The 133,392-nt window shown below is 39.3% G+C and overlaps 2 protein-coding genes and 2 non-coding genes across 4 annotated transcripts; all 4 read left to right on the top strand.

Annotated features, from left to right (window-relative positions):
* The first annotated feature begins 25,237 nt into the window (after positions 1–25,237).
* On the top strand, positions 25,238–25,344 carry LOC113894856. Its single transcript, XR_003511694.1, has one exon. It is a non-coding gene; the product is annotated as a U6 spliceosomal RNA (small nuclear RNA).
* Positions 25,345–29,124: 3,780 nt separating this feature from the next.
* Positions 29,125–29,228, top strand: LOC113894860. The gene has a single exon (XR_003511697.1). It is a non-coding gene; the product is annotated as a U6 spliceosomal RNA (small nuclear RNA).
* An 8,029-nt stretch (positions 29,229–37,257) lies between these two features.
* On the top strand, positions 37,258–38,066 carry LOC113894490 (histone H3.3-like). Its single transcript, XM_027544980.1, has one exon. The coding sequence runs from the start codon at positions 37,343–37,345 to the stop codon at positions 37,751–37,753; it is 411 nt and encodes a 136-aa protein (XP_027400781.1). The 5' UTR covers positions 37,258–37,342; the 3' UTR covers positions 37,754–38,066.
* A 33,241-nt stretch (positions 38,067–71,307) lies between these two features.
* Positions 71,308–128,684, top strand: KLHL8 (kelch like family member 8). The gene is made up of 10 exons (XM_027544979.1): positions 71,308–71,499; positions 96,880–97,232; positions 103,991–104,539; positions 105,707–105,893; positions 111,782–111,925; positions 112,829–112,940; positions 116,881–117,049; positions 117,269–117,428; positions 119,884–120,085; positions 123,976–128,684. Exons 2-10 carry the CDS (start codon positions 97,026–97,028, stop codon positions 124,097–124,099), a joined length of 1,854 nt encoding a protein of 617 aa, XP_027400780.1. The 5' UTR covers positions 71,308–71,499; positions 96,880–97,025; the 3' UTR covers positions 124,100–128,684.
* Positions 128,685–133,392: the final 4,708 nt, after the last annotated feature.

Genomic DNA, 133,392 nt, shown 5'->3' with positions numbered 1-133,392 from the left:
AGGGAATTAAGATCCCACATGCTGCTTGGCCAAAAAAAAAAAATATATACATATATATATATATACACACACCCCTCGTCCAAGGTAAGGAGCAATGGCGGTGCTCTGCTGGAGCAGCCGTGAAGGGATACTCCACGCCCAAGGTAAGAGAAACCCAAGTAAGATGGTAGGTGTTGCAAGAGGGCATCAGAGGGCAAACACACTGAAACCATACTCACAGAAAACTAGTCAATCTAATCACACTAGGACCACAGCCTTGTCTAACTCAATGAAACTAAGCCATGCCCGTGGGGCAACCCATGATGGGCGGGTCATGGTGGAGAGATCTGACAGAATGTGGTCCATCGGAGAAGGGAATGGCAAACCACTTCAATATTCTTGCCTTGAGAACCTCATGAACAGTATGAAAAGGCAAAATGATAGGATATTGAAAGAGAAACTCCCCAGGTCAGTAGGTGCCCAATATGCTACTGGAGATCAGGGGAGAAATAACTCCAGAAAGAATGAAGGGATGGAGCCAAAGCAAAAAGAATACCCAGCTGTGGATGTGACTGGTGATAGAAGCAAGGTCCGATGCTGTAAAGAGCAATATTGCATAGGAACCTGGAATGTCAGGTCCATGAATCAAGGCAAATTGGAAGTGGTCAAACAAGGGATGGCAGGAGTGAATGTCGACATTCTAGGAATTAGCGAACTGAAATGGACTGAAATGGGTGAATTTAACTCAGATGACCATTATATCTACTACTGCAGGCAGGAATCCCTCAGAAGAAATGGAGTGGCCATCATAGTCAACAAAAGAGTCTGAAATGCAGTACTTGGATGCAATCTCAAAAATGACAGAATGATCTCTGTTCATTTCCAAGGCAAACCATTCAATATCACAGTAATCCAAGTCTGTGCCCCAACCAGTAACGCTGAAGAAGCTGAAGTTGAACGGTTCTATGAAGACCTACAAGACCTTTTAGAACTAACACCCAAAAAAGATGTCCTTTTCATTATAGGGGACTGGAATGCAAAAGTAGGAAGTCAAGAAACACCTGGAGTAACATGCAAATTTGGCCTTGGAATACAGAATGAAGCAGGGCAAAGACTAATGGAGTTTTGCCAAGAAAATGCACTGGTCATAGCAAACACCCTCTTCCAATAACACAAGAGAAGACTCTATACATGGACATCACCAGATGGTCAACACCGAAATCAGATTGATTATATTCTTTGCAGCCAAAGATGGAGAAGCTCTATACAGTCAGCAAAAACAAGACCAGGAGCTGACTGTGGCTCAGACCATGAACTCCTTATTGCCAAATTTAGACTTAAGTTGAAGAAAGTAGGAAAACCACTAGACCATTCAGGTATGACCCAAATCAAATCCCTTATGATTATACAGTGGAAGTGAGAAATAGATTTAAGGGCCTAGATCTGATAGATAGAGTGCCTGATGAACTATGGAATGAGGTTCGTGACATTGTACAGGAGACAGGGATCAAGACCATCCCCATGGAAAAGAAATGCAAAAAAGCAAAACGGCTGTCTGGGGAGGCCTTACAAATTGCTGTGAAAAGAAGAGAAGCGAAAAGCAAAGGAGAAAAGGAAAGATATAAACATCTGAATACAGAGTTCCAAAGAATAGCAAGAAGAGATAAGAAAGCCTTCTTCAGCAATCAATGCAAAGAAATAGAGGAAAACAACAGAATGGGAAAGACTAGGGATCTCTTCAAGAAAATCAGAGATACCAAAGGAACATTTCATGCAAAGATGGGCTCGATAAAGGACAGAAATGGTATGGACCTAACAGAAGCAGAAGATATTAAGAAGAGATGGCAAGAATACACAGAAGAACTGTACAAAAAAGATCTTCACAACCCAGATAATCACGATGGTGTGATCACTCACCTACAGCCAGACATCCTGGAATGTGAAGTCAAGTGGGCCTTAGAAAGCATCACTATGAACAAAGCTAGTGGAGGTGATGGAATTCCAGTTGAGCTATGTCAAATCCTAAAAGATGATGCTGTGAAAGTGCTGCACTCAATATGTCACCAAATTTGGAAAAGGCAGCAGTGGCCACAGGACTGGAAAAGGTGTTTTCATTCCAATCCCAAAGAAAGGCAATGCCAAAGAATGCTCAAACTACCGCACAATTGCACTCATCTCACACACTAGTAAAGTAACGCTCAAAAGTCTCCAAGCCAGGCTTCAGCAATATGTGAACCGTGAACTTCCTGATGTTCAAGCTGGTTTTAGAAAAGGCAGAGGAACCAGAGATCAAATTGCCAACATCCACTGGATCATGGAAAAAGCAAGAGAGTTCCAGAAAAATATCTATTTCTGCTTTATTGACTATGCCAAAGCCTTTGACTGTGTGGATCACGATAAACTGTCGAAAATTCTGAAAGAGATGGGAATACCAGACCACCTGATCTGCCTCTTGAGAAATTTGTATGCAGGTCAGGAAGCAACAGTTAGAACTGGACATGGAACAACAGACTGGTTCCAAATAGGAAAAGGAGTTCGTCAAGGCTGTATATTGTCACCCTGTTTATTTAACTTCTATGCAGAGTACATCATGAGAAACGCTGGACTGGAAGAAACACAAGCTGGAATCCAGATTGCCGGGAGAAATATCAATAACCTCAGATATGCAGATGACACCACCCTTATGGCAGAAAGCAAAGAAGAACTAAAAAGCCTCTGGATGAAAGTGAAAGCGGAGAGTGAAAAAGTTGGCTTAAAGTTCAACATTCAGAAAACGAAAATCATGGCATCTGGTCCCATCACTTCATGGGAAATAGATGGGGAAACAGTGGAAACAGTGTCAGACTTTATTTTTCTGGGCTCCCAAATCACTGCAGATGGTGACTGCAGCCATGAAATTAAAAGATGCTTACTCCTTGGAAGGAAAGTTATGACCAACCTAGATAGCATATTCAAAAGCAGAGACATTACTTTGCCAACAAAGGTTCGTCTAGTCAAGGCTATGGTTTTTCCTGTGGTCATGTATGGATGTGAGAGTTGGACTGTGAAGAAGGCTGAGCACTGAAGAATTGATGCTTTTGAACTGTGGTGTTGGAGAAGACTCTTGAGAGTCCCTTGGACCACAAGGAGATCCAACCGGTCCATTCTGAAGGAGATCAGCCCTGGGATTTCTTTGGAAGGAATGATGCTAAAGCTGAAACTCCAGTACTTTGGCCACCTCATGCAAAGAGTTGACTCATTGGAAAAGACTCTGATGCTGGGAGGGATTGGGGGCAGGAGGAGAAGGGGACGACAGAGGATGAGATGGCTGGATGGCATCACTGACTCGATGGACGTGAGTCTGAGTGAACTCCGGGAGTTGGTGATGGACAGGGAAGCCTGGCGTGCTGTGATTCATGGGGTCGCAAAGAGTCGGACACGACTGAGCGACTGATCTGATCTGATATATATATAATATTATAAATATATATATATATATTATAAAATTCACAAGTCCACTTAAGTATAGAGATCTATTGATGAAGATTTAGAATAAAAGGGCTTCCCTGATAACTCAATTGGTAAAGAAACCGCCTGCAATGCAAGAGACCCCTCTTCAATTCCTGGGTTGGGAAGATCCCCTGGAGAAGGAAACAGCTACCCACTCCAGTATTCTGGCCTGGAGAATTCCATGGATTTTATAGTCCATGGGGTCCCAAAAAGTTGGACATAACTGAGCAACTTTCACTTTAGAATAATAAAGATTTTAATTATTGTCCATGCAATGCATGTAAAGATTCTTCCCAATATTTTTTCTTATTTGGTCCAAGAGTCATTTTCTTTTCTTTATTATCAAATGAGCCATGTGTGCATGCTCAGTTGCCTCCAACTCTGCAACCTTCTCCATGGAATTTTCCAGGCAAGGATACTGGAATGGGTTGCCATTTCTTCCTCCAGGGGATTTTCCCGACCCAGGGATCGAAAGTGTGTCTCTTCCATCTCCTGCATTGGCAGGCAGATTCTTTACCACTGTGTCTCCTTGGGTGCCCCCATCAAATGAGCCACTTGTTGCTAATTTCTTATCTTTCAACACAAGAAAGAGGTAGTAATGCTATAATTTCTTATAATACCATGGTGCTTGTAACATGTTTGTATTAAAATAATATGAATCTTCCTGCCTCTAAAATCTCTCCTACCATATATATTTCATGCTAGTTACATTGTTACTCTTGATTTTGCATCATCCATTGTGCTACTTGTAAATACTAGCTTCCAGTCACTCAAAGACTGTTATGGCACTTCTTAGATAATAACCACAAATTCAGGCCTGACCCAAAGTGTGCAGAAAATGTGAATAATTTGTTTTCTGGTCATGTTAAATGTATCATTTAAGATGTTATAGAATAACACCAAACAGCACATCTTCTAACTACGTCTTGCCTTGAACTCTTTGCTGGTGCTGCTAAGTCACTTCAATCGTGTCCAACTCTGTACGACCCCACAGATGGCAGCCCACCAGGCTCCCCTGTCCCTGGGATTCTCCAGGCAAGAACACTGGAGTGGGTTGCCATTTCCTTCTCCAATGCATGAAAGTGAAAAATGAAAGTGATTTAGGTAATAATTATTGAAAAAAATGAAAATGTGATCTTTTTGAATACTGACTGCACCTTGCCTCTCATACACCGTCACCAGCAGGAAGGGAATTGTAGACATAACAAAATAAATAACCTCATATATGCAAAAGATATCTGTTCCTCATCTGGGAGGGCTTAACACTAACCAGGGAGAACATGGCATCACCACATCGATCAGAAGTGTCCATCGGTCACCTGGACAGAAGAGGAGTCTGGGGGAGAATGGATACATGTATATGTATGGCTGAGACCCTTTGCTGTCCACCAGAAGCTATCACAACATTGTTGACAGGTCACAAAGAGTCAGACACGATTTAGCAATTGAGCAACAACAATACTCCAATATAAAATAAAAAGCTAAAACATTTTTTTTTAATTTGAAAAATTAGAGAAAGAAGAGTCTGTTGTGATGAAGAATCTTGAAAGCCTTCAGAAGTGATAAGTGTATCCACTCTCAAAGGACTGCTTGATCCATGTGGTATCCATGGTATCCCAAAGGGGATTGGGTAACTGCCCTAAATACCAGTGGCAAGGAGCATAAGGACACCTGAAACCACCTCGAGAGCCCTTGGGTGTTTATACAACAGAAGTGGCAGCATGGTTTACACATAGACAGTGAAAGTGGATGCCTGAGCCCACATAGATGGCCTGAGCAGTGAACCTTAGACAGTGCAGACCCTTAAATTAGATCTACGTCCAAAATAAATGAGAATCACCCCCATATCAGCATGTCAGCATCACCCCAAGTGCCTAAGTTCAAACAATCTTGCAAAAGAAATATTTTGTCAGCCAGCAGCAGTAGTCTGATCACTAGACACCTCTCCTAGAACTGGAATCTAGAGATGAGCCCCAGGGTGATGTTGTAGGTACAAGAGCAGCTCAGGACATCTGGTCAACCCCATGTGCGGAGACAGACAGCACCCCAAATGGAGAAACAAGGCCAGCACCAAAGAGGACTTAGAACATTTCAGAGAAGGCACTTCAAAGAGGTACAGGAGTGGGGCAAGGGACATGCATGCCCTGGTCTAAGAGTAATAGTGTCCAGGGACTTCCCTAGTGGTCCAGTGGTTAAGATTCTGCACTCCCAGCGCAGGAGGCATGGGTTCGATTCCTGTTGGAGAACTAAGATCCCGCATGCTGCATGGCATGATCAAAAAATAAATATGTGTAATGGAGCCTGGTTCCTCCAGATTTATGCATAGCTTAAAGGGGTGCCAAAGTAGATGTATGACTGAAGAAAAAATTTTCAGCTAGTCTCGGATCTAAACCTTATATTATGCATATAAAAATGTTTACAAAGATGAGATAACATCTAACCTTCAAATTCCCACTTATACAGGGCATGATGCCCAAAAGATTCATCCAGGCAAGGCTCAATTCCCTCGCATCACAACAGTCATGTGTGATCATGTTGGAAATGCAAACTCTCAGGGCCCACCCCAGATTTGCATAATTAGAGTCTTTTTTTTTTTCACAGTACTTTTATAAAGGACCCCTACTGATTGATGGAGTTTCCTTGGTGGCTCAGATGGTAAAGAATCTGCCTGCAGTGAAGAAGACCTGCCTTTAATCCCTGGGTTGGGAAGATACCCTGGAGAAGGGAATGGCAACCCACTCCAGTACTCTTGCCTGGAAAATCCCATGGACAGAGGAACCTGTCGGGCTATAGTCCATGAGGTCACAAAAGAATCGGACACGACTGAGCAACTAACACTTTCATTTTTTCACTTCAGGTGATTGATATGTACATTAAAGCTTGGAAGGCATGCTTTTTAGGACATCAGCTTTGAATTTAGTGTGGCAGCAAGTCAGAATTGCTGCTGCTGCTGCTGCTAAGTTGCTTCAGTCGTGTCTGACTCTGTGCGACCCCAGAGACGGCAGCCCACCAGGCTCCCCTGTCCCTGGGATTCTCCAGGCAAGAACACTGGAGTGGGTTGCCATTTCCTTCTCCAATGCATAAAAGTGAAAAGTGAAAGTGAAGTCGCTCAGTCGTGTCTGACTCTTAGCAACCCCATGGACTGCAGCCCACCAGGTTCCTCCATCCATGGGATTTTCCAGGCAAGTGTACTGGAGTGGCTATTCTAAATATATGATAATTACAACAAAACCAATATTTACTGCTGGTCTTATTTCTTCACAAACTACGTGAGAAAGCATAGGGAGGGAATTCCAACCCCCACCCTAAGGATCTTTTCATACTTCCTACTTTTTGCTTCCTCTTGTATCTAAAGTTATTAGGTAGCACATCATCTTCAATTTACTTCTTCAAATATGCTAGGTGTTCTATTGAAAATCCCTTCTTCATTTGATTGGGTATGCTGCTGCTGCTAAGTCACTTCAGTCGTGTCCGACTCTGTGCGACCCCAGAGACAGGAGCCCACCAGGTTCCCCTGTCCCTGGGATTCTCCAGGCAAGAACACTGGAGTGCGTTGCCATTTCCTTCTCCAATGAATGAAAGTGAAAAGTGAAAGTGAAGTCGCTCAGTCATGTCCGACTCTCAGCGACCCCATGGAATGCAGCCTACCAGGCTCCTCCGTCCATGGGATTTTCCAGGCAAGAGTACTGGAGTGGGGTACGCTACCCCCGGTCAAATTTGTCTGTCAACTGCTTGCAACAAGGTTGGGATTGTAGGAAAATCAAGTGACACAAATTTGATGGATGTTGTCTTGGTCTGTTTAGGCTACTATGACGAAAATACCATAAACTAGGCAGCTTATAAACAACAGAAATTTATTTCTCATCATTCTGGAGTCTGGGAAGTCAAAGATCAGGATGCTGGTGTCAACTAAAAAAAGATGTACAACTTGAGAGTTGCAAGTTAAGTTTTATTTGGGGCAAAATGAGGACTGCAGCCCGGGAGGAGGCATCTCGGATAGCTCTAAGAGACTGCTTCAAAGCAGCAGTGGGGAAAATCAATATATAAGGTTTTGGTGAAGAGGAAGTTCCATGAAGCACTCACTTTACCAAAGATTTTTTTGTTAGTCATGAGAATCTGATGTCACCATGAAGGGATTTAATGTTTCTCTAGATATGAGATGCAAGGATTGAGATCATAAAATCTGTTCCTAAGAACATCCAACCATCTAAAGACCTGTCCCTCCACATTCTCTGGAGCACAGAGTGCCTCACCCCACCCTGAACTCCCTCAGGAGTTGTTGAAGGTCAACAGCTGCAGCAGCATGGGGTTCAATCTCTGTACAGGCAGATGGCAAATGCCTTTGTTGTTCAGTCGTTGGCAATATTCTTGGTAAGTGCCAATGTGTAGTTGACACTGGCAAATTAAATGTTTGGTGAAGGCTTTTTTGCCCATGTACACGGCAGAAGGGGTGAGAGATTCCTCTAGGATCTCTTTAATATGGGCACTGAAACTAACACAACTATATTGTAAAGCAACTATACTCCAATAAAAAATAATAATAATAAGGGCATTAATCCCATTTACAAGGCCTCTGTCTCCCTGAACTAGTCATCTCCCAAAGGCCCCATCTCCAAATACCATTACACTGGGGATTAGCTTTCAACATACACATTTTGGAGGAACACAAAGATTCCTTCTACAGCAGGAATCTTTTATAGAAACAGTAATCACTGGGACCTCTCTGGTGGTCCAGGGGCTAAGACTGCACGTTCCCAACGCACAGGGTCTGAGTTCAATCCCTGGTCAGGGAGCTAGATCCCACATGCCACAGCTAAGACTCAGCACAGTCAAATAAAAAAATATATTAAAAAAAAAAACCATAATCACAGTTTGACTTACATAGGATGCAATCATTTCCCATTCAAATTAGCTTTACAAATTCAATGTGCAGGTAAAAAAGAGTCATAAATTCACATCAGAAATTTATGAAAAGCAAAACTTTTGTCTATTGCACTCTAATAATGAACCATTATTTCAATAGAAACTTTGCTACTCTCAAATGTGAAATTTTTAAAATAATTTTACAGTATGAAGTTAATTTGTGTAAATTAAGAGAACTATTTTAGCACAAAGCTGAACACCTAAATTGCCTATTCTAATATCTAGTTCAAAGAGCTAGAATTTTTCTTTTGGTTGCTCAATATCTTTTTCATTCTGATGGCTCTTTACTTGTTAGTTCATACTGTGTTGAATTATTTTGGTGCATTTAGCCCTCACTTTCTCGTCCATTATATTCATTTCATTCTCTTTTCAGCCTCCCTTTTCCAAGCTCCTACCCACACTCTGATCTGGTCTGAAAACATACCCAATTTTTCAATCATCAAAGTTACACTCTGTGTAGGAGGAAAAGAAGGCCACTCAATACTGAATTCAATTGGGAATTATATAAATTAAATACTTTAAACAATATTATAGCTTTAGCCTACCTAGTTATCTAATAATATTGCAAATTTGAGTGCTTCTTTTCATCTTGTGAATTCAACATACATAATATCCAACATACAAAATAAACAGATGTAAACAATTTACAGACTGTTCTTAAACCAAACAAGTTTTTTTCTATGTAGTTTTTTTCTTGTAGTTTCTACAAGAAAAGATATTCATTCAGCATGAATTTTCTTTAAAAACTTGATTTCCTTTAAAAAATTGATAGGAAATGGATTATAGTAGGCTGTAGAAAAATGAGAGATTAAGGTGTGATTCTTTAAAGAAGATTACAACAGAATAGGGCACCAAGTACACTATAAATAATTGTTCACAAAAGAAAAATGGAGTTAGTGCCAATGAAAATTACTAACAAAGTGCTTTGTGAATAGAAAGCATGATTAATTTGGGGTGGGAAGGCCAGTCTTTACTGATGAAAGGTAGTTTAAGATATTAAATGTTCTGTGTCAATAACATTGGAGATGAATCCAAAGGCGTCTCCTCTTTCTCACCAAGCTCATTGAAACCTGACTCCTCAGTGTAAGACTTCTTTGTGGCCAATAACTTAATTCACAGTAAAAGAGACAGATTGCTGCTGATTTGGGCTGAGTTGGACAATTTCTAGACAACATTCTGGCCATTATGCCTCAAGGTCAAGGTGACCTTTGCTGAAAGTGGGTAAAGCACACTTAATAATTTATTAATTTATTTTTAATTGGAATATAAATGTTTTACAATGTTGTATTGAAGCACACTTTTGACAATTCATATGGTTTGTAGAGATGAGTAGCCATTTCCTTCCCCGCTATGTCCCCAAGGCCTTCACTTATCATCCCTAAGCCCTGGGAGCTAGTGCTCTCAGGTTCCTTTCCTTCTGGTGCTGGTAGTTGTTCTTGAAGGCAATTGCATGCATGCATAGTCGTGTCTAACTCTTTGCAGCCCCATGGACTATAGCCCGCCAGGCTCCTCTGTGTATGGGATTCTCCAGACAAAAATACTGGAGTGGGTTGCCAGGCCCTCCTCCTGGGGATCTTCCTGGCTCAGGGATCGAACCCATGTCTCTTATGTCTCCTGCATTGGCAGGCGGGTTCTTTACCACTAGCATCACTTGGGAAGCCTGACTTTTCCAAAACAGATTTCAAATTTGTTAATATCTGCTTTTTAATCATTCCCGATTGAATCCCAGGAAAACTCACCTGTCAGTTATAGCAGTAAGTAAGTAAAGCCACTCAGTCATGTCCAACTCTTTGCGACCCCATGGACTGTAGCCTACCAGGCTCTGAGGAGCCTTTCAGTCCATGGAATTTTCCAAGCAAGAGTACTGGAGTGGGTTGCCATTTCCTTCTCCAAGTTATAGCAGTGGTGCCCAACAATTCTGGCACCAGGGACTGGTTTCGGGGAAGACAATTTTTCATGGCTGGGGTAAGAGGGGCGGGCAGGGGTTGGGTTCAGGATGATTCAAGCACATTGCATTACTGTGCACTTTATTTCTATTATTATTACATCAGCTCCACTTCAGATCATCAGACATTAGATCCTGGAGGTTGGGGACCCCTGAGTTAAAGAATGTCTTGGAGGACAGCTTGTCTTTTTGACATGGCCTGAAAATAGATTTGAGGGAAGTAAAATCAAAGATCCCTAGGGCTCTGGGAATCCTGGAAATCTAGGTCTGACTCATTATTCTCATCAGCATGGGAACTGTTAACGTGTTTTATTGACACTTGCGTAACATCGCTCCATGGTGGCTGCATCGTATCAAAGTCTGTATACTCTTCACAGAAGGTGCTGCCCTTTTGTTTCAGAACTTGCTAAACAGCAGAAAGTTGAGCGTTATGAACTTTGGCTGGCAAAGCTTAAACAGAAGCAAACACACCTAACATATTTGGGAGTGGTGTCGACACAAATGTCAAATCAAATGCTCTCAATCTGCCAAGGCCCCTGCCAAGTGGAGGCCTGATGATTTTGGTATGTTTGTTCAGTCTCAGTTAAAGAAATTCATTGTTGGAACTGAAACACGACCTTTGTTCACACAGAAGTTTGTCTTAGTTCAGTCAGTTTGAGAGTGGGCTAAATCTAGAGTAGAAACTAGAAAAGATGTCTCAATTCCTACTTTTAGTGGCAGGGGAGGGGGAACCTGGGGAGTGAGAAAAGCTGTTTCATTATTGCTTGCTTGCTTTTTCTATATAATTTTATTTATTTTTTCATTTATTCGTTTATTTTTGGCTGTGCTGGGTCGTCATTGCTGCAGCCTGTGGAATCTTCCTAGACCAGGGACCTAACCCGTATCCACTGCACTAACAAGTGGATTCTTAACCTGAATCCCTGAACCACCAGGGAAGTCTGTTATTGCCTGCCTTCCTGGTTTTTAAGGGACAGTAACTTTTTAGAAACAAAGAAATTGTGGAAATAGAGACGAAAACACATTTTCATGCATCAGGGACCAAAAAATGTTTTGCCAAGTAGATAAAGGAATATGAGTAGCCTGATGATGTTTGTTGTGGTAAAACAAGATACTGGAGCAAATAACCTCACATTTCCAGTGGTTAATTAACGCAATGAAAGTGTGTTTCTTATTCATATAAAGGACCCAGGCAGGTGTGTCTAGTCAAAGGGCAGCCTTCATACTTATTCCAGGGTGCACGGCTCTTCAGTTTTGTAGTTCTGTTTTCTAGGATCTCAGAGTTCTCTGAAGTGGATGGTGAAAGAGAGAATGGGGAAGAATAGAGAAGCCTCATCCACTTCTAAGAAATCTGCAGCCTCATTGGATCCACAGATGACTGAAAAAACAAAAATGTGTTACATCCACACTGTGGAATATTATTCAGCCTTTAAAAAGGAAGAAAGTGCTCACATGCTGTAACATGGGTGAACTTTTTGAAGACATCACATTAAGTGAAACAAGCCAGACACAAGAGGGCAAATACCATATACTTCCAGTTATATGAGGCATCTAGAATAGTCTAATACAGACAGAGTAGAACAGTGGTTATCAGGAGCTTTGGGGAGGAGCACTGGTGACTGTATCTTTAAAACGCACAGAGTTTTAGTCTGAGAAGGTGAAAAAGTTCTAGAAATGGAGAGTGGTGATGGTTGTACAACAAACAACGTGACTGCACTAAACATCGTTGAACTGTACACTTAAAATGATCAACTTTACACATTACCATACGTAAAATAGATGGCCAGTGGGAACTTACCGTATGACTCAGGGATCTCAAACCAGTGCTCTGAACTAGAAGGCAAGGGTTGGGTGGGTGGAACAGAGGTTCAAGAGGGAAGGGACATATGTATACCTGTGGCTGATTCCGGTTGATGTATGGCAGAAACCAGCACAATATTGAAAAGCAATTATCCTCCAATTAAAAATATAAATTTTAAAAAAGATAAATTTCATGTTGAGCACATTTTATCACAATTTTTTTTTTTTAAAAAGGCCCCAGTATAGAACTAGTCAAGAGTACCTGGAAAAAAACAATCTTTGGCTAACCATTTGCTTTCCAGTGATACCTGTACCTATGAGAGGGAACGCAGAATTTGCATGGACACCTGCCTTTTTCTGCCACAACTGGGAAGGGAGAGGAGCAAAGCCCTGGATATTCCTTATTGAGAGAGTCAGTTCCTAGGCAGGTTGACAAGGAGTCTAGGGGTCCCCAAGGAGAGAGGGGTCTGGAATTCTCAAGGAGGAAGAAAGGACAAACTTTTTTCTTTCTCCACATTCCTTAGGATTATATAACAATAATGTATCCTGCCTAAGGACAGTCTCTGTTATCTTAAAATGTAAATTATGGGAATAGACCTGGTCTTTACAAGGATGTATCCCGCCCGAGGACAGTGTTATCTTAAAATGTAAATTATGGGAGGAGGTCTTTACAACCTCCAGACATTCTTTGGATTATATAACTTCATTGTTAACACTAGCAAGCAGGTACTCTTTCTACCCCCTTCTGATGCCTATGTCAGAAGCTTTCTCTATCTCCTTTATACTTTAATAAAACCTTATTACACAAAAGCTCTGAGTGATCAAGCCTCATCTCTGGCCCCGGGTTGAATTCTTCTCCTACGGGGGCCAAGAATCCCGGTGTCTTCGCGTGATTCAACAACAACCTTTCACTTATGCTCACTCATCCATGTTCAAATAAAATGTCTTCTGGGTCATTATTTTCTTTCAGTGGTAATAGTTTCATCTCACCTTTTTCAAGGTTATCTAGATTTATGTCTATTCGGTGAGTCCTTACCGTCTCCTGCACAAAAAAGATCTTCACGACCCAGATAATCACGATGGTGTGATCACTGACCTAGAGCCAGACATTCTGGAATGTGAAGTCAAGTGGGCCTTAGAAAGCATCACTACGAACAAAGCTAGTGGAGGTGATGGAATTCCAGTGGAGCTATTCCAAATTCTGAAAGATGATGCTGTGAAAGTGCTGCACTCAATATGCCAGCAAATTTGGAAAACTCAACAGTGGCCACAGGACTGGAAAAGGTCAGTTTTCATTCCAATCCCAAAGAAAGGCAATGCCAAAGAATGCTCAAACTACCGCACAATTGCACTCATCTCACATGCTAGTAAAGTAATGCTCAAAATTCTCCAAGCCAGGCTTCAGCAATATGTGAACCGTGAACCTCCTGATGTTCAAGCTGGTTTTAGAAAAGGCAGAGGAACCAGAGATCAAATTGCCAACATCTGCTGGATCATGGAAAAAGCAAGAGAGCTCCAGAAAAACATTTATTTCTGCTTTATTGACTATGCCAAAGCCTTTGACTGTGTGGATCACAATAAACAGTGGAAAATTCTGAAAGAGATGGGAATACCAGACCACCTGATCTGCCTCTTGAGAAATTTGTATGCAGGTCAGGAAGCAACAGTTAGAACTGGACATGGAACAACAGACTGGTTCCAAATAGGAAAAGGAGTACATCAAGGCTGTATTTTGCCACCCTGCTTATTTAACTGATATGCAGAGTACATCATGAGAAACGCTGGACTGGAAGAAACACAAGCTGGAATCCAGATTGCCGGGAGAAATACCAATAACCTCAGATATGCAGATGACACCACCCTTATGGCAGAAAGTGAAGAGGAACTCAAAAGCCTCTGGATGAAAGTGAAAGTGGAGAGTGAAAAAGTTGGCTTAAAGCTCAACATTCAGAAAACGAAGATCATGGCATCTGGTCCCATCACTTCATGGGAAATAGATGGGGAAACAGTGGAAACAGTGTCAGACTTTATTTTTTTGGGCTCCCAAATCACTGCAGATGGTGACTGCAGCCGTGACATTAAAAGACACTTACTCCTTGGAAGGAAAGTTATGACCAACCTAGATAGCATATTCAAAAGCAGAGACATTACTTTGCCAACAAAGGTCCATCTAGTCAAGGCTCTGGTTTTTCCTGTGGTCATGTATGGATGTGAGAGTTGGACTGTGAAGAAGGCTGAGTGCTGAAGAATTGATGCTTTTGAACTGTGATGTTGGAGAAGACACTTGAGAGTCCCTTGGACTGCAAGGAGATCCAACCAGTGCATTCTGAAGGAGATCAGCCCTGGGATTTCTTTGGAAGGAATAATGCTAAAGCTGAAATTCCAGTACTTTGGCCATCTCATGTGAAGAGTTGAGTCATTGGAAAAGACTCTGATGCTGGGAAGGATTGGGGGCAGGAGGAGAAGGGGACGACAGAGGATGAGATGGCTGGATGGTATCACTGACTCGATGGACGTGAGTCTGAGTGAACTCCGGGAGTTGGTGATGGACAGGGAGGCCTGGCATGCTGTGATTCATGGGGTCGCAAAAAGTCGGACATGACTGAACGATTGAACTGAACTGAACTGAACTACCATCTCCTAGCCTGTGTTATAAATGCTCTTCACATGTTAAATTATTTAACTATCATAAAATCTTTATAACATAGATGATTTTGTTGTTTTTGTGTGCATGCTAAGTCACTTCAGTTGTGTCTGACTCTTTGCGACCCTATGAAAGCACCAGGCTCCTCTGTCCATGGGATTCTCCAGGCAAGAACACTGGAATGTGTTGCATGTCCTCCTTCAGTGAAGCTTCCCAACACAGGAATCAAACCTGTGTGTCCTATGTCTCCTGCATTGGCAGGTGGGTTCATTACCACTAGTGCCAGCTAGGAAGCCCTTTGTCATCCTTAATTCTAAGATCAATGACCTGATGTACAGAGAAATTACTAAATGAGGTTAGAATGTACATGCTGGGGACCAGCCTCAGCAGAGTCCAGGGATACTCTCAAGATGAATGGTGTCGGCGAATGAATGACACGGGGAGGCCAAGCTTTGGTGAGCGAGGCCCGTAACTTTATTTTCAAAAGGAGCCTTTATACCCTGACTTGTACACAGAGGGAAATGAAAGACGCAAGGTCATGCAGAGTCAGCCCAAACACTCCAGCAGTTTTGCCCTTATCGAAACCAGGATTTTTTTCTGTATACCTTTCCATAAACAAGGGTCTTACGCTATGTACATTATCTTCTGGCCTGGAGGCCTGTTGACATTTTATGACCCTTTTTTGATAAAGGTTGGTCAACCAGAAAACTTGTTCTCCCTTGAAGTGTTTTTTCTTTATATTTCTAATCTGTGTCAGCCTCAGAAAGTACTAAACAGAGTTACATTCTCATGGAGCAAAGGTGCAGTGGGTCACAACAAAGAAAGAACTTACTAGCTCAAAGGTCTGATGTGGTTAATACCAAGGCAACTACTTGTTTTTCTTGCATTCCAACTGCATTAAGTAATGCACTCCCAAGTGCACATTGGATAAGGGATATGGGAACTTGGCAGCAAGCGTTGGCCCAATCACGAAGCCCTTTACCAGTACTAGTCTAATAATTTTTAACCCCTTAAAGGGCTCTATGCCCATTAGGACTTTTAGAATGCTTAGGCTTCCCGTGCCTTTCATGGTTGGGAAGTTGTGAACAATCATGTGCGTTAGTTTTAAGAGTAAGGAAAAACCTGTCAAGCAAGCTAGAATGCCAACAGAGGGGTTAGAATAGAAATATTCCTCTCATGCCCAGGGGACTTATCAACTTAGAGCCCTAAGTTGATTTTCTCCAGAGAAAGGTGGTCGGGGATAGCCCCCTCCTAATATCAGAAGAGTGGTTGAAAGGCATAATATAGTAGACAGTAGACAGACAGATTTTGGTTTCAGGGTAGATGCTCAAGCAGGTCCAGGGAATCCCTTGAGTCCTGATCCACCTTTGCCTGTCAGGTCTTCTCCGCACGACCTTTGTCATGGGTGGGATCTCCCGTGGTGGCTTCCAGCATGTACAGCTACTGCGTGGCCCACCAAGGACTGGAGCCATTGTCCAACAGAACTCATATTTATTTATTTATTTATTTGGCTGTACTTGGACTTAGTTGGGATGTGTGGGATCTAGTTCCCTAACCAGGGATCGAACCTGTGGCCCCTTGCAGTGGAATCTGGGAGTCTTAACCACTAGACCACCAGGAAGTCCCTAGAATACATCCATTTGTTTTTAACTACTATACCATACTGCCTCCTGGGAAGCTGTGGTGTATTGAGATTAATACAATATATATGATATATTTTGCTAAGAAAGTGGTTCACCTGCTTTTAATACTAGCTTACACAAAAGACCTGGTTTATTTCTCTCTCATTTAAAAACTCTAAGCTAGGAACTTCCCTGGTGATCCAGTAGCTGAAACTCCAAGCTCCCAATGCAGCGGTTCTGGGTTCAATCACTGGTCAGGGAACTAGATCCCACATACCACAATTAAGACTTGGTGCCACCAAATAAATAAAAATATTTTTTAAAGTACTAATTTTAAAAAGCCTAAACTATTGGGAGGCCCAGAAGAAGAAGCCAGCCTTGCTCTACAGTGTCATTTAGGGACCCGGAACTCTTTCTACAAATACTTCTCCATCTGCTCCTACGGTGTGTCTGTCCCCTGTCTTCCAGGACATTGTGGTTCCAGCACAAGGGAAGTGGGAAAGAGGAAGTGAAGGGAAAGCAGTTTTCTTCTGAGTATGACTTGGAAGTCACACACACCATTGCCATTCCTATGAAGAGAAGTGAAAGTAGTTCAGTCATGTCCAGCATTTTGCGATCCCATGGACTATAGCCCTCCAGGCTCCTCTGTCCGTGGAATTCTCCAGGCGAGAATACTGGAGTGGGTTGCCATTCCCTTCTCCAGGGGACCTTCCTGACCCAGGTATCGAGCCCTGGTCTCCCACATTGCAGGCAGATTCTTTACCATCTGAAGGCACCAGGAAAGTCCCCAGCTCAGCCATAACTTCATCATACAGTCTCAACAAGCTCTCTAAGGAACTGAGAATGTAGGGTTCAACAAGCCAGCCATGAGCTCATTGGAAACTCAGAGAAGACTTGATTCTTTGCAATCTCTACCTTGCTTGGTCATCACATAAACATCACATTCTTAATCATCAGACCATATGTAGTACCTAGGTTGCAGAAATGGAAAGTTATTTTATTTATTTATTTTTAAATTTTATTTATTTATTTATTTTACTTTACAATATTGTATTGGTTTTGCCATACATTGACTTGAATCCACCATGGGTGTACATGTGTTCCCCATCCTGAACCTCCTTCCCACCTCCCTCCCCATACCATCCCTCTGGGTCATCCCAGTGCACCAGCCCTGAGCACCCTGTATCATGCATCGAACCTGGACTGGTGACTGGTTTCACATATGATAATTTACATGTTTCAATGCCATTCTCCCATATTATCCCACCCTCGCCCTCTCCCACAGAGTCCGAAAGACTGTTCTATACATTTGTGTCTGTTTTGCTATCTAGCATACAGGGTTATCGTTACCATCTTTCTAAATTCCATATATATGCGTTAGTATATTGTATTGGTGTTTTTCTATCTGGCTTACTTCACTCTGTATAATAGGCTCCAGTTTCATCCACCTCATTAGAACTGATTCAAATGTATTCTTTTTAATGGCTGAGTAATACTCCATTGTGTATATGTACCACAGCTTTCTTATCCATTCGTCTGCTGATGGACATCTAGGTTTCTTCCATGTCCTGGCTATTATAAACAGTGCTGCGATGAACATTGGGGTACATGTGTCTCTTTCCCTTCTGGTTTCCTCAGTGTGAATGCCCAGCAGTGGGATTGCTGGGTCATATCGCAGTTCTATTTCCAGTTTCTTAAGGAATCTCCACACTGTTCTCCATAGTGGCTGAACTAGTTTGCATTCCCACCAACAGTGTAAGAGGGTTCCCTTTTCTCCACATCCTCTCCAGCATTTATTGTTTGTAGACTTCTGGATCGCAGCCATTCTGACTGGCATGAAATGGTACCTCATTGTGGTTTTGATTTGCATTTCTCTGATAATGAGTGATGTTGAGCATCTTTTCATGTGTTTGTTAGCCATCTGTATGTCTTCTTTGGAGAAATGTCTGTTTAGTTCTTTGGCCCACTTTTTGATTGGGTCTTTTATTTTTCTGGAGTTGAGCTGCAGGAGTTGCTTGTATATTTTTGAGATTAATTCTTTGTCTGTTGCTTTGTTTGCTATTATTTTCTCCCATTCTTAAGGCTGTCTTTTCACCTTGCTTATAGTTTCCTTTGTTGTGCAGAAGCTTTTAATTTTAATTAGGTCCCATTTGTTTATTTTTGCTTTTATATCCAATATTCTAGGAGGTGGGTCATAGAGGATCCTGCTGTGGTTTATGTTGCAGAGTGTTTTGCCTATGTTTTCCTCTAGGAATTTAATAGTTTCTGGTCTTACTTTAGATCTTTAATCCATTTTGAGTTTATTTTTGTGTATGGTGTTAGAAAGTGTTCTAGATTCATTCTTTTACAAGTGGTTGATCAGTTTTCCCAGCACCATTTGTTAAATAGATTGTCTTTTCTCCATTGTATATTCTTGCCTCCTTTGTCAAAGATCAGGTGTCCATAGGTGCATGGATTTATCTCTGGGCTTTCTATTTTGTTCCATTGATCTATACTTCTGTCTTTGTGCCAGTACCATACTGTCTTGATGACTATGGAAAGTTATTTTTTTTAATGTGTATAGAAAGCAACTCAGAAAAATTCTAGGTGGTAGAGAATAAGATGAAAAATAGTTTGTATAAATAGGTAAGCACAGTTTGGTAGTAGTGGGATGAACCCAATTTTAGATTACATAAGACTTGGGGTCTAATTTGCCTCTGACATTTACTAGTGTGTGAAGGTGGGCAATTTACTTAAATTCTCTCAACTTTGGATTCCTCATCTGTAAAATGAAAGTGACAACCAACACTTACTTTCAGAATTATTTTGGCAATTAATTAGACAAAGTATATAATGTCTATAAAACATGTCAAGTTTGACATTTCCAACACCAGACTCTCAATATTCTTTCCCAAACCTGCTTTTCTGATAGTCCTGCCTGTCAGAGTAGATAGGCAACTTCATCCTTCTATCTTCCCAGGCTAAAATCCCTGGAGTTATCATTATCATTTTCCATCTTCATATATAAACCATCAATAAATCCTGTCCACTTGCCACACAAACCACATCCACTATTCAACCACATCTCACCACTTGCCCTGCCACAACCCTGCTTCCAGTCATCATTTTGCTTTGCCTGGATCATTCCAACAGCCTCTTAAGTGTTCTTCTTGCTTCTTCCTGAGCCTCCTACACTATCTTCTAGCAGGTAAAATCATCTTTTTAAACATAAGACTGATTATGTTCAGAGCCTTCTTCTGCTGTCTCAGAGTAAATCCTTCACAATCTGGCCACCTGTTGACTCTCTGACCCCATCTCTTATTATTCTCATGATTTTAAATTCAACTGGAGTCTGAAGATCATAGATTAATACCTATAAAGCAGCTGGTAAAGTATGGCTGGGATTCATCTATTAATGCTCTTCTCTAGCCAGAGCAATAGGGAAAAGAAATATTCAACATTTCACTGTGTTGAAGACCAATATTTTAAAAAAGCATTGAAAGAAAAGTGAAAGTGAAGTCGCTTAGTCGTCTCCGACTCTTTGCAACCCCCTGGACTGTAGCCCACCAGGCTCCTACATCCATGGAATTTTCCAGGCAAGAATATTGGAGTGGGTTGCCATTTCCTTCTCCAGGGGATCTTCCCAGCCCAGGGATTGAACCTGGGTCTCCCACATTGCAGGCAGATGCTTTACCATCTAAGCCAATTTTATTTTGAATGCTCCTTACGAATTCCCTGGCAGTCCAGTGGTTTGGACTCTGTGTTTCCATAGCAGAGGGCATGGGTTCAATTCCTGGTTGGGGAACTAAGATCCCACATGCCATGTGGTGTGCTAAAAAAAAAAAAAAAAAAATTCTTCTTGTCAAAAGAAGCATTTGGAAAAGCAGCCGAGGCATCATTGAGACCTCAACTTGAATGACCATCTCATCTGAATCAGCCTCTTTATCCTGTCATTCGTCACTGTATTATATTTCTTCCATAGCACCTCCCAGTTCAGTTCAGTCTCTCAGTCATGTACGACTCTTTGCAACCCCATGAACTACAGCATGCCAGACTTCTCTGTTCATCACCTACTCCCAGAGCTTGCTCAAACTCATGCCCATCGAGTCAGTGATGCCATCCAACTGTCTCATCCTTTGTCATCCCCTTCTCCTCCCACCTTCAATCTTTCCCAGCATCAGGGTCTTTTCCAATAAATCAGTTCTTCACATCAGTGGCCAAAGTATTGGAGCTTCAGCTTCAGCATCAGTCCTTCCAATGAATATTCAGGACTGATTTCCTTTAGGACTGACTGGTTGGATCTCCTTGCAGTCCAAGGGACTCTCAAGAGTCTTCTTCAACACCACACTTCAAAACCATCAATTCTTTGGCGCTCAGCTTTCTTCACAGTCCAACTCTCACATCCATATGAGAGAGTCAGTTCCTAGGCAAGTTGATAAGGAGTCTAGGGGTCCCCAAGGAGAGAGGGGTCTGGAATTCTCAAGGAGGAAGAAAGGACAAACTTTTTTTCTTTCTCCACATTCCTTAGGATTATATAACAATAAGGTATCCTGCCTAAGGACAGTCTCTGGATTAAACCTTCTGTTATCTTAAAATGTAAATTATGGGAGTAGACCTGGTCTTTACAAGGATGTACCTTGCCTGAGGACAGTGTTATCTTAAAATGTAAATTATGGGAGGAGGTCTGATGAGGTCTTTACAACCTCCAGACATTCTTTGGATTATATAACTTCATTGTTAACACTAGCAAGCAGGTACTCTTGCTGCCCCCTTCTGATGCCTATGTCAGAAGCTTTCTCTGTCTCCTTTATACTTTAATAAAACTTTATTACACAAAAGCTCTGAGCGATCAAGCCTCGTCTCTGGCCCCGGATTGAATTCTTCTCCTCCGGGGGCCAAGAATCCCGGTGCATTATTCAACAACAACCTTTCACATACATGACTACTGGAAAAACCATAGCCTTGACTAGACAGACCTTTGTTGGCAGAGTAATGTCTCTGCTTTTTAATATGCTGTCTAGGTTGGTCATAACTTTCCTTTTAAGGAGTAAGCATCTTTTAATTTCATGGCTGCAATCACCATCTGCAGTGACTTTGGAGCCCAAAAAAATGAAGTCAGCCACTATTTCCTCTGTTTCCCCATCTATCTGCCATGAAGTGATGGGAACGGATGCCATAATCTTAGTTTTCTGAATGTTGAGCTTTAAGCCAACTTTTTCACTCTCCTCTTTCACTTTCATCAGGAGGCTCTTTAGTTCCTCTTCACTTTCTGCCATGAGAGTGGTATCATCTGCGTATCTGAGGTTATTGATATTTTTCCCGGCAGTGTTGTTAGTATTAGAAGCACTACATTTATTGTCATTTTCTCAGTATTCCCAAGGACAACAGATGTTTAAACATGAAAACCTAAGGTAAATTGTTTATGTAAAATGCATCCATAACAGAATTAGAATAAATTTAAAGGAATTTAAAGGCAAATAAAATTATAAAATTAATTTTTAATATTTATGGAAGCTATCAGATTCACACGTTTTCTTTGCAGTAACCCTCTGGTCATATTTCTGTGGGGTGTCCTTAGTAGCTGTGTGCTTCTCGTCCCAACTCTTCATTCAGTGATATCACACCTGTAGCATGAAACCTGCCATTGAGGGAGTATTTACAGAAGAAGTGTATTTACAGTATTTACAGGATAAGGGAAAAATCCAAAAAGTCAGATTTTGGAACCCTCCCATCCTGGGAGAGCTAGCTGTTAAACATTTACCATCTCATGGCCGAACTTAGCATTTGCTAAGTTTACTATATGGAAATATATAGTAAGAGGTATTTTACAAACCTGTTAGGAATTGTGGGAAACTTGAGCCATAAGTTCAAGAACAACTAAGCAAGTAGGAAAAAATGAAGCAGTTATTATCTCTGCTGCTGTTTAGTCTCTAAGTCATGTCCGACTCTTTGGCGACCCCCTGGACTGTAGCCCACCAGGCTCCTTCTGTCCATGAGATTTCCCAGGCAAGAATACTAGAGTGGGTTGCCACTTACTTCTCCAGGGGATATTCCTGACCCAGGGATCAAACCCAAGTCTCCTGCATTGGCAGGTGGATTCTTTACCACTGAGCCATGAGGGAGGCCTAATTATTATCTCTAGGAAAAGCAAGACATATAAATATACTATAACTGTAATACATTATCTGACTCAGCTAGGGGCAAAATCTTACATAATCATTATAATGAAAGCACTGAGGACTTCCCTGCTGGTCCAGTGACTAAGACTCTGTGCTCCCAATGCAGGGGGCCTGCATTCCATCCCTGGTCAGGGAGCGAGATCCCACGTGACACAACTAAGGGTTCAAATGCCGCCACTAAAGATCCCTCATGCCACAGTAAAGACGCAGTGCAGCCAAATAAATAAATGAAGATTTGTTTAAAAACGAAGCACTGTGTGCATGCTAAGTCGCTTCAGTCATGTCCAACGCTGTGCACCCATGAACTGCGGCCTTCCAGGTTCCTCTGTCTATGGGATTTCCCAGGCAAGAATACTGAAGTGGGTTCCCCTGCCCTCCTCCAGGGGATCTGCCCATCCCAGGGATGGAACCCCCATCTGCCTGAGTCTCTTGCATTGCATTATTTACAACTAGCGCCACCTGGGAAGCTCCAGGTCTCCGCATTGCAGGCAGATTCTTTACCATCTGAGGCACCAGGGAAGCTGAAAGCACTGAATATGGATTTAACCAAAAGTAGAATATAAATTTTTTGGAGGAAGAAAAGAGGGAAGGAGCTCTGTGTAAGGGAACTAAGATCTTCACCTGTTGCATTGGAAGTGGTTGACAGGCATGGGAATGTCCCCCTCTCGGACCTCTAGATGCAGGGAGCATGTCTACCCAGTGGGTCTAGTCGCTGCACTTTGAAATTGACCACTATAGCTATGTGGAGGTCACTCTTCCCATGGGCTGCTTCCAGCCAATGACTGGGAGATAGGGCATCCCTCCAAAGGGTGACTGTGACTCGAGGACTCCTCATTGACCTTGCTGGCCTTTCCTTAGGGCTGCTCTGTGATCTAAAGCGACTCTACCCCATCTTCTGCCCTTCCGTGTCTCTTGACTTAGTAAGATCTGCAGGCAGTCTAACAGCATCTCCCAAGCTTCTCCCAGGTCCCTTTCCATTTTTCCTCACAGGCATGTTCTGGAATAAAATTTTCTCTTTTGTGTCTGCCTCTTGGAGGGTCTGAACTAACACAGAAGTCAATTAATAATACCTAAAATGAATGAATCTAATGATTATAGATATATGTATTTCTTGAAATACACATGTAAATATCAGAAGAAGTAGCTAAGAACAGTAGAAGTGCTGAAGGGCATATATTTTTAACTCTTTAGCACTACTTGACTTTTTAATATGTGCTTATATTAACTATTTTTTAACTTTATTTTATATTAGAGTATAGTTGGTTAATAATGTTGTCATAGTTTCAGGTGTATAACAAAGTGATTCAGTTATGTGTATACATGTATCTATTCTTTTTTCAAAGTCTTTTCCCATTTAGGTTTATATTAACTATTTGGGGGCTCCCCTAGTGGCTCACATGATAAAGAATCTATCTGCAATGCAGGAGACCCAGATTCAATCCCTGGGTCAGGAATATCCCCTGGAGAAGGAAATGGCAACCCACTTCAGTATTCTTGCCTGGAGAATTCCATGGACAGAGGGGCCTGGCAGGCTGCAGTCCATGGGCTTGCAAAGTGTCGGACACAACTGGGTAACTAAGCACATAAAACTATTTTTAAGTAAGTTGTCTAAAAGTTAAAGGCCACTGCTCTAGATATTGGTTGCTGTTGATTGTTAAGGGGAAACAAAACTTCATCTACACTTTATCATCTGTTTTTCTAGCAATGACTCCTTTCACTTTCTTTTTTAATTCAACAAACTCCTAGCAAACAGCTCCTCCCAGAGGGAGCAAAATGATCTGCCATCTAAGTGCCCACTCCGGGATGAAAGTGCTAGTGACCATGCCCTTGAGTTATTTTTTCCACATTTAATATATGTGAAAGAATAATTTTTAGAAATGTCATTTTTCTTTTCTTGTCTTCTCCTCACTTCAGGTAGCAAAGCCCTCATTATGAGTTTGGCTTGGGGATTTTTGCAAATGCCATCAAATTTGTATAAACCTACTAGAACTAGAACACCTTTTCACATAAAAATGACAGTTTACTGAAACACTGTATTTTATTATCCCAACACAGCAATAAGACCATTCACCATCTTCATGATTGGTTCAGTTATGTCTGACTCTTTTCGACCCCATGGACTGCAGCACACCAGGCTGTCCATCACCAACTCCTGGAGTTTGCTCAACCTCATGTCCATTGAGTCAGTGATGCCATCCAATGATCTCATCCTCTGTCATCCCCTTCTCCTGCTGTATAGCAAAGTGAATCTGCCACATGTATACATATCATCTTCATGATCATTAGGGAGGATTTTCCCATGTTGTGCTCATCTTTATGAAAATGTCACCTAATCCTAAATCCTTTTCATTTTTCACTGAAAAATGTAGTGGGAAATTCTAGTTAAACGGATAGATTAAAACATAAATTTACCACCATTCCCTCTCATAACTCCTCTAGAATGGCAATGAAGGAAACTTTAAAAGATGTAAAGTCAGGGAAAAAAAAAAAAAAGATGTAAAGTCACAGGGTAAAAAAAGATTGCAACAGAGAAGAGAATACACAAAGCAGATGGATGAGTGATAAGTAACAGCAGAACAGAGAATCCTGAAACCTCACCCTCAGAGGGCTAAACCTGAAAGAAATAAACTGACATTTGCATCTGACTTTTGAGGAAATTAAAGTAAAACAAGCAAGCACAGGGCTCGCTTCATTAGCACATATACTAAAATTGGAATGATACAGAAAAATTTTGTATGGCCCCTGCACAAGGATGACACTCAAATTTGTGAAGCATTTCGTATTTTTTGGATTTGAAGATTGGGACTGACCTATATACACTCAGTTCAGTTCAGTCGCTCCGTCATGTCCAACTCTTTGCGACCCCATGAACCGCAGCTACTGTGTAAAAAGCAGATAACGTATAAGAACCTACTGTATAGCACAAGGAATTCTACTCAATGCCCTGGGTGGCCTTCCTTCCTAAATGGGAAGGCAATCAAGGAAGAGGGGATGTATGTACACATATGGCTGATTCACTTTGCTATACAGCAGAAACTAACACAACATTGTAAGACAATTTTACTCCAATTAAAAAATTTTTTTAATAAATTCTCTGTTAAATGCCTGATTTGCATGTGCCACAAATTCTGTGGAATATTCTTATATGGATTTGAACTGTCTTCATTAAAGTAATCTTTATGCAATCTGATTAAACCATTTTTAAGATCCCCTGGTGGCTCAGAGGGTAAAGCGTCTGCCTGCAGTGCGGGAGACCAGGGTTCAATCCCTGGGTTGGGAAGATCCCCTGGAGAAGGAAATGGCAACCTACTCTAGTACTCTTGCCTGGAAAATTTCATGGACTGAGGAGCCTGGTAGGCTACAGTCCATGGGGTCACAAAGAGTCGGACAGGACTGAGTGACTTCACTTTCACAAGATCCCCTGGAGAAAGAAATGGCAACCCACTCCAGTATTCTTGCCTAGAAAATTCCATGGACAGAGGAGCCTAGCGGGCTACAGACCATGGGGTCAGAAAGAATCTAACACAACTTAGTGACTAAACCACCTCTCATGAGCACTTTTAAAAAATGCAAATATAATGATATCCTCAAAGATTTAAGATATTGTATAAGATTTAAGATATCCTTAGAACAAGAAAAATGTGCTAATGAACTTTTAGAAAACAAAAAGAGAAATCTTGGAAGTTAAGTGTAATATTACAGGTATTAAAAATGCAATAAAAGGATTAGAAGATAAAGCCACAGAAATTAGAACAAAGAGTGAAAGAGAAGTGGCTCAGTTGTGTCCGACTCTTTGCGACCCCATGGACAGTAGCCTACCAGGCTCCTCCATCGGTCCATGGGATTTTCCAGGCAAGAGTACTGGAGTGGGTTGCCATTTCCTTCTCCAAGGGGATCTTCCTGATCCAGGGATGGAACTCGGGTCTCCCAAATTGTAGGCAGACGCTTTTACCGTCTGAGACACCAGGGAAGTCCAGAACAAAGAGACAAAGATTTAACATAGAAGGAGAGAAAAATTAGAAAACAGGAGAGCCAGAGGAGTTCCAGAAGACAGAGCAGAAACAAGAAGTATAACTTAAAAATCCCCTATTTATTAGTCATGAGTTCATTTGTTCTCTTTTCAGTGAGTGTCTTCTCTATACCATTGTGACAGGTGTGAGAACATGGCAGTGAGCAAGAAACCAGTAGAATTCCTTATCTCGTGGAGCTTACTCAGAAAGGAAGGCTGTGACTTCTTAGGTAGAAAGAGCCCAGTGAATATCATGAAATAAATGAAAAATGTTGACAGTAAGACACACCATCATGAAATTTCAGAACACTAGAGATGATTAAAAAAAAAAAAAAAAAACTCCTAAAATCTCCCAGAAAGAGAAAATCTTTTATATACAAAAGATTATGAATGAAAAAAAAAAAAAAAAGGCTTCTCAACATTCACACTAGAAGCTAGAAGGCAATAAAACAATGTCTTTAGGATCCCAGGGGAAATTTCCTACCTAGAATTAAATTTCCAACCTAACTATTAATTAATGTGAGGGTGGAATATAGTTATTTTCAGATATCCCCAACTTTCAAGGTGGCTCAGTGGTAAAAAAAAAAAAAAAAAAAATCCACCTGCCAATGCAGGAGACTCAGATGTGGGTTCGAATTCTGGGTCAGAAACATCCCCTGGAGTAGGAAATGGCAACCCCCTCCAGTATTTTTAACTGGTAAATTCCATAGACAGAGGAGCCAGGCTATAGTCCATGGGGTTGCAAAGAGTTGGACACGACTGAGCACACACATGCAAACTTTCAAAACCTTTACCAATCATATGTCCTTTCTTGGAAAGCTACTAAAAGAGGTTCTTCACACAATGGAAGGTGAACCGAAAGAGACGTACCATCTAGAAAATAGAAACTTCAACATAGGAAGGCAAATAAAATTCCGGGACAGGAGCTGTGTGTTAGACCCGATGATGGTGATGCATGTGTGCTCAGTCATATTCGACTCTGTGCGACTGACCCCATGGCCTCTAGCCCACTAGGCTCCTCTGACCATGGAATTTTCTAGGCAAGAATACTAAAGCAGTTTGCCATTTCCTACTCCAAGGGATCTTCCTGACTCGGATCAAACCTGCATCTCCTGTGTCTCCTGCATTGGCAGGCAGATTCTTTTCCACTGTGCCACCTAGGAAGTCCCTAGACAGCAAGCAATCTCCATTAGAACAGAAGGTCAGAAAGCTCCAGGGGACAGCTGTTCGCAGAAAGAGGAAGGGGTGGGGATGGGAGTGGGGGATGGGTAGGCAGAAAGAAAAGCAAATTACTTAACTGATATATATATATAACTTAAGAGGAGATTTACCCTGCTCTCAAGAGTTATGAATGAATAAAGGGTGAATGGATAAATAAAGAGTATCAACTATACTTCATTGTTTTTTTTGAAAAAAAAAAAAACAAACATTTTCTTTAAAAGGCAATTATTAACTCTTGTGGTGGGGGACTGTACAGGAAAGGAAACGTACCACAGGCTCATTTGTGAATAATGCTTACACGGTCATAATAATGTAAACTTTGAATATTCATTTGACTAAAAGGATCAAGAAACCAACACAATATTGTAAAGCAATTACCCTCCAATTAAAAATAAATTTAAATTAAAACAAGGATCATATAACTATATTGGGAGGTTAGATGGTAGAAGACTGCTCAAATTTAGAGAAGCTGTTGGAGGTGTAAGATAGTGACTTTGTAGAAAGCAATTGGGAATATGTAAAATGAGAAGGAAAAAACCTCAAGAAATAGTAGTGTGAGCATATTATTTAGAAATGGAAATAAATTCCATGAATAGCTCATTGAAACAAATGTTTCTTCTGATGAAAACAATGGTGGTGGGGATGAGTATGACTACGGACACTCAAGCCATGTTAAAATCTGAGTATATGTATTTCTCTGATTAAAAATTTAAATTATAAAAAGGGAAATGGTCAAAAATTGATGCTGCTTAGAGCAGTTGTCAAAAAGTATGCAGTAAAATATAAAAATAATTGCCCAATAAAGCTATTTTACTTAACAGTAAAAAAGCAGACTTCTTCAGTTAGTTCTGTTGGGGGAGTGTGTAATTTCCTCGGTTCTGTCTCGCCACAGCAAGAATTTGAAGCAGTGGATGGACCAGTGTTATAGCTTGGTTTTATTTAGAAAGTAAAGGAAAATACATCCTCCAGGTATGAGGGCAGGCCGAACCAAAAGGCGAAAAAGGAGAGAAGCCTCCGGCTCAATTTTGGCTTCTCTTTTTATGTTTTTTTCTCCTCCCCCTGAGCCTGACCTATGTAAGTTGGGCTAACCAGGAGGGCAGTTTGTTTTACCTAAGGTCCTCATTCCGGTCCTCAGACCTTCCTTTATTCTATTTTCGAGGGCTTTTCCCTTCTTTGTCTTTTAGCCACCGCCATTTTGGACTCCCTTTTCCTATTCTAACTACCTAACAGTTCAAACACTCATCTTTTGAATCTGAAGGCAGAGCAAAGGAGTAAGTCATCTAAGAAAATACGTACTGGTCCATGACTGTGGATCAAAAACAAATCAGGAAGGATCCTCGTTTTTGGCAGCTCATAAATTAAAATTGGAATGACACGGAGAAGATTAACATGGCTCCTGCACAAGGCTGACACAAAAATTTGTGAAGCATTTCATATTTGGGGGGAGTTTGGGATTAGCAGAGGCAAACTATTACATATAGCATGGATACACACCAAGGTTCTACTGTACAGCATGTGTATCTGAGTCACTGCTGTACAGAAGAAATTAGCACGACATTGTAAATCAACTATACTTCAGTAAAAAAAAAAATTTTTAAAGAAAGAATGAAATCAGAAAGGGCTTCAAGCAATTTGGGCAGTGGGTCTACAGTATATCATTAAATAGGCATGAGGTTCTGATCTGCCTTCTGTTCACCATTTCTAACTATCATGGAAGTCTTGTTTGCAAGGGAACTCAGAGTCATTTGGCAGAACTCGTCATCTCTTCCTTCCTAAAAAGGAAGTGGTGTAAACTTGGTGGTGTCCAAAAAAGGGAGCAGAAACAGTGTTAAATATCTGTAGAGCCTTAAAAACAGAGAAAGATGGGAGTCAGAGAGAGAAAGAGACAGATCGAGAGAGAAAACATGTGCTTTAAACAGAATCTTCTGACTTAGCAATTTTTGTTTTATTATTATATAAACCTTGAGCAAAAAAAAAAAAAACTCTTTGAAGCTCCATCTGGAATGAATCTACTACTGGGCCAGAAAAATGACTCAGTAAATTCTCAAAGTATTTGAAGTAAAAGAGTACTATCCTTTAAATTCCTTCATCTAAATTTTGACAAAATAAGTAAAACACAAAGATTCTCCAAGAAAGAGAGATAATGGAATAAACAAAAAGAAGAAAACCTCCTTTCCTCACACCAGGGATTAATGATACAAATGACAGGAATAACTGGATTTCCTTACAATCCATTCTTAGCCACATATCTCATTAATAGTTTGTCCTCCCTTTCACTTACTGAGTAGCGTTGTGTTAGTTGCTCAGTTATGTCCTACTCTTTGCAACCCCACGGACTGTAACCTACCAGGCTCCTCTGTCCATGGGATTCTCCAGGCAAGAATACTGGAGTGGGTTTCCTTCTCCAGGAGGAGAAGCCATTTCCTTCTCTAGGGGGATCTTCCCAATCTGGAGATCGAACCCAGGTCACCTGCATTGCAGGCAGATTCTTTACTGTCTGAGCTAGAGGGAATTCAAACTTAATCAGATCACATCAGATCAGATTAGTCGCTCAGTTGTGTCCGACTCTTTGCGACCCCATGAATCGCAGCACGCCAGGCCTCCCTGTCCATCACCAACTCCTGGAGTTCACTCAGACTCATGTCCACTGAGTCAGTGATGCCATCCAGCCATCTCATCCTCTGTCGTCCCCTTCTCCTCCTGCCCCAAATCCCTCCCAGCATCAGAGTCTTTTCCAATGAGTCAACTCTTCACATGAGGTGGCCAAAGTACTGGAGTTTCAGCTTTAGCATCATTCCTTCCAAAGAAATCCCAGGGCTGATCTCCTTCAGAATGGACTGGTTGGATCTCCTTGCAGTCCAAGGGACTCTCAAGAGTCTTCTCCAACACCACAGTTCAAAAGCATCAATTTTTCAGTGCTCAGCCTTCTTCACAGTCCAACTCTCACATCCATACATGACCACAGGAAAAACCAGAGCCTTGACTAGATGAACATTTGTTGGCAAAGTAATGTCTCTGCTTTTGCATATGCTATCTAGGTTGGTCATAACTTTCCTTTCAAGGAGTAAGCGTCTTTTAATTTCATGGCTGCAGTCACCATCTGCAGTGATTTGGGAGCCCAGAAAAATAAAGTCTGACACTGTTTCCACTGTTTCTCCATCTGTTTCCCATGAAGTGATGGGACCGGATGCCATGATCTTCGTTTTCTGAATGTTGAGCTTTAAGCCAACTTTTTCACTCTCCACTTTCACTTTCATCCAGAGGCTTTTGAGTTCCTCTTCACTTTCTGCCATAAAGGTGGTGTCATCTGCATATCTGAGGTTATTGATATTTCTCCCGGCAATCTTGATTCTAGCTTGTGTTTCTTCCAGTCTAGCGTTTCTCATGATGTACTCTGCATATCAGTTAAATAAACAGGGTGACAATATACAGCCTTGATGAACTCCTTTTCCTATTTGGAACCAGTCTGTTGTTCCATGTCCAGTTCTAACTGTTGCTTCCTGACCTGCATACAAATTTCTCAAGAGGCAGATCAGGTGGTCTGGTATTCCCATCTCTTTCAGAATTTTCCACAGCTTATTGTGATCCATACAGTCAAAGGCTTTGGCATAGTCAATAAAGCAGAAATAGATGTTTTTCTGGAACTCTCTTGCTTTTTCCATGATCCAGCAGATGTTGGCAATTTGATCTCTGGTTCCTCTGCCTTTTCTAAAACCAGCTTGAACATCAGGAAGTTCATGGTTCAAACTTAATAATGTGCATCAAATGGAGATTTTCTTTCAGAGCCTATGTAACATCCTCTCTCAGAAGAGAAGAGCCTCAGGGCTTCAAATGGCCTTTTTAGCAAGAAGGAAATAGCAACAATGATTAAGTAACTCTTCTTCTGTTCCTCTTCTCTCTTCTCATATTGAAGTATAATTGCTTTACAATGTTGTGTTAGTTTCTGCAGTACAGTGACCAAGTGAATCAGCTATATCTATTCATATATCGCCTCCCTCCTGGGCCTCCCTCCCCTTCACCCCCCTCCCACCCGTCAAGGTCATCACAGAGCACTGAGCTGAGCTCCCGCAGGTTCCCCCTAGCTATCTGTTTTACACATGATAGGGTACATCCCTATCTAATCTAATCCTAATCTCCCAAATGGTCCTACCCTCCCCTTACCCCGCTGTGTCCACAAGTCTGTTCTGCACATCTGCATCTATATTCCTGCCCTGTAAATATTTTCATCTGTACCATTTTTCTAGATTCCACCTCGCTATCTGAAGCCAGTAGCATGTTTTCACATCCTGATCTCCCTATCCTCAGGGCTCACCTTAGGGAATGGCTGAAGTCTGATGGCTGTTAGATGGCAGCTTTCTTTCGTTCCTGAGTTCCTGGGGTGCTGCAGTTCATGGGGTCGCAAAGAGTCAGACATGACTGAGCAACTGAACAACAACGAATGGCCTTAGAGGCTCAAACAGCGACATTAAATAAACATAAGCAAGATGTGAGGTAAAACAATCTTTCTCCAAGGATAAAAATCCACCTAAAACAAGAATTCCAATACTTTGGCCACCTGATGCAAACTGACTCATTGGAAAAGACCCTGATGCTGGGAAAGATTGAAGGTGGGAAGAGAAGGGGACGACAGAGGATGAGATGGTTGGATGGCATCACTAACTTGATGGATGTGAGTTTGAGCAAGCTCCAGGAGTTGGTAATGGACAGGGAAGCCTGGCATGCTGCAGTCCATGGGGTCACAAAGAGTCGGACATGACTGAGTGACTGAACTGAACTGAAAACAAGAACTCTGGATAAAAACAATTCTAGAATAGTCTCAACTTGTGCCTAACAAATGTAATTATTCATACTTGAACTCTAGCCTTTTCTAGTCCTGTGGCCACTGCTGAGTTTCCCAAATTTGCTGACTGATGCTGAAGTTGAAGCTCAAATACTTTGGCCACCTGATATCAAGAGCCAGCTCATTGGAAAAGACCCTGATGCTGGGAAAGATTGAATGCAAAAGAAGAGGGTGGCCAAGGATGAGATGGGTAGACAGCATCACCGACTCAATGGACATGAATTTGAGCAAACTCTGGGAGATAGTATGTGCGTCCTAAGTCACTTCAGTCGTGTCTGACTCTTTGCGATCTCATGGACTATAGCCTGCCAGGCTCTGTCCATGGGATTCTCCAAGCAAGAACACTGGAATGGGTTGCTGTGCCCTCTTCCCGGAAATCTTCCCAACTCAGGGACTGAACCTGTGTATCTTATGTCTACCTGCATTGGCAGGAGGGTTCTTTACCACTAGCACCGCCTGGGAAGCAGGACAGGTGTCCATGGGGTTGCAAAGAGTTGGACATGACTTGGCAACTGAACAAAAGCAACCTCTTCTAACTTTTTCCTGTCCTCAAAACAGTTTCAGGATTATTTCTAGAGCCTCTGCTCTCATAGACAAGATGGAGAAAAAGAAAGGATGCTGCTTTCATAGTGCAGTTTATAAAATTGCTGTACTTGAATGAGCTGAAAAGCAGTGATCCAAAAATTTTCAGACTTTGCTCAACAGTAGCATCATGTAAAGGAAGTGACTAGGGGAATTGCTACTCTGAGACAAACTCTAACCAATGGGGAGGAATAACTTGGTGAAATGGAAAAGACAAGAATCTTGGGAGAAAATTACATGTCAGTATTAGAAATAGAATGAAGAGGCAAGGACTCATGAGGCACACAATTGCTATCTTTACATATTTGAAGAGCATCCATGTGGAAGAGAGATTTAGACTGTTTTATTTATCCCTAAGAAGCAAAATTCAGTCCAGTGAATAGAAACTGCAGGGTAATAGATTTCAGTTATTGTAAAGAAATAACTTTCAAAAACAGTGCTATTCAGTAAGGTGTACTTACTATAAGTTGTATAGAATGACCACATAAATTACATTATCAGTAGTATAGACTGTCATAATTAGACCAGGAACATTATTTTGAATCTGATTAGGTTGATTTTTATAGCTTAATCAAAGAACAATCTCAAAGTCAGGCCACAGCTCTGTGTAGTGAAAATGTCTTGAATTTATTTTTAAATAACATTAACCCTAATATTAATATGGGGTTTATGTAACCCACCTATAATATGGCAAGAAAATGTTAATATAAATTAAATAATGGAGAATACATTTTCTGCTTGAGCAAGTCTTATTTGAATATAAGACTGAGTTGCTTGTTTTACAAATTTTTCTCTTGTTTCTTTTGTTCACAAAGCTTAAGTGAAGGAAAGATGTTTTAAAAAGAAAAAAACACTCAGCGCTATTCAAAGATTTGATAACTATAATTATCTGTGCCAAGTTTTTTTTGTTTTGTTTTGATTTTCATCTCCTATTACACAAAAGTAGAGAAAGTTACTGTTACAGGTGGGAAATTCTGTTTGCTAGGGTTGTCCAAGTCATGACTGGGAGGCCTTGTGGTTAGAACTGATCCTATAAGCAAAGGGATATTTAGCTCTGTATCGGTATGTAACGAACTACTCCAAAGCTTAACGACTTAAAATAAAGATATAGCAAGTCCCCTATACACAAACCTTCAAGCTGCAAACTTTCAAAGATGCGAATGTCCTTCCACATGTCCAATCATGTGGGTTAGTTCACGTGTCTGGCATACATTGTCACAGGCGTGCATCCCCTACAAATGGCTTTGCTTTTGTGTACTTTACCACACAGTACTATATAGAGCACAGTAGTACAGTATCTTTATTTCAAGCCCAGGATGTCCAGAAGCAAGTGTCAAAGACCAATGATGTAGCTGGTACCGCTAAGGAGTGCCAAGAGATGACCATAGAAACAAAAGTGAAAATATTTGAGGCTGGAGCTTGCCCTCTGTTTCTCATTGCTGATGATCCTTCAGCTCTGCCATCTCCCACCTCCTCTCCCTCCTCCAGTCAGTAACTCTTCTTGCCTGTTCACTTGATGCCAGTTCTTGTATGCCAGCTGTTGTTCTGCACTACTGTAATTTTCAAAGTACTGTACTGTAAGATTAAAAACATTTTCTTTATTTTTATTCACTTTTTATGTATTATTTATGTGAAAAGTTATTATAAACCTATTACAATGTAGTACTATATAGCCGATTGTGCTACTTGGGTACCTAAGCTAATTTTGTTAGACTTACACACAAATTGGACTAACTAACGAATGTGCTCTCAGAACAGAACTTATTCATACATAAGGTACTTAATGTGTTTACTTAGCTCATAATTCTATGTATGAGCACTTTGATCTAAATTTAATTGGACAATCCTTTCCTGATTATGTTTGCTCCTGTGTCTACACAGTAAAGAGGAGGATCTCAAGAGAGTGAGAGGAAATGTACAAATTACTAGCAGAACATTGCTGCATCTTATTGGCCGAAGCAAGTCACAAGGTCACCCAAGATTCAAAGAGAGGGGAAACAGATTTCACATTTTAATGGGAGGAGTTGAAAAGTGGTACTGTAAAGGGCCTGGCTACAAGGAAGATGAAGGATTGTGGTCATTTTCATAATCTTGTACAAAAATGTCCCAGATGGCACTAGTGGTAAAGAACTCACCTACCAATGCAGGAGATGCAGGTTCAGTCCCTGCATCGGGAAGATCCCTGGGGAAAGAAGTGGCAACCCACTCCAGTATTCTTATCTGGGAAATCCCATGGACAGAGAAGCTTGGCAGGCTAAAGTCCATAGGGTCACAAAGAGTCAGACATGACTGAAGCAACTTAGCATGCACGCACGTACAAAAAAGTCACTCAAGGATCTTCAGCAGTGGAATGTTGCAGTCAAATAAGTGTGGTAGAATTATCACTCGAGCAATATGTTGAAAGCCATTTCTTTGATATCCCTCAACTTACACTACAGAAAACACACAAGTTATACACAAGACAAGTTCGTCTTGTCTTTGCATGGTTCTTATACTCACAAAATTCAGTTACCACAGGATAGCTAAATAACACCATCACCCAACAACATGGGTTCAAGCTCTGTTATCCTGGTACAGTTGGTTGTTGTTGTTCAGTCACAAGTTGTGTCCAACTCTTTGTGATCCCATGGATGGTAGCATGCTCTTCTGTCCTCCTCTATGTCCCAGAGTTTGCTCAAATTCATGTCCATTGAGTCAGTGATGGCTATCTTACCATCTCATCCTCTGCCACCCCTCTTCTCCTTTTGCCTTCAATCTTTCCCAGAATCAGGATCCATTCCAATGAGTTGGTTTTTTGCATCAGGTGGCCAAAGTATTGGAGCTTTGGCTTCAGCAACAGTCCTTTCAATGAATATTCAGTGTTGATTTCCTTTAGGACTGACTGCTTTAATCTTCTTGCAGTCCAAGGGAGTCTCAAGAGTCTTCTCCAGCACCCTGGTACAGTAATTGAGTATAATTACATAGAGTACTAACTTTACTGCTTGCTTTTTAACCCACAAATCACTGTGTAAGTAATTGATGTACACATGATCAGTGACCAATCACGTCACTTCTTTTGAAGTTTGTCAGTGATTGGTCATTGCGTACCTGCAATTTAGTTCACACTTATACAGCAAAAATGCAGCTGTGTGGTCCTCTCTTGTCTCCTAGTAATATACCCCTGTGACATCTGTCAAAAACGCATCTTTGAAAGAGGGAATTGGCTAAGAAAGATGGTGGTGGTTTAGTCACTAAGTCGTGTCCGACTCTTGTGATCCCATCGATGGTAGCCTGCCAGGCTTCTCTGTCCATGGGATTCTCCAGGCAAGAATACTGGAATGGGTAGCCATTTCCTTCTCCAAAGGATCTTCCCGACCCAGGAATCGAACCTGGGTCTCCGGCATTGTAGGCATATTCTTTACTGATTGAGCCATGAGGGAAGAAGAAAGATGAAAATACAACAAATAAACAAAAAGTAATATTGCTAGATATAAAATTCAAATCAAACATAAATGGAGTTATAAAGAAAGCGTGGGCCATGGGAATGTTGACATTATATATGCAGACAGAAAGGAAACTTAGCGAAGGCAAACTTATTGACATAAATGAAGAAAGCAGTTGTAATAAAAAGGATAAAGATGTTCCAAGGGAAAAGACAGTAGCAAAACAAACTTTACATTAACGCAACTCTCAAAGATATCCGACAACACTGAAAGCACAAAGAATAAAATTTTGGAAGCTGATCCAAACTTACAAAAAAATATGAGAATAAGCCAAAGCACAGAAAAGTTGGTCATTCCATATTGTAAGTTCTGCAATAAGAAAGCAAGCACTATTCAAACGATTTGTGATATGTTTTTAACAAACACTTAAATTCTCAATATGTTTAATGTTTTAAATCACAATACACTAAATAAATATTAGTTTTACTATTTTTCAATTTTCTTATACATTCATAACCAACAGTTAAACTTTTTAATGTTTTGACAGAAAGTCACAGAATGCTTGCAGTTCTTCCTATTGAAGATTGCTGTTTTTTTCAATTGTGTTCGCAGCCGCCGCCGCGCCGCCGTCGCTCTCCAACGCCAGCGCCGCCTCTAGCTCGCCGAGCTCCAGCCGAAGGAGAAGCGGGTAAGTAAGGAGGTCTCTATACCATGGCTCGTACAAAGCAGACTGCCCGCAAATCGACTGGTGGTAAAGCACCGAGGAAGCAACTCGCTACAAAAGCCGCTCGCAAGACTGCGCCCTCTATTGGAGGGGTGAAGAAACCTCATCGTTACAGGCCTGGTACTGTGGCACTCCGTGAAATTAGACGTTATCAGAAGTCCACTGAACTTCTGATTCGCAAACTTCCCTTCCAGCGTCTGGTGCGGGAAATTGCTCAGGACTACAAAACAGATCTGCGCTTCCAGAGTGCAGCTATTGGTGCTTTGCAGGAGGCAAGTGAGGCCTATCTGGTTGGCCTTTTTGAAGACACCAACCTGTGTGCTATCCATGCCAAACGTGTAACAATTATGCCAAAAGACATCCAGCTAGCACGCCGCATACGTGGAGAACGTGCTTAAGAATCCACTATGATGGGAAACATTTCATTGTTTAAAAAAAAAAAAAATTCTCTTCTTCCTGTTATTGGTAGTTCTGAACGTTAGATATTTTTTTTCCATGGGGTCAAAAGGTACCTAAGTATATGATTGCAAATGGAAAATAGGGGACAGAAATCAGGTATTGGCAGTTTTTCCATTTTCATTTGTGTGTGAATTTTTAATATAAATGCGGGGACATAAAGCATTAATGAAAGTCAAAATGTTTCAGTGAACAAGTTTCAGCAGTTCAACTTTATAACAATTATAAATAAACCTGTTAAATTTTTCTGGACAATGCCAACATTTGGATTTTTTTAAAACAAGTAAATTTCTTATTGACTGCAACTAAGTGGTGTTTGTAGCATTTTTATCATACAGTAGATTCCACCCACTCGCTATACTTTTCTAACTGAGTTGCCCTACGTGCAAGTACATGTTTTTCATGTTGTCTGTCTTCTGTGCTGTTCCTGTAAGTTTGCTATTAAAATACATTAAACTATAAAAAAAAAAAAAAGAAGAAGATTGCTGTGCATGGTTTCAGCCAACTTACTCATTTTATGGTCCCATAGTACTGGGCAGAGAGGATTCCCTGGTACAAGAAAGTTCCTTCTAAGTTCATGAGATTGTTCTTCATTTATAATTACCAGATTTGAAATCGTTTTGATCAGTAAACAAAAAATTAGATATTAGGAAAAACAAATTGAGTTTTAGTAAATAAAAGTAATTTTAATTAGAATTTATCCCGTTGTTGCTGTTCGGTTGCTCAGTTGTGTCCAACTCTTTGCAACCCCAGGGACTGCAGCATGCCAGACTCCTCTGTCCTCCACTATCTCTAGAGTTTTCTCAAACTCATGCCCATTGATTATTCGGTGATGCCATCTTTTCCAGCATCAGGGTCTTTTCCATACTAGTCCCACAGCTTCAAAAAAAAAAACAAAAAAAATCAAACCACTATCCAATAAAATGTTCCCAGAAAGAGAACTGCTTTTCCCCAAACATGACTCCAGAGCCTATGATAATGATGCATAATGAGCAACAAGCAGATCTTTATCAAGAATCAAAGCTTCCTGCTATAAAGTAGAAATCAGTTACGGCCTCATTTAAAAAGAAATGCTTCCAGGCTTAAAAGCACGCCAGCTGTTGGTGGTAGAGGCTCGCTGCCGGTCTTGGTCCCAGGGTACTCTGTTTATATTGATCCCTCTGGTCATCTGAGCTGGAGGAATAAATAAAAGCCCCTCAAAGACCACTTCTTCAGTAACTCTTCCATGCCCTTATTGTTCAGTCCCAAAGTACTGGTGAAAGCATTAAGGCTGAACAGCAAATTATGCGTCCAGCAAAACAAGTTCACACACCAAAAAAAGTTTGGAAAAGATAAATGACTTAGCATTCCTCTCCCACAACTAAATGGATCAAAATAAATATCCATTTAAAAAAAAAGAAGAAGAAGAAAATAGGAGAAGTAGTGAAAATGCAAAAGGGAGCCTTGTTTATATTAAAAGTATCTTCTGAGATTCTCTTCATACTGAACCTGAAGTCACTCAGTTGTATCCGACTCTTTGCGACCCCATGACTGTAGCCTGCCAGGCTCCTCCACCCATGGGATTTCCCAGGCAAGAGTACTGGAGTGAGTTGCCATTTCCTTCTCCAGAGGATCTTCCCAACCCAGGGATCGAACCCGGGTCTCCTGTATTGCAGGCAGACGCTTTACCATCTGAACCACCAGGGAAGCTGTGAAGATATGAAGTTACCCTTATAATCTAAATATGGAGTTGGGTCTTTTTCAGTTTGTTTATTTTTTCTCCCTCTGGGTCGTTGTTGCTTTCTCTAGTTGCGGTGCATGGGTTTCGCATTGCGATGGCTCCTCGTTGCAGAACGCAGGCTCTAGGCCCAAGTTCTTCAGCCGTTGCAGCATGCAGGCCTCAGTCCTCACGGCATGCAGGCTCCAGAGGGTAGGCTCAGTAGTTGTGGCACACAGGTTCTAGTTTCTCCAAAGTATGTGGAATCTTCCCAGACTAGAGATCAAACTCATGTCCCCTCTACTGGTGGGCAGATTCCTATGCACTGTACCACCGGGGAAGTCCACGGAGTTGTTTTAATGTAATAAGAAAACTATCACATTTATGTATTGAACAAATATCTACATAGATTTTACTATATGCCAGGCACTGTGCTGAGCACGTAATGAATATTCATTCTGGGAATCATCTCAACAGCTCTTTTAGGTATTTTTATGTATCTCATTTTAGAAGAAACTGAGGCACGGAGAGGTTAAGAAACTTGCCCCATATCACATTACTAATGCAGTAAAGCTGGAATTTGAACCCAGGTAGACTGGCAACAGAGGCTGTGCTCTTTTTTCAGTGTGTTGTGAACTGTTATTTTTTCCATCCAGTAGTCTAGTTTGGTATGTTTTTGTGTCTCTTTTCACATCCCTCCCACTGATCTCTGTTTGTTCTGCTGAAACTTGGAAAACATTATCTTCTTTACCCATCTATAGGATCTTGGATCTGATTCCTAATCTATGATTTTCACTCAGTATAATGGTCTACGAACTTTCAATGAGATCACATTGTATATAAGAAAGAGATGTGGTTTTGTTTCCTAAAGAGACAGAGGTCTATGTTTATAAAGTGACAGTCTTTGAAGAAATAATTATAGTCATCCAATTCCAGTACCATCATGTACCAGGCAGTGTGCTAAGCACTTTTATGCACAGTTTTTCCTGTGTCCCACACAACAACCCTAAGATGTAGGTATTATTATAATTCCCATTTTATAGATTGGAAAATTGAGGTTAAAAGAGGTTCAGTAACTTGTTCAAAACAAGACAGCCAGTAGGTTATGGAGCCTAAATTCAAGGCTTAGGTTTATCTGGCTCTGAAGATCATTTGTTTTTCTCCATATTTCTATGCCATTTGACACCGTTTTATTTCCTTACAAGGATATTCAAAGGAGTTTGAGGGACTATCGCGTGACAGAAACTGCTGTCACTTTCTAGATAAAATTCTTCCTCTATAAGATAATAAGCCACACAGATACCCAATAGCTTCCCTGGTGGCTCAGTAGTAAAGAATCTGCATGCCAAAGCAGGATACTTGCAGGAGACGAATGTTTGATCCTTGGGTAGGGAATATCCTCTGAGTAGGAAATGGCAACCCACTCCAGTATTCTTACCTGGAAAAGTCCCACGAACTGTAGCCCAGCAGCCTCCTCTGTCCATGGGTCACAAAAGAGTTGTGCACTCCTGAGGGACTAAACAACAGCAACCTTATATAGTCAACAAGTCATTGATCTATAACCAACCGTAATAAATACTGCATAATAAAATTAAAGGGAAGTTAAACTATAATGAAAACATACCTTCTAAGAAAAAGTGTCTTTACTATTTCTTACCTATTCTAGACCATGTCTCATAAAAATAAAAAATTCGACACAGTACAAACACCTTACATAAGTCTTCCACAAAACACTTAACACTATGACATTTCCAAAATAGCTACACTTTTCAGAACCTAGACGTCCTTCAACGTGCTCAACAGTCCTAGTCACGGTTTTCAAAACCACACATTTCTCATTATCAGTGAAGGAACACTTCAAAAAACGTGACGTGTACCCTTTCAAGCATCGCTTCCTTAGAAAAACAAATAAAAAGAGAATGCAAAAAGAAGCTGTTTGTTAAATCAATTTCAGATACTGTGTCTAATGTTTTTTCATAACAGAACTTGGAGTCTATACTACGTGCTTATGTATAATTTGACTATTTTATATTACATAATTTAAGTAATAACTCTTCATATTCAGATCTTTTTTTCCTAAAGAATGTATTTATTTATTTATTTAAGGGTCCCAGTGGTTGTCAAGGATCTGCCATGGTCTCATGGTTGGGAAAGGAGGATAAGATTGCCATTGCATTTTACTGCCTACTCGGCAGTTACAAATGGATTCCCTCAGAAGAGTAGTCAATTTAAATATTTATTTACATGTTTGGCTGCATTGGATCTTAGTTTCGGCCTGTAGGATCTTTAATTGTGGCATGTTAACTCTTAGTTGTAGCATGCAGAATCTAGTTCCCCGACCAGCGATGGAACCCAGGCCACCTTCGTTGGGAGCACAGAGTCTTAGCCACTAGGCCTCCAGGGAAATCCCATGAGTAATAGTTTTTGCAAAGTAAAAATTCCATTAATTTTGGAAGAACTTTGGCTATGGTTTTTTTGCATGAATTTACCTATCCCACTGGGAATTTAACAAAGAAGGCTAGTGCCAAAGCATTGATGCATGGGAATTGTGATGCTGGAGAAGACACTTGAGAGTCCCTTGGACTGCAAGGAGATCAAGCCAGTCAGTGCTAAAGGAAATCAACTCTGAATATTCATTGGAAGGACTGATGATGAATCTGAATTTGCCCACCCGATGCAAAGAGCTGACTCATCGGAAAAGACTCTGATAGTAGGAAAGATTGAAGGCAGAAGTGGGTGGCAGAAGAAGAGATGGTTAGATATGAATAGCATCACTGACTCAATGGACATGAATTTGAGCAAACCCTGGGAGCCAGTGAAGGACAGAGGAGCCTGGAGTGCTGCAGTCCATGTGGTTGCAGAGTAGGACACGACTTAGGAACTGAACAACAAGAATATTTAAGAAAACATAAAAGAAACCTGTTTTTAAATGGGATGTTTCATTAACACTGCTGAATTAATCACTACTTCATCATGTCTTAATTCTCAAAATTTCCTGGCAAGAACTCCTTAGCATTTCTGTCCCACACCAAGCCCCGTATTTTATTTTTAAGTTTGAATTTTCAAGCACAAATATTTTTTGTGTTGAAATTTTTTTTCCAAACTTTAAACTTTTTATTTTGTATTGGAGTATAGCCAATTAACAATGTTGTGGTGGTTTCAGGTGAACAGCGAAGGGACTCAGTCATACATATACACGTATCCATTCTCCCCCAAACCCCACTTCCAAATATTTTTAATAAAAAATTTCTTCCATTTTATAGGTGTTGGACAGAGGGGTGCAAGAGCTGGCCTTGTCATTTTCCCTGCAAGGCCATGAATCCAGCCTGCCCTGGGAGAAAGAAAGGAGATTCATGTAGAATTTGAGAATGAGGCATGAAATTAAGATGGGTCTGATGAGAATGAGATACAGTAACAGAAGGAGAATCTTTGCCCTCAAACAGTGGTGAGAAGATTAGCAGTTCATTCTCAACATGTTGAGGCAACTCTCAACATTCAATTACACAAATTTGCAAATAAAACATTCTGGGCCGATGTTTTCCCTCAGTCTCTTCCCCAATGCAGGATGTCTAAATCAAGTGCTTTTTATTTGCATCATCTAAAGCTTGAATAAAAGATTGATGAATTTTTCTACACTTCCCTGAAAAGCACATACAACATGGAGACGTCTCTCTCAGAGCTCATTCTTGTAGTTAAATACTTAGGTGCCCAGAGTAACCGTTGCTCCTGCACCACCGCCATCCATCTTTCCACATCACTCCCCCAAGCTCTAGCATTACAGAGAGTTACTAAGGCTAGATTGAAGGGTTTAATGAGTGGAAAGATTAAACAAAACAAAAACAAAAGAGCCATCACAAACTGCAAATTAAGGGATCAGCAAACCCCCTGCTGGTTTAAAAATCCCATTCTACCTTGCCAAGGCACTAATTAATATAATAAAAAGCACAAAGATCTTGCTTAAAATTAAACGAGCAGGCTGCCCACGCAGGGCTCGCTGCCCACTCTCTGAGCAAGCATCTGCTTAGAATGTCACTGATTGTCTCCTTGGGAGGTTAAAGGAAGGGAGGAAAAATTGCTTTGGCAGAGAGTCTAACAGTTAACTATGCCCCCTTTGAAAAGAGAATTCTTATCCTGTTTTTAATGCCAAGCACATACAATGTCAAGTAACTTGGTCTTAATACCAAACATGACAGAACTGCAGCAAAGGGGTAAAACTGCTACTATTTACATTAACAAAAATAATAGACATATGCATATCATTTATTGCAGTGTTAACCGGGAATTGAAATTTTTCTTCTTTCCAACTTTCACTCCTCTCTTGTACCTTGCACAGCACTTGGCACATATTGGGCACTCAATAAATATGTGTTTAATAATTATTCTAATTTAAAAGGGCTTCCTTAGTGGCTCAGTTGGCAATGCAGGAGACCCAGGTTCGATCCCTGGGTAGGGAAGACTCCCTGGAGAACGAAATGACAAACCACTCCAGCAGTCTTGTCTGGAGAATTCCATGGACAGAGGAGCCAGGTAGACTATAGTCCCTGGAATCGCAAAGAGTTGGACACAACCGTGCAACTAACCTTCACTTTCACTAATTTAAAAACTATATATTTGTTGATGTGCCACAGACACTGTTAATGTTAGCAGTTCAATATTAGATCTTTTTTTAAAATTTTGTTTTATTGAAGTATAGTTGACTTAATACAATGTTGTGTTAATTTCTGCTGCACAGCAAGGTGATTCAGCTATACATACATATATGTTTTCCTATTTTTTCATTATGATTTATCACAGAATATTGAATATAGTTCAGTGTGCTATACAGCAGGACCTTGTTGTGATAAATTCTAATGCCCAAACTCAGAGGCCAAACATCTTGTTTTGCTTTATTCAATCAATAATGCATTTATCATGTCCATCGCTGTTTTAGGCACAATAAATAATACAAAAAAATTAAAGCTTTCTTGAGCAGCAGGCCTCAAGAGAAAAAAAATGCACAGATAGGAAAATACTACAGAGAAACAAGAACTGAGTGACTCATAGCAGGAGTAAACTGCTATCTTTCTATCACTGTTTCTTCAGTCAGTTCAGTTCAGTCACTCAGTCGTGTCCAACTCTTTGCGACCCCAAGAACCACAGCACGCCAGGCCTCCCTGTCCATCACCAACTCCCGGAGTTCACTCAAACTCATGTCCATCGAGTCAGTGATGCCATCCAGCCATCTCATCCTCTGTCGTCCCCTTCTCCTCCTGCCCCCAATCCCTCCCAGCATCAGGGTCTTTTCCAATGAGTCAACTCTTCGCATGAGGTGGCCAAAGTATTGGAGTTTCAGCTTTAGCATCAGTCCTTCCAATGAACACCCAGGGCTGACCTCCTTCAGAATGGACTGGTTGGATCTCCTTTCAGTCCAAGGGACTCTCAAGAGTCTTCTCCAACACCACAGTTCAAAAGCATCAATTCTTTGGCACTCAGCTTTCTTCACAGTCCAACTCTCACATCCATACATGACTACTGGAAAAACCATAGCCTTCACTAGATGGACCTTTGTTGGCAAAGTAATGTCTCTGCTTTCAAATATGCTATCTAGGTTGGTCATAACTTTCCTTCCAAGCAGTAAGCATCTTTTAATTTCATGGCTGCAGTCTCCATCTGCAGTGATTTTGGAGCCCAAAAAAATAAAGTCTGACACTGTTTCCACTGTTTCCCCATCTATTTTCCATGAAGTGATGGGACCAGATGCCATGATCTTCGTTTTCTGAATGTTGAGCTTTAAGCCAACTTTTTCACTCTCCTCTTTCACTTTCATCAAGAGGCTCTTTAGTTCTTCTTCACTTTCTGTCATAAGGGTGGTGTCATCTGCATATCTGAGGTTATTGATATTTCTCCCAGCAATCTTGATTCCAGCTTGTGTTTCTTCCAGCCCAGTGTTTCTCATGATGTATTCTGCAAAGAAGTTAAATAAGCAGGGTGACAATATACAGCCTTGACATACTCCTTTTCCTATTTGGAACCAGTCTATTGTTCCATGTCCAGTTCTAACTGTTGCTTCCTGACCTGCATATAGATTTCTCAAGAGGCAGGTCCGGTGGTCTGGTATTCCCATCTCTTTCAGAATTTTCCCCAGTTTATTGTGATCCACACAGTAAGATACCATTTATTAAGTATCTTCTATGTGCTAGACACTGAATAGCTGGTTTACATACATGATTTCATTTAATTCTCACAACTTTGCTTCAGATTAGATTTTACAATCCCTGGGAATAAAGAAAAGAAAACAGATACTCAGAGTCACCCAAGATGATGCCAGTAAAAGACGGAGTCAAGGATTCCAGGGGTCTCACTTCAGAGATTACATTCTTTCCGAGATGTCATGCTGTTTCCTGCTTTAAAACTTATGATGTATGTCTGTGCCCATCCTCAGAGCCACTGAGAGGTTTAGGAGACATAGCTTGGATACTGAAATCCTGGAATTTAGGATATTTTGAGAAGTTTATGGGAAGAAAAATGGTCTAAGAATTTGAGATCTGGATTATCTAGGAAAATTTGTGCTCTGTGTTCACTGTACATATATAAAGAATGATCACTTAAAGAGCGTGACATTTTAGTCACAGACATTTCATGAAAGAGATGAGCTCTGAGCTATGCCTTCTTGTTGTTTAGTCACTCAGTCATATACAACCCTTTGCGACCCCATAGACTGTAGCCTTCCAGGCTCCTCTGTCCATGGGATTTCCCAGCTAAGAATACTGGAGTGGGTTACCATTTCCTTCTCCAGGAGATCTTCCCGCCCAAGGGATCGAACCCACGTCTCCTGCCATTGGTAGGTGGATTCTTTAATGCTGAGCCACCTGGGAATCTTGAGCTATGTCTAGAGGACTTTAAAATTGAGATTCACTCTGGCACTCAAGGAGTGAATGGTCAAAGGAGAAAGACATAAATCAATGGACATTTATACAGGATGAAAACACTTAGGAATGAACTAACTTTTCCTCTACATAATTAAAGCATGGGCTCTGTAGTTAATCATGTTTACTCTTGGGCAAGGTTCTTGCTGATGGCCATGACTCATGTAGAACACAACCTTCATTTTCCTATGACGTGAAAACTAGAGTTCTAAATAGAAGGATCAGTGATACTCTATTTTTCAAAACTAAATACAGAATTTGTAATTCAGTTAAACGTTACTTTAAATATATCTTAAAGGTAAAATATTTGTATAATCATAAAATATTCTAGCAATAAAAAATGTATAAAGCATAAAGTCTCCACACTCCCCCTTTTCCTACTCCACTGGAATCCTTCCTTTCATTGACTACAGAACAAATATTTATTGAGTGCCCCAGGGTGGCACTAGTGGTAAAGAAGGCACCTGCCAATGCTGGAGACATAAGAGTCGTGGGTTCAATCCCTGGGTCAGGAAGATCCCCTGGAGAAGGGCATGGCAACCCATTCTGAGGACTCTTGCCTGGAGAATCCCATGGGCCAGAGGAGCCTGGCGGGATACTGTCCATGGGGTTGCAAAGAGTAGGACACAACTAAAGCAATTTAGCACGTACACATACCAGGCAATGCCCTAGCTAGATTCTTGGACATCCATGAGCAAAATAAACAAATACTTTTGTTCTCATAAATGTTACATTCCAGAGGCAGAAAAACACATAATAAATATTTAAGTTATATGGTACATTAGAAGATGGTAAAGGCTATGGAGGAAAAAAAAAAAAAGCAAGCAAAACAGGGCAAAGAAGGTTAGGAATGCAAGATGGGTGGGTGCAATTTTAAAGAGGAAGCTCAGGTTAGGCTTCCCTGAGAAGCACCACTCTCCATGCAAATCCTATTAAACACTGACTCATTATTATTTTCACAACATAAAGTCATATTTTGACATTGCTTTTTTCCATTCAAAAATAGATTGTGGGTACAATTCTGTGTCATTATGTATGGATCTGTTTCATTGTTTTTAATCATGGCATGGTTCAATTCAGTTCAGTTCAGTTGCTCAGTCGTGTCCAACTCTTTGCGACCCCATGAATTGCAGCACGCCAGGCCTCCCTGTCCATCACCAACTCCCGGAGTCCATTCAAACTCACGTCCATCATGTCGGTGATGCCATCCAGCCATCTCATCCTCTGTTGTCCCCTTCTCCTCCTGCCCCCAATCCCTCCCAGCATCAGAGTCTTTTCCAATGAGTCAACTCTTCGCATGAGGTGGCCAAAGTACTGGAGTTTCAGCTTTAGCATCATTCCTTCCAAAGAACACCCAGGACTGGTATTCCATTACATTTACGAGTGTGTGCTGAGTGCTTAGTCACTGTATGTACCTGTTACTCATTTAACCAACTTTATCTTGAGAGTTACTGAATCTGTTTTGAATTTTTCCTACTACCACAAATAATGCTGCAATGAACATCTTTGTATGTATATCTGTGTATTTATGGAATTATAATATTTGGGACTGTTCATAAACTAGTTATTGATTTAAAGGGATTCAACCACATTAAAGACTAATGGGAAGAGATATATTTGCTTTTTATTTTATCTCTTCTTGCCACCTCTGGCATCTCTTTCACCCCTGACTTAAGTGTTAGATATGGTTAAGCATCCTGATCTCCTCTCTAGGTCTCAGGTTCATCCTGAGAACAGGAATATGATCATGTGAAATCAGAATTGGGATACACAAAAGTAAGGACGGTGCCTAAGTACTGGAGACAGCAAGAACGCGGACTGTTTCCACTCTTGTCCACTTACAACCCACGGTCTGCACAGTGGTAAGAATGAGAGTAAGGCTAGGAAAAAAAAAAAAATCAGACCATAATATTTTGCTTTTCGATGGCTCTCCATTGCGTTTCAAACATAAAGTCCTTACAATGACCTATAAAGCCTCACAAGATTTGACCTCTGGTTACGTATCTGACCCCCACCCCCCGCCGCCCAACTTCTCTCCCACAGTGTTGCCACATTCCAGCCAAACTTCCTTGTTTCTGTTTCCCAGAACACCAAGTTTCTTCATACCTTCATATATGCATTTCCCTCCAGCTCCAGCTCTGAGTTGGTTAGATAGCATCGCCAACTCAACAGAACAAACTCTGGGAGACAGTGGAGAACAGAGGTGCCAGGTGAGCTGCAGTCCATGACTTACTGACTGAAAAACAACAACCAGCTCTTTCCCTGGGTGATCATGTATAAGATCTTTCATAGCACATGGGAGGCTATTGATAAATATTAGTTAAATGAATAAAGAGAGGAGGTAAATATTCAAGCTGATCATATATTAATTAATTCAGCTAATACATTTTGATCATCTACTACGTGCTAAGCATTGGTGATACAAAGATGAACGTAAGACCAGTTACAACCTTACTTTCTTTTCAGGAAGAAAAGGATTGTTGTTTTAGATGCTTAGAGAAATCGTAAAGTACCAACTGGAAAATACCAACCTTGAACCATGATTTCTTTTTAACAAAAGTATTTATTTATTGCCCTCTCTGCATAGTATGTGGGCCTTAGTTCCCCAACCAGCAATTGAAACCCCACCTCCTGCATTGGAAGTGTGGCGTCTCAACCACAGAACCACCAGGGAAGTCCTGAAACATGATTTCTAAATCAAGAGATAAATTAATATTGGAACCATATTAACAACAAAGCTTAAATTCAAAGATCCTTCCTCATTGTGCAAACTGGTTTTGTTCTCTTATTGACTTTTTCCAGATGCAATTACCCAAATGTATTCACCTTTTGGGATTGTCTTGTGACTATCTCCATGTCTGCTATAGAGGAGAAAGTTTTAAGACCTTTGATAAAAGTTTGCATATATAAATATGAAGAGAGATCTTTGTAATGATATGCACTTTCTATCATTGAATTCTGGATTTTGATCCCATCTGAATTATGTTTGAAATGGACAAATATTACACATAGTAGAAGATCAGTCAAATAATAACGATTCAGCATAAAATTTATCCAGGAATGAAGCATGGTAAATATCAAGAAAATTCAGTGAAAGAAAGGATTTCAGAAGGCAAAGAGGAAGCGAGAGATCTCATGCGGGGTGGCCTCGGTCTTCAAAGGTGAAATGGAAGACAGGTCTTCAGTTAGAGTAGAGAAGTCATAAGATCTAAGGGCCTGAGAATGTCACCCACATAAATTTTGGAGAACATCATGGAAAAGGTTAAAGGATCAGGTAGAAATTCGCAGCAATCTCAATCAACAGGTTTGGGGTTTTTTAAAATATTTATTTATTTACTTATTTGGCCACACTGGGCTTAGCCACAGCACGTGGGATCTTTCATTGCAGCAGCACGGACTCTAGCTGTGGCTCTCGGGCTCAGTAGTTGAGGTGCAAGGGTTTAGTTGCTCCACACATATGGGATCTTAGTTTCAAACCTGAGTCCCCTGCATTGCAAGGCAGATTCTTAACCACCGGACCACCAGGGAATTCCCAACAGGGTTTCTTTAGTTTCAGAATCAGTAAAGAGAACAATGATAGTGTCCTGGGTTTGGAGATAACTAATAGAAATGGCAAGTGGAGGGGCCTCTGCACTTTTATTGCAGGGGGCACGAAGCAAGGGTTCTATCCCTGGTCAGAGAACTAAGATCCTACAAGCCACATGGCCAAAAACAAAAAAAGGCAAGTGGACTGGAAAATCAAGGACTGTAGGAAAAGTAGAAAGAATAGCTTAAAAATCCCATGTACTCAACATCTAACTTCAGCAATTATCTCCTCATAGGCAATCTTGTTTTATTTTTACTGCCACACTCCTCCTCAACTCATTAGATTATTTTGAAGACAATCACAGATAGAGTAATATTTCACCTGGATTTTAATATATTTAAAAGTAAGAGGTCTTTAAAAAAAAAAAACCCCATAATCACAATACCAGTATTACAGTTGAAAAGTGAACAATTCTTGATACAAATATCCTATCCATGTTCAAGTCACTCCAACTGCCTTATAATTTGTTATAGTTTTATTCAATTCAGAGTCCAACCAGAATGCACACATTGCATGCGCTTTATAGGTTTCTTAAGTTTCTTCAAACTTAAAAGTTCTCCCTCCCACTCTTTCTTTGCAATTTATTGTTGAAGAATCTAGAAGTAGGAGATGGACTCAGATTTGCATCTAAGGCTAGACTTTGTAGGAATTTACAAGCCATTGTGAAAACCATTAAGAAAGTAAAATATTGTTGATCTCAGTTTTAGAAAGAAATTTATTTATTTGGCTGTGCTGAGTCTTAGTTGCAGCATGTGGCGTCTAGTTCCCGACCAGGGATCGAACCCAGGCACTGGGAACATGGAGTCTTAGCCACTGGACCACCAAGAACTCCCTGAGGTCAATTTTTTTCTAGCCTCATTCTCATTCTGGCTACCGTGTGGACAACGGATAACAGTGGGCGAGAGTGGAAACAGTCACTCCATCTCCAGCACTTATACACTGTCCTGACTCTGCGTCCCTCTGTTACGGCTTCACATGATGATTTTCCTGTTTTCAAGATAAACAATGACTACACTGGGTATTTGTGAATGCTTTCAATCAAATAGCTCTCTTGAGGACAAAAGACAACCTTCTTTTCAAGATTCTTGATCATGAACATGAGCGAATATACAGCAGATTAATCTTGGCATGGCAGAGAATAAGCCCTCACTTGCTCTGAAGTGCTCCCCTCTGTGCAGAGACAAAATGGACCTTGGCAAGACTCGCCAGTATGAGCTGAATCCCACTGTTAACAGCAGCTTGCAGCACAAGCCTCACTGAGTCTGCTTGAGTTGGCAGCATTAAAAGAAACTTGGCCCTTGTTAACTATCAGAGGCAAATGCCCCATCCTGTTTTTTTTTTTTTTTCCCCAGCTGCCACTTCAAAATAAAGTGAATATTTCAAAGTCTATTGAGTGCTACAAATAGAACTCAAAGATTTAATAAAAACACACATTTCAAAGAGAATTCATATGGAAGGTTTTGAGTGTGCCTGCTACCAATAACATCTGAAGTCTAAGTTCCAGGAAAGGGCTTTTCCTAACCCAGGATACTTAATAATCAAGAAAAATTGTTGTATTCTTCTGTATAAAAAGATTAAAATTTCCAATAACCTCTAGAAGGTACAATAATATTTGTCACCATGAATTATTTTTTATGAAAGTATTTCCTGTTTACCAGTTCCTTTGGAACTTTGTTGCATAGTGACAATGACAAGGCAAATAATGTAAGCTGAGTGGATTCCATGTCTACTGCTTGGGTTTTAACCCTAGCTCTGTCCCTTTCTTAACTGTAAAACCTTAGGCAAGTTACTTAACCTAAGTTCAGGTTTCCTCCTAGTAACAGGACTGTCATAGGCTTGTAATAAGGACTGGATGAGTTAATAGCTACAGTGAATTTTGAACACTAACAATAGTGCTGGAAAGTGTTAGGTATTATTAGCTACCTTCAAAGTTTTAAAATGTTGTTGAGGCTATGATTCTTATTTTAAATTTTTTAAGTGAACAATTTAGTAGGTTTTAGTATTTTCACATAGCTGTGCAATCATCACGAATATATACTGCCCAGTCATTTTCCACTTCCTGACAATCACTAACCTACTTATGGGCTCCATAGATTTGCCTGTTCTGGCCACCACATTTAAATAGAATCATAGGTTCATTCAGTCGCTCAGTCACGTCCGATTCTTTGCAACCCCATGGACTGCAGCACGCCAGGCTTCCCTGTCCATCACCAGCTCCCAAAGCTTGCTTAAACTCATGTCCATTGCATCGGTGATGCCATCCAACCATCTCATCCTCTGTTTGTCCCCTTCTTCTCCTACCTTCAATCTTTCCCAGCATCAGGGTCTTTTCCAATGAGTCAGTTCTTCGCATCAGGTGGTTAAAGTAAAGTGAAAGCGTTAGATGCTCAGTCGTGTCCAGCCCTTTGCGACCGCATGGTCTGTTCATGGGATTCTCCAAGCAAGAATACTGGAGTGGGTTGTCATTTCCTTCTCTAGGGAATCTTCCTTACCCAGGGATCGAACCTGGGTCTCCTGCATTGCTGGCAGATTCTTTACTGTCTGAGCTACCAGGGAAAGCTATACATTTCTTTTTATGGCTGAATAATCACTTGTATGGACATATTATATTGTGTTTGTCTACTAATCAGTTGATGGACATTTGGGTTGTTGCCAGTTTGAGGCTGTTACAAATAATCTTTCTATGAATATTCATATCCAAGCTTTTGTATGGACATACATTTTCAATTCTCTTCGGTAAACACCTGGAGAGGAATTCCTGTGTTATGTGATGAAGTGAAAGTCACTCAGTCGTGACCAACTCTTTGAGACCCCCATGAATTATACAGTCCTGGGAATTCTCCAGGCCAGAATACTGGAGTAGGTATAACCTTTTTCTTCTCCAGGGGATCTTCCCAACCCAGGGATCAAACTCAGGTCTCCTACATTGCAGGCAGATTCTTTACCAGCTCAGCCACCAGGGAAGCCCGTGTTATGTGATAATCCTACTTGTAAATTTTTGAAGAAATGTCAAACTGTTTTCCAAGGTGGTTGCAGCATTTTAATATTCTCACTAGCAATGTATGAGGATTCCAGTTTCTCTCCATTCTCCTCGACACTTATTATTCCTTGTTTGTTTTTATTATAGCCATTCTAGTGAGTGTGAAGTGGTATCTCACTGTGGTTTTGATTTGCAATTTTGCTAATGACTAATAATAGTAAGCATTTTTTCATATGCTTATTAGTCATTTATGTATCTTTGTTAGAGAAATGTTTATTCAAGTCCTTTGCTCATTTTAAAATGATATTGTCTTTTTAATTATTGCATATATATATTTTAATACATTCTGGATACAGATTCCTAATCAAATATATTATTAGAATAACTCCCATTCTGTAAGTTATCTTTTCACTTTCTTGACAGTGTCCTCCTTAAAGTACAAAGGTTTTTAGAGTTGAGGAAACCCAATTAAAAAAATTTTGTCTTTTATTGCTTGTGTTTTTGGTGCTGTATGTTGCATCTAAAAACCATTGCTTAATCAAAAGCCACAAAGATTTATGCCTAAGTTTTTCTCTAAAAAAAGCTTTAGCTTTTACATTTAGATCTTCTATCCATTTTGAGTTAATTTTTGTGTGTAGTACATTATAGGTATCCAAATTCATTCTTCTACATGCGAATACCCAGTATGGCTCTTCTTCCACCAGTACCACACTACCTTGATTACTGTAGCTTTGTAGTAAGTTTTAAAATTGAACGACCCAGAGGGATGGTATGGGGAGGGAGGAGGGAGGAGGGTTCAGGATGGGGAACACATGTATACCTGTGGTGGATTCATTTTGATATTTGTCAAAACTAATACAATTATGTAAAGTTTAAAAATAAAATAAAATTAAAAAATAAAATAAAATAAAATTGGGAAATGTGAATCCTCCAACTTTGCTCTTTTTAAAAAGATTCTTTTAGGTATTCTGTGTGCCCTGCATTTCCATATGAATTTTAGAATCAGCTTGTCACTTTTGCAAAAATGTAGCTGGGATTATGTTGAATTTCTAAATCAATTTGGGAAGTATTATCATCTTAATGATATGAAATCTTCCAACATGAGATGTTTTCCCATTCATTTAGGTCTTCTTTCATTTCTTTCCACAAGGTTTTACAGTTTTCAATTACAAGTCTTGTATTTCTTTTGATGCCATCGTAAATGGAATTTTCTTAATTTCATTTTTGGATTGTCTATTCTAGTGTATAGAAATAACACCTGATTTTTGTATATTGGTCTTGTATCCTGCAAACTTGCTGAACTCATTTATTAGTGTAATAGTTTGTGTGTGCATGTGTACCCCTTAGTTTTTTTATATAGAAGATCATGGCATCTGTGCACGACATTTTACTTTTTTCTTTCCAGTTTGGATGTCTTTTATTTCTCTTTCTCAGCTAATTGTCCTAGGTAAACCTCCAGTACAATGTTGAACAAAAGTGACAAGAGGGAACATCCCTGTTCCTGACATTAGGGGAAACCTTTGTCTCTCACCATTAAGTATGATCTAAGCTGTGATTTTTCATACTCTTTAGAATGAGGGAATTCTCTTCTGCTTCTAGTTGGCTGTGCATTGTATCATGAAATGGTGCTGGCTCTTGTCAAGTACTTTTTCCACAACAACTGAGGTGATCATGTAGCTTTTTTTCCCCTTCATTCTTTAATATGATATATAAAAATGCTTAACATTCATATATTGAATTATCCCTGCATTTCTGAGATAAAATCCCATTCGGTCAGGGTGTACAATCTTTTAAATATAATACTGGCTTTGGTTCACTAGTATTTTGTTGAGGATTTTTGCATCTATATCCATAAGGGATATTGGTCTAAAGGCTTTTTTTTCTTATAATGTCTTTGTTGGTATTAGAGTAGTACAAGCTTTATAGAATGAGTTGGGAAGTTGGGGCAAATCTAGAAATCTGCCTATTACACATAGGTTATCTAGAACTATAATTGGCATACAATTTTCATGATATTCCCTCATAATCTTTTTTAAAATTTCTGTAAGGTTCATAGTAATGTCTATACTTTCATTTGTGATTTTAGAAATTTGAGTCTTCTTTTCTTGATCAGCCTTGCTAAAGTTTTGTCATTTTGTTTATTCTTTTCAAAAAGACAAATTAATTTTACTTTTATTCATAAATTTTTCTTTTTGTTGTACCACATGGCTTGTGAGATCTTAGTTCCTCAACCAAGGATTGAACCTGTGTCCCTTGTAGTAGAAGCATAGAGTCTTAACCACTGGATCATCAGGGAAACCCAACCAAAAAGACAACTTTAGATTTCTTTGATTTTTTCCCCTTCATTCTTATATTCCCTATTTTATATAATTCTAATCAGTTATTATTTCCTTCCCTCTGCTTGTTTTCAGTTTAATTTTCTCTTCATTTTCTAGTTCCTTAATGTATACAAGTAGCATATTGATTTAAGATCTTTCTTCTTTTCTAATGTAGGCAGTTCAGTTCAGTCGCTCAGTCGTGTCCAATTCTTTGCACCCCCATGGACTGCAGCACGCCAGGCTTCCCTGTCCATCACCAACTCCCAGAGCTTACTCATGTCCATCGAGTCAGTGATGCCATTCAACCATCTCATCCTCTGTCATCCCCTTCTCCCACCTTCAAACTTTCCCAGCATCAGGGTCTTTCCAAATGACTCAGTTCTTCACATCAGGTGGTCAAAGTATTGGAGATTCAGCTTCAGCATCAGTCCTTCCAAAGAATATTCAGGACTGATTTCCTTTAGGATGGACTGGTTGGATCTTCTTGCAGTGTGAGGGACGCTCAAAAGTCTTCTCCAACACCACAGTTCAAAAGCATCAATTCTTCAGGGCTCAGCTTTCTTTACAGTCCAATTCTCACATCCATACATGACTACTGGAAAAACCATAGCCTTGACTAGACAGACCTTTGTTAGCAAAGTAATATCTCTGCTTTTTAATATGCTGTCTAGGTTGGTCATAACTTTTCTTCCAAGGAGTAAGCATCTTTTAATTTCATGGCTTCAGTCACCATCTGCATTGATTTTAGAGCCCCCCAAAATAAAGTCAGCCACTGTTTCCACTGTTTTCCCATCTATTTGCCATGAAGTGATGGGACTGGATGCCATGATCTTAAGTTTTCTGAATGTTGAACTTTAAGCCAACTTTTTCACTCTCCACTTTCACTTTCATCAAGAGGCTCTTTAGTTCTTTCTGCCATAAGGGTTATTGATATTTCTCCCATCAATCTTGATTCCAGCTTGTGCTTCATCCAGTCTGGCATTTCGCAAATGCAGTTATAAAACTTTCGTTCCTGCTCTAAGACTGTGCCTATCAAGAAATCATAAAGGCTAAATGTATGAAATATAAGACATAATGCTTAGCATCCAAGGACCTAAATGCATTAACAGTACACAAAATTTTTTTTTGAAGGAAGAGCAAAAAGAGAATTTATCATTACTAATGTTAAATTTGTATTATTATATTTAAAATATGAACTGAAAGCTATCAAATCTAACATTATTTTCAGAAGTAGGATATAAATGAAAAATATATGACTTACCATCTATCACTCTATTAATTTCTCCCTCTACATCAGCCAATATTTTCCTTATTCCCATGCAATTATATTTATCTCAGTCTAGTGATTTATTTATTTAATCAATGATTGCATCAGTATGTTGTTTATTAAGGCTTCCAATGAAATTAACTAGAACTAGGCTAACTTTGTGTTTCCCTAATTATCATGTTTTTAAACAACATTTTTGGATGAGAGCTCCTACTGAGAACAGCTAAATAAACAAAAATTTTAAGGAAAAAAAATGTACTGGCAAGTACCTCATACATCAAGTCCCAACTCAAATATAACTTTTCTTTGAAGTTTTTTCTGATCCTCTAGAAAACCATGTGTGCCTATCAACTTCCAATACATTCTTCTTTTGTAGGATTTGCCATGTTTTGTTGTTACTGCTTGTGTTATTATAGTGTTTTCTTCAGTAGGCTGTTAAATTGTGAATTCTAGGATGATGAGGAGAATGCTTTAGTCATCACCATGTCACCAGGCCTTTACACAGTGCCAGGGACTTGATGCTAATCACCTGGGAGTATGGCTACCAACCAGTCATGGGATTTTAGCCACAGGAATCTGTGACACCTTAGAAGTTTGTGTCACATCTCTTGGCTTCTCATTTACTCTCCATTGTCAAAGAGTTTGGGGTCGTTATCGTCATCCTCACTTTAAAATTAGAGAGACACGGTACAGAGATAAGTGACTTTCCAAAAGTTACATGATGAGTAAAAGTCTACTCTATAAATATATTTTCAGTCATCAATGTTCTAAAATGATATTATGCTGTTCCCTGAGGCTGCTCCCCTAACGTGTCAGTTAACGAATCGAATTGGGCTTCCCTGGGGACTTAGCGGCTTCCCTGGTGGCTCAGATGGTAAAGCGTCTGTCTGCAATGCGGGAGACCTGGGGGGGCTCAGTGGTAAAGAATCTGCCTGCAGTGCAGGAGATGCAGGTTCAATCCCCGGTTCAGGAAGATCCCTGGAGAAGGAAATGGCAATCCACTCCAGTATTCTTGCCTGGAGAATCCCATGGACAAAGAAGCCTGGTGGGCTGCAGTCCATGGGGTCACAAAGAGTTGGACACAACTGGGCGACTAAACATCAACAACAATGAATCGAGTTAACCCTTTTTGTACCATAAGGCGAATATTCCTAACATATAAGGAAAAAGTGACAAATTTTACAAAATCAAAACCTTAGAAGAAAGTCTACTACTGTTATTTTTAACTTTCCTTTTAACCTGGTGTCAATGCTAACTTTGAGATTGTTTCCTTTGTTTCTATTTCTTGACCTTGGAGGTAGAGCTCTTCCTTCACAATTGCTCCTTAACCAATATATTCCAGCAGAGGGAGCTCCAAGTGTTTTACAACTACTATTACGGTTTCTCACTTCCTCCCTCCGTGCCTATCTCAAAGACAGTGAAGTGAAGTCGCTCAGTGGTGTCTGACTCTTTGCAACCCCACGGACTGTAGCCCACCAGGCTCCTCTGTCCATGGGATTTTCCAGGCAATAGTACTGGAGTTGTTTGCCATTTCCTTCTCCAGGGGATCTTCCCAACCCAGGGATCAAACCCGGGTCTCTCGCATTGTAGACAGACGTTTTACCGTCTGAACCACCAGTTTTAGCTTAATTCTGGTGCCAAGTTATTGAATGGGTCTGGCTTTCCCATGAGGATGCATTACAAGTTGGTACGGTTTGAAAAACCTGAAGAGAGAGACTCTGTGTTTTATAATACATCTCCATATTCCATGAAGGAGGTCATATTTAAATATACAATATGAAGTATAGAGCATAATTTTTAATGCTTGATTTGCTATAGTATAGAATCCATCTGCAATGCCGGAGACCTGGGTTCGATCCCTGGGTCAGGAAGATCCCCTGGAGAAGGGAACGGCTACCCACTCCAGTATCTTCTCTAGGAAACCCCATGGAGAGACAAGCCTGATAGGCTATGGTCTGTGGGGTCTCAAAAGAGTTGGACACGACTGAGCAACTAAGACTTTCACTTTCATTTAGGAGATCAAATACTTTAAAATACCTCTATATCTACAATGTGGACCCAGAACTCATTCTACTCTAAATCTAGTGGTACATCCAAGAATCAAATGCTGATTGTGGTAAATTGCTGGCTTGCCTGTATTTTAGTAGTTTATGCAATATGTAAACAATAACAAAGAGTACTTTGTGGGGTGCTTCTAAAAGATTCATGTAGCTTGAAATAAACACTCTAAAAAAACATTTATTTAAAATAATAAACTAAAGAATAAAAAAAGAAGTGGAAAAATACTGAGTATTCGGTAAGCTGCCCATAATGTAGGCATAAGTGGTAAATTAAAATTTAACTTACCAAAATCCATTCAAGAAGTCTAACGAATTAAATTTAACATGTAAAACTCAAACGTTGTAAAAGAAAATATTGTGTGTGTCAGGAACAGAAACAAGAAAATTTTTATGTGTCAGAAATTTTTATGTTTCTTAAAGAAGATATAAAAAGCTCAAGCCATTAGGGTAAATAAACATCGATGAATTTACTTACATTCTAATTAAAAACTGGTTATCAAAAAACACCATTAAAAAGTAAGAAGCCAAGCCACAAACTGGAAGGATGTTTAATACTCAGATAATAAACAGAAGATTAGTATTAGTATTTAGAATATTAAAGGTTACTTCTAAAAACTAATCAGTAAAAAGAACAAAAATCCACAAGAAAAGGAAAAATTTGAGCAAGAATTTTACAGAAAAGAAAATCTGAATTGGTAATAAACATATGTTCATTAAAATCTCATTAATAGCTGTATTAATTCTAATTAAAATCAGGAGGGACTACCCTGGTGGTCCAGTGGTTAAGACTTCACCTTCCAAAGCAGAGGGTGAAGGCTCCATTCCTGGTGGAGTAGCTAAGATCCCACATGCCTCAAGGCCAAAAAAACAAAACATAAAGCAGAAGCAATATTGTAACAAATTCAATAAAGATTTTTCAAATGGTCCACATCAAAAACAAAAGTCTAAAAAATAAAAAAACAACAAATTAAAACCAGGAGACACTATTTTATATTTAACAGACTGGCAGAAGTTAAGAAATCTGGCAAAACTAAATGTGGACCAGAATGTGGGACAACTGAAACCCTCAGAAAGTTTTCTTAAAAGTGTAAATTGATATAATTGAATTGGAATACAATTTGGCATTACCTAGAAACATCAAGTGGAGAAGGCAATGGCACGCCACTCCAGTTCTTTTGCCTGGAAAATCCCATGGACAGAGGAGCCTGGTAGGCTGCAGTCCATGGGGTCACTAGAGTCGGACATGACTGAGCGACTTAGCAGCAGCAGCAGAAGCAGCAGAAACATCAAGGGGCTTCCCAGGTGGCTCAGTGGTAATGAATCCACCTGCCAGTGCAGAACACACAGGAGACTTGAGTTCAATCCCTGGGTTGGGACCTCTGGAGGAGGAAATGGCAACCACTCCAGTGTTCTTGCCTGGGAAATCCCACGAACAGAGGAAGCTGGCAGGCTACAGTCCATAGGGTTGCAAAGAGTCGGAAAGCACTTAGTGACTGAGTACGCATGCACAGTGACATCAAAGTCATGAACACTGTGAAATCAGCAATTCCACCTAATTCTTGCCTTTGCTATGTAAGCTTGTACATACCACAAGTGTCATAGTCTGTAATAGTAAAAAAAAAAACAGAAATAACTCAAAAGATATCAACAGAGGAGCCGAGTAAATTATGATACTCATAATTATGGTACATATCCAATGCAGTATTACACAGTAGTAAAAAATGAATAAACCATCAACAAGAACAAATCTTACATACAATGTTGAGCAAGAAAAGCAAGTTGCCAAAGAAAAATATATATAATATGATATTGCATATTTAAAGGTCAAAAGCATGCAAGCTAAATGCAAGAGTAAAACTGCAAAGCAATGTATGGAAATGAAAAACATACATTCAAGATAGTATTTACCTCTGGAGAGAAAGGAATGTGTTTGGAAAGGATCCCTCAGAGTAAGACTTTAATTATTCTTTATATCTCATGTATACACATATACTGTTATGTATAAGATAAATTTAATTATTTTAAAATTATGAAAATTGTATGTGTAAAGCTCTTTTAGCCCTAAAGGGAGAAGTCCTCCTGACAGAACGCTGCTGCTGCTGCTAAGTTGCTTCAGTTATTTCTGACTCTTTGGACCCCATGGTCCGTCCATAGGATTCTCCAGGCAAGAATAGTGGAGTGGGTTGCCATTTCCTTCTCCACTTGACAGAATGTGGTGGGTCTAAATTAGAGTCACAATTGTAGAAATAAAGCTTTAGGAGAAAACCTGTGAAATATTGTGAACAAAGAAACTGCATAGTCATGTTTGATTGCATCTGAATACAAACAAGAAAAAAGATTAAAAAGAAGTTCTGCTATTTCAAATTTTGGAGTCCAAGAGAGTTTAGATAGAACTGAAAAAGTTGGTGATGGTAACAGATTGGAAGTCAGGACTCAGCATGCTGAAAGTGAATAGTGATAGGAAAGCCAATGGAGAGATGCAGAAAGACTGATGTGGAAAGTCACTGATACAGGGCCCAAGGTTAAACTTAAGTGTAAATTAGATACCTGAAGCAAGGAGCAGTCAGAGGCCGTTCTTAGACAGGTCTGTTCTTGAAGGTAGAATAACCAACCAATTAACAAAAAGCAATGAGATCATAATCTCAGGTAGTATTACAGCAGCACGGTCTTCCTATGATTGTCTTTGTATACAGGAACAAGCCAGATCATTAAAAAAAAGAATGGCCAATGGCAATATTAAAAAGTTCATCCTTGATATTAGGGGAGAAATAAAATTAATTATTGGCAAAGGCTTAAAGAAGAAAATAGAGATGATAGAACCGTCAGGAAGTAGTCTCATACTTTGCGGGTAGGAGCCACTTATGTAAGATGTCAGAAATCTTTTGAATCTATGTGATCTCTGATGTAGCAGTTCCACTTTGGGGAAGTATCTTAATGATTTAGTTACATGTTAGACAACCTATAAACAATTTTTTTTTGAAAGCTGGAAAACTCTAAATAATTAAAACTGAAAGCTTGATTAGAGGAATAGTAGTATGGACAGAGGAGCCTGGTGGGCTGCAGTCAATGGGGTCGCTAAGAGTCGGAAACGACTGATCGACTTCACTTTCACTTTTCATTTTCATGCATGGGAGAAGGAAATGGCAACCCACTCCAGTGTTCTTGCCTGGAGAATCCCAGGCAGGGGAGCCTGGTGGGTTGCCGTCTATGGGGTCGCACAGAGTTGGACATGACTGAGGCGACTTAGCAGCAGCAGCAGCAGCAGTAGTAAGTCCATACAGTGAAACATCCTGAAATCATTTTTATTGTTGTGCAGGAAATTAGTTCCCTGACCAGGGATTGAACCTGTGCAGCTTGTAGTGGAAGGGGGACGTCTTAACCACTGTACTGCCAGGAAGTCCTGGCAGTCATTTTGAATGCTATTAAACATGAGTATTTTTTTTTTTTTTGACTTGTCAAGTTATTCAACATACATTCTTCAGTGGGAAAAAAAGCAATTAAAAAGACCCACATTAATTCATGTAAAGAAAATGTTCCAAAAGGGCACACAGCAAGATATTAACAGTCTCTATTTTAGAACAGTGGTATTATTTTCAATAATAAAGATATGTTGCTGTTATAAAAAGATAAGACAACACTAACTTTATTTTTAGTATTTTAAAAAATCTGTAATTTTCCTCAGGCGGATCAATAATATGTTTAGATACCATGAAAGCCAAGAAAGAGGAAAATATCAGGACAGAGAAGCTATATCAAGAAAAGTACATCCTTGCATATTCCTACCACAAGTGGGTTGAATATCATTGGTGATATCACATCATTCTATCTTAGAAGTAAACTTAAATAATTTAAGTAAGTGTTTCATATGGGAGGTGTTTCTAGGAAGCATTGGCAGCAGCAGAAAGACAGAAGAAGAAAGGGAAGGAAGCTAATTAAGGGTGAATTGTTACGCAGATCCATCCTTGTGGGTCCCAGGGGGTTCTGGGAAACCTCTTAGGAGCTACTTCAGAGTTGCCCCCATCTCCATCATTTCGATGAGGTTGCTTGATTTTTCAGTCACCAGCTCCCTTCAATCACTATTGAGACCACTTGGGAGGAGACGAGGAGAAGGCAATGGCGACCCACTACAGTACTCTTGCCTGGAAAAATCCCATGGATGGAGGAGCCTGATAGGCTGCAGTCCATGGGGTCACGAAGAGTCGGATACAACTGAGCAATTTCACTTTCACTTTTCACTTTCATGCATTGGAGGAGGAAATGGCAACCCACTCCAGTGTTCTTGCCTGGAGAATCCCAGGGACGGCGGAGCCTGGTGGGCTGCCGTCTATGGGGTCGCACAGAGTCGGACACGACTGAAGCGACTTAGCAGCAGCAGCAGCACTCCCTGGGAAGCCCCTCGGGGCAGGTAGAGGGTGGGGATAAAAAAAAGTGAGAGAATTAAGAAAATTACAATTTGTTTCAACTGGTCTGTGCTGAACACTGTGTTAGGTGCTACAGAGATTGAAAAGAAGCATAACATAAATTGAGCTTACAATTTAATGGGATACTTACATATCTTTGAAACATTTAGTGGCAATAAAGGCTGTATATAGTTAAGTGTCAGTGGGAAAGATACAGCTGAAAATGCTAACCAGGAGAGAGGGATGTCTGTATTTAAAAGTAGGTCATATACTTGAATCCTAGACCATAGCAGAGGATTATATGACAATTGAAAATGAGGGTGTTCTAGGTGATAAGCCTAGCCTGAGCAAAAAATGTCAGAGCAGGTGGCTGAATATCTTCCAGTTGTCCCTCTAGATCTCTCTTCGTTCTTCTCTATCCAGCTTTGTGCCAGAAAAGCTGACGTTGATGAACAAAATTAACAGATTTCCTTGTACTCTGGCTTCCAGAAGCTGCCTTTGGCAGGCAGTGTCACTAGTAAATCAAAGAGGAGGAGAATGGGACTTCTTTGGTGGCCCAGTGGTTAAGACTCTGTATTTCCAATGCAGGAGACGCGGGTTTGATTCCTGGTTGGGAAACTGAGAGGGACCAAAAAGAAAGAAGAAGGAGATTAGGGTATTTCTATCCTAGCACCCTTCCTGCAGGGACTCATCAAGGCTTTATTATAGTCAGCAGGTCTCTACACACAGCTTTCTCTCCTCTCTGGGTTCTGGTAGTTTCTTTTTTATTAGCTCAGGAATACTGCATGGGTCCTTTTAGCTTTTCTTAGAACCTGTTCACCGGAGAAGGCAATGGCACTCCACTCCAGCACTCTTGCCTGGAAAATCCCAGGGACGGAGGAGCCTGGTAGGCTGCAGTCCATGGGGTCGCACAGAGTCGGACACGACTGAAGCGACATAGCAGCAGCAGCAGCAGAACCTGTTCACACCTTTATTAATTTTGCCTCAAATGGCTCCTTCAATGTAATGGGAGTTCTCTGCCAGCAGCCTTCCTGAGAGGGTGAAAGGGGGCTGCTTGGGAGGAGAGAAGAGCTAAACTTTTGGCAGAACTTGAGGGTGATGGTTCATGTTGAGAAGTAGAGGCAGGTAAGCTGGACATTTCTTTTAAAATTTTTCTAAAGAAAAATGGCAGTCCAGATTTAAGGGTAATAATCTGAGTAGAGTCTTAAAATTCTTGACTAACATGTAAATGACTGCTTGCCAATGCAGCACACAGCAAAGGGGATCACCTGTCTTCTATCCCGAGCCCTCTGGCCTCATTTGTTTTTGTCTCAATACCTGTGAGCATATAAAAGCAACAGTCTTTTTTGTGGTACCTCCCTCCAGCCAGGTAGGCACAAATCCAGTGACCCTCTGTGCTTCTGCCTCAGGGCTCAGCTGAAGATCAAGCAGCAACTGAAACTTCCCAGAGAGGCTGAACAACAGACTATTCAATTCTAATAATCCAGTTTTACCTCTGAGGAAATTGGCTGAAAGGTTTTCTTTTGGTTCTGCTTCCTTGAAAAAGAAGTGCCATTATAACAATTTCCCTCTTTCAACTTTGGCTGATAAACTCCCAAAGAGACGCACTTAACAAAGAGGGTCTAAAAAATGTGATTTTCATCTGAGCAAGAATTATGAGTGCATGAATGTGGTAACAGGAGAGCCAGCAACCATTTAGGGGAAAGAATTACATCATTGTTACAAGATTGCAACATGATAACCTCCACGTTGTCTTAAGGGTTCTATGCAAAATGGTCAAGGCCTAGGGAAGGAAGTAAATTCACATACCCTGTCGGGTTGCTCAATCCTAGTTTTCCTCTTCATTGATTTTCATCTGCTCATCTCTTCGAGGCTCTCGACAGATGTACTTCCTTCTCCACTGGCCCACTGAAAGAGCAGTCCTAAATTGCTAATTCATATAGAAAGAAAGCCTGTAAGCCTGGGCAGGCCGCGGTGCCAGTTCTAACATTTAGAAGGAGCCATATTTGTGTATCATATACAAATATCTTTTTCACAACTGGAACTTCCAACCCCAAAAGGCTTGGGGGAGGACTGGTTTGGTGGCTCACTGGTCATTAAAGACCTAGGCTCTTTCTGTCATTTTCCACCAACTTATACATGATTTCTACCCTCAAATAACCTCATAGTCTAAAGTGGCCGCTAAAACTCCAGCCATTACTTCCAGTAAGAAGGAAAGAAGCATAAGAGAGGTATCTTCCATCCCTTTAAGCAGCCATCCCCCTCAAAGTCCCAAGCAACACTTGTACTTATACTTTATGAATAGAACTTAGTCTGTCAGGAAGCCTGACAAATAATCTATTAGCTAGGTACCTCAGTTCAGTTCAGTTGCTCAGTCGTGTCTGACTCTTTGGACCCCATGAATCGCAGCACGCCAGGCCTCCCTGTCCATCACAAACTCCCGGAGTTCACTCAGACTCACGTCCATCGAGTCAGTGATGCCATCCAGCCATCTCATCCTCTGTCATCCCCTTCTCCTCCTGCCCCCAATCCCTCCCAGCATCAGAGTCTTTTCCAATGAGTTAACTCTTCGCATGAGGTGGCCAAAGTACTAGAGTTTCAGCTTTAGCATCATTCCTTCCAAAGAAATCCCAGGGCTGATCTCCTTCAGAATGGACTGGTTGGATCTCCTTGCAATCCAAGGGACTCTCAAGAGTCTTCTCCAACACCACAGTTCAAAAGCATCAATTCTTTGGTGCTCAGCTTTCTTCACAGTCCAACTCTCACATCCATACATGACCACTGTCATTCCTTAAAAAAAACAAAAAAAACTGGCCTTTATTAATGAGGAAGGCAACAAGATACTGTTTAAGCAGCTAGCAGGATCTGTCATTCTGCAACGTAATTTTTTTTTAAATAATAAAAAGAAAACCTTCCATAGATTTCTGTGAGAATGTGAAGATATCAGAAAGCTAATGCAATATAGATCTACAGCAGTTTTCATAGAGATCAGGCACTTGGAATAGTATTGGAACTGAAACACAATTATTACATTTGTATCACTGTGCCACTTTCTCTAATACATATGGATAAAACTTGGCCCAGAAGTGTGTAAGTTTCTCTAAATGTGTTTTATGATAAAGTTAGGAGGCTTTTGGAGTGTGGCAGTGTGTGTGCGCTTAGTTGCTCAGCCATGTCCCGCTCTTTGTGACCCTTTGGGCTGTGGCCCACCAGCCTTCTCTGTCCATGAGATTTTACAGGCAAGAATACTGGAGTGGGTTGCCATTTCCTTCTCCAGAGAACCTTCCTGACTCAAGGATTGAACCCACATCTCCTATGTCTCCTGTATTGCAGGCAGATTCTTTACACGCTGAGCCATCGGGGAAGCTGGAGTGTGATAGCATGGAGGCGAACTGCTCTCATCCCTTCATATTAAAGAAGATTCCACAGCTCCCCGCAAAGGCAGCTTGAAAGCTTGACCATGGCTAGGCAGGCTCACGGGAAATGGAAAGCGATCTGACTTCGGCAGAAGGGAACAGCCAGAGTGAAATATTAAAAGTGTGCGTGTGGTGGGGGCAGGAGGCAAACCGGAGTTTAAAAACTCACCAACACAGATAAATTTTCAAAAGAAATTATTTCGTGTGCAAACTAAACTGGCAGTGGCTTAGCAACAAAATGATGCTTTTTGTTTTAGCTCTATCTGTTGACCCACCTGCAAAGGACCCCAAAATAATCACTCTAAACAAGAACAAAGTAGCTGCTATGTAAACATATCCTCAGTGATGCCCTCTAGCCGAAGCTGCACCCACTTCCCCACCCCAAGTTCTTCCATTCAAGTGTGAGTTCCTTGAAGGAACTCAGATTCCTTATTACATAGATATTATGGAACTACCAATGAGGATTAGCCATCATGCTTTAAGAAGCAGAGTTGAGTAGTTACAATGGAGACCTTAAGGTCCACAAGCTAAAATACTTGCTTTACAGAAAATACTTGCAGGATCCTTCTTTTAGCTCACTTGGTAAAGAATCTGCCTATAAGGCTGGAGACCCCGGTTTGATTCTTGGGTCAGGAAGATCCTCTGGGGAAGGGATAGGCTACCCAACTCCAGTATTCTTGGGCTTCCCTGGTGGCTTCAGATGGTAAAGAATCTGCCTGCAATGCGGGATATCTGGGTTTGATTCCTGGATTGGGAAGATCCCCTGGAGAGGGGATGGCAACCCACTGCACTATTCTGGCCTTGAGAATTCCATGGACAGAGGAGCCTGGTTAGGCTACAGTCCATGGGGTTGCAAAGAGACGGACCCAACTGAGCAAGTTTCACTTCCACACTTTTCTTTACTGCCCTAAGTTGATATGCATCCGTTTATTTCCTAAGTATTTGTTAATCAGCCATCTTATACCCAGTACCATGTTCCTAATTTCTATTTAGGAAGTTATCAGACAAATGAAAGGATACCTAATTAAAATGCTCACTGAAAAGACAGCTATTTGAGAAGCAAAAATAGGTTGTAATGTGAGCATATACAGAAAGCGTTAACACAGAACAAAGAGGAGGGGAACTGTAACCAGGATATGCTTCCTGATGAAAACAATATCTGGGTTGATACTGAAAGGCAAGCAGGAGTTTACCAGGCAAAGAGGGAGACAGAAGGCACAGCAATTTCAAAGGCCCAGAGAGAAATTAGGGAAACTTAAATATCTCAGAGATGAGGCTGGAAAAGATCAGCAAAGGCTTAGAGATACCTATGTCAGATTAATGGCAAGGGTAATGGATGAAAGGACTGTCATAAAGTAGTTAAAATAGGTTAAGTTAGGCCATTGTGGGGCAGAATTCAGGATGTGATTGTTGTTAAGTACAGCTGAAACCCTGGTCAAGACTGGATGAGGGAAGGGTGATAAAATATTAATAGGAGTGGAAGAGTAGGAAGAAAGGTCACTGCAAGCCAGTGACTCTGACCTGGAGATGAGGGTGTTGTCTTGCTTGTTCAGGATATTCAAGAAGTTTTCATAGTCAGACAGTTGTCCAGGGAACTGCCCAGTGACTGAAAGCTTTGCCTCCACTGCAAATGAAAATTAAATGGTCCCCTTCATTAATCTTTCAAAATCGCTTGGCAGGCCACATTTGAAATTCTTTTGGATATTATAAAGCCTTTCATTCCAGATTAGAGATAAAGACTTAACATGCAAATGTCAATTGAGGTCAAGACATTGTAATTTATTTGGACCAAAGTACAACAGACAGTGAACCAACAGAGGTCAGACCTTTTCCAGTTTTAATTCATGGAATTTTAGAAAAGGAAGGAGTCTCTAATGAATAAGTCTCTTATTAGTTAGGTTATTAAGTAGTTCTGTTAATTCTGAAAAGGAGCTAGGGAGGAATGAATAAAAGCTAAGAAGATATCTTGGTCATATTCAGGAAATGTGTGATCTTTTCATTGAGACTGTAGAAGAGGAAAAAGTTCTTCTTGACTCTCCGAGGGTCTCTGAAAATTAAGCAAATGAAGAGAGATTAACAGGATAAAAGCATACAAATTTTTTCAAATTTTTACATGTTATATTGGAGGGCTTCCCTGTGACTCAGAGGTAAAGAATCTGCCTGCCATTGCAGGAGATGCAGGTTCCATCTTTGGATCTAGAAGATCCCCTGGAGAAGGAATTGGCAACCCACTCCAATAATTTCACCTGGGAAATCCCATGGACAGAGGAACCTGGAGGGCTACATTTCATGAGGCCTCAAAGAGTCAGACATGATTGAAGGACTAATACTTTCACTTTTCAGACAAAGAAATGATAAATTTGTGAAGAATTGACAAGACAGTGGGGTTTGGCCTAGGGTTAGTAAATGGTGAAGGAATTACTAGGAAGAAAAGGATTAGCTTAAGTATGTTTATACAGGTTTCTCAGCCCTAAATCCAATCTCTGGCAATATGAATGCCTATAATTTTCTCCTGGTATAGGGAGGGTACCTTATATATGGGAGTTTGATGACCAGTTTGGGGGAAGAAGGTTGGGGGTTGGAGAGACCTTCCTGCTTTTGCTGTTTTCTCAGATTCCTTCAGTTGAAGATATTCAGTATGTCAAGGTGCTATGTTTTAGGGGTACCATGTTCTGAATCTCATCAAGATGTACCTTGTTTAGTAAGATATTATTTTTAAAAATAATTATTTGAGAGCATTGTTGTGGATATATCACATTTAAGGGGAGGACTTTCCCCCCAGTTTATTGTTATTTGGTTTGAAAATTTCATTGAATTTTTGCCTGACCTCCCCTCTCCCAACAAAAAGTTCTAGATTACTATACCTTATATGCTCCTCCTTCTGTATGTGCATGCATGTGTGCTAAGTTGCTTTAGTCGTGTCTGAGTCTTTGTGACCCTATGGACCATAGCCCTCCAGGCTCCTCTGTCCATGGGATTCTCCAGGCAAGAATACTGGAGTAGGTTGTCATGCCTTCCTCCAGGGGATCTTCCCTACCCAGGGAGCCAACCCGGGCCTCTTAAATGTCTCCTGCATTGGCAGGCTGGTTCTTTACCATTAGTGCCACCTGGGAAGCCCAACCCTGTGCATACCTTTTTTTTTTTTTAATATTTGTTTGGCTGTGTGGGGGTTTTAGTTGTAGTATGCAGAATCTTTCAGTTGCAAGATACGGAATCTAGTTTACTGATCAGGAATTGAACCTGGGTGCTCTGCATTGTGAATGCAGAGTCTTAGCCACTGGACCACCAGGGAAGTCCTTGTATACCTTTTTATTTCTCATTATGTGTTTAGTTCTGTCTCTTCCACTAGCTCTTAAGTCTCCACAAGGGTAGGAACTATTCAGTTTCCTTCACTATTTCCCAGTTCTTAACTCAGTGTATGCCATATAGTAAGTGCTTACTAAATATTCTTGAAAAAATAAATGGAAACCATATTGAAATACTGTGTAGATTTCTATGATGTAGTTAGTAAGTACAAGCAGTTTTTTATATGTCTATTAGCAGAGAAAAAAGAGCAGTTCTATAAGCATTTTTTAGGGGACACTGAACATGCAATTAAAAAGTTCATATTATAAAAACATTCTATTAGAATATGACCTTATTAAATACACAGTATTACATCATACTTCCAGACAAATTTTAAAAGTTTTGTGTGTGCACACTAAAACTGGTCTTGCTCCACTTTTGTTTGTTCATATTAAAATTGCAAACATAGGGTCCTGAAGAGAAATATTCTGAAGTACTAAGATTTATTTCTATTTCTGCTATTTTAAAATGGAAAAGTGATTTTTTTCGCCCCTAGAATTGAAATTTCAAATAGTTACCTTGGGGTTTTTACATAAGATGCATTTTTTTTCCTAAAGGCTCTTTTCTAGCTAAATCAATCGAAACCTATATTAATATTTATACATGTATCAGGATTGAATTTATTCTGAAATAGATTCCTAGGGTTGTGAAAGTTAGAGCTTGCTCTAACAAAAGATTTTAGCCTTCAAATTTTTTTTTCTTTGCTCGCTCATCTATCCCCTCCAACATTTCATTGAGTTTATAGAAAAATTAGTTGATTTCAACATCATTTTCACTTGCAATGGTTTTTAGCAGTGAGTGCTCAGGTCGATCAACTGCTTCCTTGGTCTTACAAACTATGCTATGCTATGCTAAGTCACTTCAGTCGTGTCCGACTCTGTGCGACTCCACAGACGGCAGCCCACCAGGCTCCGCCGTCCCTGGGATTCTCCAGGCAAGAACGCTGGAGTGGGCTGCCATTTCCTTCTCCAATGCATGAAAGTGAAAGGTGAAAGTGAAGTCGCTCAGTCCTGTCCAACTATTAGCGACCCCATGGATTGCAGCCTAACAGGCTCCTCCGCCTATGGGATTTTCCAAGCAAGAGTACTGGAGTGGGATGCCTACAAACTATGGGTAAGTAGTTATATAAAACCAGGTGTTTTGTATCAATATATCTCTTTTGCAGAGCCTGTGGAGAAATTGCCAGGAGCAAAAGTAGACCCTTTTTTCCTTCTTTAAACGACAGAAACCCTAAGAACCTTCACCATGAGCGAGACGGGACTTATGGTACAGCCACAAAAGAGAAGAAACGGATAACTTCGGAGGTTAATCATGCGGTGGCCTATCTGAACCTGTGTTTTGAGGACGCCAGTCAGGCCCCGCCAGCTGTCCCCAGCATCAGGAAGGACAACACTCCCCAGCTGGCTGAAAACTCCCGCCGCCCGCGCCCGAGCCGGGCTCGGAGAGCACGCGGGGCGGGGGCGGTCCCCGGCAGGAGGTAATTGGAAACCACACTACCCAGAGTGCTGTGCGCAGGCGCGGGCGAGAGGACGCCGGGCGCCGGCTGGGCTCGGCGAGGCCGCGCACAGGGGCGCGCGTCCGTCGGGTGCTCGCGCGGGGCCGGTGCGGCGCCGTCCGGGGCTGCAGGAACCTGGCAGCGCGGCTGCATCCTTGGCGAGGCCCGGGACGGGGGCGGGGGTGGGGAACCGAGCGGAGGGAACCAGCCGAGGACTGAGGTAACCGGGCTTTCGTCCCCCGCCCCCCCCCCCCAACTCCCTCTTTTCTTTGTGCGGTGCTGTCCGCTCGTGCGAAGTCCTCGGTCACCTCAGCCCCGAGCCCAAATCGTAGCGCCGCCCGGGCTCGCGCCTGTGGCGGAGAAACTCCCCGAGTCCTGCACGCAGGAACCCAAACTCCCCTGCCGGGAGGGTTTGGACCCCTTCAGCCGCTGCGCGGTTTCTGTCGCCCCTCCCCCGTTTGTGGCGAGAGGCAAGGCGCGGGGTGGGGGGGTAGTCGCGTTCCTCGAAGGGAACCCCGGTCTCCGACTCCCTCAGCCTGCCTCGTTCCTCAGGGTCTTTCGAAGAAGAGAGAGGCGGGCAGGTGCTTCGCGGGGTCCGGGCGAGGGCGGCATGTGGGGGCGGGGCGGGCCCGCGGACTGGGGCCCTGCGGTGAGGGACGCGCCGCCCGCGAGGGTCGGGGAGGCGGGCGCGGGTATCGGGGTCAGCCGCCGTCCGGGATGCTGGCCCTGGGGCCGTGCTGGCCGTCCGTCCGGAGGGTAACCCTCCGGGACTGGCCTGCCGGCGAGACTCATGACCCCGGGGGTCTGGCTGGCGTGTGCTGGGGGCTTGCAGCTCGCCTTAGGTGGAGACCCTGCGGGGGGCGGGGAGGTGTCGAAGAGTGCCTTAGAGTTTGAGAGCAGAAACTGCAGCCTCTTTCAAAACACGCCTCTGCTCAGTGGAGTTGTTTCACAGCCCGGGATGCCTGCTCTTTCCTCCTTTTCACGCACTTCTGGGCTTCGTTAGCCTGCTGGTTTCCCTGAGAGAGGCGATTTATCTCCATCCTTCGCGCTTTCTAGCCTGGGGCTGGTCCTTGACTGGATTTGACAGTCCTAGCTTTTGGATTGCCTGAGTTTGAAAAGGTTTTTGTTTTGTTTTGTTTTGGTATGTTTTCCCACCTGGCAATGTTAGATCGGGTGACTTTAAGTAGGCTATTGAACTTTTTTTGTCAGGATTCTTTTCCATCTGTATTAATAGCGTAACTATGCTTGGCCATTTTAGCTTATGCTTATGTTATACTGCTTCGGGAGGATTCTTTGAGAAAATGTTCTTGCAAGAAGCTAGGTTGACACAGGTGTTTTATCTGCTGGTTGCACTTTTGCTTTCTTTGCATTCCCCCTCTCCCCCCCTCCACCCCGGTGAGGTTAATTAATTGTTGGACTGTTGGTGTTCTTCATTCTCGTAGACCGAGGAAATTCTTTTCCTTCCTCTCCCTCCAGTGTTGATCCTGCCAGAGAGTAGTCTTGGGTAAGCAGAGGACCTCAGCTAAGCGGTGGGTTATTTCATTGGCTGCAGCTTTTCCTCCCCCTCCCTACGAGCACCCATTCTTTTGTCACTCATCCCGTGACCTACTTCAGACTTTAGTCGCTGTATATATCGCCTTTAAGATACAGAGAGTATGAACATAAATAAATATCAAAAGAAATTTCAGGATACCATACTCAGCTATTGCTTAACTTCATATTAACATTTCAAGTTGCCAATACTTTTAAAATCTTTTTAAAAACATTTATTTTTAATTGGAGTATAATTGCTTTGGGGCCTTCCTGGTGTCTCATCGGTAAAAAAAAAAAAAAAATCTGCCTGCAATGCAGGAGGCGTGGGTTCCATCCCTGGGTGGGGAAGATCCCTAGAGAAGGAAGTGGCAACCTACTTCAGTATTCTTCCCTGGGAAATCCCATGGCCAAAGGAGCCTGGTGGGCTTCCTGGGGTCACAAAAGAGTCTGACACGACTTACTGACTAAAAAACAACAATAATTTCTTGACAATGTTATGCTGGTTTCTGCTGTACAACAGTGTGAAATCAGCTGTAAGTATGCGTATATCGCCTGCCTCCCACTCCTCTGGGTCATCACAGAGCATTTAGCTGAGTTTCCTATGCTATTAAGCAGCTTCCCACTATAGTGTGTATGTCAGTGTTGTTCTTAATTCATCCCCCTCTTCTTCCCCACCTCTGTCCACAAGTCTTTTCTCTGTGTCTTTATTCCTGCCCTATAAATAGGATCATCAGTATCATTTTTCTAGATTCTTTATAAAGCTGCTAATTCTTTTAACATTTGATAAGATTATTATTATTTTCTAAGATGGTAATATATTCTGTAATAATTGCACATTCTGTCTCCTGGCAGGAAATTTAATTCACAGCCACTGAAGATAATTTTTAAAAACATTGTTTCCTCACTTGTTAAGAAAGTGAGGTAGATATATTAGACTCCATATCCTTTATCAAAGTAGTTTATATTTAGAGGAATTTTAGGTTCATAGCAAATTTAAGTGGGAGGAACAGAGATTTCTCATATACACTCTGCCCTCATATGCTCCTGCCTTGCCCCATGTAAGCAGTCTCCCCCTCTATCAAAATCCCTACAGCAAAAAGGTAAATTTGTTAGTAACCTACATTGATATACCATTACCCAAAGTTCAGAGTTTACATTAAGGTTCACTCTTGCCGTCTATTGAATATTCTGTGGATTTAGACAAATGACCTTTTTTCAAAAAATCAAGAACTCTAAAGAATTGTAGAGAACTGAAAATGGGTTTGTCATTTTGAAAAGATTAAAGGGACTATTTTGAATGTCCTAAAAATTAATTTCAAGAATTTTATGTTTTAAAACATTGGATATCTAAACTGGTTTTTTATATTTGAATTTTCAACAAAGGTTAATTATTTTTATATATTAAGAACTAAAGCGATGAGGAATAAGAAATACTTCATAGAAGTAACAAAACGTCATGTCTTTCAGTCCTAAAACTCATTAGCTTGACCATTTCTTCACTATTCTGAAAAACATGTTTTATGTTAACCAATGAAGGAAGAAGAGATGGAACATTTAGAATAGACATTTGGGGATTTCCCTGGTAGTCCAATGGCTAGGACTCTGCGCTCCCAAGGCAGGGAGCCCAGGGTTGATCCCTGGTCAGGGAATTAGATCCCACATGCTGCAACTGAGAGTTCCAATGTTGCCTCTAAAGATACCACATACTGCAGTTGAGACCCAGCATAGTTAAAGTATACTTTTTTTTAAACTGATGTCAGTATTCGGGATATAACTACACTAAAATGTGACCCATTAGGCTTTTTTTTGATCTGTTTTCTTTGTCTGAAAGCCTTTTGTGGAAACATCAAAATGTAATAATGAGCTGGAACTAGACAGTTCTGGGTTAGAATACCAGCTCTTAATTTGTTGGCTGTGTGCCCACGGCAGGTTATTTTCTGAACCTATTTCCTTAAATGTAAAAGGGGGTAAAATACTAATTTTTATAACAGGTGAAGTCATTTTAGAAACTGTAAGGCACTATCGTTTATTGATATCATTAGTCACATGTTGTATTTCAGAATGCTGTCAGTTTATTTTTTTGTTGAAAACTGCTTATGTAAGTACTATGAAACTTTTTTTTAAAGGCTATACAAGAGAATTCATTGTGAATAGTTTAGTTGATTCTTGTGAGTTAGAGGTAAAATTATGGAAGAGGGTCAAAGGGAAGAGAAAATTTCTACTTTGTCTCTGGTTCTTAACCTGGGTTTATGGATGTACCCATAAATGGTCTTCCAAGATTCTGTGAATTCTGTGTATATTTCTGTTTTTCTGGAGAGAAGACCCACAGCTTTCAATGTATGTTTAAAAGGAGTTCACTACCCCTTTTTTAAAAAAAATGGGAGTGTAATAGCTTTACAATGTTGTGTTAGTTTCTGTTGTACAACGAAGTGAATCAGGTATGTGTATACATATATTTCCTCCCTCTTAGACCTCCCATCCATCTAGATCATTGCTGAGCTTTCTGTGCTGTATAATAGCTTCCCACTAGCTATTGATACATGTAGTGTGTGCACACACACTATATATATAGTTATATATATATGCTACTCTCTCTCTATATATACATACATATATATATATATATATATAATGCTACTCTCTCAATTCATCCCACCCTCCTCTTCCCCTCTGTGTATCCACATGTCAGTTTCCTATGTTCTGTGTCTCTATTCCTGCCCGGCTAATAAGTTCATCTGTATTGTTTTTCTAGATTCCACATACATGTGTTAATATACAATAATGTTCTTTCTGAGTTGTCAGAATGAGAACACTGTACGACAGACTCTAGGTTCATCTACATCTTTACAGATGACCCAACTGTGATCCTTTTTATGACTGAGTAATATTCTATTGTATATATGTATCTTCTTTATCCATTCATATGTCAATGGACATTTAGGTTGCTTCCATGTCCTGGCTGTTGTAAATAGTGCTGCAGTGAGCATTGGGGTACATGTGTCTTTTTGAATGATGGTTTTGTAATCTATTCTGTAATAATTGCGCATTCTGTATCCTGTCAGGAAATTTAATTCACAGCCACTGAGGGTAATTTTTAAAAACACTATTTCCTCATTTCTTAAAAAGAAAGTGAAGAAGATATATTATACTCCACACCCTTTATCAAAATACGTTTAGAGCAATTTTAGGTTTATTGCAAATTAAGTAGGGGAACAGAGATTTCATATACCCTCTGCCCTCATATGCCCCCTGCTTTGCCCCATATATGCACAGTCTTCCCACTATCAAAATCCCCACACCAAAAAGGTACATTTGTTACAGTCAGTGAACCTACAATGATATACCATTACCCAAAGTCTAGAGTTTTACATTAAGGTTCACTCTTAGTGTTTGTTGTATATTGTGTGGATTTAGACAAATGACCCTTTTTCAAAAAAAAAGAACTCTTAAAGAGTTAGAACTGAAAATGGGTTTGTCATTTTGAAAAGATTAAAGGGACTATTTTGAATGTTGGGATTCTCTGGGCAAAAATACTGGCGTGGGTTGCCATTTCCTTCTCCAGAGGATCTTCCCAACCCAGGGATCGAACCTGAGTCTCCCGCATTGCAGGCAGACTCTTTACCATCTGAGTCACTGTGGAAGCCCCCAAATTAATTTCAAATGGCTTTTGTGTATTAAAACATCGGATATTTAAACTGGTTTCTTATATTTGAATTTTCAACAAAGGTTAATTATTTTTATATATTGAGAACTAGAGAGATGAAGGAGAATAAATGCCTCTTAGAATAACAAAATGCCCTATTTTTCAGTCCTAAAACTCCTTAGCTTGACCATTTCTTCACTTTTCTGAGAAATATGTTTTTGTGTTAACCAGTGAAGGAAGAATAAATGGAACATTTAAAATATACATTTTTTTTACACTAATGTCAATATTCAAGATATAACCATATAAAATGTGACCCATTAGGTTTGTTTTTTTTTTATTTATTTGTCTGAAGGGCTTTTGTGGAAGCATCAGAATATAATAATGTATTGAACTCAGTTCTGAAACTAGACAACTCTGGTTTAGAATATCAGCTTTTCACTTTTGGCTGTGTGAACCAAAAATGGTCTTCCAAGAATCTGAATTCTGTGTGTACTTGTGTTTTTTCCTGGGGAGAAGAACCAAAGCTTTCAACATACGTTTAAAAGGAGTTCACAACCTTTTTTAACAGAACCATTTAGATAACAACCATTAGCTTCAGTTATCTAGGTTTCTGTACTAGATTTTTTGCATATTATTTTCAAAATTAGTGTTTTTGAGAAAAAGTGAACAGAATTGTGTGTGTGTGTATGCAGATAATTTTTGAAGCACTGCGAATGCCTGTTTTTCTTCTAGAACTGGCGGTTGATATTTTTGATGTAGTATGTTGATAGCAGTCAAAGTACTGCTGCTTACACCTGGAGTACATACCACTGATTGATCCATTACTGTTAGTGAGTTAATTTCCACGCCTCCCTCCACCCCTCTAGTGTTGATGGGCAGCAGACTGCGTGGCGAAGCATGCACCCTAGTACCATCCAGCACATTGGAATAGTATTTTGAAATGTTAAAAGATAACTTGGTTTGTTTATCCTAAAATCTAGATTTTTTTTTTCTTTTCTCAACAAAATACTAAAATGCTAATGAAAATTAAGTATTTTTTCTTCCAAGCTAGGTGATGATATTTATATTGTATATTTCTGGTGTGATATTTCATCTTATATAACACAGAGTATGAAGTTCTATTGAATCCTAATTGATGATCATTTTAAGGTTCAGCACTGCTAGTTTGGAAAGAATATGAAATTTATAATCAGCTTATGTAGATTAGATGGTGATTTGTGATTTTAATTATGACATTTAAAATTGATATTATTTGCATTTTGTGAATTTCAGAAGTATGTTAGAGTTCTAAGATTGAGTTCATTCTTGTAATAGAGTTTGGAAGTAAGCTACATCAAACTGCCCTATTTTCTTTGTTAGTGATAGGTTGCTGAACTATAGGGCTTTACAGTGTGAAGCCAACTTCTGTTTCTGGGTCAATTACTGGTAGCAGTCACAAGGTCTAAAGACTGAGATGGATCAAGTGATGGTATACCAACTTATGAATGAATCTGTTCAGTGGAGTAATGTGTTTTTGTCTTTTTGAGTTTTCTTTTTTCTTTGATATTGGTATTTTCATTTGACATCTGAATGCTTTTTCACAGTTCAAGGTTTTAAATAAATAGTTGGGAATTTATAGACTAGTCTACAAATTAGTAGCAGAATTGTGTTCAACTCTCTAGACTTGCACTTTTTATAAAATCTGAGAGGTCTGTATAGATCTCAAAGATCAATTAGAGGTGAATGTCAGCATTTGCATAGTACCACATATATATATTTGTCACTATGCTGCATCTTTTGTTATTTTATTGCAGAGGATTGCTTATTTCTTGAATAATGAAAGTGTGAGTTTAATTAATTAGAAATGGAAAACAAAAGAATCATTTTAGCAAAAATTTTACCTGTGGAAATACTGTCACATTAAAAAGATCAGTGTTTTTATAAGGGAAAAGAATCTGAAAAAGAAAAACATGTAACTGAGTCACTTTGCTCTTCACCTGAAACTAACACAACATTGTATATTCACTAAAGGTCAGTGATTTTATGTGTATTTTCTTACTCTTAAACTTTAAAAATATTAAAAAACATTTTCTCTCTGGGGAGAATATTATATCCATATTGTGGTTCCATAATCTAAACATACCATGCAAGATGTACAAAGACAGAATTAATGCTGTCTTCAGCCTCCTGTTAAGAGTTTTGGCTGTACAGTCATGCATGCCTGTGTTGAGACCTAGGCATTGCCACTTAATACGCTGTGTGACCTTGGGTAGGTTTCTTAACGTCTCTGAGCCTTATTAGCAACAGCTATAAATATAGTAATAATACTGCTTTGAATTATCCTGAGGATTGAATAAATGTGAAATATCTTAACTCAAATAATAGAACTTGCTTATATAGCTTATGTGCCAGACAGTTTATTAACTCATTTAGTCCTTGTAACAATCTTAAGAAGTTTGTATTGCTGCTTTCCTCATTTTTACAGGTGAAGAAACTGAGGCTAATAAAAGATTATGTAACCTAACCAGAGTCATAGTCATACATGCAAAGTAGATAGTAAGTACTCAGCTAATGCTGACTGTTGTATCCAGGGGTCCCCAACCTCCAGGCCTCAGACCAGTACCTGCTGTCCGATCAGTGCCAGAATTAAATTAAAGTGTACAATAAATGTAATGCACTTGAGTCATCCTGAAACCACCCTGTTTCCAGTTCATGGAAAAAATTGTCTTCCATGAAACTGGTTCCTGGTGCCAAAAATGGTTGGGGACTACTGGTTGTATCGATAGTTTTTTTTTTTTTTTAAAGAAAGGCTTAGAGCAATATAACCAGTTCTCATCTTTTGCTATAGTGCAAAATGCATCTGAATGTAGATCACTATATAGCATATTGTATTTCTTTGCTGGAAAAAATGTTGATTGGAGGATTGTGTTCCTCACCGAGGACTGAGGATCACATAATTTATAAAAGTAATAGTGTCAGTTTATTGAATGCTTACTGTGAACTAGATACAGGGCTAAGAATTAATACATTACATATATTACTTCATTTATTCTTCACAGTAGTCTTTAACAGTACGCTCAGAGTGGTTTTAAGTAACTTGCCTAAGGTTATACAGCTAATGGGACTCTGAAAACTGGCTCTTAAGTCTGCTATTAACTGCTAGTTTTTGTGTCTTGTGTTAAATACAACTATAGTTTTCTCTAAAAAAAAAAGGCAACAAGTTAGTTTTAAATAGAAAAAAAGTACTTGCATAGTTTAGAACTAGAAGTACACAGGCTCTCTGTATCCGCAGATTCCATATATGTAAATTCGAGGAAACTCGGATGAAAACATTCAGGGAAAAAAAAATTCCAGAAAATTCCAAAAAGCAAAACTTGAATTACCTGCACACTGGTGACTTATTTACATAGCATTTACATGGTATAGTTGTTTATTGTTCAGTTGCTAAGATATGTTTGACTGTTTGCAACCCCAGAGAGGATTTAAAGTAAATGAGAGGAGGTTGTACAAGGTTATATGCAAATACCATGCATGCCATTTATGTAAGGGACTTAAGCATCCTTGATTTTGGTATGAAGGGCTGTGTCCTGGAACTAATGCCCCAGGATACTAGGGGACAGCTGTAAACAGTGATTACCCAAATCTGTGGTCTCTTAGGCCAAGCCTAGCTTGCTGCTGGTTTTGTAAAGTTTTATTGGAACACAGCTACTCTCATTACTTTATGTATTTATCTGTGGGTGCTTTCCTACTGCACTGGCATGGTTGAGTAGTTGTGACAGAGTCTGGATGGTGCATAAAGCCTGAAATATTTACTGTCTGGCCCTTTATAGGAAAAGATGCTGACCCCTGACCTAGACCAACACTGTTCTTTTATAAATGAAGAAACTGAGACGTGAGAGATTAGGTAACTTCCCAGTAATGCAGCTAGTTAAAATCCAGTTCCCCTAATACCTCCCTCACTGTTTTTTCCCCTATACCATGCTACTTCTTAAGCCTTATAAAATCAACAAGTGTATCATATGATTGTTATATGAGGGACTGTAAAGTACTCTGAAATATTATTATATATAAGAATATTTAACCTAGTTAAAACAGACATGCTAGCTATAGTAAGAGGAAATATTTGGTCATTTTTCTTAGAATTTGAAGAGCTTTGGGAATATACTTTGTATGGCCCATGCCTTAAAGGTCTATGGCTAGTTTTAAACTTACATTTTCTTATTTTACTCCATAAATTTCTCTGTAACCAAAAAAAAGAGGCTGTAGAATTTATTCATTAATTGGTTTGAAAACAGCAGTTCAAGTTAGAAGCATATCACATATACATTTTTAAAAAGATCGTATAATTTGTACCTAGTTTTTTTTGCTTACTAGTACTTTATCCGTGGCCATTTTTAAGCACTGAGGTGATGTGATCAGATTTGAATTTGGGGATGATAACTTGCAGCAGTAACAAGGATGTGAGAGAAGAGGCTGTGGGGAGGCTGTGAGATGATGGGGCCTGTGAGTGAAGTGCTGTGGCTAGAGAAGCAAGGCCAACAGTATGAGGAGAAGTTAGGGAGTAGAGTTATAACCTAGTTATGAAACTAGATTATAGTTGGATAAGTGGAATGGGAGCTTTGAGTACATATAAGCTATTGCATTTTTAATGGGGAGCCTTCTTGATCACCAAGGCTAGTTTAGATTCTCCCATGTTACCCAGTGTATCTCCCTACTATTGCCTTAACCGCAGTATTGTGACCACTTGTTTGTGTCCCAAAGGGATGACTCAAGCTCCTTAATAGTAGGAATTACGTCTTATTCATCTTTTTTGGGGGAGCGGGGGACTTATTTTAGGTAACTTAAAAAATTAGATTATGCTTGTGCATAAATTTTTTTTTCCTTTTGGAGGAGGGCATGGCAACCCACTCCAGTATTCTTGCCTGGAGAATCCTATGGACAGAGGAGCCCCGGGGGGCTACAGTCCACAGGGTTGCAAAGAGTCAGACACGACTGAAGTGACTTAGCAGGCGTATTTTTTTTTTTTTTAAGGAAAATATAAGAGATAGACCGGATAAGGTATTCCTGAATTTCTTCATATTTAGGGTCTGGCTCTTGCAGCATTTTAAGAAGTCTTGTTTTTTCCATACATTACAACCTCCTAGTCCATCTACAACATGGATGATGCAACCTTCCGTTAGCGTGCTGTATCATCTGCTGAGGGGTTTTCTTTTAGGCCACCAGCACCATCCTTCTAATTTTGGAGCAAGTACTTCTTGGTGTGTAATGCATGTTATTTTTGCATGTATCTTGGTAGCAAAATGTAATTCAACCTCACCTATTCTGACTGCTTTTCTTGAGCCCCTTTAAATAATTTTCTTCAGACACTATAGTGAAAACTAGTTTGTGAATCAGTACCTTGGTAAAGACAACAGAAATGAATGACTAGAAAAGTGAAATTTAAAAAGATACACAAAATGCAAACTTCAATTTTTATGAAATTCAACAGACATACAATTATTGTCAAATACAACTTTGTTCTAAGAGTTTCTAGGCACTTGATTTTTGTACCTACCTCGTTGAAGTGTGTTTAAAAAAAAATACGGACCAGACCCACTTTGAATAGCACTGCTCTAACGCCCTTTTTTGTTGCTTTGCGTGTTCACCTGTGAATTTCCAAAACCTGCAATATAACATCTGATGACTGACTGAATGATTAAATATAAGGCGAATGGTATTTATCCTTAACACTGACAGTGTTTGGGTTTTTTTGTGAAATGTTATAAAATCATATGACCAGTATATATCATATCCTTTAGTATATATATATGTGTGTGTGTGTGTGTGTTGGCTTATGTGTTTATTTTGTTAAGACAAAAGGAGTTCCCAAACTCCTAAGAGAAGACTGATTCTCATATAGCCATGGTAACAATTAGTCATCAGAACCAGTTTGAAATTGGCTTACTTAATAAATGACAGTTCTTTAGCGTTGGTTTTAAGTCTGTTGAATGAATCAGTAACAACGTAGTGAATAAGATTTTGCAAGCCTCTGAAAGCTCACCAGCCACTAAGCACCACACTCCCTTCCAAGCTGAGATTAGCGGTGTGCTCTACTCAGAGTGTGCTTGACCAGCAGGGCTCTCACTGGAGTATATAATAATTCTTACTTAGCTTTGTGTTTTGTTTCATATATTGAATGGGAAGTATCCCAATTTTGGACGCTTGGAAACAAATTATTGGTGAATTAATTTTTTAGTAGACTTCGTTTTTATTCAGATAATTATCATTTGTTATTTGAGTACAACCCTGTGACTTTTCTGACATTCTTAAGTAAAAATAATAATAGAGACTCTTTAAGAGTTCACAAATGTAGTTCACGAATTAGATAAAATTCAAGTCCTTTTTAAAGCAAGTTATTTTATACTAGACTTTTAAACTATTATGATTGTAATAAATGCAGTGGTCTAAATCAAACAGGCAATGATTATGGGTAGTGGAACTGGAGTAGAATGCCTTTTTAATAAAACAGACCTTAAAATAGAAACATCTTACAAAATATTCAGTATAGTGAAAATGTTGTTTAGGGATCCTGAAAATGACAGTAGTGTTTAACAAGCAGACATAACAAATAACAATTGTCTCTAATATATGCTAAGAAAAACGTTTTTTTGTAAGTCATAGTAGTAAATTTTTGGAAGTTATTTGTATCTTTAATGAGTAGGAACTACTGAAGCTTGTCAATTCAGTTTGTCAAAGAAGCAGATTCTCCTTTAATTATTGGCACAATATATTTTCTTCTGGATCATCTGATTCAAAATTTAAAATCTTGGTGCACAGCAACTAGAGAGTAGCTCCCGCTTCTTGCAGCTAGAGAAAGCCCATGCACAGCAACAAAGACCCAGGGCACCCATAAATAAATGAAATTAAAATTTTTTAAATCTCTGCTATTTGCTTTTGTTAAAAAAAAAAAAAAGAGGAAATAATGAGTGTAGCTTAATTTTTTCTGACTTAAAAGTTAAAAAATGAATTTAACATATTAATCTTTGTAATGAAATAATTGAAAAATGTCTTTGCTAAGTGACATCCTTTGTGATTATTGTTAAAATAATACATCCAGAATTCAGGGTTAAAGTAATTTAATTATATGTTGATTTAGATAATAGAAAAAGAGTCTCCAGGGTTCATAACTATTCTGTTTGTTTGGAAAGTATTTTTAGTACCTCTGCTAACTGTATGCTGTGCTCAACATGGGCCTAGTAGAAGTGAGTAGAAATTGCCTATGTTTTGCGGACTTAGTGTTACTGGAAATACTAATAGTAATCAGGCAATTATTACAAGTATTATAAATTTGAATAAAGGTTGAGTATGGTATAACAACAGACTGGTTCCAAATAGGAAAAGGAGTTCGTCAAGGCTGTATATTGTCACCCTGTTTATTTAACTTACATGCAGAGTACATCATGAGAAACTCTGGACTGGAAGAAACACAAGCTAGAATCAAGATTGCCGGGAGAAATATCAATAACCTTAGATATGGAAATGACACCACCCTTATGGCAAAAAGTGAAGAGGAACTCAAAAGCCTCTGGATGAAAGTGAAAGTGGAGAGTGAAAAAGTTGGCTTAAAGCTCAACATTCAGAAAACGAAGATCATGGCATCTGGTCCCATCACTTCATGGGAAATAGATGGGGAAACAGTGGAAACAGTGTCAGACTTTATTTTTCTGGGCTCCTAAATCACTGCAGATGGTGACTGTAGCCATGAAATTAAAAGACGCTTACTCCTTGGAAGGAAAGTTATGACCAACCTAGATAGCATATTCAAAAGCAGAGACATTACTTTGCCAAAAAAGGTTCATCTAGTCAAGGCTCTGGTTTTTCCTGTGGTCATGTATGGATGTGAGAGTTGGACTGTGAAGAAGGTTGAGCACCGAAGAATTGATGCTTTTGAACTGTGATGTTGGAGAAGACTCTTCAGAGTCCCTTGGATTGCAAGGAGATCCAACCAGTCCATTCTGAAGGAGATCAGCCCTGGGATTTCTTTGGAAGGAATGATGCTAAAGCTGAAACTCCAGTACTTTGGCCACCTCATGTGAAGAGTTAACTCATTGGAAAAGACTCTGATGCTGGGAGGGATTGGGGGCAGGAGGAGAAGGGGACGACAGAGGATGAGATGGCTGGATGGTATCACTGACTCGATGGACGTGAGTCTGAGTGAACTCCGGGAGTTTGTGATGGACAGGGAGGCCTGGCGTGCTGCGATTCATGGGGTCGCAAAGAGTTGGACACGACTGAGCGACTGATCTGATCTGATCTGATGGTATAATCTGCTTTATAAATACAATGAAAAAGATATTCATTTGTTACAGGAGCACAGAGGAAGTACACCCAATCCAGGCTAAGAATAAGGGAGATTTTTTTAGGGCCTTTTTGAGCAAATAAACCTGAGTTGAGTCTTATAAAAATGAGTTAAGAGTCAGCTGGGAAGGATGGATGTTGCTTTAAGGGCATTTCAAAATGAGAAGATAGCCTGAACAAAGACAGAAAGATAGCATGAAGTGTGTAGAGAATTATATGCAGTCAGGTTTTTCTCTGCACAACATAAGGTGGGGTTTACCATCTTATTTCACAAATATACACGTTAATTTTGATAAATACACATTCTCTGTCAACTTTAAGATGTGGCTCTGAAATCAGAAACCACTGTAAAATAAAATACTTTCTATCATTTAAAGTCTTCATCTAACTGAATTGTAAAGAGTACAAACCAAACTTCTTTTAAGGAAGCTTGAGTCTCCTAGCACTGTTGCTGCCTGTAGTAGGTACTGCATCAGTAACTGTATAGCTCTGAGTTGTCTTTAGAGGTGCTTTCAGTCGAAGTGCTTCTCTTGTCATGGAGCACAGGCTCTAGAGTGCACAGGCTCAGTCGTTGATACTCGGGCTTAGTAGCCCTGTGGCATGTGGGATCTTAGTTCCCAGACCAGGGGTCAAACCTGTGTACCCTGCATTGGAAGGCAGATTCTTAACCACTGGACTACCAGAGAAGTCCTCAAAGTGCCATTTAGAATTCTTTCTACTAGTATAAATGCAAAGAAGTTTGAAAAACAGTATAAAGTGGACTGACTTATTACAGTTGTACCTTTATGCTTTTGCTGTAAGTCCTCTTTTCTCTGATTATTGCAAGTTGTTGTGTTTACATGTAAAAAAAAATACATTTTTGTTAGGTATTTTCTGCAGTGAATCAGTAAAACCTATGTTCTTCTTTTTGAAGTACTTTAGTCTTCAGCTGTTGGTTGATATGACTTTATTGGCACTTAGAGGAACAAAAAAATGATCTTAACTTCCTACCTGTTTTAGTGCCATAATGTACCAGTGCTAAGTCACTTCAGTCATATCTGACTCTTTGCCACCCTATGAACCATAGCCTGCCAGTCTCCTCTGTCCATGGGATTCTCCAGACAAGAATACTGGAGTGGGTTGCCATGGCCTCCTCCAGGGGATCTTCCCAGCCCAGGAGATTGAACCCAAGTCTCTTACGTCTCCTGCATTGGCAGGCGGGTTCTTTACCATTAGTGCTACCTGGGAAGCCCCATAATGTACCAGAGTGTGATAGAAAAAGACTCTGTGGACCATCCCTCTTTTTTTCTGTTGTGTTTATAAACTCTTACATCACCAACTCAGTGGACATGAATTTGAGTAAACTCTGGGAGATAGTGAAGGACACTGAAGCCTTGGGTGCTACAGTCCATGGGGTCACAGAGTCGGACACGACTTAGCGACTGAACAACAAATATTTGGGGAAGGAGTATCTTTTTTTTCTTTCTAAGAGAATCTTAGGTACATTAAAAATAATTCTGGGTTAGAGTTTAGGTGGAGTTACACTTTAACTCATTACAAATTTGTGTTCTTTAAAGAACTTAGCTGACTGATGAGACTTATAGAGTGAAGTGTTTTACAGTAAATATTCTTTTCCTGTTCCTGGCTTCCTGTTCTATTATATATAACAAAATTTTTTAAAAATTCAAGACACTGGATTATTTAAATACACCATTAAAATTTTTTTTTTTTTTTTGGCTACACCAGAGGTCTTGTGGGATCTTGGTTCTTCAACCAGGGATCGAACCTTCACCCCCTGCATTGGGAGCATGGAGTCTTAACCATTGGACCTCCAAGGAAGTCCCTAAAAAGACCATTTTAAAATAATTTGGTATGAAAGTTTTTGAGCTCTTGTCTCTTGCCCAAATCTAACATCAAATATAAAAGCAATTTTATGAAAATGAGTATTTGCTAATACCCTTTTGATAGAGCAGTCCTCTGACAAAGGAAATTATTTTATGACCATAATAAAACTTTCTACTAGACAGAGCTAGAGTAGTTTGATATAAGGGGGAAAATGTGTGATAGTTTTAAATTGAGTATATTTAAACCTAGTGAAGTTTAAATGAGATATTAATGATACCTACAGTCACAATACCCACTTAGGACATGAAATACAGTATGACAAAAGTTCTAGATGAAAGAAGACTCATGAGGCTAACCAGTAATGGAGAACTGACTCGGTTTTTTTAAATTTGGGGGAAAAAACACCCAGCCCACAAGAATCAGGTTAATTCAGTCACATATGATGCAAGCTCATGTGGGTAAGATAAATGGGTGTCTTTGAGACATAATCTCAGTTCACACTGTTAGGTAGATAAGTCTAAAACACAAGAGGAAGACAGTGAACAAACTAGAGAAGTACAGTCTATGTTCATAGAAGGGAGATCACGTCTTATTGGGAGAATTAGAGACGTCGTGGAAGAAACATTACTTAATAAACTAGGCCTTCACATCCTTCTGCATGCGGAGAAGCTTTGAGGGCTTGTGCATATACTTGAGGAAAGTGGAATAATGACATCTGTGAAATAGTAGAAGAATGAACTGAATCAGAACTGAACTGAAACCCTAGCTTCCACAATTTTCTACCTGTGTGACAGGGCAAGTCAGGGATGTTTAGGCCATCTGTAGTGTCGTGGATGTGCGTGCTAAGTCGCTTCAGTTTGTGTCCAACTCTGCGACGCTATGGACTGCCACCCGCCAGGCTCCTTTGTCCATGGAATTCTCCAGCCAAGAATACTGGAGTGGGTTACCATGCCCTCCTCCAGGAGATCCTCCCGACCCAGGGATCAAGCTCAGTGTCTCCTGCATTGGTAGGTTGGTTCTTTACCACTAGTGCCACTTCGTGATGCTTAAATGAGAGTATAGTCAGCCCTCTGTGTCTGTGGATTCTGTGTAAACGGAGGGCCAACTGTATTCTACCATTTTGTATAAGACACTTGAGCATCATCTGGTTTTAGTATCTGAGGGAGGTTCTTGAACTACTCCTCTGTGGATACTGAAGGACAGCTGTATCTGTAAGATTTCTGGGAAAATACGTGACACTCAGTGGTTTAGTAAGTAGTGTTTCCCCTTTTTCCTATTTTATGTCAAAACTTAGTGGAGGAAAAGATTGGAAGGTAGGCTGGAGTCAGAGCAAGAAGAGCCTTGAACGCCTGGATAAGCTGCTGAAATGCATAACATTAAGCAGCTTGGAAGTGACACAGCCACATAAGTCTGGTGGTCCTACGTAGATGTTTCGGGTTGGGATGGAGAGGCATAGTGACTGGTTAATGAAAGATGCAGGAGTCTGAATTAGAGTGCAGTGAAAGAGAGGAGAGTTTAGGGAGAGTAGGAAGAAAGACAAATGGGGGAGAGATTTTTCCCAAGTAGAAATCAGGGGAATTGAAATTAATAGGTTATGTAAATCAGAAAAGCAGTCAGATATGGCTCAGGTTTTTGAATGAGGGCAGCTGAAAAAATGGCATTGCCACTTGCAAAAGCAGAGGAATTAGAAAAAATAGCTGATTTTAGAGGGGAGAGGGTAGAGAATTTGACTTTTCATGTATTTTTTTGTTCTGTGATTCTCTTTCACTTGCGGTATGCTCTGAATCATAATGCAGGGATTAACAGCACAGACATTTGGAAAGTGTCCTGCTGGCTAAGTTTGAGTCCTGACTCTACCACTTAAAATTATTATATCCTTAGGGAATTGACCCTTTTGTCAGTATGTAGTGACACAACATAAAACTGCCCATCTAAACCATTTTTAAGTGTACAGTACATTAGTCTGTGTGGATCACAATCAAATGTGGAAAATTCTTCAAGAGATGGGAATACCAGACCACCTGACCTGCCTCTTGAGAAATCTATAAGCAGGTCATGAAGCAACAGTTAGAACTGGACATGGAACAGCAGACTGGTTCCAAATAGGAAAAGGAGTACGTCAAGGCTATATATTGTCACCCTGCTTATTTAACTTCTGTGCAGAGTACATCATGAGAAACGCTGGACTGGAAGAAGTACAAGCTGGAATCAAGATTGCCGGGAGAAATATCAATAACCTCAGATATGGAGATGACACCACCCTTATGGCAGAAAGTGAAGAGGAACTAAAGAGCCTCTTGTTGAAAGTGAAAGAGGAGAATGAAAAAGTTGGCTTAAAGCTCAACATTCGGCTTAAAGCTCAACATTCAGAAAACGAAGATCATGGCATCTGGTCCCATCACTTCATGGCAAATAGATGGGAAAACAGTGGCTGACTTTATTTTTCTGGGCTCCAAAATCACTGCAGATGGTGATCGCAGCCATGAAATTAAAAGATGCTTACTCCTTGGAAGAAAAGTTATGACCAACCTAGACAGCATATTAAAAACCAGAGACATTACTTTGCCAACAAAGGTCCATCTAGTCAAGGCTATGGTTTTTCCAGTGGTCATGTATGGATGTGAGAGTTGGACTGTGAAGAAGGCTGAGCGCCGAAGAATTGATGCTTTTGAACTGTGGTTTTGGAGAAGACTCTTGAGAGCCCCTTGTACTGTAGATGGAGATCCAACCAGTCCATCCTAAAGGAGCTCAGTCTTGGGTGTTCATTGGACGGACTGATGTTGAAGCTGAAACTCCAATACTTTCGCCACCTGATGCGAAGAGCTGACTCATTTGAAAAGACCCTGATGCTGGGAAAGACTGAGGGCAGGAGGAAAAGGGGACGACAGAGGATGAGATGGCTGGATGGCATCACCGACTCAATGGACATGAGTTTGGGTGAACTCCGGGAGTTGGTGGTGATGGACAGGGAGGCCTGGCGTTTATGGGGTCACAAAGAGTCGGACATGATTGAGCAACTGAACTGACTGACTGACATTAGTCTTAAAACACTATGTACACATTGTTGTGCAACACATTTCTGGAACTTTCCATCTTGCAAAACAGAAATACGTATATCTATTGAACAATAACTCTTCTTTTTCCCCACCCCTCCGCCTCTGACAAACACAGTTTATTTTTTTCATGAGCATATGACTACTTTAGATACCAAGGGGGAAGGTGGAAGAGGGTGGGATGAATTGGGAGATTGGGATCGACATATATACACTACTGTGTATGAAACACATAACTAAGGGGAACCTGCCGTATAGCACAGAGAACTACTCAGTGCTCTATGGTGACCTAAATGGGAAAGAAATCCAAAAAGAGGGGATCTATATGTATATTTATAGCTGTTTCATTTTGCTTTATAATAGAAACTAACACAACATTGTAAAGCAACTATACTGCAGTAAAAATTACGTTAACTATTATCTTATGGTTTCTGGGAGTGAGGAATCTGGATACAACTCATCTGGGTCCTCTGCTTAGGATTTCACAAGGCTGCAGTGAGCGTGCTGACCTGTGTTATCATGTGGAGGCTTAACTGTGAAACAGTCTACTTCCAAATTCATTTAGAAAGTTGGGATAATTTCTTTGCAGCAGTGTGACTGAGGACCCTAATGTTTTACTGACAGGTGGAGAACTCCCTCCGATCCTGGGGATTGCCTGTAGTTTCTTGCTGCAGGGTTCTCTATCCATGGCACTTGGCTCCTTAAAGGCTTGCAGGTGACCCTCTCACTTCAGTCTGTTCAATCTTATATAATGCAACATAATCAAGCGAGTGACACTTCATCACCTTTCCATGTTCTGTTGGTTAGAAGCAAGTCACAGGTGGGTCTTATCCTCAGGATTATATGAAAGCATGACTCATGGCGGGGGGTCACTGTTCTGTGTCCACCACAGTAACTTTAAGAAGATATTAATAACTATAATCTGTAATCTTACATTGAACATTTTGGTCCCTGTCAAAAGCTAGAAACAGTTGTTGATGCAATTAATAATAAAGAGGCTAATATAGGAAAAGACTAGTTAAGGTATTTATTGTTTGCAGAAACAACATAAAGTGAAGCTTCCATGCTAATAATACCAGTATTTGCAACATGGTTTATAATTTCATAAGTGCTTGTAAATCCATTATTGCATTTGATTTAATTTTTAGAATAGTCTTATGAAGTAGATAGATATACCTGTTTACAGATGAATAAGGTTAGCAGGGCCCTCAAAAAAAAACCTCACACATAGCCAGTAAGTACATAATCACACATTTTAACTTAAAATCTCTTTGTTACTATCACTAAAGTAGAATGTAGCATAGAACTGTTCATGGTGTGAATACTCATCAAATATGCTTTGATAATAAGTAAATTTGACTTTATATAAATATAGTAAATTTGATATGAAAATAAATGAGATTTTATAATGCAAGTGTCTGTGTTTAGCAGCACTGTATCTCTAATCCTCAGAATATTTCTTTAAGATAAGTGGCTTCTCTGTTTCACAGATGAGATAACTAAAGTTTTAGCGGGTTGTCATTTGCCCAAGGTTATTCATTTGGTAAATGGTGGAACCGTGAGCTGACTTCAAAATGTAGCATAAGCCTGTTTCAGTCAAAATACCCTCTATTTTTGCTTTGCGTCACTGGATAAAGTCTTTAAAATTTCCAGTTTATAGCTTCTGTTTTTGGAGGTAGTGCATTCCATGTCTTAAAAGTAATGTGCTCTTGAATTGTTCTCAAATTAGATATTTTAAATCATTTTTTAAATTTATTTATTTATGGCTGTGCTGGGTTTTTGTTGCTGTGCTGGCTTTTCTCCAATGTGGCGAGCAGGGGCCACTCTCTAGTTGTGACGTGTGGGCTTCTCATTGAGGAGGCTTCCCTTGTGGGGAGAACAGGCTTCAGGCGTGTGGTCTCAGTAGTTGCCGCTCCCAGGCTTGAGAGCACAGGCTCAGTGGTCGTGGTGCACAGACCTAGTTGCTCCGTGGCATGTGGGATCTTCGTGGATCAGGGATCCAACCCACGTCTGCATCATTGGCCGGTGGATACTTTACCACTGAGCCACCAGGGAAACCCCTAGATTTTTTTTATTGTGGTAAAATACACATAGCATAATACTGTTTTTAAGCGTATGTTTCAGTGGTATTAAATACATTCACATTGTTAGGCCATCTCCACTACCATCCATCCCTGTAACTCTTTTCATCTTATAAAACTGAAACTCTGTACCCACTAAATAAGTCCCCATTCTCCTCTCCCCACAGCCCTTGGCAATAGTCATTATACTTTCTGTCTTTATGATTTCACTATTTGTATCTCATATAAATTGAATCATACAGTCTTTTATTTGACTTATCTCACTTATCTTTAATGTTCTTAAACGTTCATCCACATTGTAGCAGAATAATATATTTATACCACATTTTGCTTATCCATTTATTTGTTTGTGGACACTTGGACTGCTATAGTGAATAGTGCTGCTCTGAACATGGGTTGTAAATATCTCTTTAAGACCTTGCTTTCAGACTCACAAAAGGGAAAGGAGTAGGGAGGGATAAATTAGCAGGCTGGGATAACATATATATATATATATAAAATAGATAACCAGCAAGACATACTGTATAGCACAGGGACCTATGCCTAGGATTTTGTGTTCCTTTGGATGTATGTCCAGAAGTGGAATTGCTGCATGATCCAGTAGTTCTATTTTAGATTTTTTGAGGAACTACCACACTGTTTTCCACGGTGGCGGTACCATTTTACACTTCCACCAACCGTACACAAGGGTTTCAGTTTTCTGTTGATCTTTGCCAACACTTGTGGGCTTTGGTTTCAGGGTAATGCTAGCCTCGTAGAACAAATGGGGAAGTGTTTCTTCCTCGTCAATTTTTTGGAAAAGTTTGAAAAGGAAGGTATTAGTTCTTCTTTAAATGTTTGGTAAAATGTACTGGTGAAGTCATAAGGTCCAGGGCTTTTATTTGTTGGGAGATTTTGATTACTGATCAGCCTCCTTACTAGTTATAGGCCATAGTTATAGAAATAGAAAACAGATTTTCTATTTCTTTGTAATTTAGTGTTGATAGGTTTTGTGTTTCTAGGGACTTGTCCTTTTCATCTAGGTTATCCAAGTTGTACAGTTCATAATTTTCTCTTACAGTGTTTTTTGATTCTTTAGAATCAGTAGGAATGTCCCCATTTTAATTTCTGGATATAGTGATTTGAGCCTTCTCTTTTTTCTTAGTCTATCTAGCTGAAGTTTTGTCAATTTTGTTTATCTTTTCGGAGAGCCAGCTTTTAGTTTGATCAGTTTTCCTCTGTTGTTTTTCTGTTCTCTATTTCATTTCTCTTTGCTCTAATCTTCATTATTTCCTTCCTTCTGCTAGGTTTGGGTTTAGTTTATTACTCTTTTTCTAGTTCCTGAAGTTTTAAAATTAGGTTGTTGATTTGAGATGTCTTTTTTTTCCCCCAAGTGTTTTAAAACTGTAAATTTCCCCTTGAGTGCTACTTTTGCTGCATCTCATGAGTTTAGCATGTTGTTTTCGTTTTCATTTGTCTCTAAGTATTTTCTAATTTCCCTGTGATTTCGTCTTTGATCCATCAGTTTACAATTATGTTAATTTCCACAATTTCATAAATTTTTCATTTTTCTGTTACTGATTTCTAAATTCATTGTGAAGTGATTAGAGAAGATACTTGGTGTGATACCTATCTTTTAAAATCTATTGAGTCTCAATTTATGGCCTAACATGTGGTCTCTTCTGGAAAATGTCCCATGTGCTTGCACTCAAGAAAAATGTGTATTCTGCTGTTGTTGAGTAGAGTATATGTTGAATTCTGAATATGTCTGTTAGATCTCATTGGTTTATTATGTTAAGTCTATTGAAATCTTCAACTATTAACTGTAGGACTATTTCTCCATTTCTTAGCTTTAGTTCCATATATCTTCATGACTTGTCATTAATACGTGCCTCTTGAGAAATTTGTATGCAGGTCAGGAAGCAACAGTTAGAATGGACACTGGAACAACAGACTGGTTCCAAATAGGAAAAGGAGTACGTCAAGGCTGTATATTGTCACCCTGTTTATTTAACTTATATGCAGAGTACATCATGAGAAATGCTGGACTGGAAGAAACGCAAGCCGGAATCAAGATTGCCAGGAGAAATATCAATGACCTCAGATATGCAGATGACACCACACTTATGGCAAAAAGTGAAGAGGAACTAAAAAGCCTCTTGATGAAAGTGGAGAGTGAAAAAGTTGGCTTAAAGCTCAACATTCAGAAAACGAAGATCATGGCATCCGGTCCCATCACTTCATGGGAAATAGATGGGGAAACAGTGGAAACAGTGTCAGACTTTATTTTTCTGGGCTCCAAAATCACTGCAGATGGTGACTGCAGCCATGAAATTAAAAGATGCTTACTCCTTGGAAGAAAAGTTATGACCAACCTAGATAGCATATTCAAAAGCAGAGACATTACTTTGCCAACAAAAGTTCGTCTAGTCAAGGCTATGGTTTTTCCTGTGGTCATGTATGGATGTGAGAGTTGGACTGTGAAGAAGGCTGAGCGCCAAAGAATTGATGCTTTTGAACTGTGGTGTTGGAGAAGACTCTTGAGAGTCCCTTGGACTGCAAGGAGATCCAACCAGTCCATTCTGAAGGAGATCAGCCCTGGGTGTTCTTTGGAAGGAATGATGCTAAAGCTGAAACTGCAGTACTTTGGCCACCTCATGCGAAGAGTTGACTCATTGGAAAAAACCCTGATTCTGGGAAGGATTGGGGGCAGGAGGAGAAGGGGACGACAGAGGATGAGATGGCTGGATGGCATCTCTGACTCGATGGACATGAGTCTGAGTGAACTCCGGGAGTTTGTGATGGACAGGGAGGCCTGGCGTGCTGCGATTCATGGGGTTGCAAAGAGTCGGACACGACTGAGCGACTGATCTGATCTGGTCTGATAGGTGTTATATCTTCTTGCTGTATTGAACCTTTTATTAATATATAATTTCCTTTTTTGTTTCTTGTAACATTTGTCTTATTTTTGTCTAATACTAGTGTAGCCATTTTTACTGTCTTTTGGTTACTATTTGCATGAAATCTTTTTTCAGTCTTTTCCATTTCAACTGTTTTGTGCCTTTGGATTGCAATCGAGGCTTGTGTAGACAGCATATAATTGGATCCTGTGTTTTTATTTATTTTGCCAAAATTGGAGCATTTAATCCATTGACATTTGGTGTTACAAACCAAAATTACAGTAATGGTAGCTTTTTACATTAATAACTTGTTAAAAATTCATCTCTCAGATACAAAAAAGCACAGTTACAAACTGCTGTTACAGTGATACTAGCTTTTGTCAATTGTCCATGTATATTACTTTCATAGTCATGTGGCTTTTAGCTACTGTCTAGTATTCCTTCATTTCTTTCATCTGTAGGACTTCCTTGAATTGCAGGCCAGGTCTAGTGATCTTGAACTCCCTCAGCTTTTGCTTATCTGGGAATATCTTAACTTCTCTCTCACTTTTGAAGGACAGTTTTGCTAAATATAGATTCTTGGTTGACAGATTTTGTCTTTTAGTACTTTGAACATATCTGCCCATTATCTTTTGGCCTCCAGAGTTTCTGATGTGAAATCCACTGATAAATTTACTGAGGATCACTTGTGTGTGATGATTTACTTCTCTTGTTTTCAAAATTCTTCATTTTTTTGGAAGTTTGACTGTAATATGTCTCTTTGAGTTCATCTTCTTTGAAGCTGATTAGATGTTTATGTCTTTCATAAAATTTTGGAAGTTTTCAGCCATTATTTCTATGCGCTTTTCTTTGTCTCTTACTCATCCAGGACTCCCATGATATGAATGTTGATCTGTTTGATGTCCCACAGGTCCCCTTAAGTGCTGTTTATGTATCTTCAATCTTTCTGTTCCTCAGGCCTGATAATTTTCTTTGTTTGAATTTCAAGTTTGCTGAGTCTTTTTTCTACCTGTCCAGGTCTGCCTTCAAACCTCTCTAATGAATTCTCAATTTCAGTTATTATACTTTTCAGTTCCAGAATCTCTTTATGATTGCTTCTTAGGTTTTCTGTTGCTCTACTGATAGTTCCATTTTGTTAACATGAATGACTGTACACATCTTCCTTTAGTTCTTTGTGTATCTTTAAGACAATTGTTTTAAAATCTTTGAAAGAGAGCTAATGGAATTTATCCCAAACAGAGACAGTTTCTGATGATTTATTTTTCCCCTTGAATAGCCCATACTTTCCTATTTCTTTGTATGCCTTGTGATTTTTTTGGTTATTGAATACTAGACATTTGAATCTAATAATATGATAACCCTAGAAACCAGATCTTCCCTATTCCTTAAGATTTGTTGTTTTTTGTTATTACTTGGCCTTTTGTTGTTGTAGGCTGTCTCTACACTGAAGATCACCCTGAGGTATAAACCTAATGTCTCAAGTTTTTTTCTGAGCCTTTTCCTGGGCATGCATGGTCACTTTATAATTTTCTGTGCATATGCAGTTGTTTTTTAGTGCCTTAGTCTTTAGTATTTTACTTGTAAAGGGGGATAAAGAAAATGAAGGGGTGAAGGGCACCAGCCTTGAAAATCTGGAATTCACTTCAGATGAGAGGGAGGGACTTGAAACAACGGGAGAAGGTGGAATAGCAATGGAGGCCAACCCCTTGTCTGCAGCTCTGTGATCAGAAGTAGCAGGCAGCGATCAGAGGGGAGGTCCCTCATTTCCGAGGACAGAGTCCTTTTTGCCTGCTGTGGCTCCTGGAAACTCTGCAAGCTGTTCTGGGACAGCTGCTTACCACTTGGCTGAGGGTGGGCAGCTGCTACTGTACAAAGAGCTGAAGTTGACCAAAATTAATCGTAACTTATTGACTTAGTCCTCTTCTGGAAGTTGTAAGCCTTCAGCAGACTTCACAGAGTTCCACAGTAGTTACATCAGGCGGATTCTGCTGGTGCAGTTGTTGTCCATGTGGGAGACAGATTGCTTGTGCTTCTGCTCTACCATCATCCCATAATTTTCCAATTAGATTTTAAAAGAGTCCCTTCACTGATATAAAATAATTTGCTGAGGTGGTTAACATAACATTTAGTGTAAAAATACAAAGTCACTTGCTGTTTTTTCAGCAGTGATTTATATGGTCATATTACATATATAGGTAAACTATCATTTTTAGTAATTTTTGAGACATTGTTTTTTAATGTGTGTTCTGTTATTTCTTTCAATCTCAGCAAACTGGACAGTGGCATTTGAGTAGTTTTTGAAAAATATGTGAAGTTTAGTGGACTGTATCTACCTTCTGCCTTCTCCCCATCCGTTACAAAAGAATAAATGGGATGTTTCAGAAGAGAGCTATATTAAAAGAAAAGTGTTGCAAATGGCTTCAGAAGCTGTGAATGCAAAACAGGCTAGGAATCGCTTCACAAAGGGGAAAAGACAACAGCAAATAAAGAACAGATCTTCACTTGGTGATGGTGATGGAGAAGACTCCTTTCTCTTTGAAGCAAATGAAGCTTGGAAAGATTTTCATGGTTCTCTTCTTCAGTTTTATGAAAATGGAGAACTCTGTGATGTCACACTGAAGGTCAGACTGCCTTTTTTTCTTTATTTTTTTCAATCTCTTCAGTGTATTGTGTAAAATCATGGTTTCTATAACCACACAAGGCAAATTTTTGGTGCTGTACTTAAAATCAGAATGGTTTTATTTTCAATCCTTTATTCTGTTGAAGGGGAAGGGTAAGTAAAGGGAACTTAACATAAGAAAAGTTACTGTACTAGTTAAATGTTGATATTCACTGTTGCTTAGTTTCACTTCTGAAAGTTCTGGAGCCCTAAAACAAATAGTTATTATTTGTGAAATGAATAAATTACTGCTGACCTGATAAGCTTTTAACTTAAAACTCTTGATGTATTCACTTACTCTTGATGTTGTTTAGAAGTCGGAATTTTTTATTGTGTATGTAGCTGCACTAGTGTTTTACTGTACGTTCCTATTCTGGTGCAAGCATACCTCTCTTTTTTTGCATTTTGCTTTATTGCATTTTACAGATAATGCATTTTTGTTTGGATTTTTATTTTGTTTTTACACATTGAAGGTTTGTGGCAACCCTGAGTTGTCAGATGATAGCATTTTTGAGTCTTTTAAACATAATTTCTCTATGCAGTGGGAAACAAAAAAAAATCATTTGATATGCTTTATTTTGGTGGTCGGGAACTGAACCTGCAATATCTCCGAGATATGCTTGTAATTTAATCTGTTTCAATATTATGAAACAGAGATTAAAATTTTAAGTTTTTAAGTGAGATTGTTTTTTTAAGTGAGATTATTTATTTATACCTGATAGTGAACCTAGACTTAGATGAAAAAGACTTTACTAAACTGTGTCAAAGGTTATGTTGCTCTGCTACCAAAGACAGTTTTAATAAAATTGGAAAATTGATAGAGCAGTGTGAAAGAGCCTGTATTCTGATTGTTTCTCATTGCTCATTTAAAGTACTTACTTACTATTAGTCTTATCTCTCATTGTGATATTAAGCTTTTTTGAGGATTTGTGTGCATCCATGCAGAGTTTTTTAACATGAGATTTGCCACTTTGGGATCTCTTAGATTCTGCTTTCTGCTCCTGATCAGTCAGGTCTTAGAGCTCAGAGTTGTGGGGATTGAGGACATCCTTGGAGAATCAGATCAGGGGACATTCAGCAAAAGTCTGTAAACTGAATGCATAAATTCTGAGTTTCAGGTTCAGAATGTCCAGGAGTATAGAGTTATACTGTAAATAAATGACCTATATTCTCTTTAATTCTTAAACTTTTGGTGTTTTTACATATTTCTAGGTCCTAAGATATTGAGAAGAAGACCATTAAATAATTTTACTGACTTTATATGAAATTTAGCCTTATATACATTTTAATGAAGGAACACCTAAACTCTTTGATTTGTACAGTATATTATGTTCAGTCTAATTGCTGTTGTTCTAACTTTCAACCATACTGTGAAATTCAGTGACCCACACTAGCTTTGGCAAAAAATAAAAATGTAAAATAGATTATTTGAATTTAATAAATTATCAGTTCAGTGTGTCAGTATAAGCTGGAAAATAAATATTATTGACTGTATCAGTGTATAATTTTTAATAACTACTGCATATAAACTTTCTTAAGTGAGAAGTATGGATACAGCCATTTTAGGGCAAGCGATAACTAATCTCATAACTTTTCTTTGTTTTACTACATGACTTCAGCAATAGGTTGAAATGAAAACTTGAGAAGAATCTATAGGGGAAGCCCCAAAATGCTACATTTGAAGCAGCGACAGAGGTCATTTAGGAATGAGAAACTTCATAATTTTATGATTTTAATTTTTCAACTGTAAAATTATGATTAGATTTTTGTGAGGAATAAGTGAGTTAACATGTGAAGCCCTTAGAACAGTGCTTAATACATTAAATAATAAGTAATAAATTCTTAGGATCATTATGTGTACTACTGTTATTGTTCCAAAGAGATCAGATAATGCTGCTATGGTATATTCTGTTCCTGTCATTAGGAGGAATTACAGTCTTTTAGCAGATCTGTTATTGGATTTATTTCTTAATTCTAATTCAATATTTCTTAAACTTTCAGAATTTAACTATCATATAATAAAACAACTAAACCCAGTAGGATTATGGGTAGTTTATAATGCTTTGTTCAATATAAACTTCACTTTTTACATTCATATAACCTTGAGGATTATGCTTTGATATATTCATCTTTTTTCTATTCGCATGCTTCCTTGATCATTATTGCTTTTAGGACAAACATTTCAGAAAGGCAGTTATCAAAGTTTGTCTTATTATGCATATGTAAGGCCATTAGTGTGTTTTTAAATTCCAAATTGAGCACCTAAATTGGAAACAAGTAAGTTCATTTAACAAATTATTTACTAAGGTCTTACCACAGTACACAGAGAGTATAAATGAATCTGAATAATATGCTATACTTGCATTGAGGGAGTTTAAGGTTTAGCTGGAGATAGATACATATACAGCTAACTAAAATACAATTTAGTACCTGTCATTTTATGACATTTTTATGAAAGCAAAAGACAGGATCTATTAATTATATCTAAGAGGTGATTGGAAAGGCTTCACATAGGAGATTATATATTATCTTAAGGTCATGCCAGGTTTACCAGAGAGGTAAAACTTATTTATATATTATGTTTATTAGTGAAAATATTTTTAAACAGCATATCTCTTGGTAACACTAAAATTATAAATGAGGGAAGATTCTTAAGGGCAACAATTTGGTTGGGGAACAGACAAAGGGAAATTGTCTCAAAAGGGGTATTGCATAGCACTCATAATACTTAATTATGTGTCACAGATCAACAAGAATAGCATCTACAAAGATGCTTTTATTTATGCTTTATTTAGTCTGAGGAATGTCATTGTCCTTTTCATTATCCTTTTAAAGATCACAGTTAATTTACCTGAAGAGATTGATAGAGATTATTAAAGGAGGACAACCCCTTCCATCATCTCTTGATGCCACAACTGAGATATGTTTCATTCATATTATTTAGCTTCTTACTTTGAAACTGCATGTTTCTGTGATGTTTAAAAATTTTTTAAAAATATTTATTTATTTGGCTTCACTGGGTCCTAGTTGTGGCATGGGAGATCCAGTTCCCCAACCAGGGACTGAACCCAGATCCTTGCATTGGGAACACCAAGTCTTAGACACTGGGCCACCAGGGAAGTTCCTGTGATTTATTTTTTTTAATAAGTATTTATAGGATTCTAATGAACATGTTCAAGACTCTTAAGTGTTACAATTATTTGCCATCAAACTTTCAGCTGATCAGGTAAGAATAGTGCTCTGAAAGATTGCAGAGAAACAAAATATTTGAGCTCCATTAGAATAGTGACGGAGAAGGCAATGGCACCCCACTCCAGTACTCTTGCCTGGAAAATCCCATGGATGGAGGAGCCTTGAAGGCTGCAGTCCATGGGGTCGCTGAGGGTCTGACACGACTGAGCGACTTCACTTTCACTTTTCACTTCCATGCATTGGAGAAGGAAATGGCAACCCACTCCAGTATTCTTGCCTGGAGGATCCCAGAGATGGCGGAGCCTGGTGGGCTGCCGTCTCTGGGGTTGCACAGAGTCAGACATGACTTAAAAGTAGAGTAGTGTACTGCTAAGAGGTAAAAATTATAAAAGTTATTATCCTTATAAATGTAACAGTTCCTGACTGGAGAGCAGACATAATCTAATAAAAGAAATGATAAAGGAGAAAGTGATTTTATATTTAACACTTAAGTATTTTATGTTAACTCTAATAAAATGATGATCACTTCTACTTTTGTCTGTTCAACTAGTAAGTCAATATTTTTATTTTTTTTTATATTGCTCAGAAGAAGGGATATTTGAGTATTTATATCCATAGATCCTTGTTTATTTGATCACCAAAACGCTACCTAAAATTTATTATTTTCATCGTGCAAGTTTTTTAAGTAAATGTGAGATAACACTGTAGAACAGTCCATGTGGCTAGACATTGTGATATGGTAATTCACTGCAAGTCAAGACATTTTCTTGAGTCTTAAACATTTAACCCCTTCTTGACTTTGAGAGTTAAACATATTTTTGGCTACTCAGGCTGATTAAAATTGGTGGATTATTGAAAAAACTGGGTAATTGAGCTAAAAAGGCAAAATTACTACATGGGATTAAACTGAAAAATTAAAATACAGCTTATAAATGGATGTAAAAGGAGACTTGGGTATATAGGCTTTTTCTCTTTTGCTTTGTGTCTTAGGGACTTTTATTTCAATGTAGTCCTCAGACATTTAGTTTGAGTTACTGTTAAGTGGCATAACTGTAAACATTTCAACTTAATGTATACTTTAGTTTTTGTTTTAATGGTTTTTTAGAAATTTAGTATGTTTTCAACAATTCATGTTAATGGAATTATACAATACTTAGAAATGAAGTAAATACGTAAGAACAACAGTTTGTAAAAGAATAGTTCACAGGATAGCCAAGTTTTTTAAAAGTACTACAAATGTAAAAATTAAATCAATTGAAAAATTGTTCAGTTATTGGGGCTTCCTGCATGGCTCGGTGGTAAAGAACATGCCTGCCACTGCAAGAGACACAGATTAGATCCTGATCAGGAAGATTCCCTGGAGGAGGAAATGGCAACCCACTCCAGTACTCATGCCTGGAGAATCTCATGGACAGAGGAGCCTGGCGGACTACAGTCCATGGGGTCACAAAGAGTTGGACGTGGCTGAGCAACTCAAAGGGCATTTATAAGCAAAACCATTTTATATCTTGTAATATTCCTTAGGCCTTTTCTTTTGAAGTTCTGATTTGAAAATCAGTTCTCAGATAATGAAACACAACTATATTACATAATCACAATGTTACATGGAAACAGGATAATTGCTAAAATACCACTGTCTTATCTTATTGATTAATATACAGTTAATATACAGGAAATAATAAATAATAAATAATTAATATACAGGAAAAACTGAGCACCTACTATGTTAAAAAGAACATAAAAGTAAGAGGTACAAACTTATGTATGGAATAAGTACAAGGAAATGTTGTACAACATGGGGAATATAGCCAATATTTTATAATAACTGTAAGTAGAATATTACGGAGGATGAGATGGTTGGATGGTATCACCAACTTGGTGGACATGAGTTTGTGCAAGCTCTGGGAGTTGATGATGGACAGGAAAGTGTGGCACGCTGCAGTCCATGGGGTCGCAAAGAGTCGGACACAATTGAGTGACTTAACTGAAGTAGAATATAACCTTTAAAAATTGTGAATCATAATATTGCACACCTGTAACGTACAGCAACTATACTTCAGTAAAAAAGATATGTCCTCTCAGTATCAAGAACTTCCAGATGGAAATAGATATGTGAAAACATAAAGCTGTGAGTACTAAAAGGAATACCTGGAGTATGTATGGAATATTAGAATGATTCCCACTTAAGCATATTAGCACCTAATACAGAAGTCATAAAGAGAAAGTTTGGTTGATTATAAAAATCCATGGGGGATGAATTTAAAGCACACTTAGAAAAGAAGTTTTGAAATATATATATGACAGATGACTAACATTCCAAAAGTCTAAGGCATTCTTAAAAATAAAAAAATTCATAGAAGAGAGTTCATAGAAGACATAAAAGTAGTCCAAAATTTATGAATGAATTAATCATATTAGTAAAAGATAAAACTAAAACAGTGAGAGACTTCATTCAGTGAATTGGCAAATATTTAACAAGTTAACACTTAGAATATGGCACAAGTATTGCAAGATCAGAAATGGACAATTTAGCGATATGTATCCAAACTGTACTTGTCATTTGAAGCAGCATTACTGTTTCATGTAGGAAATTATTAATAGAGAGTGGATACAAAGATTCTCTTACAACAAAGTTCACTACTGTGTTTATAATGGCAATTACAGGAAGCAGTCTAATTTTTCAGCAATTAAAGCAGTGATGTTTCAGTGTTCATTACATTTCTATAAAATTTCAAAATGATTTAAATAGGAAATGAAAAAACTTCAATTAAGCTAATAATAAATACTACTACATATTGATTTGTTTACTCTGCTTCAGGTTTCTCAGTGATAAATTGTGGATAATGATAGTATCTACTCATAGGACCTTTGGGACAATTAAGTGAGTTAATATATGAAAAACAATGAATAGTGCCTGACACAATAACTGTAGTTAGCAATACTGTGTTATATATTTGAAAATAGCTATGAGAGTAGATCTTAAAAGCTCTCATCAGAAAGAAAAAAAATGTATAATTAGGTGATAGTTACTAAAACTGTGGTAATCGTTTCACTGTGTGTATGTGTGTGTGTGTGTATATATATATATCTATCTCAAATCATAGTGTTGGGTACCTTAAACTTATACCATCTTAGATGTCAGTAAAACTGGAAAAAAAGTTTTAAAATAAGAAGGGACTCATAGACTCTAAGGAAAACATAGTGCCTGATACATAGTAAGTGCTGGGTGATGTTTGCTGTTATTCATTAATTCACAAAATGCTTCTGAAATGTGAAATAATATAGAAAAACCTAGTTTTATGATATGCACATTATAGATACATGTATAAAAGATTTGATTCTAATTTGAAAGAAGAAAATTGACTTTTAAAAATTAGCCTAGGTTGACAATAAGTGACCAAAGGATTACATTGTTAAATGCACTGAAATTGTCTGAAGGTTTTGTCCCTGCTACAGCATATCCTCTATGCTGATCTCAGGTTTATCTTGATACTAAACTAAGTCTGCTTTTGTTTTTCTTTTGAACAGGTTGGCTCAAAGCTAATCTCCTGTCACAAACTTGCATTGGCTTGTGTTATTCCTTACTTCAAAGCCATGTTTCTCTCTGAAATGGCTGAAGCCAAGCAAACACTGATTGAAATAAGAGATTTTGATGGTGATGCAATAGAAGACTTGGTAAAGTTTGTCTATTCTTCACGGCTCACTTTGACAGTTGACAATGTCCAGCCTCTCTTATATGCAGCCTGTATTCTACAGGTTGAATTGGTGGCTAGAGCTTGTTGTGAATACATGAAGTTACATTTTCATCCGTCCAACTGTCTGGCGGTAAGAGCCTTTGCAGAAAGTCACAATCGAGTAGACCTAATGGACATGGCGGATCAGTATGCCTGTGAGCATTTTACTGAAGTGGTGGAGTGTGAAGACTTCGTAAGCGTGTCACCTCAGCATCTCCATAAGCTTTTGTCCTCCAGTGACCTAAACATTGAGAATGAAAAGCAGGTCTATAGTGCTGCCATCAAGTGGCTTCTTGCCAATCCTCAACATCATCCCCTATGGTTGGATGAAACACTTGCACAGGTGAGGACAAATAAGATTGTATATAGAAAGGAAATGATAGGGAAACAAATCAGCATGTTCCATTTACCATAAAAGGTGGGGATTATCGATTGATGTAATATAATGTGAAAGTAGCTTTGACTCTCCTGTACCATTTAAGGATAAGTCTGAATGTGCGATATTTGAATTAGAAATGTCACTACCTGCTTTTTAACCTGAATAGTTACAAAGCCCCTTTGAGATAGTAGTAATGAATATTTTATTTATGCTGAAATGTTCTGAGGAAACAGCTCTAAATTAATTTATAACTATTGTTTTATAATATAAAGTTTCTAAACTTACTGAACTGCTTTGCTAATGAAACTTTATTTGTTCCTAGTGCATATAGGTTTGTTCTCGAAAGAATTATAAGACATCACTTTGTTTTCTTCCCTCACCATTTTGTAGCTTCAGAAATGTCTCTTTTTGTTTACTTTTCCTATCAATAGGAATTTCTTAGATAGGGAGATGACAAATAGGCCTTAGAATTACCTTGACAATAAGTTGGTCTACAAAACCAAAAAGTTTTATTTTGCACCTGTATCATATATTTGTGTATGTGCGTGTGCCTTTAACTCAAAATCACATTATGGGGTTTGATCGTCCCTTTAATATACTAGACAGTCAATGCATTTTTAAGAGAAGAATGGTGAGTGCCTCTACTGAAAGAAGGGGATTATCACTGAGTATAACCTTCCAAGTTGAAGAAAACAACACCCGTTTGCTTCAGATATGAGCGTGTGTGTGTGTAAGAAGTCACATTTCCATGTTTGGTCTTAGCATTAAAAGGCAAACAAATATAGCAGCACAATTGTGTTTTGATTGTACCTTTTCTTCAACAGCAAGGGGCCTTACGATTATGGCAGTACCATTTCTGGAAGTGAGTAAGTAGCTTGAATTAAGACAATTGAATTATTTTATCCAGTCTACTTAAATCTGTATTTAAAAGGGAAGGATGTAGTTAACGTATAATCTGATTTCATTAGTACAGACCAGTACTGGGAATTGCTTTAGAACTTGGCACAGTGAACTTCATTCACATGTTAGAAAGTAAATGAGATTTGAAGAGAACATTGCTGCAGTGAAAGTAGAGAATGAGCTACCCAATTGCAACTTATATTTATATCTGCAACTGTTCACAATCCTTAGGTTCGTTTGCCGCTGTTGCCAGTTGACTTTCTCATGGGTGTTGTGGCAAAAGAACAGATTGTCAAACAAAATCTAAAATGTAGAGATTTATTAGATGAAGCAAGAAATTACCACCTTCACTTGAGTAGCAGAGCAGTACCTGACTTCGAATACTCTATTCGGACTACCCCAAGGAAACATACTGCTGGTAATGAAATTACTCATTTTATTAACTCTGCTGGAAGGAGTTTTGTTCTTTTTGAAGGTTGTTCTATGAATGTCTAAACCTAATTGTAAGATTATTTAGTATCGATTGTCTTAAAGTAGTAATTGGCAAATAAGGTTATGTATGAATTTTTACTGTACTTGACTTCAGATAGTTTTATTAATAAGCCAATTTTTTACAAAGCCATAACAAAACATATACACTATGAGGAGTCTGCTGAAATATCTCTTTCTTGAGAGTCTTTTTGATTTCTTCTAAGCAGAATTAGTTCCTCTGTCATTTTTGCTTAAATGACACTTGCTTTGTGCTTTTTTCACTGTGTTGCATTGAAATTCATTTGACATGTTTTGAGCCTTTCAAAGACAGGTAAGTATCTTAATAGGTTTGTATCACAGGTACCAGGCATGGAGCTTGATATGTGTTATATATTTAAATATTTGTTTTTTCATTTCACCACAGCAAAAAAGGTTCTAAATACATCTAATGTTAGGTTAGTATAATAGACTATATTAGACTCTTAGAATATAAAGCTCTTATACTTCAGAGGCAAGTAGTTTTGCCTTTATTTGCCATAGTTTTCAGACTTTATGTTTTCCTGAGAAAGTAAGTCTGTGTTCACTTATGTTACTCTTCATGAAGAATATGTGGGACAAGGGGAAATAAATGTGATCTATGAATTTAGGAATCAGTAGTCTGAACAGAGACTTCCTGTACATCTGCTGTGACCTAACAGGGTTATTAAATAAAGAGATTTGTGAAATAACCTTAAAAAAAAAGGCAATACATGATCATGTATAGTGGGATTTTATCTGAATAGTATGAAGAAAGTTTGAATGTGGTAGATCTGCCTGTGAAGAAGTTGTTGTTCAGTCACTCAGTCATGTCCAACTCTTTGTGACCCCATGGACTGCAGCATACCAGGCTTCCCTGTCCTTCACCATCTCTTGGAGCTTGCTCAAACTCATGTCCTTTGAGTCGGTGATGACATGCAACCATTTGATTCCAGCTTGTGCTCCATCCAGCCTGGCATTTCACATGATGTACTCTGCATATAAGTTAAATAAGTAGGGTGACAATATACAGCTTTGACATATTCCTTTTCCTATTTGGAACCAGTCTATAGTTCTCCTAAATAATTAGTATAACATAAAAAGGATGGCTTATTTATTTTCCCTCTTTATAGGTTGATATCAAGTATTAAATTTTTGAAGTGTAATTTTTTTTAGCTGTGAATCCTGTTTCAAGAGTTAAGGTGTTTAATTCTTCAGATTCAGATGTGAATTCAAAGACCTTGGCAATTTATGTTATATGCCAAATGTATATTAGACCCTCATATCCATGATCTCTTACATGATTGCAAGAACTTAGTGAAGGATTTGATCCTTATTATGAGAAAGATGGTGTTACTTCGTCTTATGGATAAGGAAAAAAAAATCAGGGTGAAGAAATGCACAGGGCCACATGGAACAATGGAGAAAGGATTTGTGTCCCGATTTTAACTTCATTTTAATTTTTTCCATTCCATGTCATATTCCTGGATGACCTATATAGCTGAAATATTAGGGTTCACTTAAGTAAAATCTAATTGGTAGTTGGGATTATATTCATGGATTGTAATTCCAGCTGTGCCATTAAGCATCTGTAATTTGGGGCAGATTTCTTAATCTCTGAAGGCCTCAGTTTATAAATAATTTTGATTACATGATCTTTAAAGTCTCTTTCAACTTTAAATTTCTCCAACTTTTAAATATTGAATTAGTTGAAAAAGGTGGCACAAGACGTTCTGGTCACTCATTTTATGCAGTCATTTCAGCAAACATTTATTCAGTATCTACTGTGTGCCAGGTTCTTGGTTAGGCATTAGAAATGCAGACATAGGACTTCCCTGGTACTGTCCAGGGGTTGAGAGTCTGCCAGCCAATGCAAAGGACATTGGCTCCATCCTCGGCTGGAAAGATCCCACATGCGGCTGGGCAGCTACGCCCAAGCACCACAACTTGTGAGGCCAAGCTCTAGAGCCCTTGAGCCACAACTGGTGAAGCCTACACGCCCTCAGTTCAGTTCAGTTCAGTCACTCAGTCGTGTCTGACTCTTTGTGACCCCATGAATTGCTGCACGCCAGGCCTCCCTGGATCACCAACTCTCGGAGTTCACTCAAACTCATGTCCATTGTGTCCATGATGCCATCCAGCCATCTCATCCTCTGTCGTCACCTTTTCCTCCTGCCCCCAATCCCTCCCAGCATCAGAGTCTTTTCCAATGAGTCAACTCTTCGCACGAGGTGGCCAAAGTACTGGAGTTTCAGCTTTAGCATCATTCCTTCCAAAGAACACCCAGGACTGATCTCCTTTAGAATGGACTGGTTGGATCTCTTGCAGTCCAAGGGACTCTGAAGAACCTTCTCCAACACCACAGTTCAAAAGCATCAATTCTCTGGTGCTCAGCTTTCTTCACAGTCCAACTCTCACATCCATACATGACCACTGGAAAAACCATAGCCTTGACTAGACGGACCTTTGTTGGCAAAGTAATGTCTCTGCTTCTGAATATGCTATCTAGGTTGGTCATAACTTTCCTTCCAAGGAGTAAGTGTCTTTTAATCTCATGGCTGCAGTCACCATCTGCAGTGATTTTGGAGCCCCAAAAAATAAAGTCTAACACTGTTTTCACTGTTGCCCCATCTATTTGCCATGAAGTGATGGGACCGGATGCCGTGATCTTCGTTTTCTGAATGTTGAGCTTTAAGCCAACTTTTTCACTCTCCTCTTTCACTTTCATCAAGAGGCTAATTTTTAGTTCCTCTTCACTTTCTGCCATAAGGGTGGTGTCATCTGCATATCTGAGGTTATTGATGTTTCTCCTGGCAATCCTGATTCCAACTTGTGCTTCTTCCAGCCCAGCATTTCTCATGATGTACTCTGCATATAAGTGAAATAAGCAGGGTGACAATATACAGCCTTGACGTATTCCTTTTGCTATTTGGAACCAGTCCATGTCCAGTTCTAACTGTTGCTTCCTGACCTGCATATAGGTTTCTCAAGAGGCAGGTCAGGTGGCCTGGTATTCCCATCTCTTTCAGAATTTTCCACAGTTTATTGTGATCCATACAGTCAAAGGCTTTGGCATAGTCAATAAAGCAGAAATAGATATTTTTCTGGAACTTTCTTGCTTTTTCCATGATCCAGCAGATGTTGGCAATTTGATCTCTGGTTCCTCTGCCTTTTCTAAAACCAGCTTGAACTTCTGGAAGTTCATGGTTCACGTATTGCTGAAGCCTGGCTTGGAGAATTTTGAGCATTACTTTACTAGTGTGTGAGATGAGTGCAATTGTGCGGTAGTTTGAGCATTCTTTGGCATTGCCTTTCTCTGGGATTGGAATGAAAACTGACCTTTTCCAGTCCTGTGGCCACTGCTCAGTTTTCCAAATTGGCTGGCATGTTGAGTGCAGCACTTTCACAGCATCATCTTTCAGGATTTTAAATAGCTCAACTGGAATTCCATCACCTCCACTAGCTTTGTTCGTAGTGATGCTTTCTAAGGCCCATTTGACTTCACATTCCAGGATGTCTGGCTGTAGGTGAGTGATCACACCATCGTGATTATCTGAGTCGTGAAGCTCTTTTTTGTACAGTTCTTCTGGGTATTCTTGCTACCTCTTCTTAATATCTTCTAGGTCCATACCATTTCTGTCCTTTATTGAGCCCATCTTTGCATGAAATGTTCCCTTGTATCTCTAATTTTCTTGAAGAGATCTTTAGTCTTTCCCTATATACATGCCCTGAGCTCCAGGACAAGACAAGCCACCCCAACGAGAAGCCCAGGCACTGCAACTCACAAAAGCCTATGTGCACAGCAGCAAAGACCCAGTGCAGCCAAAAATAAATAGAAGTTATTTTTTTAAATAGTATTAAGAAGAAGAAAAGAAATGCAAACACAAATAGAACATAGCCATTCCTATTTTGAGAGAACTTTGTCTGATCTAGAGAAATAGACATTTGAGTAAGTAAATGCAATAAAGTGTTATAGGTGCTTTGATATAATCACAAAGTAGGGAAGCAAAAAGAGTGGTTATTTTTATTTTAGAAGGGCCAGAAAAGGTTTTATAGAGAAAGTAACCCCCAGTTTTAGTTTTCAGTAATAAATAGTTGTTTTTCTAGGTGCCAGTTAGAGACAAGGATGTTCAGCTCACATTACATTTACTGAATGTTCAGTACATGCCAGGCACTGTGCTTGTCTTTACTAGTGCATAGATCCTTAACACACTGTCTTAATCCAGCTTAGACTCTGATAGATGCCAGCATAATAGATCATTTCAGCACTGTGTATTACATGAATGGTAGTTACCAAAAGTTGCTGTCAGGGCATTGAGGATAATCACTGTATGGGTTGATGCAGGAGCTTGAACATTAAAGTAAGAGAGAGAATCGGGTTATAGACCCTGCAGGGCCGTTATGCTATACTAAGGCTTTATCTTGTAGAGCAGAGGTTCTCATAGAATGGGGCACGTGGTGGCCTCTTGACCAACAGCATCAGCATTTACTTAGGAACTTTTTAGAAATTCAGAACTTTAGACCTACCCAAACCCACTGAATCAAACTCTTGGGAGTGGGGAAGGGTCAGGCCCAGCCATCTGTGTTTTATAAAGTTCTCCTGGTGATCCTGAATGAGAATAAGGTGTTGATTTTTTTCTTTTTAAACAATGTGGTAAAATGCATATAAAAATTGCCATTTTAACCTTCTAAAATTAATTTTTACTAGAGTATAGTTGTTTTACAGTGCTGTGTTTGTTTCTGCTGTACAGTTAAATAGTGGCATTCAATAAAATTTTTAATGACTACTGATACAGGTGTGACAGGCTGTTGAAAAGAGTCTTTGAATTATTCTGTTGACAATCTGAAAGCAAAAAGAAAACTGAGTGGTAAAAGAGAACAGGATTTTGCAGTAATAGCTGATGAGGCTCTGAACTGAGGTGCGAATAACTGGGAGGTGAAAGACTGTCTCAGGGAAGGAAGAGGATGTTTACGTGGGTGAGGAAGGTGTGGGGTATGAGGTGCCTCTGGGACACCAAGTGGAAACGTGACTTAGAAATGTAGTTTGGAAAGCATTTTGATACGATGGAAATGTTAGTCAAAGGATTGAACTTTTCCCACTGTGAGTATGAAATATGTGAGAAGTAGGCTGAGAATGAGGCATAGAAAACATAAAGAGAAATGGTTAGAGACAAAAGGAGACTTTTTGACATTATAGAAATCAAGAGAGTTAAGGAATTTCCAAAAAACAGGGTGATCAGTATATCAAATGTTGTATTCAGTCAGAAATTACGAGCTTGTTGAATTTTGTCACGACTTTATTAGCAAGAGCAGTTTTTCAGGGTGGGTGAGGGTCTCAACTGTATTGTAGAGGGATGTTAGCAAGCAGAGAAAACTGACGTTAGTCCTTTTGTTGTTCATTCACTCAGTCATGTTTGACTCTGTGACCCCATGGACTTCAGCACACCAGGCTTCCCTGACCTTCACTATCTCCCAGAGTTTGCTCAAACTCATGTCCATTGAGTCAGTGATCCTGTTCTTTGAGAATTTCAAATCAAGAGAAAAATTAAAATTAGAGTTTTAGTAGTATGGTGATATTAAATGCTAATCAAATTTTGACTTCCTAAGTTTCTTTCTATACCTTAACATTTTTTTTAATTAGGGGGAATTCCCTGGTGATCCAGGGCTGTCACTGCCAAGGGCCTGGGTTCAGTCCCTGGTTGGGGAACTAACATCCCACAAGTTGTGTGGTGAGGTGAAATAAAAAAAAATAAAATTAACTGTAAGAAAAAAAAATTAGGGAGCTGTGATTTTAACCTCTACCTGTGGTTTTACCTTTAGGAGTGCTGTTTTGTGTAGGTGGTCGAGGTGGATCAGGTGACCCCTTCCGCAGTATTGAATGCTATTCTATCAACAAAAACAGTTGGTTCTTTGGACCAGAAATGAACAGTCGAAGGCGACATGTGGGTGTAATCTCAGTGGAAGGTGGGTCTGCTCCTCTGTGAAATCACATCACATCATCACAGTGCTCCTATTAAATATTTGAACTTTGAGAATTTCTTTCTGAAGAAAATTTCTACATTGTAAAATGTGTTTCAATATATCAGTAAATTATTTGGGTGGTGAATATTTACTTTACCCAAAGATGCTCTGTGTACAGTCTCTTGCATAAAGATGCTTAACAGGAGTGAGTATTAAGGAAAAGGGAGTTAAACTATTCTGAGTTTTCACAAAATAACCAAACGAAACAAAAATATTTATTGAACCCCAATAGTAAGTATATATTAGCTTTTTTTCTGTACCCATCTATACCCACCCTATTATTATTGAAATACTTTTTTTTTAAATTAATAAAAGTGGATTAATTGCAGAATCATGGATAAATTATTTGGAGACTTTAAAAAAATCAGTTTTTTCTTATAAAAGTTATAAATACTTTGGGGGGAATATGAAAACATTGTAATAAAAAATAAAATTCATCTGTAACACCTAGTTGTGGCTAACATTTTGGTATGTAATAGTTCCAATTTTTGTTTCATTTAGAAAAGGTTCGATGTATTAAGGGTTTATATTTTATTTATATAAAAACATTTCATTTTATTGAATGTTTTTTGCAAGGATGATTAGTGATTTTGTCTAATAATAAAAAGTTGAGAAACCTGGGGGTGGGATACTGTTTGAGCATTTAAATAATTTCTTGTAAAACAGCATTTTTCAAACATTTTATTAGTAGATTCTTACATTTACTTTCATTTGACTACTGAAGTGACATTTATCATAATGTTGAATAGAAGAATATTTGTTAAAAGTTAATTTATGCCATTTTAATTATGTGTTCAATATATAAATTTATTTGGAATCACATGAAAATACTTCTCTACCTGACAGGTAAAGTGTATGCAGTGGGTGGACATGATGGCAATGAACATTTAGGTAGCATGGAGATGTTTGATCCTCTCACTAATAAATGGATGATGAAGGCATCGATGAACACAAAGAGGTAGATCAGTATGGACATTTATTGTTATTTGCTGGTGGAAAATAAAGCCTCCTGTAATTGAAAGAGCTAATTTTTTACTCTTTACATTTTTAGAAACTTTAAATACCTTCTTAAATACATTTTGTTAAAGCATCCAATATGACTCCAATTTTAGAAATTTTCCTGAGAATCAAGAATAGAATCATGTCTTTGAGTGTGATAGTGGTTGTTATCGTTTTGACTTGTACCTGAGCATTTGTTGTTTTAAGTTTTTATTTTAAAATAATTTTAGATTTTCAGGAAAGATTAAAAAATAGTTGAGTTCCTATGTAGTAGAGGTTCTCAACTGAAATGATTTTGTACACGGGGAATCCATTGCCATTTAATTTTCTCTTCTTGATTAATTTAACATAGTGTTCTTAACTGAGTTTTCTTATATGGTAAAAATATGAAAAATTAGGGAAGGACAAATTGAAAGAGTAACAATGAAACATAGACATTATTGTATGTAAAATAGATAGCCAGTAGGAATTTGCTGTTTGATACACGGAGCTCAGAACTTGTGCTCTGAGATAACCTAGAGGGGTGGGAGGGAGGTTCAAGAGGGAAGGGACAATGTATACCTGTGACTGATTCATGTTGATGTATGGCAGAAGCTAAGACAATATTATAAAGCAAGTATCCTCCAGTTAAAAATAAATTTTAAAAATATGAAAAATTAGATGGAAACGTGAAAAGATTTTGGCCACCTTTTCCCACTCATGAGGAGAAGGAATCTTACTAGGAAAAACCCTATTCTTAATATATACTACTTATCTATAAATGACATTTTAATACTTAAGTAGGGCTTGATTTATGCTACATGGCAACTACAAATCAATAGTTTAAATTCCAACGTGAATTAAATATGGGGGAGAAAATCCTAAAGTACATTTTTAATTTTTATATCCTTGCCTGTTTATCATGCTAAGCTTATTTTTAGCTGAGAATTGAGTGAAACTTGTCTAACAAAATAGCAGTTGAATTTCTTTAGTCTTATAAAATATGCCCTGAATGTTGCCATAGCTTTCCAGCTGTATACAGAATAGTAGAACTGCAAATATTTCCTCATGTTATTGCTTTTATAATTTGTATCTCCCCAAATGATTGTTTCAGTGTGCATTCCAAGAGCATACATGTTAAATACTTGGTTTTCTGTATTTTTCTCCCCTTTTTTATCTTTTCAGTAGAATTGATACTGGTGTTTGTTCAAGTTATGGTTTTATTGAAACCCATCATCCTAACAGAGCATCTCTAAGGGTTGATTTACTTTTCAGTAAATACTTAAGTGCCCTTTGCAAGATATGTCAAGTGCTGAAGATACAGCAGTAAATAAGATAGCCAAGGTCTCTACCTCCATAGAGCTTACATTCTAAAAGGCGAGATACAAATAGATGTAATTACACGGGTAATAATGTTAGCACCACATAAGTAAAGGATGCTTGAGAGTAAAGATCATAATGTCAGTTCCATAGGTGAGAAGTCCAGCAATTTTAACCGACTTTTCCACCTAGAGTCTCAGAAGTCAAAATCAAGGTGTAGGCTGTAGACTCTAATGGGGGCTCTGGGGAAGAAACTACTTCCAGGTCATTTAGATTGTGGATAGAATTCAGCTCTTGGCGATTGAAGGACAGAGTTTGTGTTTACTGGCTGAAGGCCAGGGGTCACTCAGCTCCTAGAAGCCACTCTTACTTAGGTCTTTTCCAGGTGTTCCCCTCCATCTTCAAACAAGCAAACAACTTGCAGGATCCACCCCATTCTTTGAGTTTCTGACCTGTCTTCTGCTACCAGCTGAAGAAACTTCTCTGCTTTTACAGGGCTTATGTGTTTAGATCAGGCCCATTCACGTAATCTCCATTTTGCCACATAATGTGGCATAATCAGGAGTAAAACTAGAGAGTGAATATTGTGGAGAGAGGCATCTTAAAATCTGCCTAGCACAGGGAGGTTGACAGTAAGTATCACTTTAGAATAAAGTTAAGTTTGAAGATCCAGACAGATTTGAAGTAGAAGTTGGATGTATGTCTGGAAATATATATTAGTGTTGTCATAAATCCATGGAAAGAATCAGATTGTCTCTAGAGAGAGTGGTGGGGTGATAAGAGGCCTTAGAGAACTTCACAATTCAGTGAAGCTGGAATAGAGGAGAAGATACTGATGCAGGAAGCTGTAGGGAGCAATCAGTAATGTCTTATGCCCTTGTGGGTTAAGGGGTGAAGGGTCAGGGGAATTACACTCACTTATGACACCGTATGTTCTAGAGTGTACACACGTGTTCACCCACACCTGGAAGTTTTTATAACAGTGTTTTGTAAGTCACTGTTTTATACTCAAGGGAAAAGAGGTTAAGGAGATGAAATGAAGGATAACGTTATCCTTAAGAATTCTTTCCAGGGTACTATTTTGATAAACTGAGTTAGACTCTCAGTAGAGCAGCAGCTGTCTCCAGTAATAATGACAGCAAATACATAGCACTGATTATGGGTCAGTCACTGTTCTTAGTGCATTACTATATTGACTCCTTATATCAGCTGCGTCTACTCCTTTCTCAAATGGAGATGAAGAAACAAGGTAGTTACAGGTTTAAACAATATACCTTATCCAAAGTACACACCAAGTCAGTGACAGATAAGTTTTAGAAAAGTTCAACTTTTGATTGATGTAATTTTTTTAAAACATTGATATAATTTTTTTTTCCAATCACCATTCTGATGAATTAGCTTTTCACATAGGCTAAGTCTTGGAGAAGGCAATGGCACCCCACTCCAGTACTCTTGCCTGGAAAATCCCATGGACGGAGGAGCCTGGTGGGCTGCAGTCCACGGGGTCGCTGAGGGTTGGACACGACTGAGCAACTTCACTTTCACTTTTCACTTTCCTGCATTGGAGAAGGAAATGGCACCCCACTCCAGTGTTCTTGCCTGGAGAATCCCAGGGACGGCGGAGCCTGGTGGGCTGCCGTCTATGGGGTCGCACAGAGTCGGACAGGACTGAAGCAACTTAGTAGTAGTAGTAGTAGTAGGCTAAGTCTCTTCTGTTCCCAAATAAATAGATGCCCTTCAGAAGTAAAGCAATGTGATATAAAGCTTGTAATATAAAATTGATAATGCAGGAGACCCCAGTTCGATTCCTGGGTTGGGAACATCCCCTGGAGAAGGGATAGGCTTCCCACTCCAGTGTCTGGCCTGGAAAATTCCATGGACTATTCAGTCCATGGGGTTGCAAAGAGTTGGACACGACTGAGTGACTGTCACTCACTCTATGTGATGTAATGAAATATTGGAACAAAATATGCTCTGCAGTTACATGAATTTAGTAATGAGATTAACTTTTGACCTCTCTAGCAAACCGTTTTTGTCAGTTTATCAACCTCTCACTTCTGCAGCTGACTGTTGTACTAATTGAATCTTTCTGACTCCATTTATAGTGTTTTGTTGGATTTTCCTTTATTCTTTAAGTTTAACCTGTATTTGTTGTCTAGTTGCTAAGTTGTGTCCAACTCTTTTTGCAAACCTATGGACTGTAGCCCACTAGGCTACATGGGATTTTCTTCTCTTTCCATGGGATTTTCCAGGCAAGAATGCTGGAGTGGGTTGCCATTTCCTTTTCCAGGGGATCTTCCTGACCCACAGATCAAACCTGTGTCTCCTGCACTGCAGGGTTCTTTTACCACTGAGCCACCAAGGAAGCCCTTAATCGGTGTAGGCTATACAGTATAAAACTCCAGAGGGCACTGTCCACATAGACTTGCACAGTTTGACAACTCTAGAGCCATCTGTTCAGAAGCTTTGATAAATCTAAAAATAATGGGAGAAAAAGCCACATTGATGTTTAACATGATAAATGAGTGCATTAGCACACTTTTTTTGCTGCCTTTTTTCTGGAAACAGAATGCAAAAATGTGTTCTATTGTTTTTTGCAGGCGAGGAATTGCCTTGGCTTCCTTGGGAGGCCCAATTTATGCCATTGGAGGGTTAGATGACAACACTTGCTTCAATGATGTGGAGAGATACGACATAGAATCTGATCAGTGGAGTACAGTGGCACCAATGAATACTCCCCGTGGAGGTGTTGGCTCCGTGGCTCTCGTGGTGGGTTACATCACAGTTCGGTCACTGGACTGCATTGCATTACATCCTTAACCTAGTAAGGAAGGGTCTGGTACATTCATATCTCCAGTGTGCAGATTACACACCAGATTATTTCATGAAATACTGCTCTCTTGCACATTTTGGTCTACCTTTAGGACAGCATATCAATCATTTCAAAATCTGATGTCATATGTTTTTATATTTTTTGTCTTTGTTTAGAACCATGTTTATGCAGTAGGTGGCAATGATGGAGTAGCTTCTCTGTCTAGTGTGGAGAGGTATGATCCACATCTCGATAAGTGGATAGAAGTTAAAGAGATGGGTCAGCGAAGAGCAGGCAATGGAGTTAGCGAGCTCCATGGTTGCTTATATGTTGTTGGTGAGTGGATGGTTTTCTCTAATTTTTTACAGGACATATAATAGTGTCACAAAACAACACAGTAAGATAACTTACATTGCATTTAGGCTCAAGTGGAATCAGTCCTGAGATCTGCTTTTCTATTCTTCAGGTTCATGGACTTGCTTCTCTATTTGCATCTTCATCTTTCATGTTTAAAACTCTGCCTCCGTGTTTTTACTTAGGAGTGGCAACTGTGTCTAAAGTAGGAGATTACATTGAAATAAGACATACTTTTTTTAATATAAGGACAGGTTGATGTGCTTTGCGACAGTAAATCTGTAAAGATCTAAGACATGTTTTTCTCATCTTCAAGGGAATTGCATTGACTGTTTTAAGCAAATGAATAGGTATTTCATATTCATGATGGTGGTTAGCATCTCTGTATTGCTTTTTGACTTTTTACTATATAGCAGAGTTGGAGGGAACCATAGCGTGAGCAGTACTTGTTCAGACTTTAACATGCATATGAATAATAATGAGATATCGTTAAATTGCAAGGGAGGAGGCCCAGATTCTGTAACAGCTCATAAGTGATAGTCAGTGTTATTTCTGGTGGTCTACTCAACACATTTCCAGTGGCAGGGCTTTTAAAGGGCTATGACATGGGAATAATAATGTCTGTTTTTAAGAATTAAGAATCTGAGATTATGTTAAGCATCTCAGCTGTGTCTAGTACCTTACCAGTAAATGGGTAGCTATATTGTGATTAGTAATCCCTTTCTTTATAGGAGGAGTTGTGTTTAGAGAGGTGGTCACAAGCGTATATCATACTCTCTCATGTTAATATGAACTGGTGTTAACAAAACTCAGAGTGCTTGATGAGAGAGTAGGATATTGTTAGCACTTAAACATCTGCAAGTCATAGAAGTCGTACTGGATATCTCAGTGCTTACATGTATTAAAGAGGGAAAATAACATAATTTACCCTTTTAGTCTCGCCTGATCATCACAGCAGCTCTTTTAGACGGTCAGAACCTGAGAGAGAGAATATTTACTCATAGTCACATGCCTAAGTAAGCTGACAAAGCTGGAATTTGAAGAAGGGTCTGTGAGAACCCAGAGCTGTTACAGTATGCCAGTGCTCCTCTCAGCTCCCTATCTAGCATAGGTCTTGGCATGTGTTATACCTCAGTAGGAGCATCAGTGTTTCTGTTACTTGTTAAATTTTTTGAGCCCTTGTAGGTAGAACAGACACAGTAAAAATAAGACTGACTCAGGTTGAACCTTTCAAAAAAAAAAAACAACAAAACAAAACCCTCTTGTTCATCCAAGTCCTACTTAAAACATGTATAACTGATTTGAATAAGAAAACTTTGAAGGTAAACTGTATGTCCAGGAAGCTAATTGCATTCTGCCTTTTCTATTCCTCTGCTTTGAGCTTTTTGTTCAAGATTTATATGCATTACCTAGGAAGAGTATAGGAGCCAAAGAAGAAGAATGCCATCAAAAATAGAACTACCCTGTATTAAAAATCTAATCTCCTCCATTAACATTAGCAATAATTAGAGCTAAAGCCTTTGTTGTAGTGGAAGAACGTTTTATATCATAGTTGTGGTGGGGATGGCACTACTACATTTGTTCAGTGAATTTTTTATCTCAGTTGATATAATGAAATTAAACCCATTAGAGAAGCTGACTTTGTTGATTTATTTTTTAACCTGACCTACCTTGTTTCTAAAAGGACTGGTCATAATATCAACACTTCCTGTCCCAGGAAAATAGGCTTAGTCACCCAGGAGACCTGTTATTTACATAGACTAAGATGGAGCCTAAAAAGAGACACATTTATTTTTTAAAGCAAAGAGCACTGTTGAAATAGTAGTCTCTGTGTTTAACACTCAGGAACATGATAAGTAACATTGTTGAGATAAATAGAGAGGACTGTTAGTGTTGAGAAATATAGCATGAAGATACAGTTTTGGCAAAAATTGGTAAGAATTCATAGTCCACCATCTCTGCAATTATGATTGCAATTATAGTACTAAGGGAAACAGTTGGAAAATTTTGACTTATCTAAATGAGTCAAGTGATTTAGTATGATTTTTTCTAGTCTCAAGCCTTACTTTTTAAAAATCTGATATATACACAGAAGGAATATATGCACAGAAGGAATCTCAGTATTTTTTGCTTGCCTCTAGGATGCTAAGGAAAAATTATATTAAATGTCTGTGGGTTTTTTCTTCCTATATCATCTACTTAAATATAGGGACTCCAGTTTTTCTCACTTTAAGATTTTTAATCCTAACACTGAGGAAAGTAATACTTAAATTATCTTGAATTGTAGAAAATGTGTAATAGGAGTTGGTAGTAGTGATAGATGTTTGGGTTTTCTAAAATGTTTTTAAAAGATTGGCTTTCAAGAGCTTTTGAATTGAGATTTAATGGTTACTTTCTATGAAACATAATACTGTTTTAAAATTTTTCCTTTACACAGGTGGTTTTGATGATAATTCTCCTCTGAGTTCTGTTGAGCGGTATGACCCTCGAAGCAACAAATGGGATTACGTAGCAGCCCTTACCACTCCCAGGGGTGGAGTGGGGATCGCAACAGTGATGGGCAAAATCTTTGCAGTTGGTGGTCATAATGGCAATGCATATCTAAATACAGTGGAAGCATTTGATCCAGTGCTGAATAGGTAACTTTTATGTTTGCTTTATGTTTTGATGGGATCTTCCAGTAACAGATTATTTTAGAGTGCTAAGATGTTGCATTTTGTTTGTTCAGTCACTGAGTTGTGTCTGACTCTCTGCAACCCCATGAACTACAGCACACCAGTCTCCCCTGACCTTCACTATCTACCAGAGTTTGCTCAAACTCATGTCCATTGAGTTTGTGATACTATCTAATCATCTCGTCCTCTGCTGCCCCTTTCTCCTCTGGCCTTCAATCTTTCCCAGCATCAGGGTCTTTTCGAATGAGTTGGCTCTTTGCATCAAGTGGCCAAAGTTTTGAAGCTTCAGCGTCAGTCCTTCCAATGAATATCAGGACTGATTTCGTTTAGGATTGACTGGCTGGATCTTGCAGTCCAAGGGACTCTCAGAGTCTTCTTCAACACCGCAGAACAAAAGCATCAGTTCTTCAGTGCTCAGTCTTGTTATGGTCCAGCCCTCACATCCATACATGACTACTGGGAAAAACCATAGCTTTGACTAGATGGACCTTTGACTAGATGGCAAAGTGATGTCTCTGCTTTTTAATATGCTCCCTAGGTTTGTCATAGTTTTCCTTCCAAGGAGCAAGTATCTTTTAATTTCATGGTTGCAGTCACTGTCTGCAGTGATTTTGGAGCCCAAGAAAAAAAAATCTGTCACTGCTTCCACTTTTTCTTCTTCTGTTTGCCATGAAGTAATGACATGATCTTAGTTTTTTGAATGTTGAGTTTCAAGCAAGCTTTTTCACTATGAGCTTTCACAAAACCTCATCAGGAGTCTCTCTAGTTCCTCCTCAGTTTCTGCCATTACAGTGGTATCATCTCCATATCTGAGGTTGTTGATCCATCTCCCCACAGTCTTGGCTCCAGCTTGTACTTCATCCAGCCGAGCATTTCACATGATGTACTCTGCATAGAAGTTGAATAAGTGGGGTCAGTATACAGCCTTGTTGTACTCCTTTTCTAATTTTGAACCAGTCAGTTGTTTCATGTCCATTTCTAATTGCTGCTTCTTGACCTGCATACAGCTTTCTCGGGAGACAGGTAAAGTGGTCTGGTATTCCCATTTTTTGGAGAATTTTCCAGTTTGTTGTGATCCACACAGTCAAAAACTTTAAGTCAATGAAGCTTAAGTAGATATTTTTCTGGACTCCCCTGCTTTCTCCATGATCCAACGAATGTTGACAATTTGATCTTTGGTTCCTCTGCCTTTTCTAAACCCAGCTTGTACATCTGGAAGTTCTCAGTTTACTTACTGCTGAAGCTTAGCTTGAAGGATTTTGAGCATTAGTTTGCTAGCATTGAAATGAGCACAGTTGTGCAGTAGTTTGAAAATTTTTGGCATTGCCCTTCTTTGGGATTGGAATGAAAACTGACCTTTTCCAGTCCTGTGGCCACTGCTGAGTTTTCCAAATTTACTGGCATATTGAGTACAGCACTTTCACAGCATCATCTTTTAGGTTTTGAAATAGCTCAACAGGAATTCCATTACCTCCACTAGCTTTGTTTGTAGTAATGCTTCCTAAGGCCCACTTGACCTCACACTCCAGGACATCTGACTCTAGCTGAGTGATCACAGCATCATGGTTATCCAAGTCATTAAGACCTTTTTGGTACAGTTTTTCTGTGCAGTTTCTTTTTTGTACAGTTTCTCTTCTGCTTCTGTTAGGTCCATACCGTTTCTGTCCTTTATTGTGCCCATCTTTGCATGAAATATTCCCTTGGAATCTCTAATTTTCTTTAACAGATCTCTAGTCTTTTCCATTCTTTTGTTCTCTATTTCTTTGCATTGTTCATGGAGGAAAGCTTTCTTATCTCTCCTTGCTATTCTTTGGAACTCTGCAGTCAGATGGGTATATCTTTCCTTTTCTCCTTTGCCTTTTGCTTCTCTTCTTTCCTCAGCTATTTGTAAGGCCTCCTCAGATAGTCATTTTGCCTTTTTGCATTTCTTTTTCTTGGAATGGTTTTGGTCACTGCCTCCTATCCAGTGTTACAAACCTCTGTCCACAGTTCTTCAAGCACTCTGTCTACTAGGTCTAGTCCCTTGAATACTTTCACTGTATAATCATAAGGGATTTGATTTAGGTCATACCTGAATGGCCTAGTGATTTTCCCTACTTTCTTCAGTTTAAGTCTGATTTTTGCAATAAGGAGTTCATGACCTTAGCCACAGTCAGCTCCTGGTCTTGTTTTTGCTGACTATATAGAGTTTCTTCATCTTCGGCTGCAAAGAATTTAATCAGTCTGATTTTGGTATTGACCATCTGGTAATGTCCATGTGTAGAGTCGTCTCTTGTGTTGTTGGAAGATAGTGTTTGCCACGACCAGTGTGTTCTCTTGGCAAAACTGTCAGCCTTTGCCTTGCTTCATTTTGTACTCCAAGGCCAAACTTGCCTGTTACTCCAGGTATATCTTGACTTCCTGCTTTTGCATGCCAGTCCCATATAATGAAAAGGACATCTTTTTTGGGGTGTTCTAGAAAGTCTTGTAGGTCTTCATAGAACCATTCAACTTCATCTTCTTTGGCATTAGTGGTTGGGGCATAGACATGGATTTCTGTGATATTGAATGTTTTGCCTTCTAAACGAACTGAGATCATTCCGTCATTTTGAGATTGGACCCAAGTACTGCATTTTGGACTGTTTTGTTGACTATGAGGGCTACTCCTTTTCTTCTGAGGGATTCTTGTCCACAGTAGTAAATACAATGGTCATCTGAATTAAATTTGCCCATTCCAGTCCATTTTAGTTCACTGATTGCTAAAATGTCAATATTCACTCTTGCCATCTCCTGTTTGACCACTTCCAGTTTACCTTGATTCATGGACCTAACATTTTAGGTTCCTATGCAGTATTGTTCTTTACCACATCAGACTTCACTTCCATCGCCAGTTGCATCCATAGCTGGGTGTCATTTCTGCTTTGGCTCAGCCTCTTCATTCCTTCTGGAGCTATTTCCCTGCTCTTCTCCAGTAGCATTTTGGATGCCTGCTGACTTGGTGGGTTTCTCTTTCAGTGTCATATCTTTCTTCCTTTTCATACTGTTCTGTTGGTCTCAATTGGTTCATTCAAATTCTGATGGCCGGCCACTATGCCCCTCATCTTCAAGGCTCTCATCATCTTTGCAAAACTTCTTGAACCACCCTCACTGTATGTTCATTAGCAGTTCCTGGGCCAAGTGCATTGTTGAAGTTGCAAGTTGTCTGTGCTGCTTTACAACCCATTTTGAACTCAAATTAAAAAATTGCTTGAATTGGCATTTTGTCTAACATCATTTCTATAATCTAAAATATAAAATAAATAGCAAGTAATAAGTCATTAGCAAAAAAAATAAAGCAAGAAATGCACATTAAAATGATGTATAACATAAAGCATTTATTTAAGAATGTATTCCAGTGTCAAACAGCAGAGTTCCACAGTGAGAAGCCACCGTTACTTTTGCACCAACCTAATACTTCCCTCCACTCTTCCCCAACAGCATATTGGACACCTCTGACCTGGGGGGCTCAACTTCTGGTATCATATCTTTTTGTATTTTCATCTGTTCATGGGGTTCTTGCAGCAGGAGTACTGGAGTGGATTGCCAATTCCTCCTCCAGTGGACCATGTTTTGTCAGAACTCTTCACTATGACCCGTCCGTCTTGAGTGCCCTGCGTGGCATGGCTCATAGCTTCATTGAATCACACAAGCCCCTTCACCATGACAAGGCTGTGATCCATAAAAAAGGAAAATGCTGCTAGATGTAGTTAATAGAAATGTTTGGGGATAGCTTACTGTCTTTCAAAACCAGTCTGTTCATAGGGAGGTTTTGTTTTGTCTTACGAGTGAAGCGAATCATGATTTAAGATAGCATTCTTTGTTCTCTGTCTTTTCAGGTGGGAGCTTGTTGGATCTGTGTCTCACTGCAGAGCTGGAGCAGGTGTAGCTGTGTGTGCCTGTTTAACTAGCCAAATCCGAGATGTAGGTCATGGATCCAGCAATGTGGTTGACTGTATGTGACTTGAGTTCCAGTCACCAACAGTTTAGTCATATCCGATAGGCAGAAAGACAAGCAGGATTTTGTAGTGGCCACCTTTGAGCAGTGTTAACTGTTTACTAGAGTGTCATGTAAATGTAAACTGTTCTATGTGACTGAGTGCAACTTTTGGAATGGTAGCTGAAGAATTACTAGTAATAAAGTTGGTATCTCCCACTTTAACAAATAATGAAGTAGGGAAAGAAGACAGTCTAAGCTGAAACCTCCTCCTCCAAAAAGAAAAAAAAGTGTTTAGTGGAGTGGAGTGCCAGAATTTTGAAATTAACTCTTTTTTTTAAAGTGTGGGTGAATGAACATGCAGAAGGAAGTCGCTTGCTGAGCTTTACCTTTTGCCTAAAGGCGTTAACCTTAGGCATTGGACTTTTCCTCTGGGGAGATTAGAACCTGTTCATCAACACAGAGGTATCAGGACTCCTAACAGACCTGCTGCATTTGAAGATCATTTCTCCTTGGTGCTGATGAATTTATGCCTTGCTTTTTTCTAGGTGTTGATTTGTCAATTCCTTGGATATTTACAGAAGTAGGAAAAATGTTTCATCTTTCTGAGTGTCAGCCTATAGGATCATAGGCTTCATTTCAGTTTGAATTGTTAGGACACCAAAAGATCTAAATGAATGATTCCATCTGAATGAACCTACACTTATTTTTTCACGTGAAAGGGGTTTTGTTTCATAGTAATAAAAAATGGAACCAGATGAGATTATTAGAGGAGAAGCCTTTAGAGTCAGCATTATTCTAGTGCCCATTTGAGAGACCTTGAATGGGAGTGGTGTCCATTACATGACTCCCTAATGAGGCAACTCCAAAAATATGTTTAACACTACTTGATTTAATTATTTCATTCTGAATCTGAGGTTTATTATCCTTCTATTTTGCTGTTTGCCACCATCATAGTTTTTCTAACTGTACAGAATCTGGATTTATTTATTATGGGAAATTTGAATTCATTTCTACAAAAACCCTTTACAGACTTTAGTTGAACTGTTGATTAGTTCATATCCATCTTTACCAATAAAAGATATTGTAAAAGCAAAGGAAGATGAAACTAGTTTTTTTTCTCCTGTTATATTTCTCTCCAGTGTACTTAATGAATTTTAATTGAAAATATTTCTTTCCATTGCTTTGAAGGCAGGCTGTTTATACACCTGTTGATCTAACAGCTCTTCGTGGTTTTACCAGCATTATAAAGTGGCTTATTCATTATATGTATATATTTTTATAAATATTTATGAAGAATATTAAATTATTCTATTTTGTATTTGCAGTGCAGTTTGGTATTCTAGACGTTCTTGAATTCTCCTTTAGTTATTATGCCTTAGGATTCGGTGTAGTTCACTGCTGTCAGTCATCTTGTTCACGAAGCTGGGGCAGTGCAGAACCTGACGTTAACTGCCTAGTAGCTGGGATGGGCCTTGTTAAATGACAGCCTAGGCTTTTTCAGTACAGAGAGGCAAAAAGCCACGTTATAAAAGCTAGTGCTTTGTGTATATTCAATCAAAAAAATAAGGTGAAGAAAATTTAAGAGAACTCAGCAGAAAAAGGTCTTTCATGAAGCCAACTCAAATGTTCCCAAATTATGGCAATTTTTGCTGTCAGCCTGTGGGCAAGTCCATAAGTCATTGCTGGATCTGAATTGATGTTCTCTTGTACAACTGTAACCGTATTTCAGTCAAACCCCAACGCAGTTCACTCTGTAGCACTTACTGGACTGGCTATAACTGGCTGCATATGGAGAATAAGGCTCAAAACCTGGCTTCAGCTCCTTCCCAGGTCTAATGGACTTCCTGTATTATAATACTTGTCTAGGTATGGTTGCCTAATGTTATATTTATTTTGAGGGGGAGTGGATCTTTTATTCTTTCTAAGGTTATTAAAAAATTTTTTTTAATTTCTGCCTTTGTCATGAGTATAGCACTTGGGAGCATGAAGGTGTTATGTTTTCATCACTAGTTTTATCAATACAGGAGTCATCTAACATTACTAAGTTGCTACTCTCGCTACCATAAAATATGAACTACTGCTAAGGGAAATAATGTGAAGTAAACAACACATGGCTAACTGTTACATTATGTGCGGGCCATCAGAAGTATAGCCTTGAAGGACCTGACAATGGTATGAAAAGATTAAAGTGTTTTATGTAGAGTGACAAGTAGCAAAAGAACTTCTCTATAATATTTTCTCAAAACCATATATAAATTTGTGTAGTAATATTCCAGCAAATCAAAATAGTGAAACTCTCATATATTACCAAGTACAGAGATCAGAAAGTTGGATTCACATCAGTGCTATTTATTGATTCAAAATATATTGCGTGTATCTATTATGAATAGGAATATGAGTATTATGTATCTATTATTCTTTCTGTATAATGTATGTAACTTTTCTTTGATTGCTTTCATAGAATCTTTTCAGAATGATATAATTGTTTATTCTCCATCCTTCAAATACAAAATTGATTTAGTAGGTTGGCTGAAATATTTTTTTCTCCAAAGAAAGGATCTTTATGTTTAACAGAAAATATGAAGATTTTTGTTAACCCTTAAAGAGGTTAAAGGCAACTGACTGAGCAATTTTCTCTTCAGCAGTTGTAGACTTATACTATTTAGAAATAAGATTCTTTATGCATTAAGATGTTGTCCTTCCAGTTAGTAACCTCGTGAATCTTTGTTTTCTGCCTGTCTTGCCATTGCTAAAAACTCTTCTGAAACTCTTCCTTGGAAACCACCTGAAGATCCATTTGTAAGTCATCCAAGAGAATTAGTCTCATCACAGTCATACAAGAACAAACATGTGGTTGCCAGAGAAGGTGGATGGGGAAAGGAGAGAAATAGGTGGGGAGATGAAGAAGTATAAATGTGTCATGGGTATGAAAACAGTAGGATAGTTTCTTTGAAGGGAACTCTGGGAATTCTATTGTGGTATAGAAATTCTGGTGGTTTTTGTTGTTTTAACAAGTCATTTTTCCATTATTTTATTGGTTGAGGCTAAATTCAGCCTACTTGAACTATATAAGGGATTTCTTAAATTTGGGTAGTAATCATGGGGCGTACTGATAACTGCAATTTGTTTATTAATAACTATAGTTTGTTTAATGGAATGCCTGCATCAGTCACTTTATAATAACATTTTAATCTTTACAGTAATTTTGCAATTGAGAGTTACTCAGATACAGGAAGAAACTTGTCCAAGATTTACAACTAGTCATTGGTTAACCAATATTTCTCTGACTGAAAAATTCTACTGTTCCACCTAAAGTATGTATATTTAAGGAAGGATTTTCTTTTTCATAGCTGCTGCTTAGCAGTATAAAAGTATTTCTGGTCACTACTCATTTTTTGGTCACTTATTTCCATTTATTATATTGGTTTAGGTTTTATGTGTACAATATAATGATTCAGTATGTGTATACATTGTGAAATGGTCACCACAAGAATCCATCATCATAGTTTTTTTCCTTGAAATGAGAAGTTTTAAGATCTGTTCTCTCAGCTCCTTTCAGATACGCCACACAGCACTATTAACTACAGTCACCACGCCATGCGTTACGTCCCCGGGCTTATTTTTTTCTATCTGGAATTTGTATTCGTACCTTTTGACCCCCTTTACCTATTTCTCCCACCCCCTACACTGCCTCTGGTAACCACCGACTGTATTCTGTATTTAATGTTTCATACGTAAGTGGAACATATGTGTGACATGTGCGTTTTTGAGCACAGTAATGAAACGCCTGTGCATTCAGTCCGTAATTATTAACAACATTCCTTTTGTTCCTTCTCAATTCCAATTCCCAGCCAACTGTTCTCGCTAGAGCTAAGTACTATCCTGAGTCATTCGCTTCTTTGCTCTTTTTTGTTTTCATACAAATAAGGAAGCTACATGTTGTGTGCTCTTACGTTGGCGAGCTTTATAAAGAATAGTATCATTATGTAGTCTTAGTAATTTGATCTTTTCATTCAGCAGGTTCGCTTTTCAAATTTGTTGGGTATTTTCCATATTTTTGCTTTACAGTGCTGAACTGAATATTTGAATACAGTTTCTTGGTATGCATGCGTGTGCAAGTTTTTTTAGAGTACATATCCAGAAGTAGCGTTTGCTTGATCAGCTTTATAAAATAGTGAAATTATTTTCCAAAATGGTTTTGCCAGTTTACACAACCATTTTGGAAAATGATTTATTATTTACTTGCTGTTGTAAGACATGATTCATTTGCCAATCTGTTAAGTGTAAGATGATATTTTATTATGGCTTTAGTTTGCATTTTCTTGATTGTTGAGTTGAACATGTTTCCATGATTATTAGACGACTGGTTTCTTCTGTGAAATGCTCCTTTTTTCCATTTTTTCCTTGTTTACCTTAGAGTTCTTCATAATAGGATACTAATTTTTCCATTTATTTTTATTGCACATTATCTTCTCTCAGTTTGTGGCTTATCTCTTCACTTTGTATTTTGGTACAGAAAACTTAACTTTAATGTATTTACATGTTCTTTTTTGTGTCTTAAGAAATCTATCATTTATTCTAATAAAGTTTCTCATATGTAGTCTTTAATCCACCTGGAATTGATTTGTGTATGTGTGAGAGAAATTTTATTAATTTTTACTATTGGGTATTTTTTTATTATGTGATGACCAGTTTTCTTCATACTGTTTAGTAACATCCTTTCTTTGGGGACTTTTCCTACATGGCCAGTTTCTGTGTAAGTAAATGTGTGGGACTTTCTATTCTACTCCAGTGGTCAGTTTGTCTTAACCAGGAGCTAAGTGACACACAGGGTGAAGTATTCTTTCTCTTCTATTCTCTGAATTATTTAACACTGAAACAATCCATTTATTCAACATGTAATAGAACTTATGTATAAAACCACCTTGACCTCTTTTTTTTTTTGAGGAAAAATTAATTATCAATTCAGTATCTTAGTGGTTATACAACCCGTTAGGATGTGTAAGTCATTTTAAGTAAGATTTACTTTTTAAAATATCATTTGCTGGATCCCACTTGGTTTTACTTGTACTGTTTTCACTAATGTTCACTTCTAAGTATTTTATAAATGTTCATTCCATGTTTTGCTTTGATCTGTGAGTTTAGAAGTATATTTTAAAATTCCAAATAATATTTTTTTCTTAATTTCTTTTGGTTCTGTCATGATTGTTGTGAATTCTTGAAAAGCCTTATGTTGTAGTAATGCAGTTTCTGTATTTGTGTTTTATATCACATTAGCTGATTGTGTTCTCAGTTGTCTGTTTATGGCTGTTTTTTTCTTCTGGTTCTTTGACCTATCACTGGAGGGAAGTATGTTGACATTCCACATTGTGACTAGTTTTCAGCAAGGATGTGTGTGTGTGTGTGTTGAGGTTTTCTGATTTACATCTATGCTAATTTAAAGGAATAGTTTTTAAATTTTTTTTGTTGTTTTCGGCTGTACTGGGTCTTTGCCATGCTCGGGCTTGCTTTAGTTGCCTTGAGCAGGGGCTGCTCTCTAGTTGCTGTGTGCAGGCTTCTCATTCCTGTGACTTCTCTTGTTGCAGAGTGCCGTGCTCAGTGGTTATGGCTCATGGGCTCCAGAGCACAGACAGGCTCAGTAGTTATGGCCCATGAACTTAGTTGCCCCATGACATGTGGGATCTTCCTTGACCAGGGATTGAATCCATGTTCCCTGCCTTGGCAGATGGATTCTTAAACCACTGGACCACCAGAGAAGTCCTGAATTTTGTTTCTAAGTGGTGTATTTTCAGACGTGTATTTGATTCAATCTGTTCTAGGGGCTTTATCAACCCTTCCCTGAGGGGCTTCCCTGGTAGCTCAGACAGTCAATGTAGGTGACTTGGGTTCAATTCCTAGATCTCAAAGATCCCCTGGAGAAGGGAATGGCTACCCACTCCAGTATTTTTGCCTGGAGAACTCCATGGACAGAGGAGCCTGGAGGGCTACAGTCCATGGGGTCGCAAAGAGTCGGACACAACTGAGCAACTAACGCTTAACTTCAGGGGCTTTATCATTGATTTGAACTTTAACTGGTTAGTTTTGAACGTTCACTGGTTAGTTGATGAGGCCCAGAAAACCCAGCCCGTTCAGACCTGCCTCAGATCCTTTGTCCTGTTGCTATCAGAGAAGGCAAAGCACCTTCCACCATCCAGTGCTGCTCTGGGGCTGGACCTCCGAATCTCTCAGTGAGTGCCCTTGGCTCTTGTGGTTCACGTACTGGTTGCTCATACACATACATACCCTCTCAGTCATTATTAACATTGCAGAGGTCTCATACCTGCTTAAATTGTGGGGTTCCTGAAAAACCTATTTTGATTAGGATATTATGCACAGGTTAAAAAATTTTTATCCTACTTGCCCTGGCTGGTTTATGCTTTTGGAAGGGTGAGGATTAAGTGGCCAGAAATTTTACCAGTGCTGGTGGTTTACTTGCTAAGTTGTCTCCGACTCTTACGACCCCTGTGGACAGTAGCCCACCAGGCTCTTCTGTCCAAGGGATTTCCCAGGCAGGAATACTGGAGTGGGTTGCCATTCCCTTCTCCAAAGGATCTTCCTGACATAGGGATTGAACCGAGAGCTTGAACTCTAGTCCCCTGCATTGCAGGTGGATTCTTTTACTGCTGAGCCACCAGGGAAGCCCATATAGTACTACATCCCTCTGTGAAACTTATCTGTTGAGTATCTTAGTAGACCTTAAACTTTTTGGTCCCATATATTTGTCATGCCTAAAGTTCTTTCTCAAATTTAGATGGGGAGTTTTTAATTCATAAACTAAGTTTCCTCGGTATAGCTGTGTCTATTTGTGCTTCTCTGCCCTGAATGTCTCAAGTATGTGATTTTATTATATACACCAGTACCTTCTAACAGCAGTGTGCTAAATCCCTTCAAAATACTGATGTAGATTCAGAAAATATTTGTGTTCTGCCTGAGACTTTGCAACTTCCCTTTGTTTAAAAAAAAAAAAAAAGTTTCTGCTTTGGCTTTTGGCCAAAAGTAATAAAGTTCCTACCTGACCATAAATTCCCTGATTTCCCCCTATTCGTCTGCAAACAATTATCTTTTTTCCTGTCTGGAGACCAGAGCTCAGGACTGAACGACACAGTGGCTATTTGTACTACATTCTAACACAATCCTCTAGGTTCCTCGTCCTCGCTTCATTTCTTCATTATGTATTTTAATGCAGTACTAAATCAATGTGCTTTCTTAGGGGCCAGATTTATTGAATTGTAATTCATATAAAAAAACTGACGCACTAGGTTTACAATCTGTGGCTTAGTAAATATAGAGTTGTATCGATCAGGGCTTCCCAGGTGGCACGAGTGGTAAAGAACCTGCCTGCCAACGCAGGAGACATGAGAGAGGTGGATTCGATCCCTGGGTCGGGCCTGGCAACCCACTCCAGTGTTCTTGCCTGGAGAATCTCCATGGACAGAGGGGCCTGGTGGCCTACAGTCCATGGTGTTGCCAAGAGTTGGACACAACTGAATTGACTGTCACACACGAGCCAACATCACCATAACCCAGATTTAGTTCACTTTCATCATGCTCCCCAAATTTTCACGAGCCCCTCTTGGGGTCAGTCTTCACTCCCTCCCTCTTTTCCTCCCTGCTTCTCACTCAAGGCAACCACTAATGTGGTTTTGGTCCATAAACTTGCCTTTTCTGAGTATATCATGTAAGTGAAATCAAACTCTAAATATAGCATCTTGTACCTGTTTCACTTAGCATAATGTTTTGAGGTTCATTTCATCTGTACTGTAGTCGTTTTAATACTGAACAGTCTGTCTTACATTGTTCAGCCATTTACCAGTTGATCAGTTTCCAGTTTGGGGCCATCACGCAGAATGCTGCCATGAATGTTCATAAACATGTCCATGTGAACATGTTTTCATGTATCTTGGGTGAGTCTACACAAGTGGGATTGCTGGTTTTTATGGTTATCCACAGGGGCTGTACTATATTATATTCCCATCAGTACAGTAGGAGGTTTCTGCTTTCTCATCACCCTCTCCAACACTTTGTCTCTTTGATTACAGCCATTCTCCCAGGTGTGAAGTGGTATCTCATTGTGATTAAACCAGTGTATCTAACAGCATTCTTTCCCTTAAGGAAATAGTTCTTGGTTGTTCAGTCACTTATTTGTGTCCGACTCTTTGAGACCCCATGGACTGCAGCATGCCAGGCTTCCCTTTCACTTTTCTTGGAGTTTGCTCAAACTCCTGTCCACTGAGTTGGTAATGCCATCCAGCCATCTCATCTCTGTTGCTCCCTTCTCCTCCTGCCTTCAATTTTTCCCAGCATCAGGGTCTTTTCCAGTGAGTCTGTTCTTCGCATCAGGTGGCCGAAGTACTGGAGCTTCAGTCCTTGCAGTGAATATTCAGGGTTAACTTCCTTTAGGATTGACTGACTTGATCTCACAGTAAGGGTTTTTCGAGAGTCTTCTTCAACACCCCAGTCAAAAGCATCAATGCGCTCAGCCGCCTTTATGGTCCAAGGAAGTGGCTGCTCTCTAGTGGTGCATTCCTCACACTGCACCTGGGGAAAGGGCATTAATAAGGAGCTTGAACGTGCACTTCAGGTTGTGCCTGCATCGGTTAGCTCAGAGTGCAGTTTGAGGCCCAGGTCCAAAGTGTTTTCCTAATTACCTTTTTTAATAATCTTCAGAACCTGGCTGAGGCTTTTTACTTAATCCCTGGAGGTGCATTATAATCGAGCCAAGTTTTTGTGCTTCGGATCTCATCGACTTTACATACTCAACATCTTGTGGCTAAAGGTTTACACCTGCGGAGTGGCTAATGCCTGTGACGATGGGGCGGAAAAGGCCAGAGACAGTTCTGTTGACTCAGACTTACCACATCCTTTCAAACGACAGCCAGAGGAGTAAACAATTCTTACCAGTGGAACGAAAGTAAATTCTTTTTAATGAATTGCACACAAATGGAATGTCTGGAGGTTCCTGGTATTTTCAGGTAACACTTTGTAAATATGCCTGTAGAGAGCTGTAAAACTTGAGGAGAATGGGTCTCAGCTGCCCCAGGCTCTTGGGCTCTCAAGCAATGAGAGCACTAGGCACATTAAAGATCGACGAAATTGAGCTCAGGAAGGAACCTGGCCAGCCACTGGATTAAGGAATGTGTATTTGTGAAGTAAAGATGTGGCTTCAGGAAATCAGGGTAGAAGGAACTCTGGCCAACCCAGTACGTATGTGAAATTTGAAATTTCCCTAACCTCTTAGGCCTCAGCACAGTGCATTTACCCAACAAGGCATTTTGCT

Source organism: Bos indicus x Bos taurus, chromosome 6 (assembly GCF_003369695.1).
Source record: "Bos indicus x Bos taurus breed Angus x Brahman F1 hybrid chromosome 6, Bos_hybrid_MaternalHap_v2.0, whole genome shotgun sequence".
In the NCBI taxonomy this organism is placed as follows: Eukaryota; Metazoa; Chordata; class Mammalia; order Artiodactyla; family Bovidae; genus Bos; species Bos indicus x Bos taurus.
The sequence above is the reverse complement of the archived record's forward strand: the minus strand, read 5'-3'. Positions and strand labels throughout refer to the sequence as shown.

Coding starts and splice junctions, on each gene's coding strand:
- KLHL8 (XM_027544979.1), top strand. CDS start 97,026: ATGGCTTCAGAAGCTGTGAATGCAAAACAGGCTAGGAATCGCTTCACA. Junction 105,894..111,781: donor CCCAAGGAAACATACTGCTG/GTAATGAAATTA, acceptor TTTTACCTTTAG/GAGTGCTGTTTTGTGTAGGT. Junction 117,050..117,268: donor TTGGCTCCGTGGCTCTCGTG/GTGGGTTACATC, acceptor GTCTTTGTTTAG/AACCATGTTTATGCAGTAGG.
- LOC113894490 (XM_027544980.1), top strand. CDS start 37,343: ATGGCTCGTACAAAGCAGACTGCCCGCAAATCGACTGGTGGTAAAGCA.